Source organism: Phodopus roborovskii, unplaced genomic scaffold (genome assembly GCF_943737965.1).
Source record: "Phodopus roborovskii unplaced genomic scaffold, PHOROB, whole genome shotgun sequence".
NCBI lineage: Eukaryota > Metazoa > Chordata > Mammalia > Rodentia > Cricetidae > Phodopus > Phodopus roborovskii.
Window position 1 is genome coordinate 7,259,217 of NW_026126646.1, and position 134,254 is coordinate 7,393,470.

The 134,254-nt window shown below is 49.8% G+C and overlaps 12 protein-coding genes across 21 annotated transcripts in view; 8 read left to right on the top strand and 4 right to left on the bottom strand.

Moving 5' to 3' along the window:
• The first annotated feature begins 5,878 nt into the window (after window positions 1-5,878).
• On the top strand, window positions 5,879-10,784 carry Mxra8 (matrix remodeling associated 8). Of its 3 annotated transcripts, XM_051173843.1 has the most exons (10): window positions 5,884-6,070; window positions 6,969-6,992; window positions 7,092-7,394; window positions 7,623-7,724; window positions 7,839-8,309; window positions 8,670-8,831; window positions 8,911-8,950; window positions 9,023-9,099; window positions 9,178-9,258; window positions 9,451-10,784. In XM_051173843.1, the coding sequence occupies exons 1-10, from the start codon at window positions 6,022-6,024 to the stop codon at window positions 9,474-9,476; spliced, it is 1,335 nt and encodes a 444-aa protein (XP_051029800.1). In that variant the 5' UTR covers window positions 5,884-6,021; the 3' UTR covers window positions 9,477-10,784. The 3 variants fall into 3 exon arrangements, with proteins under 3 accessions (XP_051029802.1, XP_051029800.1, XP_051029801.1); XM_051173845.1 differs by lacking the exon at window positions 8,670-8,831 and having other exon boundaries at window positions 5,879-6,070; XM_051173844.1 differs by lacking the exon at window positions 6,969-6,992.
• Window positions 10,785-13,065: 2,281 nt separating this feature from the next.
• Dvl1 (dishevelled segment polarity protein 1) lies at window positions 13,066-25,081 on the top strand. Of its 3 annotated transcripts, XM_051173786.1 has the most exons (16): window positions 13,066-13,547; window positions 19,116-19,185; window positions 19,348-19,469; window positions 19,703-19,806; window positions 20,053-20,191; window positions 20,318-20,411; window positions 20,483-20,552; window positions 20,639-20,778; window positions 20,858-20,934; window positions 21,023-21,090; window positions 21,253-21,405; window positions 21,921-22,052; window positions 22,151-22,318; window positions 22,401-22,607; window positions 23,304-23,342; window positions 23,797-23,943. In XM_051173786.1, the coding sequence occupies exons 1-15, from the start codon at window positions 13,378-13,380 to the stop codon at window positions 23,312-23,314; spliced, it is 1,725 nt and encodes a 574-aa protein (XP_051029743.1). In that variant the 5' UTR covers window positions 13,066-13,377; the 3' UTR covers window positions 23,315-23,342; window positions 23,797-23,943. The 3 variants fall into 3 exon arrangements, with proteins under 3 accessions (XP_051029743.1, XP_051029741.1, XP_051029742.1); XM_051173784.1 differs by lacking the exon at window positions 23,304-23,342 and having other exon boundaries at window positions 23,797-25,081; XM_051173785.1 differs by lacking the exon at window positions 23,304-23,342 and having other exon boundaries at window positions 21,253-21,330; window positions 23,797-25,081.
• An 805-nt stretch (window positions 25,082-25,886) lies between these two features.
• Window positions 25,887-29,081, bottom strand: Tas1r3 (taste 1 receptor member 3). The gene is made up of 6 exons (XM_051173887.1): window positions 28,891-29,081; window positions 28,475-28,775; window positions 27,589-28,392; window positions 27,265-27,462; window positions 27,035-27,155; window positions 25,887-26,860 (listed from the first exon to the last, which is right to left on the bottom strand). The coding sequence occupies exons 1-6, from the start codon at window positions 29,079-29,081 to the stop codon at window positions 25,887-25,889; spliced, it is 2,589 nt and encodes an 862-aa protein (XP_051029844.1).
• A 1,914-nt stretch (window positions 29,082-30,995) lies between these two features.
• Window positions 30,996-35,378, bottom strand: Cptp (ceramide-1-phosphate transfer protein). Its single transcript, XM_051173976.1, has 3 exons — window positions 35,086-35,378; window positions 32,825-32,959; window positions 30,996-32,595 (listed from the first exon to the last, which is right to left on the bottom strand). The coding sequence occupies exons 2-3, from the start codon at window positions 32,944-32,946 to the stop codon at window positions 32,067-32,069; spliced, it is 651 nt and encodes a 216-aa protein (XP_051029933.1). The 5' UTR covers window positions 32,947-32,959; window positions 35,086-35,378; the 3' UTR covers window positions 30,996-32,066.
• Window positions 35,379-35,474: 96 nt separating this feature from the next.
• On the top strand, window positions 35,475-47,970 carry Ints11 (integrator complex subunit 11). Its single transcript, XM_051173974.1, has 17 exons — window positions 35,475-35,617; window positions 37,812-37,909; window positions 38,337-38,410; window positions 40,743-40,971; window positions 44,422-44,520; window positions 44,598-44,632; window positions 44,871-45,009; window positions 45,388-45,452; window positions 45,940-46,129; window positions 46,283-46,366; window positions 46,594-46,683; window positions 46,765-46,927; window positions 47,015-47,122; window positions 47,206-47,267; window positions 47,339-47,481; window positions 47,549-47,678; window positions 47,773-47,970. Exons 1-17 carry the CDS (start codon window positions 35,590-35,592, stop codon window positions 47,836-47,838), a joined length of 1,803 nt encoding a protein of 600 aa, XP_051029931.1. The 5' UTR covers window positions 35,475-35,589; the 3' UTR covers window positions 47,839-47,970.
• Pusl1 (pseudouridine synthase like 1) lies at window positions 47,939-51,118 on the bottom strand. Its single transcript, XM_051173975.1, has 8 exons — window positions 50,979-51,118; window positions 50,702-50,759; window positions 50,375-50,562; window positions 50,032-50,181; window positions 49,784-49,954; window positions 48,807-48,861; window positions 48,573-48,735; window positions 47,939-48,301 (listed from the first exon to the last, which is right to left on the bottom strand). Exons 1-8 carry the CDS (start codon window positions 51,053-51,055, stop codon window positions 48,288-48,290), a joined length of 876 nt encoding a protein of 291 aa, XP_051029932.1. The 5' UTR covers window positions 51,056-51,118; the 3' UTR covers window positions 47,939-48,287.
• Window positions 51,119-51,496: 378 nt separating this feature from the next.
• On the top strand, window positions 51,497-66,000 carry Acap3 (ArfGAP with coiled-coil, ankyrin repeat and PH domains 3). Its single transcript, XM_051174006.1, has 24 exons — window positions 51,497-51,837; window positions 55,410-55,467; window positions 56,046-56,165; window positions 56,333-56,386; window positions 57,474-57,532; window positions 58,066-58,249; window positions 58,596-58,640; window positions 58,726-58,821; window positions 58,906-58,980; window positions 59,655-59,666; window positions 60,288-60,400; window positions 60,495-60,546; window positions 60,748-60,848; window positions 60,925-61,036; window positions 61,281-61,489; window positions 61,579-61,648; window positions 61,758-61,852; window positions 61,928-62,130; window positions 62,361-62,468; window positions 63,539-63,637; window positions 63,724-63,944; window positions 64,126-64,235; window positions 64,312-64,422; window positions 64,507-66,000. The coding sequence occupies exons 1-24, from the start codon at window positions 51,791-51,793 to the stop codon at window positions 64,652-64,654; spliced, it is 2,502 nt and encodes an 833-aa protein (XP_051029963.1). The 5' UTR covers window positions 51,497-51,790; the 3' UTR covers window positions 64,655-66,000.
• An 8,904-nt stretch (window positions 66,001-74,904) lies between these two features.
• On the top strand, window positions 74,905-89,765 carry Ube2j2 (ubiquitin conjugating enzyme E2 J2). Of its 3 annotated transcripts, none has more exons than XM_051173820.1 (7): window positions 74,907-75,086; window positions 80,413-80,543; window positions 82,182-82,222; window positions 86,990-87,092; window positions 87,176-87,314; window positions 88,282-88,362; window positions 89,128-89,765. In XM_051173820.1, the coding sequence occupies exons 2-7, from the start codon at window positions 80,413-80,415 to the stop codon at window positions 89,410-89,412; spliced, it is 780 nt and encodes a 259-aa protein (XP_051029777.1). In that variant the 5' UTR covers window positions 74,907-75,086; the 3' UTR covers window positions 89,413-89,765. The 3 variants fall into 3 exon arrangements, with proteins under 3 accessions (XP_051029779.1, XP_051029777.1, XP_051029778.1); XM_051173821.1 differs by lacking the exon at window positions 74,907-75,086 and adding an exon at window positions 75,205-75,252; XM_051173822.1 differs by lacking the exon at window positions 88,282-88,362 and having other exon boundaries at window positions 74,905-75,086.
• Window positions 89,766-93,358: 3,593 nt separating this feature from the next.
• Window positions 93,359-96,119, top strand: C1qtnf12 (C1q and TNF related 12). Of its 4 annotated transcripts, none has more exons than XM_051173925.1 (8): window positions 93,362-93,821; window positions 94,102-94,215; window positions 94,330-94,450; window positions 94,566-94,693; window positions 95,110-95,218; window positions 95,393-95,483; window positions 95,612-95,690; window positions 95,946-96,111. In XM_051173925.1, the coding sequence occupies exons 1-8, from the start codon at window positions 93,687-93,689 to the stop codon at window positions 96,042-96,044; spliced, it is 876 nt and encodes a 291-aa protein (XP_051029882.1). In that variant the 5' UTR covers window positions 93,362-93,686; the 3' UTR covers window positions 96,045-96,111. The 4 variants fall into 4 exon arrangements, with proteins under 4 accessions (XP_051029884.1, XP_051029882.1, XP_051029883.1 ...); XM_051173924.1 differs by having other exon boundaries at window positions 93,364-93,821; window positions 94,542-94,693; window positions 95,946-96,095; XM_051173927.1 differs by lacking the exon at window positions 94,102-94,215 and having other exon boundaries at window positions 93,359-93,821; window positions 95,946-96,119.
• A 17,640-nt stretch (window positions 96,120-113,759) lies between these two features.
• Window positions 113,760-115,417, bottom strand: B3galt6 (beta-1,3-galactosyltransferase 6). Its single transcript, XM_051173978.1, has one exon. It carries the CDS (start codon window positions 115,263-115,265, stop codon window positions 114,288-114,290), a length of 978 nt encoding a protein of 325 aa, XP_051029935.1. The 5' UTR covers window positions 115,266-115,417; the 3' UTR covers window positions 113,760-114,287.
• Window positions 115,418-115,574: 157 nt separating this feature from the next.
• On the top strand, window positions 115,575-129,341 carry Sdf4 (stromal cell derived factor 4). Its single transcript, XM_051173977.1, has 7 exons — window positions 115,575-115,691; window positions 118,870-119,199; window positions 119,460-119,596; window positions 120,521-120,634; window positions 127,857-128,015; window positions 128,221-128,396; window positions 128,893-129,341. The coding sequence occupies exons 2-7, from the start codon at window positions 118,877-118,879 to the stop codon at window positions 129,067-129,069; spliced, it is 1,086 nt and encodes a 361-aa protein (XP_051029934.1). The 5' UTR covers window positions 115,575-115,691; window positions 118,870-118,876; the 3' UTR covers window positions 129,070-129,341.
• Window positions 129,342-132,902: 3,561 nt separating this feature from the next.
• Tnfrsf4 (TNF receptor superfamily member 4) overlaps window positions 132,903-134,254 on the top strand; it is a 2,766-nt gene continuing 1,414 nt past the window's right edge. Inside the window, exons 1-3 of the mRNA XM_051173855.1 lie at window positions 132,903-133,044; window positions 133,279-133,401; window positions 133,951-134,058. Of these exons, the coding sequence (XP_051029812.1) occupies window positions 132,915-133,044; window positions 133,279-133,401; window positions 133,951-134,058 (361 nt within the window). The 5' untranslated portion in view covers window positions 132,903-132,914. The remainder of the gene's footprint in view (window positions 133,045-133,278; window positions 133,402-133,950; window positions 134,059-134,254) is intronic.

Genomic DNA, 134,254 nt, shown 5'->3' on the forward strand with positions numbered 1-134,254 from the left:
AGTCAGACTTTAGATTCCAGCCACGCCAGGGCTGCTAAGAGTAGTCTTCAAGCTGTGATGGGTATGTGCCAAGACTAAAAGCTAATAGCCACCTCAGTGTGGCCTTTTGTGTGCTTATCCCAATCACATGCCTGCACAACCGGCATATTTGAGTCCCTAGTGTGTCTCCTAAGCAGTGAATGTGCAGGGTGTCCACATGAATTAATTCTTAGCTCCGCTGAGGAACTTAGGTCAGGGCACTGCCAACTCAGAAGCTCCTGCATAGGATACATCAAGACTTTTTGAAGCAAGCCTGGCTTTCCAGTGGGTTTTACTTCCCACTGTCATGCAAGTATGTGGCTGGCAAGGATAGTATGTTCTATATAGAGCAGAGCCTAGGAGGAGGATGGTCCCATTGAGTTAGCCCATAGCTTGGACTGTCGTGGCAAGGACATGGGTTAGGGTTGGAAGGTGGGAAAACATCCTTTGTGTAGGACTTAGGTTGCTGCATGTAGCAGGTTTACTCTGACTACCAACCCCCAAATCATGGCATGGAGACTTGTTATTAGTTATGAATGCTCAGCCTTAACTTGTGTTAGTCCCACTAGCTCATAATTTAACCCATTTTTCATCATCTATGTTTTGCCTCAGGACTTTTTACCTTTGTTTCATGCTATATGTCCTATTTCTTGTGCTTCTGCCGTGTCTGACTGGTACCTGGAGTTTTTTTTCCCTGCACCCCAGCCTAGATTCCTCCTCCTTATTCTCTGCTTGCCAGCCCCACCTATCCCTCTACTGCCTAGCTATTGGCTGTTCAGCTTTTTATTAGACCAATTTTTATGTAGTTAAACAAATGCACCATAAACAAATGCAACATAACTTTATATAGTTAAAGTAATATTCCACAACAGCCGCCTGGGTTTTTTTTTTTTTTTCTCCGACCTACTTTCACTAGTAGAACTGATCAGTCCTAAGTGTAGGGCTACAGAGTCTGAGATCAGAAGCCTAGGGAGGGATGGGCCTCTATAAAATGTCAGCTTGTGGTCTGGAGGAGAAGTACTCCTAGCACTGCAAATTCCAGAACACGCTAAAAGTATGGATCAGCTGGTGGGTGCTTGCCAAGCATGTACAAACCCCCGCAGCTGAGATAAAGTTCAGTGTCCAGTGTGGTGGTGCACACCTTTAATCCCAGCACTCAGAGGCAGGCAGATCTCTTGAGTTACAGGACAGCCTGATCTACAGAGAGTTCAAAGACAACCAGGTCTAATAGAGAAACCCTATCTCAAAAAAAAAAAAAAAGAAAGAAAGAAAGAAAGAAAAGGAAAGAAAGAAAGAAAAAGAATGAAGTTCAAGGCCATTCTTGGCTGTATTGTAAGTTCAAAGCCAAACTGATTAGAAGAAACCCTATTATTTATTTATTTATTTATTTATTTATTTATTTTGAGATGGGGTTTTAGCCCAGGCTGGCCTTGAACCCACAGAGATTGCCTGCCTCTGCTTTCCAAGCACTGTTATTAAAGGTTTGTGCCACCACATCCAGCACTTCTTTTTAATTATGCTCACCTCTTTAACAAAGATGCTCTCCTATTTTAAAAGCATTTTTTTCTGGCTGGGCGGTAAGGGTACACAACTTTAATCCCAGCTCTTGGGAGGCAGAGGCAGAAGGATCTCTGAGTTTGTGGCCAGCCTGGTCTACAGGGTGAGTTCCAGGCAGCTGGAGCTACATAGAGAAATTTTACCTCTACAATTTTCACCATAAACCTACAAGCAGCCATCAAGAGCCATACCACAGCATGAATACAGTATTGCCCTGGAATTTCCTCCAACAAATCAGCTTATTAATTTTTCAAAGATTTGGCTTTATTTTTTTTCACTGTATACTTGTTTGTGTGTCTTGTGTAATGAGTGCAGTTGCCTATGGATGCTGGATTCCCAGGAACTGGATTTACAAGCAGTTGTGACCTGCCAGACTTTGGTGCTAGGAATTGAACTCAGGTACTCAGAAACAAAAGGGCCTGGAGAGGTGACTCACAGGTCAAGAGCACTGGCTGCTCTTCCAGAGGACTTGGGTTTAATTCCCAGCACACACATGGCAGCTCACAACTCTCTGTAACTCCAGTTCCAGGGGATCCAACACATACACAGGCAAAACAATAAGTCCAGCCTTGGTTATGCTGTCTAACACCATATTTAGTGTAAATAAGCCATTTCTGCCAAGTTTTGTGAGAATTCTTGATTGGCAGATCACAAACAATAAAATGTAGACAGTAGAAGTCCTGGGGAGATGGTCAGCAATTAAGACCTCTGTTCTTGTAGATAACCTGAAATCAGTTTGAAAAAGTTGCTTTGCTGAATTACTTTTGCTTTGTTTGAGTGTTTCCACAGAGCAATGAGACTATTTTCCAGCAATGTTAGCATAGACTCAAGGGTTGTAATCCAACAGTACTTTTTGTGCCCACATTTTTCATCATTGGTCATAGTTGTGCGTCCAGATGTGGAGTCCAGATGCAGGGTTTCTCTTGTGTGGCCCTGGCTGTCCTGGAACTCATTCTGTGGACCAAGCTGGCCTTGAACTCACTGAGATCTGCCTGTCTCTGCCTCCCTCGTTGCCGGAATTAAAGACATGTACCACCACTGCCTGGCTCTCAGTGGGGTTCTTAACTCTAGGGAGCTGCTCTCCTTGGATTGGAGGGCTCTTTGCATCTGCTCTGGTAGAGTCTTTGTCACCAAAGCAGGGGCATTCTCTCCCTTTTAATGTTATGCAGATTAATCAAGTGTGCCTGACTTTGCTGCTCACACTCACACAAAGGACTCCATGGTATAGACGTCAGTGGCCTGTTGGTCTTGGGGATTCTTAGACTTCTGTTCACCATGAGGATTTGATAGGGACTGTCCCCTCCATTTTCTTGTCTGTCCATGGCAGCTCTAAACCACTTTTTGTGTGCCATCAGGCCAACCTCTAGCCAGATGGCCGAGACCTATACTCGTTGCATTTATTTTAAGACAGGTTCTTACTGATGGTGATCCTCCTGCCTCAGCCTCTTGAATGCTGTGGTAACAGGCATGTGCCACCATGCCCATCCCATTTCTGTCTTTTAGAAATGCTCATAGGGGGCTGGAGAGATGGCCCCCTATGGTTAAGAGCACTTGTTGCTCTTACAGAAGACCCAGGTTTGATTCCCAGCACCTAACGGCAGTTAACTGTGTAGCTCCAGTTTCAGAGAATATGATGCCCTCTTGTGGCCTCTGAGTGCACTGCAGGTAGTATGCAGCCCTATGCATGTGGGACACACACACACACACCCAATACATTTAAATACTTTTTAAATGATAAACCAGGTGTAGTGGTGCACCCTTTTAATCCTAGCATTTGGTATGCAGAGGCAGGTGGCTCTGCAAGTTGGAGTCCAGTCTGGTCTACATAGTTCCACAGCAGCCAGGGCTATGTAGAGAGACCTTGTCTAAAAAAAAAAAAAAAAAATAACAAAAAATAATAGATCATAAAAGATAAGTATGCTGGTCTATCAACAGGGCAAGAACTGGTACATTCATCTAGTTTAGCATAGAATCTTGAATGCTTGGCATACAGTTGGTGTTCAGTAAGTGCTGGATGAATGAGGACCAATGTGAGTCTTTATGGATGCTTAGCAATGGATGTATAAGCAACTCTACGTTTGTGCCTGAGTCTGGTCTGAATATATTCCTTGGGACCATGAGAAGCCTGTGGTGGGGGAGTTGGGTCTGACTGACTCTCTGGTTATGTGGTTTTTCTTCCCAGTGAGCAGGGCTGCCTGGAATGTCCGAGTCACCAGGAACAGGAGCCAACATCAGATTCTTAGTCTTTGTGCCTAATGGGTTGGCTGATACCCCTTGTCTGGCCACACCCCTAAGAGAAGGGGAGATAGGTCTAGGGCTCTGGGTTGGCTAAAGCTTGGCCAAAGTACTATGTGGTCAGTGGTTTTGCCCTGGTCTGTTCTTTTCCTAGAGGGACAAAGATTCTAGGTGGGGCTGGGAAGCAGGGGGCAGGGAGCTGGGGGGCTCCACAGAAGGACCACAGGAGGAGCTGGAGTGGCTCAGGCCCTTGACTGTGGGAGGGGCAGGTGGCTTGGTTAGCAGCCCGGGCTGCCTGCTTGGCTCCAGTTCTTGTCTGTGGCTATTTCCTGCTTAAGGATGTGGTGGTGGAGGCAGGAGGAGGGCAAACAGACTTCTGCTGTCCATCCTGACTTCTCTGTCCTAAAGTAGAAGATAGGTTGGGGGGGAAGAAGGTGTTGGCCAAGGCTCATCTGTTCCCATGTATGTCTCTAGGGAGTCAAGGCTGTCACAGATGTCAGCATCTGGCCTGAGACCTGGAAGTAAGTTACTGGGGTTTGCAGTCCAAGTCTCAAGTGCAGCCCTGAGGCCAGGGAGTCTGCAAAGGGAAGACCTGAGCAGAGGGATGGAACCCGTTCCCTAGACTCCTGCTAGTGCACTCTTCATCCGTCCTCAAGCTGGGGCCACGCTCATATTTAGGATCAGGCCTGGTCTCCCTCTGTGTCTTCCCATCGCTTCCTGAACACTCTCCTTCCACGGAGAAAAACAGGATAAAGGACAGCCTGAGACAACCATGGGAGAGATATAGCAGAGTGTAGGGTAGAGACAGATGCCACGGCAAGTAAGGCATCAGCACCACTTGCAAAAACAGAAAGGAAGGCCAGAACAGGAGGACTGGGGGATGGCCTGCTGGGTGGGACTTGTTTTTCCAGAATAAAAGGCCCAGGGAAAAGCTGGGGGCCAAGTTCGTGCTCTGCCTGGCCCAGATCCTGGATGGCTGGCTCCCTTAGGTCCTGAGGGACTTCCTATGGCCCTCAACTCCCTGTTTCCCCTCCCTCCAAGAGCCAGATAGGCTGAGGTTCTGGCTTTGTCTGAGGACTCGGGGACCCCACCCCAGCAGCCCCTAGGGATAGGGCCTGTATCTATTACTATCCAAAGAAGTGGCCTAGACTGCTTAAGGGCTTCTGAGGTTTTTTTGGATTCTTTTCCTTTCTTGTTCTGAGGTTTGCTTAACTAGCAGGAGTGGGCTGGTACACAGTGCTGCTCTGTTATTTCCCATTTGTTTATATGACTTTGTTTTCCCAGGGCTTCAAATTTGTACTTTCTGTTGGGAGAGTTCCACTCCCCTTTCCTCCAAGTGCAGGGTTCCCAGATCATAGTAATCTAGTCCTAGTTTCAGGACACTGGATTTACCTTATGAATGTGGACAGCCACTGTCGTCAGGCCACGAGGAAAGTCTGATCACACTCACAGTGGGTCCTCAGTGCTAGAGGTCCTATCACTCTGCTCTTTGCTTTGTTTGAGACAGAGTATCTCTATGCGCAGCCATGGCTGCTCTGGAATTCACTATGAATAGGACCAAGTTGGCTCCACATCCATAGAAATCTACCTGCCTCTGCCTCCTAAGTGCTAGAACTAAAGGTGTGGACCCCTGTGCCTGCCTGGGTGGTTGGTTGTCCGTTCTTGTTCCTAAAGATAACTGGACCATACTGCCATCATGTTGTCCCCAGGTAGCCCACCATGGTCCTAGAAAAGGGCCTCATCTAAACAGGAAGTGGAAGAGAGAGCAGACGGGGCAGCGAGAATACAAGAATGGAGAGAGCAGCCCAGCGTCTCTGGCCTGACTGATCAAAGCACATCACCTTCAAAATATCAGTTTTTCTGCCGTTCAGAAAGTGTACCAGATGCTTGGCACCGACACCACAGCTGCCTCAGGAATCTTCACATTCAGGCCTCTTCATCTGTCCTAGGACTTTAGCTACTGCCCCTCCCCAGGACTGACCAGTGACTGGCCGAGCATCTACTCAGACCCTCCCACCTTCTGGGCCTGGACAGGGCGGCTGGCTCCAACACTACAGGCCAGGCAAAAAGAGTAGCTCAGTGGGCGGGGCGCAGACCCTGCCCACAGCTCCGTGATGTCAGCGGGTGCTGGCAGGGAGAGGGGGTCGGCCCGGCTGTTTTTCTGGAAAGTTAGAGCTGAGTAAGACAAAGCCCAGCGCAGTCCCAGGCGCCATGGAACTGCTGTCCTGTGTCTTGCTGTGGAAACTGGTGCTTCTTCAGAGTGAGTGAGAGAGAGGGATTGGGTGTGGGTCACCGAGTGGATGAACTGTCTGCATTTAGGCTGGGAGGGGAAGGGAGCACTCATCAAAGAAAAGGACTGGGTCAGATGCCTCGATACAGCAATTCACCGTCTATCCATGATGCTTTCGGGTACTCTGACAGAAACCCCAGAGTGCCGAAATGGGGAGGCTGTACCAAGGGTGCCTCCTGTGCCCATTCTTTGTGTAACTCCTGGGTCAGTTGCTCAGGGCTCCCAGGTGTGGGGAGGGGAGTCAGTGTGGCTGACAACTAAAGGGCTAATACAGACTGTCCGGACCCCTTCTTCAGGCCTCCAGGCCTGCCCACTCTGGCCTGCTGACCAGGCACATTTTTTTCTAGAAGCCTGGGACCTACGCCACTTCTCCACAGCACTGTCTTGGGCCGGTGATGGCAGATCAGAACTTACTCCTCATGTCACCTGTTGGGACTGTAGCAGGGGTCCATACTGCACCCAGGGTGGGTTGCCTGAGGTGTGAAGGTTCCTAGAGGTTCTGCACAGACGTGTATACTACTGCTGGTTGCCTCAGTGTCATGCTAGAGCAGTTCGGAAGGACTTGTTATGGTGTGACAATGGCTACTTAAATAAAGTTCACATTTCAGAACAAGCCTGCAAAGAGTCACATCCTTCCCTACTACTCACAGCCAGATTTCTGGTTTCCCACTTACCAGAGCTGTCTATATAGCCAGGAAGGTGACACCGATGGTATTGACCTGCAGCTTCCCTACCAGAACTAGCTAAGTGGGCATCATGGCAACAAACTGCCATGACTGCAGAAGGTCCCAAGCGGTCTTCCAGCTGGCGGGTCCTGGGATGCAAAGGTGGAAAAACGCCTATAGTTTTATTCCTCCTCTCCCTACAGGTCCCGCACTCACTCTGTCCTCAGGTTAGTATCCCTTACCTAGCTGAGTGCCCGGCCCCTTTGGGGTCCACTTCTCGCCTAACCCATCTTGACTTTTGCCGCTGACTCCCCCTTCCCGACCAGGGACCTCAGGGGCCGCAGCAGCCAGCAGCTCTGTGGTGTCCGAGTCCGTGGTGAAATGGCCAGCCGGAACCCAGGCGGTGCTAAGCTGCCAGAGCCCGCGCATGGTGTGGACCCAAGACCGGCTGCATGACCGCCAGCGCGTGGTCCACTGGGACCTCAGCGGGGTCCCCGGCAGACAAGGGCGCAGACTCGTGGATATGTACTCGGCGGGTGAACAGCGCGTGTACGAGCCGCGCGACCACGGTCGCCTCCTGCTGTCGCCTTCTGCCTTCCAGGACGGCAACTTCTCACTGCTCATCCGCGGTATGCTGTGGAACTGTGGAGGGGCTGAAACTTTGGCAGAAGTTGAAACCTTGTCAGGGGGCGGACACATACCTTTGACTGGGCGAGGCCTATGTAAGGGTGGAGTCTTGGAAGGGCGGGGCCGTGGAGGGGGACACACACACACACACACACACACAGAATCCTTTTAGGGGAGGGGCCATGGAGGAGGATGGGCCCCACATGCTGAGGTTATCTTCTGCCAAGCAGCTGTGGAGGAGGGCGACGAAGGGGTGTATACCTGCAACTTGCACCACCACTACTGTCATCTTTACGAGAGCCTGGCCGTGCGCCTCGAGGTCACCGACGATCGTGAGTGTGCCCCTCACGCTCCTTTGCTACTTCTATCCCTGCCCCAGACCGTCTCCCTTCCGCTTCCACACATCTGCCGGCCAGTGATCTGGCTGCCTCTCAATGCATCTGCAGCCCTGTTAGCTCGCGCCTACTGGGATGGCGAGAAAGAAGTGATGGTGGTGGCCCGCGGCGCACCGGCACTGATGACTTGCGTGAACCGTGAGCACTTGTGGACTGACCGCCACTTAGAGGAGGCGCAGCAGGTGGTCCATTGGGACCGACAGCTACCCGGGGTGCCACACGACCGTGCTGACCGCCTGCTTGACTTGTACGCCTCTGGCGAGCGCCGCGCCTACGGGCCATCCTTCCTGCGTGATCGCGTGGCAGTGAAAGCCGACGCTTTTGCCCGCGGAGACTTCTCCCTACGCATAGATGCGCTGGAGCCGGCTGATGAGGGCATCTATTCCTGCCACCTGCACCACCACTACTGCGGCCTGCACGAGCGTCGTGTCTTCCACCTACAGGTCACTGAACCCACCTTTGAGCCACCTGCTCCTGCCTCTCCCGGTAATGGGTCAGGCCACAACAGTGCTCCTGGCCCAGGTGTGTGTGCAGCTTGCCAGCCCTGAGAATGGGACTGGTGTGATCTAGGGTGCCGGGGCTATTCCAGAGGCTTCCTTCCCTTCTTGGGAATTGCAGAGCCTTCCTTCCTCCCTCCCTCCATCCCTCCCTCCCTCTCTCCCTCCCTGCCTGCCTGTCTTCCTCCTTCCCCTTTCTTTCCTTCCTTCTTCTTCTTGTTCTGTCTTTGTTTTTTGAGACAGGGTTTCCTTGTGTAGCCTCCTCAGCTGTCCTGGAACTAGCTTTGTAGATCATGCTGGCCCTGGTCTCCTGAGTGTTGGATTAAAGGCATGTGCCACCACACCCGGCTTGTGAAGGTTTCTGATGCTTGCTACTTACCTGTAGATCCCACGGTGGTAAGTCGATCCCGAGGCCACAATGTCATCAACGTCATTGTCCCAGAGAACCACACACATTTCTTCCAGCAACTGGGCTATGTGTTGGCCACATTGCTGCTCTTCATCTTGCTGCTCATCACTGTAGTCTTGGCTACCCGCCATCGTGGAGGTGAGGCAGGATCCTTGGGATAGAGGGGCCCAGATTAACGGAGGACAGTGAAACTGACCCGATACTCCTCTTTTCATAGGATGTGAGGCCTCAGACAAAAAAACTGGGAAATCCAAGGGGTGAGTTTGTCTGCCTAACCCTCCTCCTAGACCTGCCCTGCCCCGCCCTCCTAAACTGCCATCCCCCTTTAGGAAAGATGTGAACATGATGGAATTTGCTGTGGCCACAAAGGACCAGGCTCCTTATAGGACTGAGGACATACAGCTAGGTAGGAGTGAGGGCCACAAGGGTCCAGGGGATGTGCACATTTTTTGGGGGGTGGGACTTATTCTTTTCTTCTAACCAGATTACAAAAACAACATCCTGAAGGAGAGGGCTGAGCTGGCCCACAGCCCCCTGCCTGCCAAGAATGTGGATCTGGATAAAGGTGAGTAGTGGAGGGAGACCCCATCATCCATCCCCTTATCCCACACATGACTATGAGTTCCCAGGACCCTATGGGTAGGAGACTCCTGCCATCTTTTCTGAGAAGGCCTTGGGAAGTCATACCAAATGTCTTCCCTTTTCCACTGGGACTAAGGGACAGAGAGTAGACACTAGCCATTTTCTTGGCTTCCAGAGTTCAGGAAGGAGTACTGCAAATAAATGGATCCTGAGCTTCTGGCTGGGCCAGCAGCTCTGTGTCAAAGAATATCTCCCTGACCCTCCTGTGGCACTCCGGCTTCTTCTCAGCGGCTGGTCCCGCTTGGCCTGAACTTGGCAGAGCAGCTGCCTGCACTTTGCTCTTCCAAGAATCACCCTCATCTTGATGAGCAACTGTGGGTTCCCTAGGGACTCTGGTATAGTATGGTTGCTGCCCTTCCATCACCTGTACCCACTGGTGGCCATACCCCCAACTTTGATACAACAGACATAGGTCCACCAAACACACAGTTTCCCGTGGACTCTTCCTGCTAGGGTGAAGAAGACACTTAAAGGTACTCCAGTTAACACTGCTAGGCACCAGTTCAACATGTTAGCCATTGTCTCGGGAAGTCCCCAGGATCTTCCTGGACTGCACTATGTCTATGCATTGCATAGGGCCCTGCGGACACACGTTCTGACTCATGGGCCAGCCCTCCTTGATGCTTTGGGCCACGTGGAACTGGCCCATTGCACCTTTTCTGCTTCTGATCCCTTTCTGCTCAACTCTTCCAAGAGCTGCACCAGCAGTTACTGGGCACTGTGTTACTCTTGGCCTTGAGATTCCTCCCCTTGCTGGAGTCTGGTACTGGGGCTCCATTTGCCCTCTGTTTTGGCTGAAGGTGGGGGAAGAGGGTTCTGAGTGGCCCGTGCTGCCTCATCAAACAGCTCCTACTGGGGAAGTTTTTATGTCATAATAAAAAAAACACACATCTGATTTTTAGTCTTGGCCCGGCTGTTTTGCTTCTGTTCACGGAGGACATATCTGGGCCTTGGGAACCCCCCAGGTTCTCATAACATTGGTTTGAGTTCTACCATCCTTCCCTACCCTCTTGAGTAGAAGGTCTATGTCACTGTCTTCCATGGTGAAGGACTTTCGGTCCCCTTCCCAAGTATGTGTGTGGACAGGAAGGAGGGGGGAGTATAACATGATGGAGGGGGCATAGGACATAGAAGGAAATGGTGTTGGCCCAGTTCTTTGAGAAGCAGATGCCAAAATGGAGTAAAAAAGAGGAAGCAAAGATAGTCAGGCACGATCCCCAAGGATACAGGTCTAAGCAGATTTGGGTAGAAAGAGCCCCAAGAGTCAGGGCTTGGCCAACAGGATCAGGTATTGGTTTTTTCAAGTACTGGTCCCCTAGGGGTAGTCATGACTGGGCATTGATTATGGGCCTTCAGCAGACTCAGAGGTGAAGAAGTAGCTAAGAGAGGTCACAGACTTCCATTCTCACTCACTCCTTTTTAAATAAAGATTTATTTATTTATTTATTATGTATGCTGTGTCCTGCTTGCATGAATGCCTGCATGCCAGAAGAGGGCACCAGATCTCAAAGATGTTTGTGGGCCACCATGTAGTTGCTGGGAATTGAACTCAGGACCTCTGGAAGAGCAGCTTGTGCTCTTAACCTCTGAGCCGTCTCGATGGCCTTACCCCTTTTTAAACAATTTAAAAATTTTGGGCTGAAGAGATGGTTCAGCAGTTAGGAGAACTGACTGCTCTTCCAGATGACCCAGGTTCAGTTCCCAGCACCCACATGGCAGCTCACAACTTTCTGTAACTCCAGTTCTAGGGTATCTAACACTCTCACACAGACATACATGCAGGAAAAACACAAATGCACATAAAATACATAAAGTGATAAATTATATATATGTGTGTGTATGTGTGTGTGTGTGTTTTGCCAGCATGCATGTCTGTGTACTACATGTGTGTACTGTTCACAGGAGCCTAGATGTTTGTTTGTTTTGGTACAAGGACTAGTTATATAGCCTTGTCTGGAACTCACAGACATCCACCTGCCTCTGCTTCTCTGTGCCGGGATTGGATTAAAAGCACATGCCATCACACCCTGCTTTATTATTTTTTTCTCATCTATATTGTGTGAATGTTTGTAGATAAAGGAGTGGCATGAATATGGAGGTTAGAGGATAACTTGCAGGAATCATCTTCTTCAGGTGGCTTTCAGCCTGCACTATGTGGGTCCTGTGGTTCAAACTTAGTCATCAGACTTAGCATCAGGCACCTTCAATAGCTGGGCCATCTTATTGGTCCTGCTTCTTCACTCTTGTCTCCCTCCAATGATCTCTGAAGAACAGTGAGGATAGGAAAGTATGGCAATCACCCACAAGGACCTCAGTGACCTGTTGAAGTATAGCTTGAAAATGTACTTCTCATAGTAGTGGCCTCTGGTCCCACCAGTGGTCACACTGCTACTAGAAAAGACCACCCCTAAAAAGACACAGGTTCTGACCTGCAGTGACCCAACCTGCCCCTATCAGCATCTGCAACATGACTTCCACCAGGCCTCTGGCTTCTAGCTCCTCCTATACTTTGGGGTGTCAGGTGGGGACCAAGGGCACTGGGCTGTGGGGACCCTTGAATATGAGTGTTCAGGAGCATCTTGTGTCTGGCCTGAGGGGCACTCAGAAAAGGGACTGTTTTCTTTCTCCGTTGAGCAGACTCCGTGAAGCCATCCTGTCTGGCTTCTTTAGGTTACTTCTGTAGAGATTCAAAGAAGAGGACCAGATGCTGGCAAAGAGAGTATGGGTTCCTGGGATAGCAGGCCCCTGTTGGGAGTAAGGGATTAAAGGGAAGAACTCTGCTTAGGCTGACTTCAGTGGCCTTTAGTAAACATTCAATGCCTTCTGTCTAACATCTGGGTTCTCCAGACAGTGGTGTGGTCTTTCTTGTGCTGGCATAGTGTTTGGGGATAGTCCCAGATCACAATAGGCACCCCTTGTCTCCATCACTGACCAGTATCCTATGCATTACCCTACTCTTATTACTGGTCAACAAAGGGCCTTAGGCCATCCTGAAGTAGGGGAGGCCTTCAGCCTAGCAAGACAGTAAGTGAGTCAACTCTCAGGTTGAGGTGCATCCTGGGGAAGACACCTGGCTATTTTGAGTACAACATCCCTTTGGCTTCAGTCGAAGCCTGGGCCTCGCCTGGACACCTGTGCACAAACCTGCACCTGCATCACACTCTAGTCAATCATTTGAGTTTCTTCAGGGATCCGATGGGACAAGGCAGCGGGCATAAGAACTGAGTTCAGAATTAGGGTGAGGCGCAGTAAGGCTCTCGCTGTCTTGGGTTAGACACGGGTATCTTCAAATTCTTGTGGAGCGCCTGAAGTCCCCAGAGTAGCCAGCGTCTTCGAATTCCTGGCACTGTGGATGGGATAACCGGACCGACCTGGCCCGACGACAGACGCTCCTCTGCTCCCTGGCAGATCGTCTTTTCAGGGACTCTGCCATTCTGAGGCCGAGCGTGCCCTTTTGCCCACAAACCCCAGACCCAGACGCTGCACGGATTCCTGCCCATTAGGAATCTGGGCGATCGCATGGTACGGCTTTGGGCTTCTGGCTCGGGGAACTCTGAGCCCCACCCAATGCTACCGCTGGGAGAGACCTAACCAGCTAGGCTTCCCGAACCCGCCCGGTCCCATCCCGGTTGCCCCTCCCGTGCGCAAGCCGTAGCCCCGCCCCGCCCTGCGCGTGCGTATCCCCGCCCCACCTGCGCTGCGGGCGTCCAGTGACGTCACCGGCTCCGGCGCGCCCTCTGGTGGCGGCGGGCTCAACCCCACCAGGCGGTTCTTGGAAGAGCCCGAGGGGGCGGTGGGCGGCAGTAACCCTCTCAGCTGCTTCCCTCGAGCCCGCTCCGGGGCTGGCAGTGGATGGGCGGCCGCGGGCCGCGGGGCAACAGGCGGGGAGCGGGTGCGAGCCGGGACCGGGCGGGGCGGGCGCGCAAAGGGGCCGCGGGGCGGCCGGGCGGGGCGCGGGCCGGCGGTTTGGGAGGGCGCCCCGCGTCCGAGAGGTGAGCCGGGCCCTGACGCTGCGCGGGTTCCGCGTCGCTGCTGCCGCGCCATGGCGGAGACCAAGATCATCTACCACATGGACGAGGAAGAGACGCCGTACCTGGTCAAGCTGCCCGTAGCTCCCGAGCGCGTCACACTGGCTGACTTCAAGAACGTGCTCAGCAACCGGCCGGTGCACGCCTACAAATTCTTCTTCAAGTCTATGGACCAGGACTTCGGGTCAGTGGGCCGCGCGGCCTGGGCGGGAGTGCTGGCCCTTTCCCGCGCGTGTGCGGTGCCCGCCGGGCCCCCGTGCTGGCACGAGCTGGCACCTGTCTGTGCAGGCAGGGCTTTCGGGTCTGGGGACGTCAGAGCGCCCCCGGCGCCGGCAACCCCGCCGCGCATCTACAGCAGGTGTAGATGAGTCTGTGCGCCTTGGTGGCTCTTGATGTATGTACTCACCTGTCTGGCAAGCTGGGGATCCGAGTCCTTGACTATCCATCCTCTTAGATAGGCCAGAGTTCTTTTAGATGGACAGGCGAGGGCCCAAGCTTTCTGACCGCCATCCAGTGGTGCCCCTGTGCCCAGCTGGTCCAGATGGGGTGCCTAAGGCCACCCTCAAAGCCACCTCCCCTTGTCTCTGGTCAAGCACAGGTCCTGTTCCATTCCTCGTCTATGGGTGGAAACCGGGGGCTCATGGCTGCCCTGGAGGGTGTGCAGTTTATGGGGGGGGGGCTGGGATTAAGGGGGAGGGTTAGAGGTTTCTGACTCCCAGCACTCAGTGGATCCTCCAGGTGAGATGGGGTAGTGTGGAATGGTTTGGCCATAGGCACCCATCTGTTTTCTAGAGCTTAGAAAAGTTTCTGACGCCTAAAGACTCCTCATGGTCCCTCTAGAGTTCCAGTGGCAAGGCAGAGATCAAGGGACATTGGAGACTAAGAAGCTCCAGTCAGTATCGCCTGGCCCCTTGGCTGCTGTGCCCCTGTCCCTGTCCTTACTGAGCTGGCAGCATTTGCATTTCCTGGGAGGTGCTCAGGTTATCTTCTGACTTGAGCCAACTTCTAAGGTAGTGTGTTTCTTAGATGCACTGCTGCAGTAGGTGTCCCAGGAGAAGGGACTTCCTACTTGAGCTAAGCTGGCCTCTGAGACAGTGAGCCAGGGACTGGCAGTGTGCAGCAGGGGCCTGACAGGGCATAGCCACAGAAACCTGAGTCCATGGCTTGGCAGTGCCTGAGGCGGGGGCATGCTCAGGCCCTGTGGGTGGAGCAGGTGTGTTTGGTGCCCTTGTGTGGCTTTGACATTGAGACTATTTACTGGATTTTGTGGTTGCAGGGTCCCTGGGCAGCCCATGGGATCAGGTCAAGCTTGGACTTCTCCCTGACCCTGGGCATCTAGCCAGGGCTCAACCTGGTTTGGACAACTAAACTCACCTACCCATTCCCTGTGCCCCAACCGCCAGGAAAAAGCAAAGGACAGCTTGTCCCCACAGATTCAAGGCTGGTGCTCTCCGTCTGCCTAGAGGCTGGAGGGTTGTGTTCTGGAGATTGGTCTCCCTGCTGGGCCACCACTGTGATCTCTGCTCTTAGGAACAGGGTATTTCTGGATTGAATTTATTATTTTAGATTTTAAAAAAAAATCACCAGTTACAAATGTTCTCACAAACTTGGGTGTGGGTGATGAGGAGCAGACCCAGACATTCTGGATGTCTCCTGAGGGTCCCTCTGCTTTCATATGCATGTTGGATATGAGTAGTAAACTAGCATCGGCTCACATGGGCCCCCACTAAGCTGTGATTGTGTTCAGGAGGACCTTCAGGTGCCCTAAGGAGGTCGGGTGGTAGATGTATCTGGGTATTGAAGCAGGAGTAGTTCCTTTGGGTGGGTTGGAAATGCCTGGGACATGAGGTATGGAGTTAGCAGAGAGTGCAGAGGTACAAGTTGGGTGTCCTGGGTGTGTAGAAGAACTAGGAGGCAGAGCAGCTAAAAGGTAGAGTCTGGGCCAGGATGACACAGAAAGGCATAAGCAACATGTCGGTAGGACTCACCCCAACCATGACTTGGTACTCAGATGGCATAGTGGCCTTGGGAGCCTGGAAGAGCAGCCCCCCCACACACACACATAGCGACATCTCTCACTTCCTTGCCTGAGTTCTACATACAGAGCTCCAAGGTTACCAGGCTAAAGTAGCTTAATATTGGGAGAGGGAATCTCAGCAGGGTTGAGCTTGGCAAGTGGCCTCAGAATAGAGTCTGTGAGGAGTATCCTAGTGCGCCTGGGTTTTCTGTCGGACTCCAAAGCTGGCAACTTTGTAAGGAGCAAAGTCTGCCCTGAGCTGGACCAATTCCCAACATGTGTCTCTCGCCAGTAAGGTCAAGGTCTTTGTTCCATGCCCACTTATGTGCAGCTTGTGGTTGTTCTCACCCTGGACCCCCAAGACTTAGCAGCAGGACTTCTGGGCTTCTGGTTGGCCCTGTGCAAGTGTCTGATGTTTGATCTGGTGACTATGGCAGAGAGTGGAGTACATTTGGCTCTTGGTCCCTGCTACTAGGAGTGTATTGCTGCTGCCAGCTTTCCTGATATGACACTGAGCTCATCTGCTTGAGATAGAGGTACCTGAGCTGCAGAGAGGTAGGCAAGGGTAAGGGCTGAGAGCCCATGGGTCCTCTGCCTGTTGGCAAATGTTCTGAGGTCTCCTTGTGCCCTGGAAAGGCTGCCTGGGGTCAGGGATTTAGACTCTCTGTGTTCCATGTGCTTCCTAGGATTTATTGTGTGAGGCTAGGTAATTATAATGCATTCCCTGGGCAGGGTAAGGGGGTGAGCTCCATATTCTGGGGCTTAGTGCCCCATGGGATGGGTTGTAAGCAGAGTGGCTAGCTATAGTCAGGGGCTTACCAGTTTAAGTCCATGGGTAGTAAGACTTCTTAGGCCAAGAACCTGGTCCATATCAATGCTTGGTAGGAGTTGACCCTCATTCCTGGTGGCATGCAGAAACCCCCTGAAGCTCAGGATATCACCATGGCCTGTGTCTGCTTGCTCTGCTAGTGTCAGCTGGCTGTGTATGGAATTGGAAAGAGGATAGCTCAGGGCCATGCCATTAGAGAGTTAGTCTATGTGTTTCTGTGACTTCCAGGAACCCTGCCTGGGATAGTTCCCTGGGGGGGGGTGACAGTCAGAGCCCAGTGACCACAAGGATCTCTCCAGAAATTATGAGGTTGGGGCAAAATGCCTGCAAGGGTGTACCGAGTAGCCATGCAGAGTCTGCTTTCGTCCTGACAGACTAGGCATATAAAGCTCAGGATGGTGCTGAGGTCTGACTGTGCCTCGTTCTGTCCTAGTTATAGAGCGCCCAGGAGTCTATATCATAGCTGCGGGCAGCATCACATGCCTGTGGTGCCCATTCTTGTCTTTACCTTGGGCATTGTGATGTTCACCTCTTGCTTAGCTGAAGGTGGGGAAGGACCAGGATTATCCATCCTCTCATTACTGTTCTGGTTCCCTGGCTTCCTTCTTGCCCTGACTCCTAGGCAGAAAGCAGGACTTGGGTTGCTCAGGCTGGGAAGGCTAAGGAGAAGGGTGTCTTGGTAGGGTTTGGAAGGCACAAAGACCTCAAGCTGGCCATATCACCTTAGTAGGCTCTAGCTGCTCTGGATGGGACACAGTGCCTGCTGGGGATCCAGGCAGGCCCCATTGTGGGTGCTAGGAGTTGCTCATTTGTCTCTCCATGGGTGAGTCAGAGAGGGTTTGAGGTTGGGTGTGGCAAGGCAAGGCTGTTGGTGGGTCCACTTAGAGCTGAGGTTGGGGGCTAAGATGAGGACTTCTATCTGGGTTTCTCTTGCTGTTAGGTTACTCAGCGATAACAGGCTTTCTGCAGGCCATGGTCCACCATATGCCACAGGCAGAGCCCAATGGTTCTCAAGAGAAACTTCTCCGCCTTGGACAGCCAGCCCCAGGTCTTCCTGTGATGACAGGCTCTCTTGTGGCTGCCTTGGCCCAGGCTTGTAAATGGAGCAAGCCACAGAGCTGTGACTTGTGATTGAGGGCAACAGATACTCGGTGTTCTGAAAAGTGATTCTATCTGCTGTCGGGTGCTGCCTCATTGGTCAGAGCCCTCATAGGACACACAATGGTAAGACCAGAAAAGTGGTTGGAATACACTTTCCCTTTCAGGCTGCTCTGCCCAGCAAGTGGGTGGACAGTGGCCCTATCCCCTAGATGGGATGGGATGTTGTTCTGCTAGGGCTTCCTGTAATCCACTGCTGCCCAGTGGGCCTGGAGCAGTAGGCAGAGGTGGCCCTGCCCCTGGCATTGGGCCCATTAAGCCATAAGCCTGTTTCCTGCCAGGTGCACTTCCAGGACCAGTCTGGTTTCCCAGCTCCATTGAACTCAAGTTTTGGGTGTGGAAAATCCCACTATGCTAGGTGGAGCTGAGTACTGGGGATGACGGTGAGGGGGTGGGGTATCATGGGCCTGAGGAGATAGGCGGAGGCCTGCTTCTTCACAGCTGCCCCTTCTGACCTGTCCTGGCTGCTGTCCGTGCCTTTTGAACACTGATCCCAGGCTTTCTGGCTTCCTTCCCAGTTCTCATTCCTTAACCCTTTGTATCCTGCTTAGGTGAGCTTGGCTCTTTTTTAGACCATCTGACCAGGGAAGCAAGGATAAACCAGGTGGTGGTGCTTGGGAGGCAGGCAGATCTCTGTGAGTTCGAGACCAGCCTGGTCTACAAGAGCTAGTACCAGGCCAGGCTTCAAAGCTGCACAGAGAAACCCTGTCTTGAAAAAAACCAACCGACCAAACAAACAAAAAGACAAGCAGGAATGGGTGTGGTCAGTTACAGCCAGGGCCTGGTTAGTTCTGTCCCAGAATGTCCTTCCAGGTCCTCAGGTAGAAACCAGCCATTCCCTCTGAGAGTTGGGACTGATCTGGTGCATGAGGTCCACGTTGTCTTTCTAGTTGGGTAGATGGCTTTGAGGGCGGCAGGAGCTGGAGTCCTTCTGGCTCTCTCACCTCTACATAAGGGTTGATAGTCCTTTACCTTGCTGTAGTCTAGGCCCTGTTCTAGGCTGGGGGAGTGCAAAGGGAACTTCAGAGTCTCGGGGGCATGGAACACCATGAGATGCACATCACATTGGTCAGAGCTTACAAGTGCTCCAGAGAGGCACAGAGGGTGTGCTGGGAAGATGAGCACAGGAGCCAGTGGGCCATAGGCTGTCCCAGGCACCTGGATACCATTCCCTGAAATAAGGAGGCTGTCAAGTGTCATCTGGGGCGGTGAGACAGCTATTGGGTTCCTATGCATATATAGCTAGAGACAGGTCTGCGGTAAATCCTGAGGCCAAGGTAGCTGAAGAATCAGGGTCTTTTCCAGGAAACCTTAAGTTTGTCTAGGGCTAGAGGTTGACTGGAAGTGAACAGGAATCCTAGAATGTCCTTCCATGAACCCTCTACATCTGTCTACCTCAGTGCTGAGGGTCAGGGGCCTAAGGCCAGTGGAGGGCATCAGAGTTTCTAAGAAGAGAATGTGTTAGGTAAATCTTCATTGATAGTATCTGTGGCCTGGCAGCTACCCCATTGCTAGGTCCAAGGGTGGGAGATGTCTCTCTTTTTTTGAGGGGGAGGTTTCGAGACAGGGTTTCCCTGTGGCTTTGGAGCCTGTCCTGGAACTAGCTCTTGTAGACCAGGCTGGTCTCAAAGAGATCCATCTGCCAAGTGCTGGACTTAAAGGCGTGTGCCACCACCGCCCAGCAGGAGATGTCTCTGACTGTCCTTGGTGGCCCAGGTGAGGTGACCTGGGGCCTTGTTTGCCCACAGAGTGGTGAAGGAGGAGATCTTCGATGACAATGCCAAGTTACCCTGCTTCAACGGCCGGGTGGTTTCCTGGGTGAGTCTGTGGGTGGCCCCACCAGAATGATGCAGTTAGGGGTCTTCCTGGGAGAAGCAAGGTGATTGGACAAAGGGAGGGCAGTGGTTGTGGTCTGCCCTGGGTGTCTGTGGGGTGTTCTTAAGGCAGATGGGCATCCAAGGCCTCACTCTCCCTTCACAGCTGGTCCTGGCTGAGGGCGCTCACTCGGATGCAGGGTCCCAGGGCACTGACAGCCACACGGACCTGCCCCCACCCCTTGAGAGGACAGGCGGCATTGGGGACTCCAGGCCCCCCTCCTTCCAGTAAGGCCCCTAGCAGGGACAGAGGCCTGCCACTGCTGGGTACTGGCTGCCCAAGACCCAGCTGGGAAAAGTGAAGTGTAGCTGACAACAGAGGAGGCCTATGGTTGGGTGGGAGGCACCTTCTAGAACTGGGATTCTAATTCTGCTTGGTGGGTTGGGGACTAGGAAGCATTTGAGGAACTGGTTGCCAGCAACCTGGTCTGCCCAATTCTACATACTTTTCATCTGTGCAGTCCAAATGTTGCCAGTAGCCGTGATGGAATGGACAATGAGACAGGCACAGAGTCCATGGTCAGTCACCGGCGGGACCGAGCCCGACGTCGAAACCGCGATGAGGGTACTGTGTCTGTGTCTGCCCGGATCTGGACCCCAAACTTCCTTTGGTATCCCTTTGGTATACTTCAAGCCCCTGGAAATACTCCACACATTCTTTCAGTCAGTGATCCTTGGGTAGGGGGTCCCAACTTGGCACTTCTACTCCCTGTGGCCTCAGAGTCACTGCATGAGCTTGAAATGCACAGTCCATCCTCATTCTGTGACTGCTGAAGTCCCACAGTCAGCTCCCACCCTACTGTCCCTGCAGCTTCCCGGACCAATGGACACCCGAGGGGAGACCGGCGGCGGGATCTGGGACTGCCTCCAGACAGTGCATCCACTGTACTGAGCAGTGAGCTTGAATCTAGCAGCTTTATTGACTCAGATGAGGAGGACAACACAAGCCGGTAAGTGGCATGTGCATATGTCTGTGCTGGGGATTCAGGCTTGAGTGCTGGCTGGCTTTACACATTTGTGTCCTGTGCTTATCCGACTCCTGGCTTCTTGTTCCTGCCTCTGGTGTCCTGCTCCAGGCTGAGCAGCTCTACAGAGCAGAGCACCTCCTCCCGGCTAATTCGAAAGCACAAATGTCGGCGGCGGAAGCAGCGCTTGAGGCAGACAGACCGGGTAGGCAGCAGGTGGGTGGGGTGTCTTCTCTGAATGGTGCCCACACAGCCCCTCATTGGGTCCCTCCACAGGCATCCTCCTTCAGCAGCATCACCGACTCCACCATGTCCCTGAACATCATCACCGTCACTCTCAACATGGGTGAGGCCTTACGGGCTGGTGGGTGCTTGGTGGGGGTGGGTTCAAGCCTGGGAGCCTTTGGGGCCTGCTCATGGCCCCTCCTGCAGAGAGGCACCACTTCCTGGGCATCAGCATCGTGGGCCAGAGCAACGACCGGGGTGATGGCGGCATCTACATTGGATCCATCATGAAGGGCGGGGCTGTGGCTGCTGATGGCCGTATCGAGCCAGGCGACATGCTGCTACAGGTGGGAGCCATGTGGGGACTATGGGGGACAAGATGCACCCCCATCCCACCACCAATCCCTGACCCCACAAACCCCATAGGTAAATGATGTCAACTTTGAGAACATGAGCAACGATGACGCTGTACGGGTGCTTCGGGAGATCGTATCCCAAACGGGGTGAGGGGGGATCCATGTGGGGATGGGAAGGGCATGGGATGGGAGGGGTTGTATGGCCCTCACCCATGTGATTTGCTGAACTCTCCAGGCCCATCAGCCTCACAGTGGCCAAGTGTTGGGACCCAACCCCTCGGAGCTACTTCACCATCCCAAGGGGTGAGTGACCCCATGGTGGGGTGAGGTGGGATAGGGTGGGGTGGGGCGGGGCGGGGCGGGGTGGGTTCCTAGGCCCAGTCTGAAGGGTCTTTCTTCTCTGCCTCTGTGCTGTCCCTGTACTTTCTATCACCTGCCATCTGTTGCCATGTGGTAACTGTCCAGCTGACCCAGTGCGACCCATCGACCCGGCTGCCTGGCTGTCCCACACAGCAGCGCTGACCGGTGCTTTGCCCCGCTATGGTACGAGTCCCTGCTCCAGTGCCGTCACACGCACCAGCTCTTCCTCACTAACCAGCTCAGTGCCTGGCGCCCCACGTAAGTGGCAGCTTACAAGAGCCTCAGCAGGAAACTGAGGTTGAAGGACAAGGGTCTGCCCCGGCTTTTAGTCTTGGTGCTCACCGGAACTATTCCTGGGCCCATTATATATGATGTGTCTTTCCCCAACACCTTCACAAATGTGTACACAAAGATACATGTACGCATCTCTCATAGCGCAGCCATACAGGCCATCTGGATACGCCAGGCCTGTGTTGAGGATTGGGAGGGAGAACATGGTAGTCTCTGCTTTGCTTTCCTGCTGCCTAACATAACTAACAGCTTGAGCACTCCAGGGAAGTGTCCATGGGGGAGGGAAAGGGACTGGTTTGTCATATGAACCTGGACTGTGGAAATGGGGAGAATATTCCAGTTTCTCTCAAGGTATTGCTGAGCGATACCTCCCAAGGGTGGGGGATGGAGGTTATGAGCCTGGGCTCCCAGCTTCAGTCAGCCCAGCGCTCAGCCCCTGCACGTTGGTTGCTTGCCTGAGCTCAGAGCACTGTGCCTTGCAGAGCTTGAGGAGGCAGCACTGACAGTGAACAGTGACATGGGCGCCATTGTGCGGGTCATGCGGTCGCCAGACTCAGGACTGGAGATTCGGGACCGCATGTGGCTTAAGATCACCATTGCCAATGCTGTCATCGGTGAGTCCCTGGCCGTGTGGGAAGGGCCCAGTCTGTTCTTCATTCTGGTGTAGCTTCCCAGGGCTCAGCTACCCTGACTTTCGTGGGCCTGTGGCCAGGGGCAGATGTGGTGGACTGGCTGTACACCCACGTGGAGGGCTTCAAAGAGCGAAGGGAGGCGAGGAAGTATGCCAGCAGTATGCTGAAGCACGGCTTCCTGAGACACACAGTCAACAAGATCACCTTCTCTGAGCAATGCTACTATGTCTTTGGGGACCTGTGCAGTAGTGAGTAGGGGGTCATGGGGTGGGGGTTGTTGTGGGGCTCCTTTATTTGCCCTCACTTATCTGTCCCCTCCCTTCCTGCCAGACCTGGCATCCCTGAACCTCAACAGTGGCTCCAGCGGCGCCTCAGATCAGGACACACTGGCCCCACTGCCCCACCCATCTGTTCCCTGGCCTTTGGGTCAAGGCTACCCCTACCAGTACCCGGGGCCCCCGCCCTGCTTCCCACCTGCTTACCAGGACCCTGGCTTCAGCTATGGCAGTGGCAGTGCGGGGAGTCAGCAGAGTGAAGGTGAGAGTCACGCAGCCCCTCCTCCACTCCCACTCCCTGGCTCTGCCTGGCCTTGCTGCTGTCCTCTGTGCTGCTGCTGTGTGCTTGAGTCCTGGTGGGTCCCGTTTCAAGAGTCAGTGTGGGTCAGGGAGGGGGCTGATGTGGGGGAGAGGCCTTTGGGAATAGGAAGACTGCCTGGTGTTCCAGGTGGCAGAGGCCAGAGGCCAGGAGATGTGGCAAGAATGAGGGTGAGAATAGCCAAGGGTATCGTAGAGTTACTCTACTCTCTAGGCCCCAAGCTAAGGAGAGGGTGGGCTTTATCAGTTACGGTACCTGTAACCCAACAGTGCCAGACAAGAACAGCAAACAGTACCATTAGAGTATTTCCTAGACATATTGAAGATCTTGGAGGGTGGGTGTCCCTGAAGAGGAGATAGGCTGGAGCAGGCATGCTAGGCAGAGTGAGGCTCAGAAGCCATGCTACAAGATCTGGAGAAAAACCCAAGGCAGTCACCTTTGAGGACATAGGATGGGAGAAAGGAGAGGTTGGGCCGCAGGGTGGCAATGCCCAAGGGGAAGCTATTGAGTGACTACTGACCCTGAACAGGCCCTTGCATGCACCCGAGCCCAGCTTGACCCACAATAGTCCTAGTTGGCCATTGGTGAGCACTGGACTGGTGTGTGACTTGTGCTATCCCTTGCTTTGTGCTGAGCAAGCCTTAGACTGAAGGACTAGCAGAGTGGACCCTCGGGCCGGTAAGCCAGGTCCCCCTGTGTCCCTCTCAGCATGTCCCCAGCCAGCACGTGTTTTCAGGTTTCCACCACTTTCTGGACAGAAGCTAAGAAAATTAGCTGACCAGGGCCCTGGGGTTGGGTGGACAGTGGGTCTTTGGGTGGTAAACCCAGGATGGCTAACGGGAATGCTGGGCACACAGGGCCTTCACTGGTGTCTTAGATTCTCAGCTGTAACATCAGCCCTTGGTTCAAGCATCGGGGTCAGGTGTGGGGTGCCAAGCTGGCCCTCATTATCTCTCCTGTCTGCAACTGCCCCTAGCTCCTTGCCTCTCATCTGCTCCTGGTATCTGCATGGCTGCCATTCCCCTACTACCCCCAGGCTCACCAGGTCCTGCCCTGGCTGTCTGGGAGCAGCTGGTGGTCCTGGAAGTGGCTAGGCCTGATGCTGACTCTGTTGTCCCTTCCCTTCTCTCAGGGAGCAAGAGCAGTGGGTCCACAAGGAGCAGCCATCGGACCGCAGGCCGAGAGGAGCGCCGGGCAGCTGGAGCTGGGGGTAGTGGCAGCGAGTCAGATCACACGGCACCAAGTGGGTCTGGTAGCACTGGCTGGTGGGAGCGTCCAGTCAGCCAGCTTAGCCGTGGCAGTAGCCCTCGGAGTCAGGCGTCAGCTGTTGCCCCAGGCCTCCCTCCACTGCACCCCCTAACAAAGGCCTATGCAGTAGTGGGTGGGCCACCTGGAGGGCCCCCTGTCCGGGAGCTGGCTGCTGTGCCTCCGGAACTTACAGGTAGCCGCCAGTCCTTCCAAAAGGCCATGGGAAACCCCTGTGAGTTCTTTGTGGACATTATGTGACTATCAACCAGTGTTTTCAGTGCTGCTTGTGGCAAGAGTCTGTGGTCCTGCTGTGCTGGGACCTCTAAGGGCTTGCCTTAGTGGTGGCCAGCCAGGATAGATCAGCCTTGGGGTCCGGGTCAGGGCCGAGGGGGCAGGCTGCAGAGGAAGGGCTGAGGGCAGCTGCCATACTTCTAGAATATGGGCTTGGCATTCTGCCTGCTCTGTGGTGCAGCTCGAGTATCTGTAGATTCTTGTGAGGGGACATCTCTGCCTTTAGGTCCTTAGCACAAGCCTCAGGGACCACCTTCTGGTTCCCTTTTTGGAAGTGACCTACATTTAGGGCAAGAAAAGACTCTGTTGGGCTCTGTGCTCACTCTTCACACCCGCCCAAAACTCCCAGAACTGTGCACAGGGTCCCAGACTGACTCTCACTGCATTCATGGGCCTCATCTGTCAGGCCAAGGTGGGCTTCTTGAGAGGTTAGACTGAGCCCTTAAACCTCTCTGGCTGCCCATGTGGGGGTCTAACTTATTTATTTATTGCTAGCCTGTCGGCTCTGAGGGTGGCAGCTGGTTACCCAATGGGGGCAGGTGCATGTCCCTTCCCCCACTTGGTAACTCAGCACATGATAGCACAGTTTGTCCTGTATGTGGAGGATGGCTAGTATGGGAGACAAGAGAGGCCAGCGTCAGTGGAGGGGTGACAGTGCACACAACGCCACAGGTGGGGTTCTGTCCTGTCGTTGCTATCCTGGTGGCTCTCCACAAGCCTGAGCGCTGCCATTCTGGCATGCAGCCCCACACATCTGCACTGTAGATACTCTGTCAAAGCCTGAGCAACTGGGTAGTTCACATAGAGCTGCTTCTGTGTAAATGCTGCTTCTGTGTAAATGCTATTTTAAACACTAAAAAGCGTTTAATTTTATGGGACTGATGTGTGGCTTGTTCCTCTTTTCTCCAGCTAAGCTGCTTCAGATTCAGGAGTGGGGGCCAGTCCAGAACTGACTCAGGTCTGGTCCTGCCTGGAGTTGGAGGAACTTAGTCATGTGGCTCTGTCCCTGGTGCTGGCCACTTACAGGGGTCTCATAGGCAACTTTTCTGTCCTTGGTACTAGGAGCAGACTCTAGGGGTCCTGGGTGGCGGGTGCTGGCCGTGGTGCTGACCAGTACCCTGGCTTGTGCTCTGTCCAAGGTGCTGGTAGTGACTTGGTTCTCTCCTTCAGGCTAGGGTTAGGCCAGGAAGGGAGGAGGAGGTTGGATGTTGCCTACCTCTTGAGTGCCCTCTGCTTGCTGGCTTTTTTGCTTTGTCCCAGTGCATACATATGCCCAGCCTTCTATTTCTGGGATTCCTGTTCAGGGTGCTGAGGGCCCCAGGCTGGGCATGTTCAGGCAAGTAGCATCTTCTGGCTTCCTAGGGGGTCTGACTATGGCATTCCTGAACTCAAGATATGGCTATTGGAGTTCCAAAGAACACTTTTTGGGCCACTCTCTAAGATAATGGATCCTGGTCACCTGGGCAGGCCTTAGGGCATTAACAGGATCAAGAATGATCTTGCCTGTGAGGGATAGGTGGGATCGCAGGGTCCATCTTGCACACTGAGGGCCTGACGGTCACTGTGGGGCTAAGGTCAGTGGATAACTTGGAGTCAGTCCATAGTTAAGTGTCTCAAGTCTCAGGTTGTTGGCTTGGAAGGTCTCTTATTAGGGCTGGGGTCTGTAAAGGTGAGGTCATCGGGTCAGCGGTCACTCATTGTCCCCGAGTCACCACCACCACCTCCCCCACTGTTGCTCCCGTCTGCTGCTTCCTTGCGGCTCCCTCCCAGGAAGAACTCCTGGGTGTTGAGCTTCGGCAGCCACAGAAGTACATAGCACTTGGGTAGGTAGAAGGTGGCCAGGATGCCCAGAGCACAGAGCAGAATGGCCCCCATCTGTACAGCTGGCTGGTAAGCCACCTGCACATTGGCCAGGAGGGGCACGAAAGAGACCCAGGTGATGAAATAAGCTAGCATGGCAAAGGTGAGACCACGGGCGCGGTTGTAGCGACCAGGCTGGCTCTGTACTAGGAAAGTGCCCAGGAAGCAGAGGAAGGCCAGCATTGCATTGGTGATGTGTACCAAGCCCAGGCTTACCCAGGTATGCATGTGGCAGTGTTCCAGTACCTCTGTGGGTAGCACCTGCCAGTCTGTCATCACCTTTGGTGGGAAAGCTGTCAAGTACCAGGTACATAGTGCTGCCTCCACAAGAATGGCCAGTAGTACCACCAGCCAAGCCCAGGGGCCCCGAAGGCAGCTACGCAGCCTGTTTGCCCAGCTCAGTGGCAGCTCAGACTCCACAAAGATCTCAGCTGCTTGCAGGAAGAGTGTGCTCAAGCAGCCTGTGAGAGGAAGGTGAGCCAATGGCTGTTGAGCAAGGCAGCTGGCAGGGCTCGGCCGTCCTGGGAACAGAAGGACACTGAGGCAGAAGAGGCCTAGGCAGACCAGGCCAAAGCAGAAGAGTGACCCACCTGAGGCCTGGACAAGAGGGCTGTCCCAGTGGTGGACAAAGAGCCCGAGGGAGGCCAGTGCTAGGCCTAGCACCAGGCAAAGCATTAGGAGTAGTAACAGCACAGTTGGCTCTCCCCAAGCCAGGAACTTAGGCCTGCGAGGTAAGCAGACTGTGCTTTTCTCTGGGGACCACTGATCCTGATTACATTGGGTACAGGTGAAGTCATCTGTAATCAGAGAAAGAAAAAGTAATGTAGGGTCTAGTGATGGGAGACAGGGTTTCCCAGCCTAACCGCCCACAGGCTCATCAGCATTAGCCTTGGGGAGGGGGCCCCTTGCCAGGCTTGTGTGCTTCTGCCTCCTAGCCCAACTCTGCAGATTATTTAGGGAAGGTGGTTCACCTGGATGCTTCCGGTAGCTGCCTGCCTTGCAGTCCACACAGTCATAGCAGCAGGAATGGAAGCCCTTTACTCTGCGCACCTGCCCGTCTTTGCACTGCCGGGAGCACTGGGACACTGGCACCTGGACATGGAGCCTTGGGTTAGGCTCCCCTTGGCTAGCTCTGGCCCGCGACCCACACACAGACAGCCCCAAGCCTGTACACCGTGGCTTTTGCCTATCTTGTCCTTACTTGGTTCCCTGGCCAGTGCATCTTGGAGTGCTGCAGCTGAAGGGTGCCATTGAAAGAGCCCACAGTATGTAACACAGGTATAGGGCGCTGCCACACCCACATCTTCAGGTCATACTCCATGTGTACATTCCCATTATTATCAAACTGCAGCGTCAAGTCTCGAGCATGGAAACTCATGTTGTACATGTTCTCCAGGAGCTGTGGGGTGGAGTGGGGGTAAGGTTGACCCATGAGCCTCTCCAATCAAGACAGGGTTTAGCTCTGCCTGGTGGTTCAGTGATCCTGAATGAGCAGGCATGGACCCAGCAAAAACACTACCCTCACCTGCCAGGGTCGAACAGGCTCTGATGTGGAACAACTTGAGACATTGCACTGTAGGGTGTTGTGAAGGGCCTGGGCCACACTGTACACAGCTGCATAGGTTGCAAAAATCTGGTGGTGCAACTGCCCAGCTGATAGGTTCTGCAGCAATCCGGATGACAGGTTCTGCAGCATGATGTGGTTACACTGTGGACAGCGTTGTCCCATCACTTGCTCCTCCAGGTCCAACTCAGCATTCAGTGAGGCACAGAATGTTGGGTCAGCAGCCAGGGCAAGGCGGGTCTTCACATAATGGGAGAATTCGGGGAGCGGGGCACCTCGCTGCAGAAACCCAAGCACAGTGCCCACACGGGCAACATTGGGGAGTGTCATGACCAGGTCAGAGGTCAGCCAGGACTCACTAGCCACCCATACCTTGGGTGAGAGGCCACGATGGATGCTGTAGCCAAAAAGGGAGTGGACAGCACGGGAGGAGGCAAACAGTACCACCACTCGCACTTTGCTTTGGTTCACTTGGTGGAGCACATCCAGCACCTTGCCAAACTGTTGGCCACTGGTGCCATGCAGGGGCACCAGGCCCTCATGTGCGATGCAGATACCTCGCGTATTGGCCAGGCCAGAAAAGATGCTCAGACCTTCCCGGCCATAGTCATCGTCACTACCTAAGGCAGCCACCCAGTTCCAGCTGAAGTTCTGTAACAGAGTCACAATAGCCTCCACCTGCACCCGGTCGCTGGGCACCGTGCGGAAGAAGGATGGAAATGTTTCCCTGTCACTTAGCCGATCCATGCTGGCGCTGTAGCTGACCTGTGGTGATCAAGAAGCATCTCCTGATATGAGAGCTCAGTGAGCACAATTGGCTGAGGAAATACAAAGGAGGTGGGCTCACCTGTGGCATGAGGAAGAAGCCGAAGAACTTGCCTGTAATAAGGGCCAGCTCTGATGAGTGGGGCCCAATGACAGCCAGCACACGGGGTTGGTACTGTGTATAGTTGCAGTAGGCAGCAATACTTTGACTGCCCACCTTTGCCAGGAACATGAGACTGGGCTTCATGGTGACCATGGGCTCTGAGCACGTGTCAAACAGGTCATAGCCCAGGCGCAGCCCAGGAAGCAAGGCAGATCCATTGTTGATCTCCTCCACAGCCATTTTCATAGCCATGACCAGGAACAGACCAAGGGATGAGAACCTGAGGCCACATGGAATTGCAGGTGGTTATCACCTCGTCCCCAGCTAGGGAGCACTACAGACCCAAGACTGCCAGGCTTCAAGCCCACACCCATCCCAGCCACTACCCTCCGTACCTGGTGCACAAGATGCCATTGGGTTGTGTTCTCTGGTAGAGGGTGTCCTCCTCGGTTGAGCCCAGGGGAAATAGCCCACCCAGTATATAGTCCCCTTGTGCCTTGAATTGCTGTGACAGGCACAAGGAGGCCCCCATCCCAAGGCCCAGGAGTGCAGCTAGGCTGAGGCCCAGGACAGCTAGGCCTGGCATGGTAGGTAGAACTTCCAGCAGAGAGTAGGTGGTTGTGCTGGGCTGGATCCCCAGATATACTGAGTTCAGCAGGAGGGAGCAGAGAATTTGGTTAGCAAAACCGCTGCTGCGCTTGGCTGCCAAGCCCCAAGGGGCTCCGGTGATATGCTCAATAGCTCAGACCTGATGGTTTGTGTATACTGGACTCGTCTTCCTATCATTAATGTGCTCAATGTCCCAGCAGGCCAACTGTGCCCACTGGCTGTGGCCTTGCCACCTGCCTATGCCCAAGCCCCTCAGCCCTTTTCATTCCTAGAGCAGCCTGGCAGACTATAAAGAGGGAGATGAAGCATTCAGGGTCCCAGGGTCTGGCTTCTGATCTGAGGCAGTCCTGTCAATAGATGCTGCAGAGGTGGTCTCTCAACAGTGACAGTAGACAGCTGGTCAGCCAGGGCTCTATAACCTTCAGACTGAGTAGGGAGAACTGGGACTGAGTTTCCTGGGTGTCCCAACCTGCCAAAGTCATGGGACAGACTCATTGAAGGTCCCAGCTGTTTTGCTGGTATTCTGGAAGCTGGGGAGGGGGAGGGACCCTTGCCCATTCTGCTGGTCCTTGGTGTAAGCCTTCTAGCCTTGGCAGTCATGCAGGTACCTCCCTCATCAGAGTGTTCACAGCTGTTCCATGAAAATGAGAAAAGGCCATAAACAAATTGGTTCCTGCAGCTGCTGGGGTCAGGTGTGTGTTTTTATGCAGTCAACAGTTCCTTCTTAGCCTCTTACCTTGTTCTGGCTAATTTTACGTCAACTTGACACAAGCTAGAGTTATCTGAAAGCAGTGAGCCTCATTTGAGAAAATGCCTCCTTATGATCTGGCTGGAGAGCATTTTCTTAGTGATTGACAGAGGGCCATTTCAAGGTGGTACCACCCTTGGGCTGGTGGTCCTGGGTTCTATAAGAGACTGAGCAAGTCAGTAAGCACCACCCCTCCATGGCCTCTGCATCAGTTTCTGTCTCCAGGTTCCTACCCTGTTTTAATTCCCATCCTGACTTCCTTTGAGTGTGAACAGTGCTATGTACATATAAGCCAAATAAACTCTTTCCTCCCCAAGTTGCTTTGGTCATAGCGTTTCATCACAGCAATAGTAACTCTAGCTAAGATATCCCCCTTTAGTCGGGGTGTGAAGGAGCTATTGCTAACATAGCAAGTCTCTGGCACCCAAACATTGGGGAGGCTGTTGACTCTAGTTGGAATAGGTGCCCGGGCAATCTCAGTGTCATGTGGCACCTACCAAATGTTATGGAAATGACCTTTGCATTTCCCTGCTGCCCTGGGAGGATGGTCACAAGGCATGTGCACATACTTAACACACATGTACACCATGAATCTGTATGTAGCATCTATATCTGCTACTATACACTTATTTTCTGGCCAGTCTCTTGAAGTCATCAGCCTTAGCTAAACTGTGTGGCCTCTCAGCTGGGTATAGGCATGGATGGATAATATACAGCCTAAGCAGATTAGGTGGGTATGGACCAGGAAGACACCACTCATTATATACCCTCTATCTGTGTAGCTCAGTTTTCCTCCAGCTTTGTCACACAGTGCCTGGGTATCTTTAGACCTTTTCCCAACCTAGCCCCTCAAGGTGGGTGACCCATGTGTTTCTTTTCTTATCTGTAAAATGGAGATAATGCAGATCTCGGTGTATGTTTGTGGTCAAGATAAGATACATGGCAAATGCGTGGCAACTCCTTCAATTCTGGCTGCTGGATAGACACATTTCATGCTTTCATGGGTCATATTGCCCTTTGAGCCCTCAGGATTGGGGGCACATGATTCAGTTTTGTCCCTAGGGTTAACTCCCTCCCCACCCATTCCCCCACATAACCAAACACCTGACACACCTGTGACCCATCCTAGAACACCATACCCAATCATGTAGCTGTAATTTATTTATGTTGGAATACTATATATATCATAGTCCCAAAGTTTGCATTTATACACATCACCTACACTGGGGACACTGTCCTAGGCTTTAACATTAAGACCCAGTGGAAGAGGTTAGGGTTTTATGCACTGGGTGTCAACCATGCTAGGTATGGTCATCTGTCAGCTAGACAAGGGGGCCCAACCTCCTTCCACAAAGTCATGTCCTATCTAAGTCGCCTGAGTATCATGGCGACAGGAGCAGCAAACAAGGCTGGCTAGAGAGAGGCATGGTTTGGTCAATTACTATTGACATCTTAGAGTCTAGGGGTGCCTGTGCTGCAAGAGCCCACTGCAAGAGCCCATCTGAATGCTGATGCTACCTATCTCAGAAGCCGTGAGGCAGGCTGCACTGACCAGAGCAGGCTTGCCTAGGGAGGTCTCAGCTAGCAGTTTCAGACAGTTTCCATTCCCAAGGACACAAGGGCCTGTTTGATAATCCAGGCTGACAAGGAGGCAGGTGAAGGGCAGGGAAAAGTCTTCAAGACTCATGCCATGGCCAAAGGAACCCCATCTCACCCAAGGACAGCTTTTTGAATATGAAGGTTCCCCAGGCATGCAGGCCCAGGGTTGTTTGCCTGGCACCAATCCATGTCTCAGGCTCAAGATGGGCACAGGAAGGACACACATTGGCTGGGCATGTTGACTGTGGGGGAGACAGAACCTCAGCTCCAGGGTCCTGTTCCCTTATACCATTTCATATTCCACATACGGGAGGTAGAACACGACCCTCCTTCCCCATCTTCTCCATTTGCCACCTGCATCTCAATAAGGCCTGACTGAACACACACATAACTAAAGTAGAGGGCAAAGCTGGAGTTCAATTGTCTTCATCCTGGACCAAGAGCATGACTAGCATCCACCTCAACTTGGTTCAGCTGCCCACCAGCCTGTGGCTCTCAACAAGCTCAGCTTTCAGGGGTGACAGTAGCATCCAGAAAGCATTGCTGTGGGAGTAGTCCCAGGTTACCCAAGCCCAGTTCTGAGCAGGGGAAGCCCAGATGGTATGGGCACCGCCACTAGGGCAGGTCTAACAGAGAGTGCTCAGCATAGAGCTTCTGGGAGACATCATACACATGCTCAATGAAAGGTAGCGCCTCTCCCAGCATCTCCACTGCCTGCTCAGAGGACCCCACATGCATGGCCTCGAGAAAGACCTTGCGTGTGGGCAGGGCACAGAAGGCTACAGTGACAGCTTGACGTACGATCCAGGAGTGATAGGCAGCCAGTGTGGCATTATAGGCATCACTGCAGAGTGTGGAGGTACGAGCATCCTCAGGGCTGGTGCGCAGGCCCTCCAGGAACAGCTGTAGCCAGCGCAGAGCCCGATGTAGGCGCAGCACAGTCCGGCAGCCTGAGTTAGGGTATCGGGGGCGGGAGCGGCGATCTATGTCCACCAGCTTGTTGCCCACCTCATAGGCTATCATGGACTGCAAGCTAGTGTAGTGTTCATACTGTGGGCTGTTCCTCAGATGCTCCATTATCTGCAGCTTTGAGACCACATCCTTGGAAATGAACGAGAAGATGGCACCCAGGCTGTTCAGAAACCTGTGCAAGGAAGTATAAATTTGAGGCCCCACCTGGACTGGCAGCCATGCTGTAGTGCAGGAGATATTACCTTGAATCTGCTAGAGCACTTGTTAGTCTGAGGCAAGGACAGGAAGGCTGAATGGAACTGTCTGCTAGCTGTCCCCCTCCCATGCCATGCAGGATGCAGGTGTCCCACGTGAGCTCTGACTGCCAAAACCACTATCTTCAGCAGCCCCAATAAACGCACCTGACTAGCCCCTTCCAGCTGTCGATATAGTGGTCCAGTAGCACCTCCTCATTCTCATTGAGACACTGCTTGAAGCTGATCAGGACAACTTTAAGGCTGAAATCTGTCTCTGGGTAATCCATCTTCCAACATACACTGAAATAGTTTTACACAGAACTTGTAAGTCACCATGCTGGATTAGCTCACTCTGTGGTTCATATTCTCAAGAAGGGGTTGGGAAGAAGGTCTGAAAGTAAAAGTGGGTTGCTAAAACTGTTTACTGAGAATCATCCCTTTACCTGAGTGTCTTCCTCAGGAGCTGCAAGCTCTCGCATAAACCAATTTGACCTTGCTGTGCCCTTGATGAATCCTCTACCCACAGGTCTTGACATAGCTGTTCCTGGCCCTTCAGGTTAGTAATTTCCTCAGTTTCTGACCTGAGACTCCATGGCTGCACTGTTTGCATCTGCTACTGCTTCTTGCTTTTCTGCTTCTTTTCTTCCTAGAGCATCTGTTTCACACATTAGGGTAATGTTTCTAAAAGGTAGGTATAGTCCTGGACCCTGGCCATACCTGGAACTCACTGTATCAGGGCAGCATTCTGATGGGAAGTTGTACCAAAACAAAAATCAGGACTCTAAAAAAAAAAGCAAGTGATTTTCATACAGGGAGAGTAGAAAGGGTGGCTAGACAGGCTTTCCCTTCCTTGATCAGGGCTGTATCCCCAAAATTAAATCAGAGGCTATGGGCTGGCATCTGCTAGATAGACAGATGGACACTCCTACTGTTGAAATAGTATGCATGCCTAAATAACAGGGTGGCTGGGCCAAAGGTCTTACCACACACAAAGGATTGCTCTAGGTCCTCCCATTAGGAAGTGATCCAGGATAGGAAGAGGCCTTAAGGTAAGGTGGGGCTCTGGATACTGTAGGCAATTTTACAGTCACTCCACAAACATGCTAGTTCCCATATTTATTTATCTTCAGTTGTAGGGACTGAGCCTCTTGTATGCTGGGCAGGGAATAGCCTAGGCAGGACTTTAACTTTCTTCCTTTTCTTTTTTCTTTTTTCAAGACAGGGTTTCTCTGTGTAATAGTACTGGCTGTCCTAGAACTCAGTGTGTAGACCAGGCTGGCTTCCAATTCACAGAGATCCACTTGCCTCTGTTTTTCAAGTGCTGGGATTAAAGGCATGCATCAAAAGGTACACACACCACTGCCTGGCTAATTTTATTTTTTTTTTAATGTGTTGTTTTGAGACAAGGTTTCTTTGTGCAATCCTGGCTGTCCTGGACCTCACTCTGTAGACCAAACTGGCCTTGAACCCAGATTTGCCTGCCTCTGCTTCCTGATAGCTGGGATTAAAGGTGTGTGTTATCACACCTGACTCAGCTTTCAGTTTCAATCTTCCTGCTTCCTGAGTAGCTAGAACAAAAAGCTTGTGCCCCATGGTCCTTGTGCTCCATGCTCAAACCCTGAATGGATAACTCCAAGCATCCAGCCCCCACCTTCCCTGGTACTGTAGAACCTTGTCTTGGTGTTCAGGACCAACACTGTGGGGATGTGGCTGCATCTCACCTATGTCCAGCATGAACACAACACCAATTCTGGAGGTTCCTGTGTCCCTTAATGCTGGATCCCTGCCCTAACCGCTGTGTCATCAAAGTCCCCCAAAACCATCCTCATCCAGGGTACCTGGATCTGTGTGCAAGTTCTCCTACCCCCCTTCACACAGTCCTATGACTCAGCCCTTTGACTCTGGGAATGTGGTCTGCATGTCTCCCAATCCATGTCTGAGACTGTCGGAATTGTGATATGGCCCCATAGGTTGAACTGGATGCCCATCACAAGTTACAGACCCTGACCCTGGAGATGGGCTCACCTTGTGTTCAGGTGTCAGGGACAGCCTAAGAAAGATGGCGATGCCCAGTCTTGCCGCACACCCCTCTCTTAGGGCCTGTGTGCACTGAGCAAACAGTCTCTGAAACCCCCGACAGTTCATTTTTTGGCCACCTAACAGTCCTGCAGCTAGGCCTTCCTGCTCAGAGCCTAACCCAGAAGCCAAGTAGCCACTTAGAGCTGTCCATGGTAAATTGGAAAGAACAGGAAGAGAGGGCGACTCATCAGCTCCCGGAAGGCGATGCAGAGCACGTCTAACCTTCCTACGGAAGATCAAGCTAGACAGGGTGGACAGCCGGCAGGAGGCCCACAAGCTAGCACACAGCATGTACACCCAGGCGTAGCAATGAGCGAGGGCCGTTCGGGGAGGTCCGCAAATCTCACCTGGGACGGGTTCCTGTGGCGAAGGGCAAAGGGTGTGGCAGAAGTCAGTGATGGGGAGGGTTGACCAAAGTTACAATAAGGTTGCTATGGGAGCAGAATCTTTGCCCGTCCGTCTCTGCTGTCTACGGAGACGCGACTCCGCGCCTGGATCAAGTCAGCTAGGCGTCCCCATGCTTCTCCCACTCCCGGAGCCTGTTTGGAGACAGCTCGAAGCCTGCGGTTGGGCAGCAGTCTTGAGTTGCAGCCCAAGGGTCAGCCCCTGCCCCGCCCTTCGCTGCCACACCATCCCAATTGGTTGCTGATCATCCAATTAGAACTCGACATATCGGCTCGCGTTTCCGGCTCGAGGACAGGAAGCCGGCATATTGGCAGTTGCGCCTGCGCATTGTGTGGGAATCGTGGTAGCTGGGCGTGGGGTCTAAGCCGCGCGCTCCAAGTTGGAGGCTTTCCTGCGGGCGGTGCACGCGGGCTGTGGAAACGCAGTTCAAGACTGCCTCCCGGACGATGCCTGAAATAAGAGTCACTCCCTTGGGTGAGTCCGAGTCTGAAGCATCTTCAGCGGTGTCCGGCGAGTCGGCCCGGTCCCTTCATAGCAGTCTAGCAATACAGGCAGCGATGAAGCCCTCCACCAGCTGTGCGCCCCAAGGAGCGAAAGCCGTGGTAGAACGTTTCCGAGTTGGAGCCTCCTCATCTCTGCCTGGCATGGGGGTCGAAGAGATTGGGGTTGATTCCTGGCCCTGGGGCTCGATATGAGTTATGAAGGCCCTGCTTCTGTACCTAGGCTGCCTAACAGCGAGACGAGAATGAGGCCCTGAAGCCCAAGGTGGCTGTGAGGTGCAGTGTCTTGGGCAGGCGTTGCCTCTGTTCTGCATGTGGATTGCTACTTCCTCAATTCCGATTTTCTTTCCATCTCTTGCTTATAGTGTCCAGGTTGCTTGCTATCTATCACCCCTCAGTTCAGTCTTTGTGTCTGGTCCATCCTGAATTTTAAAAGGTATATTTGTTCGTCGAAGAAAATACAAATGTAGACTTCTAAAAGTCCTAGCAGTATTGTATTGTGTGTTGGAGGAAACAACCATTTGAGACCTGGGGTTCCAGAACCTGGCTGACGGTCTCTGGGCTTTTCCTCATGCATGTGTTGTCAGGGTGTTGGAAGCACCTTCTCATTCATATAATCCAGACCTCTAGGTTAGAACCCAGTCTTGCCAACTCATTGCATCCCAGGACCTTAGCAGGACCAACCTCTCATACTGGCTACCCCCATCCCATCTAAGTACTAATTAGGTCACAGGGTCAAACAAGACCAAGCATATTCATAGACCCAGCTCCCTGATTCTTACCCTCCCACTGGGAAAAATTTGTTTTATTTTCTGCCGCAGTACTGACATTTTTTTTTTTTTTTTTGGCACGGTTGTTTAATTTCCACCAGATGTACTCAATGTCTAATTGCCTCATTCCCCAAGGATGTAAATCTGCGCTGTGCAGAGATGTATGGTCAAGGTAGTATCCTTTGCTTTCTTCTCCTCCCATGTGTAACATCTCTGTTCTCCTTTCCTGGAGTCGTAAGTCCCTTTGGGAACAATGTTTACCAATGCACAAGAACCTGGAACTTTATAATTCCGAAAAGCATACTTCTGCACCATTCTGGGTAGTGTGTGATTATGGATGCCTGTGATGTTAGGTCCTCCCCTGTAAGGGTGCAGCCATTCTCCTTCTATAAATGTTTCAAGGGCCTTCAGGGCTAGAGGTCCAATGGGGAGGGACACTAAGACCTCTCCCTCAGGGAGCACACATCTTGAGGTGGTAGGAACAGGCCTGCAGGAGAACCTGAGACCAACTCCTCCTCAACCTCATTGTACCTGGCTACATAAGGAAGGCAGACTGGGCCATGGGTGATGTTTGTGGTACTGATAGTGCTTCGTGCTTGAAGTTGGCAGATAAAAACTATAGGATCCAAGATGGACAAGGCTGTTTGTTGTTCTCAGATCCCTGTTGAGGCTTGGGTTATATCTCTCTCCTTATAGATTCCAGGGGGATAACAGCCAGATGGGGGAGATAGGTGTGTTCAGTATGGTCAGTATCATGTGCTGAATAGCTGGGAGAGTTGCTTAGTCCTCGAGACCATGGGAGGCTGAACTAGGGGTTCAGTGGTTTGGGGCCTGTGCTGCACACTTACTAAAATGGGCCATTTGTGCTGTAGCCAGTTACTGGTCAGGGTCATGATTTTTTATGGCTGGGATGAAGCCATATGAATATGGCACCACTCAACACCAAAACTCAGGGTGCAAGCCTCAGCTCCTTCAGGAAGAAATCCAAGGGAAGGAAGCCTCATTGATTTGCAGCTCCCATTGAGGGTCAGGAGTAACTGGAGTAAGGTCTGGGGAAACAGTGATATTCCACAGAGTGGGAGCTGTGGCTTGCTTCTGTTCAGTGTTGGGAACTCTGCTAGGAGTTTGTTGCAACTTTGAGATTTGCAGGAAAGCATGGAAAGGGAAGGCATGGGACCTAGCATAGTGCTTTCTCTCCCCATTGTGCATTCCCCTCATCTGCATGTGAAGGTACCTGTTTCCTAGCCCATGTATCTGTCCACCCAACAGTCTTAGGTCCTGCAGAGCCAATGGTAACACGTAGTTGAGTGGAGGTCAGCCCTTCCAGTAGCAAGGGAAGGAAACGGGGAAAAGAGGGAGGAGCCATGGCCTTGTCTTTTACTTACCTTTCTTGAGCAGGGGCTGGCCAGGATGTGGGTCGCAGCTGCATCTTGGTCTCCATTTCCGGCAAGAATGTCATGTTGGACTGCGGGATGCACATGGGCTACAATGATGACGTGAGTACTGTGGGAGGGTGGTCCAGGGGGCAGCAAGGGCCACAATCTACTTTCTACTCATGTTCTGTCTAGTAGCCATGTGACTCCTGGGACCTTAGAGAGGGGACAAATGGGGCAAGTGGGCAGTGGGGGCATTCCTGGATAACCACATCCTTGCTGGGTGGGGACAGGTGGCCCTGTCACATGGTGCTTGAAAAATAGAGACCAGCTGAGATGAGCCTTTTGAGGATCCTTGAGGGTGGTCATGGGGACCCTTTGGGCTCAGCTATTTGCTACTTGTTGGCAAGGTCAGCTAGTAGCTTGACCTTTCCATGAGGTTATGACTAGCCAGTAGTAAGCCCACTGATGTAGGATTCGCTGGGGCCATTCCTTGGGTGCAACCCCTCTCAGTAGCCTGCTGTGTTCCCACTTTCTCTTGTCTTGTCAGAGGCGCTTTCCAGACTTTTCCTACATCACCCAGAGTGGCCGGCTGACTGACTTTCTGGACTGTGTGATCATCAGGTAGGTTTGTCAGGGTTTTGATGTCCTTTCTTATACCCTGTTGTAGAGGCTGTGATAACCAAGCTACATTGTGGCTCATTCTTCAGCGTGGCCATTGTCCCCTCAGAGCCAGGAAGATGATTGTGCCTGTTGGCTGTTCCTTGAGTGTCATGAATTAAAGCCTAGCAGGTGCCCCGGAAAGTACAGACCTAGCCAGGGTAGCCAGCGCCAAATTGTGCCGTTCACCTGCCAAATGTGGGGTCTGTCTAGCCTAGATGACCCCATGAGACCTTTTCCCACCAGTACCCGGCCACAGTTCCTTCCCATTCCACTAGCTAAGTACATCTGGTGTATTTCTGCTTGCGCTTCCTCTTCCAGCCTCTAACCCTGGTTCCCTAAGCCTTGCTTTCTCTTGTTCCTTTGCTGCCTCAAGAGTGCTAACCCTGTTACTCACTGACCATTACTGATGTCCTAGACAGTTCATAGTCTAGACTCCAGTTGCCACCACCTCAGCTTGATAGAGCTGAGCAAGGGGAGACATTTTTCTAATCTCCCATTTCCATCTTCTGTCCAGAAGGGCTGCCAGCTGTTTCCAGGCCCATAACCTTTCATAGTCCCTGCTGTCTCCCCCTAGTCATGTTGGCCACATTCTGACCATAGCACTTCCCTCTCAACACCTACCCTGCTGCCTTTAGCCGGAGTGGTCCTTTGGGCCTGAAACAGCCCATCTTGGTAAGCTGTGTTCTCAGTAACCCAGGCTCTGGTGTTTTGGTCCATTCTAGACATGGATCACTCACTACCCGGCTGCTTTGGGTTGACTGGCCCCACTCTTTCTGGGAAGGCTATTTCCAGGCCATTCCCAGGCCTTGCCCTGAGCAGTCTTAATTCTCTGTCTCAGTCTGTCAGGAAGGCTCTGTGACTACCTGACAGATAGTGGGTCTTTCCACAGTGTGGTATTTGCTGGTCTCCTTTTATTTTCTCACCAGCTTGTCACTATCTGACTCAGGCGCTTTGTGTGTGTGTGTGTGTGTGTGTGTGTGTGTGTGTGTAGGAGGCCAGAGACAACCTCAGGTGTGTGTGTGTGTGTGTGTGTGTGTGTGTGTGTTGTGTGTGTGTACATGTGTAGGAGGCCAGAGACAACCTCAGGTGTGTGAGTGTGTGTGTGTGTGTACATGTGTAGGTGACTCAGGTGCTGTGTGTGTGTGTGTGTGTGTGTGTGTGTGTGTTGTGTGTGTGTACATGTGTAGGAGGCCAGAGACAACCTCAGGTGTTCCTCCCCCTTGTGTTTTTGCTTTTTGTTTTTCTTCTCATTTTCTGAGACAGGGTTTTTCTGTGTGTCAGGCCTAACTGTCCTAGAACTCTGTTTGTACTCTTAATTGTAGACCAGGCTGGCTTCAGACTCTCAAAGATCTGCCTGCTTCTGCCTCCACCTCCCAAGTACTGTAAGAATTAAAGGCGTGCACCACCGGGCCTGGCTAACCCTTTTGTTTTTTTGAGACAAGATCTCTTACTAGACCTGAGGTCACCTGTTTTCAGCTTCCCAGCATTGGTGGTGTAAGCACACACGTGCCACTGTGCCCAGCTTTTTAAGTGGGTGCTTATGTTTACGAGGCAGGCACTTTACCAGCTGAGCCATCTCCCCAACCCTTTGTCATTGTTTGTTTTAATTGACAACACCTGACTTTTTTTTTTTTTTTAATTTACTTAAGATTTGTTTGTTTTCAAAACAAACTGGCTCTGGCTGTCCCAGAACTCCCCATGTAGACCAGGCTTGCCTCGAACTCAGGGATCTCCTGAGGGTTGGGACTAAAGGCATGCACCACCAGTGCCCAGCTGCTTTTGTTCCTTTTGTGTGTGTGTTTGAGACAGGGTTTCTCTGTATAGCCTTGGCTGTCCTGGAACTCTCTGTAGACCAGGCTGGCCTCAAACTCACAGAGATCCTCCTGCCTCTGACTGGCCCCTGAGTGCTGGGATTAAAGGCATGCACCACCACCACCACCACCACCACCACCTAGCTGCTTTTGTTATTTTAAGTCAGTTTTGTGTAGCGCAGGCTGGTTTGAACTCCTAACCCTGCCTGCATTCCCCATGTGCTCACGTTACATGTATGTGCCACCGTGCCCTATTCCAATTCAGGCTTAATTACCAATTTTCATATTGTTTTGTTGGGTATCTAGCCTGCTCATTGGGGAAGATTGTAGCGTTTGTATATTGTTCATTTTGACTCTTTAGTACCTTTGGTAGCGATACACATTTAGGCCTCTGTAAATGAGTAGATCATGAGCATAGGGCTGAGAAGTGGGGATGGCTGGGAAAGAGTGGTCCCAGGCTGACTAGTGTCCCCTTCCCCCAGCCATTTCCATCTGGACCACTGTGGGGCACTCCCTTACTTCAGTGAAATGGTGGGCTACGATGGGCCCATCTATATGACCCACCCCACCCAGGCCATCTGCCCCATCCTGTTGGAAGACTACCGCAAGATCGCAGTGGACAAGAAGGGCGAGGCAAATTTCTTCACTTCTCAGATGATCAAAGACTGTATGAAGAAGGTGGTGGCTGTTCACCTGCACCAGACAGTTCAGGTCAGGATCCCTGGCCCATTCTGTACACAGTCTGCAAGGCCCTGGGGTCTCAGTCCCGGGTCACCTCATCTCATTCCTCTGTCTAGCTCTGTGGAGTCTCCAAGAAAACAGCAGTGGGCCAGCTTCCAGCCATATTTGGCAGTTAGCTTGGGGGAATATATGTGGTATGTCTGTATGTTTGTGCACATACCTTGGCTCTGCCCAAGCAACATTCCATAAGCCAGTTTGCCTTCTCCCCTCCCAAGGGAGAGATCTGAGGTGTATGCAACTTGTTGGATATCTTGATGTGTCATTGGTAAGGAGGCAGGCAGGACAGCAAGATGGACCAGTCTGGTTGAGTACCAGGCTGTGATAATACATGGGTCAAGGAAAGAATGGACAAAGGATATTAAATAGCCAAGTGACTGGTTAAATTTACAAAATTCCCTTGTCTTTTTTTTTTTTTTTAAAGATTTATTTATTATGTATATAGTATTCTACCTGCATGTATGTCTGCAGTATAGAAGAGGGCACCAGATCTCATTACAGGTGATTGTGAGTCACCATGTGGTTGCTGGGAATTGAACCTTTGGAAGAGCAGTCAGTGCTCTCAACCACTGAGCCATCTCTCCAGCCCCTTTGTCTGTTTTTTATTAGAACTTTTGTTTTGCTTTATATGTTTCTACCACCCATCCTTTTATTTTATTTTATTTTTTAAGATGGGGGTGGGAGGGTGAGGTGGAGTGGGGGTGGGTTTCCTGTGTGTAACCACCCTGACTGCCCTGGTAGACCAGGCTGCCCTTGAACTCACTGAAATCCACCTGCTTCTGCCTCCTGAGTGCTGGGATTAAAGGCATGGATTGACCACCAATGCCTTGCTAGGACAGAGGTTTTACTGGGTGGGGCCCACAGAGCAGGAACTGGTCCCAACCCAATTATTGTTTGAGTATCCCTTCCAGGAATCCCTTCTAACTGCTGCCCCAAGTCTTGGCCTCATGATGATGCCCAGTTGTCTCTTTTGCTGCTGACCTTGTGGGAGCCAAGCCAGTCTGGGGTTAAGCCAGCTGCTTGCTGCTGAGGATCAGGGGGTTCCCCCTTTGGAAGGGCTGACTTGCCGGAATTTTAGAAACTGGATTCTGTTCTTTCAGCCATCTGGGATTTCTTCTTTTTTAATTTCTTTTTTTGTTGTTGTTGCTGTTGTTCTTCGAGACAGGGTTTCTCTGTGTAGTCCTGTCTGTCCTGGAGCTCTCTTTGTAGACCAGGCTGCTCTGCCTCCTGAGTGCTGGGATTAAAGATGTGAGTCATCACTGCCTGCTGGAATCTCTCTCTCTCTCTCTCTCTCTCTCTCTCTCTCTCTCTTTGGTGGGAAAGGCCTTTGTGCTGAAGAACTCATTTTGAATAAGAAAAGTGAGGTCTGGTCAGCTATTGGGAAACACCCTGTGCTCTCGCCTGTGGAAGACAACATATTACAGAGTACAGGAATCTTACATGCTCTGGGAAACATTCCTCTTAACAGCCTGTGTGTGCCAGACTTTCCTGGGGAGATAAAACACACACTACTCACCCTAGAAAAGGAGCCAGAACAAAACAATGTCCAATTTATTGATGCAGTGAGATTTTTTTTAATTGAGATTACTAACAGGAGTATATGATGAGGGTTATTTGAAGGAGCAGCGATAACTCACGTATGACAACTTCTTGGAGGTTTTTGTACGGCTTAGAAGCAGCTCCACCGACCTGGACCAGCAAGCCAAGATCCCCAGAGAAATCAGGAAATCAAGTTTGGCATCAGGAGGTCTTTCACAAGTTGTCTTATGCCAAGCAAGCTTATTCAGAAGTACAGCATCTTATATACTATTTCCAGGAGGGAAAAGGGATCGTCAGCAGAAACTGTGATACAATTGGAGGAAGCCAACAGGAAGCTAATCAAGCAGTGTTGCACTAAGGAAACACAGGGTATCTCAAGAGCACTACAGACTAAGCACCAGCAGCCTTGGGACTGTATTTCTTCATGGGGAAAGCCAAGTTTCCAGGAGTTGAAACCTTCTTTGAGGCCCAGGTCCCAGCCCCACACTGGGTCTTAGCAAGTCTGTCCCTAGGCAAGGACACAGAAGGAGTTCCTTTAGCCCCTTCATCAGGGCATCTGAGAAAGCCTTGGATCTATCTGGCTCTCAACATTCCACATTCAGGTCATTTCTCATCTCCGTTTTCTTTCCAGAGTCTGGCTGGGCAGAGTCTCCAGTCTTAGCAACAATTACTCCTTTTTATACTGTTGGTGGGGACTTTGAAGGATCTTTCAAGCTTGTGTTCTTCCAGAGTGTGACCTTTCACTTACCTTCCGTTTACCACCCAAGGCTCTGAGCCTCCCCATCTTTCCTGGGGCAAATGTTTCAATTTGTAGGTAATGTTCCAATTCCAAAGAACAAGCCATACAACATAGCGTCTTTCTTGAAGCTCTTCCAGGATGATAGTTATCTTACCTGTATCATTTAGAATACTATCTGCTCCTTTTGTTTAGGCTGCTCTCCCTTTGGCCTCCCAAGCTGTGCTCTGATGGGCCTTGATCAGTCTGCTCAAGTCCACCTGGACTGGTACTGGAGCTTGATGTCATTAATTCTTGCTGCCTATGTTCCTGGGGCTATGAGTAGCTTAACACTAGATCTTTTCATTGTACACCTTTCATTACCCTTTTTTGTGTTATGCTTCATACTGAATTTTAAAAAAAAGTTTTCTTGAAGCAGTCCACTGCACAGCCCAGGCTGGCCTCAACTCTCCATCTTCCTACTCTAGCCTTCCAAGAACTCAAGAACTGAGAACAGTTGTATGTCACTACGTGCAGTTCCTCAGCGTTTTAGTCATTCATTCTCTTGACTTTATTCACTGTCCTAAATCCTACTCAGTTCTTTTCTTTTTCTGAGGTAGGATTTCACTGTGTAGCCCAACTGGCCTGGAACCCATAGTGATTCTCCTGCCTAGCTTTCAGTGCTGGGATTACAGGCTTGTACCACAGTAACCAATTTTACTTTATTGATTTTTGTTGTTGTTGTTGTTTTTTAAAACATAATTTCTCTGTGTAGCATTTGTTGTCCTGTAACTGGCTTTGTAGACCAGGCTGGCCTTCAACTCACAGAGGTCCACCTGCCTCTGCCTGTTAAGTACTGGGAATAAGGGTGTGCATCACCATGCCTGGCATACTTATTGAAATGTTAATTTGGGTTACTATATTTCCTAGTTTTAGAATTTCTTTTTTATAGTGTTTGGAGTTTATCTGTACACTTAGTCTAATCCAGAAGTGGCTTCTAGATCCATACTTACCTGGTTTTGTTTGCTTTTACTGTGCTACAACCCTTAGGTGTAGTTGCTTTCGGTTAAGTCCCAGACTTCTGAAAAATGAATGGACTGGATAAGGTAATCATCTACTTCCTGCTTCCTTCCTGACTTGCAGGTCTGAGAACATTCTTTCTTCTGCAGGTGGATGATGAACTGGAAATCAAGGCATACTATGCAGGCCATGTGCTGGGGGCAGCCATGTTCCAGATTAAAGTGGGCTCAGAGTCTGTGGTTTACACGGTCAGTGGAAGTACTTGGCTTGAATGAAATTGCCAGGGGTAGAAAGACACCTTCCTTATTGCCGTTTTCTTTGCCAGGGTGATTATAACATGACCCCAGACCGGCATTTGGGGTGAGTAGGCCTGTGTTTCACTCTGTGGTAACTTCCTGGGAATTAGTAGGTCTAAGAGGCATCACGGTGAGCATCTAAAAGCTCAGCACCCTCTATCCCACGCAGGGTGTGACAGGCCATGTGGAGGAGCTCATGTCAGGGTGACCTAGAAATGTTATGGGACTACAGTCTACTTTACCACTTTGTTCCCAGTTCTATAGTCATGAGCAATCCACATGACCATTCCTACCTGTTCTAGGGCTGCATGGATTGACAAGTGTCGCCCCAACTTGCTCATCACAGAATCTACGTATGCCACAACCATTCGAGACTCCAAACGCTGCAGAGAACGAGATTTCCTTAAGAAAGTTCATGAGACTGTGGAGCGTGGTGGGAAGGTATTGACTGTGTGCCTTCTCTGGCCACACTGTATAGGTCTCCTAGCAGCCTTCTCTGTCCTACATATGGACAGCATCTTTGAGTGTGGAGGTTACTATTTATTTGGCACTGAGAGTCTTACCTTCCCTCATGCTTATATATTCCATGAAGGGCTGTTCCAGAGCCTCCCACAGTTCCTGCTGTCTCTACATGTGGCTGGGGTATATACAAAAACCTGTAGTTCTTAGATGTCTGGCTTCCTTTGCAGCAATGCTATCTCTGAATGTTATCATTCAGCCTGCCTGCAAGGGTACAGTGAACATCTTGCTACCTGCTATGTTTAGGGAAGGGTAGTGTGGCCAGTGGCTCCCACCTGAATCAGCCTCACCTACCCTCAGGTGCTGATCCCTGTATTTGCACTGGGCAGGGCACAAGAGCTCTGCATCCTGCTGGAGACCTTTTGGTAGGTACAAACAGGAATATTCCACGGGTGGGCAGGAAAGGATGGAACAGCCTCTGTGTAGGAGAGTAAGTTCTTCACACTGCCAGTCACAGCAGAACTGCTGAGAAGTTAAGGCAGCAATGATTACCACTGGGTACTGTCTGTCCAGGACGCAGTACCATCGGCCCTGCTGTACTGGTGGAGCTGTGCATGTGTTGGGATATCACGTTTGAACCATTGTCTACTGGCTTTATTGGTCACTGCAGGGATGCCAAGTCTCCTCACATGAGCTCCGGGGACACTTGTCACTCCCATGTTTGTTTTATAGGACACAAGCTGAGCGGTCTGGCCCAGTGGTCCTAGGGGTGGAGACAAAATGGGGTTCAGTTCAAGGGACATCAAACTCAGCCTTGGCCATAGCTACTAAGCAGTGCAGTAGAGGGCATAGGGCCATATGTTACAGACTAACTCTGGCCTCCCTGCACTGACTGGGCTGGTGGATACACAGGGAACGCATGAACCTGAAGGTGCCCATCTACTTCTCTACGGGCCTGACAGAGAAGGCCAACCACTACTATAAGCTCTTCATCACCTGGACCAACCAGAAGATACGCAAGACATTTGTCCAGAGGAACATGTTTGAGTTCAAGCACATCAAAGCCTTTGACCGGGCATTTGCTGACAACCCAGGTCCTATGGTAAGACCCTGGCAATGCAGTTTCTCTACACCTAGCCTTCAAGAATCCCTGCCTGTGGGACTCTGGGAAAGACTGCTGGCCCAAGGTCTGGGGTCTGGTGCTTATTGCAGCCCTGGGCAAGGTCTACACCCCTGACCCTTGTTGACCCTGTAGGTTGTGTTTGCCACACCTGGGATGCTGCATGCTGGCCAGTCTCTGCAGATCTTCCGAAAGTGGGCAGGAAACGAGAAGAACATGGTGAGGGCGTGGGCCAATTCCCAATTCTACAGGGGCTCATTATAGTGTTAGGGAACTGGAGTACAAAAGGATGGCCCTTGAACTTTGTGGTTGACACCATGACAACTCTGCTACTACAGTGTTCTGCCACCGTAGCCCAGATTGGGCAAGTGGTCTGCTAACACAGACAGGCCCTTAGCCTCCTGAGAATGGTTGGCCATGCAACTAACCCTCACCTCTGCTTTCAGGTCATCATGCCTGGCTACTGTGTGCAAGGCACTGTGGGCCACAAGATCCTTAGTGGGCAACGAAAGCTGGAGATGGAGGGGCGTCAGGTGGTGAGTACCTCCCTGCCCTGGGCTCGGCAGGGCATCCAGGCTCTTGCTGCTGCTAACTGCCTGCATCTTGTGATGCCACAGCTGGAGGTAAAGATGCAAGTGGAATACATGTCGTTCAGTGCCCATGCTGATGCCAAGGGCATCATGCAACTGGTAGGACAAGCAGAGCCAGAGAGCGTGCTGCTGGTGCATGGCGAGGCCAAGAAGATGGAGTTCTTGAGGCAGAAGATCGAGCAGGAATTCCGTAGGCAGCTGGTGGTCAGGGATGGCCTGTGGGATGGTACAGGCAAGGCTGGCAGCCTAGACTGAGGCTCTGTATCACTTTCCTCAGGGGTCAGCTGCTACATGCCGGCCAATGGAGAGACAGTGACGCTGCCCACAAGCCCCAGCATCCCTGTGGGCATCTCCCTGGGGCTGCTGAAGCGGGAGATGGTGCAGGGTATGAAGGGCAGACTGGGGCATGGGCCAAGAGAGGCAGGTAATGGGTGGCTTGTGTTGACTTCAGTATTCCTTCCCTCACAGGATTGCTCCCTGAGGCCAAAAAACCCCGGCTCTTGCATGGCACACTAATTATGAAAGACAGTGTAAGTGTGTAGAGTGATGGACTGGGATAGCAGTCATTACTTCCCCTGACCTGCTTGCCCTTGCCCTGCAGAGCTTCCGGCTGGTATCCTCAGAGCAAGCCCTTAAGGAGCTGGGCCTGGCCGAGCACCAACTGCGTTTCACCTGTCGTGTGCACCTGCAGGACACCCGCAAGGAGCAAGAAACAGCCCTGCGTGTGTACAGCCACCTCAAGAGGTACGTTCGGCCTTGCCTCCACCCTACAGGCAAGGTGGGGCAGGGATCTTACTATGCTTCTCCACAGTACCCTCAAGGACCACTGTGTACAGCATCTCCCTGATGGCTCCGTGACTGTGGAGTCCATTCTTATCCAGGCTGCTGCCCACTCAGAAGACCCTGGTACTAAGGTACTACTGGTCTCCTGGACCTACCAGGTAAAGAGGATGGGCATCAGTGGTATGCCTGGAGACCTCACTTCCTTGGTATTGTGTTGTCTGTGGGTAACTGTGCTTCCTTCTTTCCTTGTAGGACGAAGAGCTGGGGAGCTTTCTCACAGCACTGCTCAAAAACGGCCTTCCCCAGGCCCCCAGCTGACATGTAACCACCAGTGACCCCACCACTCAGCAGAAGGACCAGGGTTTTGGCTTTGGGAGGTGGGTGCCGACCATAATTGGGCCAGAGTCACAGAGACTGGTTAAAGTAATAAATAGGTCTTTTTATTCTTTATGCCTTTTATTCCTACTTCCTTGCCCTAAGGTGGGGCTCCCAGAAAAGCAGAAGCAGAGGCTCCTTGGGTGCTTACAGCTGTTTCCTGCCTGGTACCCCATCCTTTAGTGATAAAGGGATGTCCACAGTGGGAAGACTGAGGAGGTGGGAGCTGCTGGAAGGTAGGCAGGACTACCAGAACCTCACATAGCTGTGGGTTAATCTCTGCGAGTGCAGTGAGTGTTGGACAAGGCTGACAGCCAGACTTAGTATGCCGTATGGTTCTTCACCTCCACTGAGTGTACAGTTAGCTGGTTTCACACTGGACCTTACAAGGCTCAGGATGTTGGACCTATGGATAGACCCTAAGTCAGAGTAGAACTCCTCTTGTGGTTGCATCCAGAGACCCCACTTACCCCCTAAAATCTGGCCCTGTGAACCACCCAATCCATGCCACCATGCTTTTGATCTCCGGTCCTACCTAACTGAAGTCCTTTTTCCCACTGGCACTGGCTCCCCATTAGGTACTTGGATTCTTGTCTAGTACAATGGGGGTTTGACTGCCTCCAAAGCCCCCTCCCCCCAGTGAGGACCCAGCTCCTTCCTATCCCCTCCCCTCTTACCAAAGTCGTCATACAGCACTGACTTCAAGAACAGGCCACGGGCTGGGGCAACTCGGGCCTGATACTTGCCCAGAGGATCTTGACTATCCAGAATCGCTTTCACCTGTGTGGGTGTCAGAGTCCCTTGCCCCACAGCCACCAGCACAGCTGTCATCCTCCGTACCTACAGCCGAGAACTGAGATAGTCACAGGTATCTACCTGAGCGCACCGTGGGAGGGTCTAGTACAGCCTACCTGACGATATAGGAAAGACTGGCTTTCAAACTCCAACGTCCAGAACTGCAGCTTCCTAGGAACACAGACAATTCTGATGTCCAAGCTACAGGAGGCCCCAGCCACCCTCGTCCACCATGTGGCCTCAGACAAGACAGAGATCTAAATGCTGGTTTAAAGGCTCATCCATCCAGAGTAGGTTCTTGCCTAGCTGACCACTAGTTCCAGAGGGTGAGTGGGTATTCATGACTTTTCCTGGAGTCTGCATATGCCATATCAGAAAACAACAGAGTTGCCAGCCTGTGCACAGGGGATAGCAATTGCTTTGAGCCTTCCTTCACATAGAGGGGCCACAGTATGGATGCTGAGGCAGACATAGCCAGCTCACCTATCAAGATGAAACCCTGGCCATGTACTCTTGTGCCTGGCCACACTGAAGCCCTCCTCCCGTAGGGCTGCAACGTGCTCAAGGTCAGCAGCTGGTTCTCCGTGGGAAGTTCACTACACAGTGCAGAGAACTGCCAGTCTGTCAGACTGGACTGAACCAGTGAAAACGTTTCAGTCACTGCCAAACCCATCTGCTACAAGGCAACATTCTCTATTTTCCCTGTGCTCCCCAGCCAGGCAGGAAGAAGACACAGATTACTGGCTCATCCCTTCTAAGTGGCCAGCACCTTCCATCCTCCAGGCCTCACGGATGACCAGTGTATATCAGGGTAGCATCACCCCCACTTTTTCTGTTGTTGGTTCGGTTTTTCAACACAGGGTTTCTCTGTTTCTCCGTGTAGCCCTGGCTGTCCTGGAACTAGCTCTGTAAATGAGGCTGGCTTCAAGATCAGAGAGACCCCCCTGCCTCTACCTCCCAAGTGCTGGGATCAGAGGTGTGCACTACCATGCCTGGGTTATCACTCCACTTTTATGGGATTATTATGAGAACTAATTTAACCCTGGGGCCTCTAGACCAGCATGAGGCCATAGTGCCAGGCCACTCTTCTCACCTGCTCTCCTGGGGGAGGACAAATGGGCTGGCTGGACCAGAAGACACAGAGACTCTTTGTAGCGTTCGCACAGTACTTGCGGCTGGGCTGCCGGCGGACTGGAAAGCACTGAAATCGTGTGTCCCGATGAGGTGCTGGGCAGCCTCCTGCATGGCAGCCACATCCAGGCACCTGCAGAGCCCATTACACATTGAGGGCCCAGCCAGATGGATGGTGAGCCTTTTCCTCCCCAGTCTTAATTCACTCACTTTGTCTGTAGAGCCCAGCATACATTTTGTTCAAACACAGGCAGCTGATCAGGCCAGGGACAGCCTGTGGCCAGACGGTATAGGTAGGTTCTGGAGGTGGCTGCATGGCGAGCATGGAAGTCACTGGGCACTCGGAAGGCCTTCAGTACGCTGTGGCAAGCAGATCTGGCTCATCGCGGGAACGAGTCTGCCCATCTGTCCACACAGCACCAGGGAATCTCCCACTCACCTCCAAGTTGTCCAGAATACAATGTCTTTCTGGAACTGAGCCTTCCGCCACAGTGGGGTGTGGGGTACATTAGTAAAGAACAAAGAACAGAACCATACTCAATCCCTGGCTCACCGAATGGCCCGATGCTTCAGGTGGGTGTTGAGAGCCTGGGTCACGACCTCCGGGGAGTAAGGCGGCAGGCCCGAGCGGCGATGGATGTCCAGGTGCGCCGCGTTGCTCAGTGCATGCACTCCGGCATCAGTGCGGCTGGAGATAGTAAACCTGATTGGCTCGACAGAGTTCAGCCGCTTGGCGGCCTCCTGCAGGGACAGGGTGCAGGCAGGCAGTCACGGCGGGGCCAGAGCTCACGGAACAGCAGAGTGCGGGCAGGGATTGGGGCTGCCGGCTGCTTCTCCCGCCCCAACCCGTCACCGCTCTAACCGAGAGACAACAGCTCACCTCCAGGAAGTTCTGCACCCCAACAGCGCGGTGGTTACCCCTCACGGCCGCGACCCCACTGCGGAGAGATACCGGAAGGAGTTATCGGAAGCGTCTGTGGAAGCTGTCCCGCCTAGGGTCTCGCCCCCAGGGGCGTTCGTACCGCCCAGGCCAGTGTTCCTAGGCTGTTAAAATTGCGCATCCCGAAACCAGGCGTCCAGGCTGCCGACCTTGGCCGTCTCGCAGACCTCCCGCGAGCCCGAGTGGAGGAACCGGAGGTGATGGCAGGGAAACGTACTTGAAGTCAGTGCCCAAATACTGGAAGAACACAAGGTAGCGCGCACGCACAGAACCCACAGACCCGCAGGAACCCATGGTGGAGTAGCTGGAAGGCGGGGCGGTTGCACGTGGCCCGCGGTCCGCCCAGCCCAGCTGCGACGGCGCATGCGCACTCACTCGGCTCACCCCGCCCGGCCTCTGGGACCGAGAAACGGAGGCGGGACCGAGCTTAGGGAGCGGGTGCGAAGTGCCGTCTTCAGGGCCTGACTGGGCTCACTGTCCCTTGTCTCACAAGGGCGCGGTGACGGGTTGTTTCCACACGAGTGTCCTCCCTAATCTCTCCACCCCTTCACTCCCGATCTCCCCGCCGCCGTCCCGTCCTCCCGGAATGTGTCTGTCTACCCGATCTGGTCGAGTGCTTCCCAATGTTTTCTTTTTGTAAACTCCGAATTTAACCATGGCAGATGTCTGAAGTGAGAGAACCGCGCCCTTCCCTTTCCCTCAGCCGGATCAGCCACTCCAAATCCCAGCTGCCGCGGCCGGACCAGCTCCCTGACCCCGGTGGCCGAGGACAGAGGGCAGTGACAGGCAACCGAGTGCAGCGCCGCATTTAGCGACGCTCCCCGGAGGTGACAGCGGGTGGTGCAAGCGGCGGCAGACTTTGGCGACGCTCCCCAGCGGTGACAGGCGGGGCGGGGCAGCGGCGCGCCGGCCTCATTCCGAAGCGGGCGGGCGCGGAGCGCTGCGCGGGCGCGACGGACCTTCTACCAGCCGGGGATGCCGCTCGACGCGTCGTGGTCCTCGGTCCAGTGAGCACCGCTCGCCGCAGCCATGACGGTAGAGTTCGAGGAATGCATCAAAGACTCGCCGCGCTTCAGGTGTGCTGCGGGCCTGGGGTAGGGCGCGGGCAGGGATGGGGAGCCGCCTTTGTGCCGGGGGCGGGGAAGGGATGCCCAGTTTCGCGACCTCTCCGAGTCCACCTGGATGGAGCACAAGACCTGGCCTGGATAAACCGGCCGGAGCCGGAGTCGAGGTCCCCAAGGCGCGCTGCTCCGCCTTTGGCCTCGGGGGACCGGAACAAAAGACGCCCCTGTGCTGATCACCTCGCGCGCGGGGGTGAGTGCTCGGCTGTGTTGGGCAGTCGTGTACCACTGGGCATTTGCGTTCAGTGCCACCTCTATAGAACTGTCCACACGCCTTTGTGTTTGTGCTTTCGATGCCACAAGTACTGAGTTCCCCCTGGGCCCTGTAGTTCAGTTCTGGCTGGTATTGTCTGGCACTCTGCTTCACCTGTCCCTGGTTTCTATGTTGGCCCATGTGTCCAGAGCTGTGTATGGGTACAGCCAACTGGAGCCATCAGAACCTGAGATGGACACCTTGGTGAGAGTGGGTGGTATGAGTGACCCAGGAGCCTGGAGGGTTGGGGCTGTGGGGATAAGGAAGTCAGAGTTAGGTGGGAGGGTATGGGCCTTGCTCACCTGTGAGTTTGTTGCTTTTATTGTTCCTGGACTTAACAGTCATACACATCTATGTGAACCACATGGCCACACAGGTATACATCTGTTTCATTGGGTGACATTTAGCAAGCAGTAATGGATCCCCTACCTTTGTATATGCATATACACAGGGAAACGTATTCTGCCATTCTGCCCCTCGGAGGGGGAGGTGACAGACCAAGAACATGTAGGTGTAAGCGAGCTGTGATGCTGGGTTGGTGTGCTTGATGCGTGCACATAGCCTAGTGAGGGTGGGCACATGTATGTGCACGTACCACTTCTCTGTGGATTCATGAGCCTTGTTTGCCATGCTATTAGACACATAATAATGTATGTAGGTGTGTGTTTTAACATGGGTGCACATGTCCATGCACATGTGTGCACCATGTCCCTGGAACACATGTCTGTGTGCTCAATACTACTACATGCATGCATGCATGCATGCATGCATGCATGTTCATGTATAAGCCTATATCATGCCTTTGCACGTTTGTGCTTGACCACATAATGTGCATGCATGCTGGGTCTCTGGGGGCTTACCCCAGTCCAGCTCTTTTCATAACCACCTTGCAAGAGAGTCAGCAAGAAACACCTTAGAAGCCTTGGAGCATTAGTGTTAGCCAAGAGTGGTCACTGATTGTAGTCGGCGGACTTAAGGCAATCATCTGTGCTTTCCTATTTTCTATTGCTGAATGATTGAGTGCTCTGAGAGACTCAGATACCCCGTAATTCTGCATCCTGGCTCGATAAGAAGCACGGACAAGGCCTCTGTGCTGGGACTCGGCCCCAGCTGAAGCACTCTTATCTTTGCTCTAGACCTTTTCCGAGGAGCTCTGGCTCCACCCTGCCTTGTGGAGGGATTTGGGCCTAAGCAGAAATCCATTCACTTCTGGGCCTTCTTTGCTATAGCCAGCCAGTTGGACTTGTGGGCTGCAGTAGATGTGGCAGCTGCCTAGGCTTAACACTGCTTCTATGGTGGGGGGAGGGAGTGTTGGGGCGGGGGTGGCTCTCTGGACTTCAGTTCTGGGGTCATGGAAACCTGGCTCAGGGTGGTTTTGGGTGGGCTGTGATTTGATGGGTTTGAAGAGTATCTTGTCCACTCTAAGGTGTTACTGAGGTTATAACTTGATCTTTCTGGCCAAGAACCTTTAGGTGGCGCAGGGTGGGCCTGGCAGAAGGATGTGGATGTGAGGTGGGGCCTAGACCCTAACCTGAAGATTGTGGGAGTTTTGCTTTGGGGCTCCTGGCCTAGGATAAGGGCTTGTGACAGCCTAAGGAATGTCTCAGTCCCAGTAGCTGTGGGTGGGGGTGCAGGGGAGCCCCGGAAGAGAAGCCGCCCAGCCTTGGCTGCAAGCCCTGCCCTGGGTGGGGCTTCAAGCGCTGAGTCATGGCTTTGGTGAGGGGGGCTCCTCCCCAACCTCCAAGCTGCTGAGGAAGCCACTGGCAGGCAAGACAGGCTTAACACGGGAGGGGGATGCCTCAGGTCCTTGGCAGAGGGAGTGCTGAGATTCCTAGGACAGAGTGCTGGCTCCTTGAGCCTCTACTAAGTGCCCACAATGTTCCTACATCCCTGTGAGTATATATGTCAGCTCCTGGTGCAGCCCCTCCCAGTTCCTGGCTCCCTGGCCAGCTGCAGCTCTCCATGCAGCTGTCTGGGCTGTCAGGCCTGCTTGGGGAAGCCCTGAATCGTGCTCTCCTAGGCAGATAGTTACATCTGTGTTCTTGGAACTTCTGGCTCTTATACTGGACAGAGTTCTGGGCCAGAGTCTCCTATAGTAGCCTGTGTTAGGCTTGTAGCTAAAGTGCTTTTTTTTTTTTTTTTCCAAGCAGGGCAGGCTGTGGGGTATCCTTTGCAGGCATGGCTGCCAATGGTTCAGTCAGATGCTGCAGTTCTACTTCTCCTGCCTCTTCCTTGCTTTAGGATTCAGGGTGCCTTTAGCCCTCAGGAAAGGATGAGTCTGATGGCCAGGACCTTTAAAGTCCTGGCTAGGACAGCCTGGCATTTCAGCCCCAGTTCTTAATTGAGGACACTAAACTATGCCCCATGTGTTTCTCAAGCCCTTTACTCGGGAGAAACCCTAGAACAGAAACTTCTTGCCTTTCTGGAGAATAGGGCATAAAGGGATAAGGGGCTGCTAGAACTGGATGGCTTCCCCTCTGATAACTCACCCCTGCCAGTATAAGACTCATTTTTAGAGTTCTGTCTAAGCCCTTGGCCTATTATGTTCCTATGGTGCCTCTTCCCACACAGGCCAGATGGGTGTAGCTGACCAGTTGAGCTGATTGTGTGAGGTGGGGGACTGCTGGGAGCCTGCCCTTATTTCCTTGTTTCCTGTTCCCAAGTTGGAGTTGGGGGGGGGGGGTGTCACGTGCCTGGTCCATCTGCCTTTGGCTTCCGGGATTCTCCCTGGCTTCTCTTGGTGATGTCATCATTAACTCCTCCCTCCCCAGGGCATGTTTGTTATCAGGCTGGATTGGTGGGATTGGGCTCCAAAGAGACCTGACGCATCTCTCCTTCTGGCTGTACTGAGCTAGATGGAATATTGAGGTTGAGGGAGATGGAGGAGCTTTTCCCTCACTGGTTTGAAGCATTGTCCCATAGCTGTTGGTTCATAATCAGCCTCCTTAAGTGTCCTTAGTTGTAGGCCAAAGTTGACTGGAGTTGGGGGGGGAGCTGTCCAAATGGGGTACAAGTTCAACTCTGAGCCCCAGCGAGCACTGTCATGGGTACCAACATCACAGCATGAGACTTCAGCATGAGGCTAGGTGGCTTTAACCTGTCCCGTGGGCTCTGGGTAGCTCCAGAGTGCTAGACCTGGGTCCTAATTACATCCATCAGGGAGGGTGCTTGCCTCTCTCAGTCTTAATTTCCTGGAGCCCCCTTCTGGCAGCAAAACCTCTGGGAAAAGGCAACAAGAGATGATGATCTAACCCCCCCCCAATTCTTGTTGCAGGGCAACCATTGATGAGGTAGAAACAGATGTGGTTGAGATTGAGGCTAAACTGGACAAGGTAAGAGGCCTTGGTGGTACATAAAGGGCCCAGCATTACTTGACCCACTCCAAACCCAGTCTGGAACTAGGGGATGACTCCAAGTATATCTGCCTATGTCAGAGATGCCCATTAGGTGGGAAACAACTGCTGTGCTTGTTGTGTCTAGTGTGAGTGGGGTAGGGGGCCAAGGGTAAGGTTAGGGAAGGGGAGAGGGGGCAGGCTTCAGAGCCAGAGAAGGCAGGGGCTGTGCGCTGTCTGGCCCTGTGACCCTGTGGGTCCACACTCACACTCTGCTTGCAGTGTCTCTGCCTGCCAGCCCTTCCGGCCAGAGCTCAGGCTCAGATGACACCAACCTCTCTTCCCAGCACTCCCCTGAACACCGGGCAGATTTGATAGTTCTCCTCAGTCCCCGAACTGATGGGGGGGCAAGGGGGGTGTGTGTGGGTGATAACAACAGGCCTGAGTTGAATTCCTCTGGCTGCCTCTGGCCGGAAGCGTATCTTCCATGGCCCGGCCTTGTGGCGGATCTGCGGATCTGCGCTACGAGCCCAGAGAAACCTTCAAGCCCTCGTTTTGCCAACTGTGTCCACTTGCAGCTGGTCAAACTGTGCAGTGGCATGATTGAAGCTGGCAAAGCCTACGTCACCACCAACAGACTCTTTGTGAGCGGCGTCCGAGACCTGTCTCAGCAGTGCCAGGGTGACACAGTCATCTCGGTGAGGGGGGCCAGTGTGGGGGTGGGGGGGAGGGTGTCTGCTCTCTGCTTCAGCACACCTAACCCTAACACGGTGGGCGGGGAGGAGGGAGACGCTACCTACATGGCCTGTATGGCCTCGGCCCCACTGCTCATCCCAGTGTGGTCTTCCCTATGCTTTTTCTTCAGGAATGCCTGCAGAGGTTTGGAGACAGCCTGCAGGAGATGGTCAACTATCACACGGTGAGTCCCATGGGGCGCGGGGTGGGGGGGGGGAGTCTCTACTTCCACCTGAGTCCACAGCGTGTCTCCTGAAGGCCCTGCCTAGCCCAGAGTAATGCTGACTGGTTTTTAGGTAGCTAAACTGGTGGCCATGAGTGAGAAAGGCCATGTTCTGTTCCTTTAATCTGTAGAAATGGTAGCCACTCCAATTCTGTGAGTCAGTGCAATGTGAGGGATGTTTCCAGAGGGAGCTGCCATGTCCCCACCTGTGGCCAGACTAAATCCCAGGGCAGAGGAAGCAGCACATAGCTCAGACCTGAGGGCAGCGGGGTCTTGAGGTGAGGAAATCTTGGAAGTTTCATCTCTACCTGAAGCTGGGCAGAGCTTTCCAACCCAGGCCAATTTATTTCTGGGTGACATCCACACTGCCGTCGGGGCAGGGCTTGGTAGCCTCATAGGGCTCCGGCACTGATATGAATAAACACATAGAGCAGTCCAAGTCTCAGTGTGATGGCAGTAGACCGTGTCCTGGGAATCAAGAGTCCCAGACTAAACAAGGGACCCCTACTTGGCCAGACTAGGGAAAGCTCAGAAATAAACCAGCTTGGGGTGGCTCGTCCTGGAAGCTGCCAGTCTGTCCTTCTACCCCTGGCTTGGCTCAGCCCTCCTCTATGTGTCACTGTGGGTCAGGAGAATGTATGGCGGGGGATGTGAAACCAGTTCCCAGCAATTAGCTACCACCTTTTCCAGGCCAGGCTCTATGGAGGCTGCCCTAAGTCCTTCTTGTTGCTGGTAATCAGCCCATGCAGATGCTTAAGGGTGGAGTTTAGAGGCCTGCCTGCCATCATGTTGACCTCTAGACTGGCTAAGAGCCAGGTGGGAAGATGAGCAGGTGGCTACAGCTGTTATTCCTGGCCCCCAAGAGGCTTCCCTGGTACATAGCAGGCTGTGTAGCTAGTTTTTTTTTTTTTTTTTTTTTTTTTTTTAAATAGAGAAGAGCTGGGGCCCAGGAAGAGATGGGCAGGGATCCCAATTGTCACCTGGTAGGGGATTGGACTTTGTCCTGTCAGTAGTGACCCAAATAACCTCTGTCCTGCCTCTGTCCCAGATCCTGTTTGACCAGGCCCAGAGATCGGTACGGCAGCAGCTCCACAACTTTGTCAAAGAGTGAGTGACCAGAGTCACCAGCCAAGCCCCCAGCCCTATAGCCAATACCATGGTAAAAGCTGAATTCAGTGGTCTGTCTTCAGGGTAAGAGGGGCGTCAGGTCCTTTGCCAAGACTTCAGACTGTGAGAGGTCTTTGCCCTCTGACAGGAGGTTCAACCAACAGGGGCAAAGGCTAGGAGATGGGACACCAAAGGCGGGGTGGAGGGAGCAGGAGTTGTAGTTTATTCTCATACCCTAGAGGAGACGCAGGCTGCCACGTGGGTCTGGAGTTAGGGATAAGGCTGGGGGGGTCTAGTTTGGACAGATGTAGAGCAAGCTGGTGGAGGGTTGAAAAGTTCTAGAACAGAGACGAGGAGAAAAAAAAGCTAGGTAGAGCCTAAGAGAGGGAGGTAAGGAAATGACCCTTCTCAGAAACTAGTCAGGGGTGTATGGCAAGTAGGAAAGTGCGAGATCGCAGGCTAACCGAAACCTACTGTGTCCTCGCTCCTTTTCTGACCTCTGACTCCTGGCACCTACATTGGCTGGCACTCAGGGATGTGCGGAAGTTCAAAGAGACAAAGAAGCAGTTTGACAAAGTGCGGGAGGACATGGAATTGTCCTTGGTGAGGAATGCCCAAGCCCCAAGGCACCGGCCCCATGAAGTAGAGGAGGCCACAGGTGCCCTCACTCTCACCCGGAAGTGCTTCCGCCACTTGGCACTGGACTATGTGCTCCAGGTTAGCTGTGGGGCAACAGAGATGTGTCTTCTCCAATGGGTAGGGATGACCCCCTGCAAATGCCTGGAGGTAGAGTAAGCAGTAGGGGGTGGAAGCCTTGATCTTATACAGGAAGCCTCTAGGGATATGGGCAAGGATGAGAATTCTTGGTTCCATCCAGCTGCAACCTCATATTCAGACAAGGGGAAAGAAGGGATTCATGGGAGGATGGAGCTAATACCACACAGAGATCTAAAAACTACCTAAGGGTTTTAAAACTATAAGCAGTCCAGGTGGATTCTGGAAAAGTGTAGGCCATGGGCTTCTGGTCTCTGACATCTCATCTGTTTTTCTCTTCCTCTGGCAGATCAACGTCCTCCAGGCCAAGAAGAAGTTTGAGATCTTAGATTCTGTGAGCGCTTGTGTTGGGAGGTCCCTATGGGCATGGTTTGAACAATGGGAGCTTGGCCTCACTTGGGCTCTAACTTCACCTGCAGATGCTGTCCTTCATGCATGCCCAGTACAGCTTCTTCCAGCAGGGATATAGCCTCCTACACCAGCTGGACCCCTACATGAAGAAACTGGCAGCTGAGGTGAGCCTACAGGAGTAGCTCAGTGACTGAACCTTCAGTAAGGGCTCCTGGTTAAAGTCTTGTTTCGTGATGCCCTTCCCACAGCTGGACCAGCTTGTGATTGACTCCGCAGTGGAAAAGCGTGAGATGGAACGCAAGCATGCTGCCATCCAGCAACGGGTGAGGCCCTGCAGCCCCATCTCCCCGAATATGGGAGAATGTCATCACCACTGCACAAGTCTGATGTGGGCGGGCCCCCACAGTAGCCCTTCTTCTTCCCAAGACCGTCCACTCACTACCCATTAGGCCTTGCAACAATTGCTGTCTGAATCTGCGGCAGAGGGAGGGCCCCCACCTTTAAGTTGGGGAAAGCCCTGCTTACCCAGGCTGACCAGTCCCTCCCTACAAGAGCTACATGCTGCAGCAGGCTGACTCTGATCCAGCAAGCCTGATACATGGAAAAGCTGGAGCTGGGACCTGGAACCTCACTCCTTAGGGCAGTGGCCCTTGACCTTCGTTAACACTGTGACCCTCTAATACAATTCCTCATGTTTATGGTTGGCCCTCAACTATAAAATTACCTTGTTGCTACTTCATAACCGTAATTTTGCTACTGTTATAAATTATAATGTAAATATCCGATACACAAGCTCTGAAGGGGTAATGACCCCACTGCCTCAGAGGTGGCGGGTGCCTCTGTGCCTAGTCATGGGCTCCTTCTGATGGACAGTGGTCCCCATCAACCCTGCCCCGCCCCCAAGGGCAGAGATTGGCTGCAGGTGGGATAAAAGAACCTAGTCATCGTTCACTGGTTCTTTCTTTCTCTTTTCCCCTCCGTCCTGCTTGGGCCTCAGACTCTGCTGCAGGTAAGAAAGCTGCGCCCTGGGGTATGCACACGGGTTATTCAGATGCTCTCTTTCTGGGGCGTTTCAGCACCGAGGACACCTCCCTACCTCAGTGCTCCTGCTGGTAGTACCAGCAGCATGAATCTGGCCAGTCCGCCTACAGGAGTGGTGGCAGCTGTATCTTCCTGCCCCTGCTCAGGCTGAGAGCAGGTGGTAAGGCCTTCTTCCCTCTACTGGCCTGGCCTGTCAGACAACAGGACACACAGGACACCCAAGGCCCTCTAGCTTCTGAATGGGGCTCTGTCAGGCCCCTGGAGAAGGCCCAGCTGGCGAAGTTCATGAAACGCTCAGGATGGGGGGGGGGGGGTGTGGGGCAGGCCGGGAACGCAGCTTCCTTCCTGATCATAGCCTGCTTGTTCCTGCAAGCCTAGTAGTGGGGGCTGGAGCACTGAGGACCAGCTGTGAACACAAGGGACCTTCCCATAGGGACTTTAGACAAAGGGCCTTGCTCGGTCAGGAAATTGTTGTGGTGGGCAGAGGACCCCAGAGCATGTGCCTCATTTTAGTTTTGTTTGGGGTGAGCCTGGGAGGGGATGGATCCTTCAAGGATGGGCACTCCCCGAGGGCCAGCTCTATCCTTAGGACTTTTCCTATGATGAGCCAAAAGTGGAGTTTGATGTGGATGCACCAAGCGGCGTGGTAATGGAGGGCTACCTCTTTAAGAGAGCCAGCAATGCCTTCAAGACATGGAATCGGTAAGGGCCCTCCTTCCTCAGGCAGGGCTGAGGGCGGAGTGGATATGGAGCCAGCTCTGCCTGACCCCTTGTCTCACATCTTTTCCTCACCCAGGCGATGGTTCTCCATTCAGAACAGCCAGCTTGTCTACCAGAAGAAACTCAAGGTGTGCTGGGGGATAGGGGCCAGACTCCTCCCCATTTAGACCATGGGTTGGGCTGCTTAGTGGATGATGGCACAGGGCTGAGGACACAGACAGGCACCAAAATGTCGAAGGCCAAGGGAGCAGGGAGTTAGGAACTCATTGCTTGAGTCTGAGGTACAGGAGGAAGTGGGTATGGGAGTGGTGATCTTGTACTGCCAACAGGACGCCCTGACTGTGGTGGTAGATGATCTACGTCTGTGTTCTGTGAAGCCATGTGAGGACATTGAACGGAGGTTCTGCTTTGAAGTTGTGTCACCGACCAAGTGAGGAGGCCTAACCCCAGGAAGGGTTGGGGAAAGAAAGCCCTGCTTACCTGGGCTGACCAACCCCTCCCTACAGGAGCTGTATGCTGCAGGCTGACTCTGAGAAGCTAAGACAGGCTTGGGTTCAAGCTGTGCAGGCTAGCATTGCCTCTGCCTACCGGGAAAGTCCAGACAGCTGCTATAGTGAGGTGTGGCGCTTCTCTCCTTCCACATGTGTGTATCTATGTACCCCCAGAACAGCTCCTGTGGGCTACCTCATGCTTGTGCAGCTAGTGTGTGCATGTGTGTATGTGCAGTGTTTGCATGTGTGCACGTATGCAGATTTGTGTTTGAGGGGCCCCTGGTCTATGCTGACCCTTCTAACTGGGGAGCTTCTGGGGAGTGGAGACAAGCTCCTGATGGGCCCGAGTGGCTCCTCACACCATTCACCAGAGGCTGGACCGCACGGCATCACCGTCAACAAGTAGCATCGATTCCACCACGGACTCTCGGGAACGCGGAGTCAAGGGCGAGAGCGTGCTGCAGCGTGTGCAGAGTGTGGCTGGCAACAGCCAGTGTGGAGACTGTGGCCAGCCAGATCCTCGCTGGGCCAGCATCAATCTGGGTGTGCTGCTCTGTATTGAGTGCTCCGGTATCCACAGGTAGTCCTTCTTGACTCTGGCTAGACAGGGCCAGCTGAGGTTCTGGACACAGTCATACCTTTGCCCATCTCTGTCCCCTTTCTGCCCAGGAGCTTGGGTGTTCACTGCTCTAAGGTACGGTCCCTGACACTGGATTCCTGGGAGCCAGAGCTGCTAAAGGTATGTAAAATGGCTCCTGAAGATGAAGCCCACTAGAGCCCCAAGTAGGCAGGGGTGGGATTTAGGTCTTTGAACTTGGACTGACATCCACATACACTGCACCCCACAGCTGATGTGTGAGCTTGGAAACAGCACCATGAACCAGATCTATGAGGCCCAGTGTGAGGGACCAGGCATTAAAAAGCCTACAGCCAGTAGTTCCAGGTGAGGTGGGAACAGCCAGCCTGGCCATGGGAGCCTCAGCCTATGGATGCAGTCTCATGCTCACCTCTGGTCCAGGCAGGACAAAGAGGCATGGATCAAGGACAAATATGTTGAAAAGAAGTTTCTGCGGAAGCTGACCTCTGTAACAGCCCGGGAAGCCCCGAGACGATGGAGGGCGCAGAAGTGCCAGCGCCCTCACAGCTCCCCCCACGCCCCTACTTCCCGCCGCAAGGTCCGGCTTGAGCCTGTCCTGCCCTCCATCGCTGCTTTGTCCTCAGGTGGGAGGGCTGCCAGCAGCTGCACCTGAGCTCATGTACCTGGGGAGGTTTGGGGACAGACTCAGTGCAGCCCCGGGAGCAGCCACCAAACCCTCAGCATTATGGTGGGGCTGGGTTGGGTAGGCTGGAGTGGGGCACCTTGGAGCTCTGTCTGTCTCTAAATGACCTGAGGCATTTCCCCATCCCAAGTCTCAGTTTTAGCACCTGAACATGTGTCTTATCCCCTGCAGCTGGCACCGTGGAGCGCAAGTTCCGCCGGGACTCCCTCTTCTGCCCTGATGAGCTGGATTCCCTCTTCTCCTACTTTGATGCAGGGGCTGCCGGGGCTGGTCCACGCAGTGAGTGCTGGGTGCTGGGACAGATTCCCTTCCAGTGTCCTCAGTGTCCCCCAGGAGCCATACCCCATCCTCAGCCAAAGTAACATAAGAGCAACAGTTGAGGCTCTTCTGGAGAGTGGACAAGGTGTATGACACTTGCTCAAGAACTCGAAGAAGAGACTGGGACAGGGTGGTGATGCCACAGAAGGATTAAGACAGGAAAACAGCCAAAGGGGCTGGAGCAGCAGTTCTCGACCTGTGGGCCTGGACCCCTTTTTGGGGTTGCATATCAGATACCCTGCATATCAGATACTTGCGTTACAATCCTTATCAATAGCAAAATTACAGTTAGGAAATAGCAACGAAATAATTTTATGGTTGGGGATCACCACGATATGAGTAGCTGTATTAAAGGGTCACGGTGTTAGGAATGTTGGGAACCAATGGGCTAGAGTTATCTCAACCACCAACTTGGGGCTGAGCACACAACTGTAGAGAGTAGTACATTGATGCCAGGCATGGTGGTTTACACCTATAACCCTAGCACTCACAGGCAGAGGCAGGAGGATTGTAATGCATTCAGGGTCAAGGCCATCCTGAGCTACATAGTGAACTCAAGGCCATCCTGGGTTAATTTGTAAGATTCAGTAAAAAGGAAAAAATGTAACGTGTGAAGTGGATTGTCACAGGTGTTTATGTAGGGAGCAATTGTGGGTGTCTGTGTATGGATGAAACCAAATGGTGACAGCAGAGGGCGCTGCAGTACCAGCTCTAACCCAGGCTCTGTAGCTCCTTCCCTTGTTGCCCCGGCTGTGACTTCTGGGTGAAGACCATGAAGCCTAGAGGGCTGGGAGGAGGTGCTCTGGGTTGTACTGGGAAGGGAGGGCTCCCCCTGTCCCTCTGAGCTGTTGTTTGGTTTTCTCTCTTTCCTTTCAGCCTGGGCAGCAGCACTCCATGGTGTCCCCCTAATAAGGGCTAGTCTTGCTCCTAAAGGGGAGAATCCACTAAAGGGTGGTGGGTCAGGCTCCAGCTTTCCTCCAGTGTTCTGGGACACCCCAGGACTAACGATTCCCTTTGCTGTGGTCCTACAGGTCTAAGCAGTGACAGTGGTCTAGGAGGCAGCTCTGACGGCAGCTCGGATGTTCTGGCCTTCAGCACAGGCTCTGTGGTGGACAGTGTCACTGAGGAAGGTAGGTGTGTGCCTCTCCGCCTCCATGTAGCCCATCATCCCAACACCCTTGGGGGTTATAATTCGCTGTCCTTCTCCCGCCTGTAGAGGCTGCCGAGTCTGAGGAGTCCAGCAGTGAGGTAGACGGAGAAGCTGAGGCCTGGAGCCTGGCTGATGTGCGTGAGCTGCATCCCGGACTACTGGCACACCAAGCCGCACGTACTCGTGATCTCCCTGCACTGGCTGCAGCACTGGCCCATGGAGCCGAAGTCAACTGGGCTGATGCAGCAGACGAGGGCAAGACGCCACTGGTGCAGGCTGTGCTAGGGGTGAGCACAGGCTGGGCACCTGACTTGTGCACACAAGGCTGCATACCATACACGTGCACTCTGCCATTGTAGACAGAGACAGGTTTGCTCCTGGTTTGGGGGTGCTCATGGCAGGAGGTCAGGGCAGGTAGGCCCTGCCAGTGTCCTTTCCTGGTTCAGTCCGATTTCCCCGGATCCCTAGGGTTCCTTGATTGTCTGTGAGTTCCTTCTGCAAAATGGAGCTGATGTGAACCAAAGAGACAGCCTCGGCCGGGCACCCTTGCACCACGCTACACTCTTGGGCCACACTGGGTGAGTTCTATGGGTCTCTCTTGTGCTACCATCCCCTCACCTTGGAGCTATCTCAATAAGCCCCTCCACCCCCCAGCCAGGTCTGTCTATTCCTGAAGCGGGGGGCTGACCAACATGCCTTGGACCAGGAGCAGCAGGATCCGCTGACCATCGCGGTTCAAGCAGCGAACGCTGACATTGTCACATTGTGAGTCCTGGGGATATAGTCACTGTAAAAGGGGCAGAGACTATGTGGGGGACAGAATCACCTCAGACTGTTCCCCACCCTCAGGCTTCGCCTGGCCCGCATGGCGGAGGAGATGAGAGAAGCAGAGGCGCCCCCCGGCCAGCCAGGCCCCCTGCCAGGCAGCAGTCCTACAGAGCTGCAGTACCGCCGGTGTATCCAGGAGTTCATTGGCCTCCACCTGGAGGAAAGCTAGGGCCTGGCAGGCCGGGCAGCTGAGGGACCCCTACCCTGACCCCAGCCTACCCGGCCCAGAAATCCTGCATGTTCCTGAAGACCCTAGCCCCTCATCTGGCCACAGCCCTGCCTGTGACAACTGTGGGCCCGTCCCGACAGCCCGGTATTTTGGCATTTCTGGAGTCCCCACTCTCCTGCCCTTCCCTCCCTCTGGCTACTTTAATGCTCAGCCAGAGGACCGGGACCCAAGCACTGAATCTTCTGAAGCCCCGCACTTGGGGGTTGGGGTGCTGCATCACCTGTCATCCTACCTGGGGAACCTCTGTCTTCAGGTGGTCCTCTCTTCAGGGGTCTGGGCTGTCCATGGCACAACCACTCTTGAGGTCCATGTCACCTTGTACCCCTATGCCCTCAGGGCCTATTTCACCTTGTGCCCCTATGTTTACTGCCCCAGAACACTGACCTGCTAGTTAGGTCCTTCCCACATACCCCCCCCCCCAGCCCTTCCTCCAGCCTGGGGCTGGTGGCTGGCCACCAGCACCTTCCCTGGCAGGATATGGCAGTCCACCCAGGGAATCAACCTGAGTACCTCACTCAGTGACCCCAGCATCCAGGTTGGGCTTTGACGGTGCTGGGAGGTGGAACTTTGGCCCAGGCCTTCCACCCAGGCTGGACGCAGGCGTCCCAAGGCCACGTGGCTGGCCACTTGGGTCCTTGTGCCTGAGGGCCTAAATAAATCCATCCCTGCCTTCTCCAGAGGCACTGTCTGGCTTACCTGGTCCAGAGCCCATGCCTAAAGCAACTGGCACTTTCCACCCTGTGCCCAATGTTCTTTGTTACTGACTGAGAGGATTTTCTACAACGACCTCATTCTGACTTTGTCTGCGTCTTTTTCTGTGGACTCTCAAGGACCATCCTGATCCTAGCTCTTCCTGCTGCTGGGGAGGCCCACAGAGATCTCTCCCTGCCCTGCCCCCAAGCTTCACTCCTTGGGCTGGGCCTCTGATAGGTCCAGTGGTCCCTTATTTGGGAGGGGCCCACCAATGCCTTCAATTTCCCTTTTTCTGGGGGAGTTCCAGGATAGAGGCTTGGCCCCTCTGCATACTATGGAGCCCTTGGTTAGGTCAAGGGCACTAAGCTGGTCACTATGCAAATACTGCCCTGGGAGCATCCATGGGCAGTAAGGTAGGCACTGGATCAGGGCCTCTGACTCCCTTGCTTGATGGCTGCGGCCCTAAAGAGCAGAATTGGCTTCCTTCCTCCTGCTTGAGCTCTGCCCACCACCTACCCTGCCACCTTTGGGCTGGCAGGATCCCACTCCTTCCTGCTCTGATCACTCTCACTTAATAAACCTCTGCCGCTTGCGCCCACTGCCTGCTCATTGCAGCCTTGCTTGGCTCTGTTGTCTCAGCTGGAGATTTATCTGGGAGAAGACTGAGGCGGAGTCCCAACATCGTCCCTTCCCAAGAAGATATAACCCAGTAGCCACCAGGGGCCCGATGCTATGAGAAAACCTGACACCTGGCACCCTTAGCCCCCGTTCCCTGGCCTCTTCTCTCTGCCTTCTCTGAATTAGACTATATATATATATCCCTTGATAGGAATAAGGATGAACTCAGTGAGAATAGCTGGGGCTGGTGTCCCTGGTCTGCACCCAGTGCCCCTCACCTTCAGTGTGCTTGTTGTGCTCTGTTTCAAAGTGGCATTGAGGTACATTCTGAGGTTTGAAGCTCACTCTGATGTAGGTGACTGGGGAGACACATATATGTGCCAGACAGCAGATGGAATGACTGATTGTATTGTAGAGCAGCTCGAGGTCAGTAGATGCCTTGGCTTGGATTTACTTTCATTCCTGCTTACCCAGAGGCTGCCTTAAAGTCAGTGCAGGCTCTGTCTGATATGCATATATGTGTGTGTGTGTGTGTGTGTGTGTGCATGCATGTATATATGTATGTATGTATGTATATAGGCATGTGTCAGAAACATGCACAGACAAATGTGATAACCAAACAGACTCCACTGTGTAGAAATACCACACATGAACATGAATGGACACATGCTCATACCCAGAGTTCACGAGTCTAGAGAAGGGATACTTCCCAGACATGTCTTAGGATCCTCCTCAACCCAAGAGGCCATCATCTGGTGTGTTAGATATAGTTGGTTTCTACATGGGTCAGATAGTACCACTTTCTGGGCCCTCAAATGGCTAGTCTGGCACATTCTGGGCAACTAGGGAACCCACCGCTACTACGGTTTCCAGCATTAGGCTGAAGGATCAGATAGCTCTGTTGGGGTCACTTGAGTTGTCAAGATCTCAAGGGAGTGCCAGGGATGGTGGTCCATGCCTTTAATTCCAGTGCTTCAGAGGCAGAGACAGGAGAATCTCTGAGTTTGAGGCCAGTCTGGTCTGTCTACATAGCAAGCTCCAGGACTACACAGAGAAACCCTGTCTCAAAAAAAATCAAGCAGCCAGGCAGTGGTGGTGCATACCTTTAATCCTAGCACTTGGGAGGTAGTGGCAGGTGGATCTCCAAGTTTAAGGCCAGCTTGGTTTACACAGAGGAAGTAACAGGATAGCCAGGGCTACAGAGAAACCCTCTCTCAAAACACAAAATCTCAAGGGCCTGGAGTTTAGCCTAATTCTTACACTGAAACATCCTCAGAAGATCCTGGGAGCATCTGCGTGGGGTTATTTCCTGCTGGACTTGTGGCATCACCCACTGAAGCTTGGGGTGGAGGTCTCTGGCTGGCCTCTGATATAGTGTGGGACTGCCCTGAAGCAGTATTGACTCCCAGCCAGGATACCTCCCCCAGCAGAACCAGTGAAAACTCAGTAGAAGGCAGGACAAGGGTAGTGATATCCAGTAGCAGCTCCAGCACAGAAAGGACAGATGAGCCAAACCACAGTCTCCAGAGGCTGCCTGTGGCACAACAGCTGTGGAACCTGTGGGTAGACAGGCAGTAAGTCCAGCAGGGCCTCCTGTACCCAATCTATAAACAGGACTGGGGGTGGGGAGCTGCCTCTACCCAGCCATCCCATAAAGGGTGAGGGTGTTTAGCCATAGGCTCTATTCCCAACCCTAGCCAGCCCTGTTATCTCTCCAGCCACTCAGCGTATCCTGTTGCCCAATCTACCATATGGTAGTTAAGCTCCTGATAGGGAATGTTCACCTTGGCCACATTGCTTCTAGGGTAGGAACACAGGTACAAAGGGGGTTGGCAGGAGAGAGGCAGGATGTGTTCCTAGGGGTACACTCACCTCTGGCTGTTGCTTCAGCTTGAGCTCCATGGGTCTTACTCTGAGCACAGCCAGGATCCAGTCCTGCATAGAAAAGGCTTGCATGGCCACACTCTCCCTACCCAATACTGCAATGGGATGTAAGAAGCACAAGGGGCATTGACTAATCCACTCCCACATACTCTGTGAGACTCACAGTAGACTTGGCTGAAGGATACCTGGAGGTCCCTGAAAAGAATTTGTACAAAGACAGCCTGGGGAAGACAGGACCACCAGTCATCCTGCAGTAGTAAACTGAGGAATAGTTGAAAGGGTCCATTAGGAGTGACCCCCCCAGCAATTCCAGGCTGGGTATCGTTTGTGGCTGCAGAACTGGGCTCTAGCTGGAGTATATCTCCACCATAAGGTACTGGAGGCGGGACACCAGCCAGCTATGCCTGAAGAGACAGGAAAGACAAGCTGAGGGTCCTGCCTACACATGGTTCAGGGATTCTCCTTGCCTCCCATTCACCTGCATGGTGTTTGGAGTGTTACATAGCAGTCCCATATCCATGCCCTTAGCACCATCAGTGCAGAGGCCATAGGGACTTTTGAGGCAATGTGAAAAGGAGTTTCAATTCTGCTCACTGCATCTCGAGGCCCTGCCTGCCTCAATACCTGGATTGAACAGGAAGCCCAGTTACCCTGCTTATCCCTTGAATTTCAATGGTATTCTGAGTCCCTGGTCAGAAGCTGAAGCCATTGTGTCCTAGAAAGGTGTGTGGTTATACCTATGAGTGATGACCTTGATTCCAGCTTCCAAGAACAAAAAAGAGGGAGATGTTCTTGCCTTTTAGCCCTGAGGACTATGCTAATCCCTGGGGAAGCCAAGGAAGAGATGTTGAGGAATCCTGCCCAACCCACTTTATGTTCATGTCCAGGTGCCTTCTGGGGATTAGCACTTGCCATTGGTGATGCCTGGGCACTGTGTAGCACAGACACCCTTAAAGGTACAGCAGTTATTATAGGTCTGGTTGTGGAACTGCTGGAGGTGCCAGAAACCCAAGGCCATGCTTAGATACTTGTCACCTTCTACCCCATCATGTATGGCCTGAGAGGCCAAGGCCTGTCTATTGTGCAGGGAGTTGTTTGTAGCCAGCCTTGGGCAGCTAACTCCTGTCTTTTTACCAGATGGATCCTGGGATAAAACCACTCAGATGGTGGGATAGAGGGAAGCATCCCACCAATCCTGCCCTGCTTACTCATCTTGACAATCCTAACTGTCATAATGACGGGACAAGTCACCAGGACTTTGGTGACTATCCTCCCAGGCAGTGGGGAGTAGGGCCAAGATGCCCATGCAGTGGAAACATCATCATTGCCAAGCAGCTGGCACACCCGAGGAGTAGGCACAGTAGGAGCAGTTGCCACCAGTACTTCTATGCTGAGAGGACACAGGGTTGAATCAGGTACAGCCCACTCTCTCTCCCTGCTAGAAAAGCCTTCTGAAGAGCAGCATCACACCACTGCCCCCCCGCCCCGTTCTTGAGTCCCAGAACTCAACAGTCTGCAGGCCACTTTGTATGGATGTCCACATGGTTCAAATGCCGCAAATGAATCCCATGGCGGAGCTGGAAGCAGACCTTACTGCTGGGGATTTCAGCAAAGGGAGTGTCCCAGCCTTCACTGAAGTTGAACTTGTAGAGAGCATATGCATCAACTTCTTCCAGATTTTGGTGCATGATGTTTGGCCTGGAGGCAGGGCCAGTATTCCTGGGTAGATTTTTTTTGTAGTGTTCTCCATGACACGGAACAAGGGTGATCTAGCAGTATGTGACTTCAGTGTTCCTGTGTGTCCAATGAAGACAGCAATCCATCTCCTTTCTCTGCCCCCGAGAAAAGCTTTGAATTTTAGGAGTTGGGCCTGTGTGTACATTCATAACTTCAGAGTTGAGGTCAGGTCCTTAGCCTGGCCATTTCCAGGGCTGCATGCCCTCTTGGTGGGTTCATATCCACTCCTTACCTGAAATTCTACTTGGTCCTTCCTCTTGAGGTGCCCTGCAACCTAGCTCAGACTGACTTATGAAGTTCCCTTTCACCTCATAACCCTGAGCTCCTAGTAGTGTCTGGTTGTTCCTTTAGTGACTCAGAGATCTGAGTAGGTACACGGATTAGGAGAAATGAAATCATGAGGTATCATCCAAGACCAAACCTAGGAAGACATTCTAGGCTGAAATAAATGTTGGGGAGCCCATACCCAAGGCTGACAACACCCAGACCCTCACCAATGTGGGTTCATGTCACATAAAGTGACAGATGGGAAGAGTTCGCACTCAGTGCATGGACACTGTCATGGTGTCTGGGTAGCTCCAATACTGCTTTAATAGAAGCACAAGCTGCCAGTAGAGCATCCTCAGGGCACCTGGGAGAAGCATCCTCCAGGATGCTGTCTTACTTAGGTTCTGGCGGGAACAGACAAGGGGGATAGAACTGTGGGTGGTGGCATTGGCACAGAAGAAGTACATATCTTGAGAGCCATGGGACAAACCTGAATACACATTCCAGAGGCCCTTTATATGGCAGGGACTGAAATGCCAGCACTTGGCATGTATATGAAGTCATACACATCTATGTATATACCTATGTGTGCTCGTATGCACTGGGAGACATGCCTAGTGTCCACCAAGCTCTCAGTCAACAAGTGCCATAGAACAGAAAAGGTGCCGGACCCCTGTTCTGTGTGAGCTTTGTGTTTGTATGTGAAAGATGTGACCTTGGTGGCCTCTTTGTTGCCTGGTTCCATGTATTTATGCTGTGCTCCATACGAACAATTCACTTCATGGTGTGTTGCACCTGGACACATAGTGGTGCCAACCAACCCATGCTGGGGGCTACCCCACACAATGTCTGGAGAGACATGCTAGTTCCCTCCTCAGTCTAGCCTATCTAAGAAAATGACCTTCCCTGATTATCATGAAGGGTTCCCCATTCAACCCCAGGAACGGAACGAGCACAGAGAGCAGAGCCTGTGTCAAGCACCCTTAGTACCTTGAAGGTGGGCTCTTCTTGTTCAGGTGCCTCCATTCTGTCTCTGAGAGTGTGGTGGGCAGCTGATACAGTGACAGCTCTAGAAAGTCATAGAACAGGAGGTGACCTGAGGCTGGCTGGAAAGTTTTCTGTTTATAACAGGTCACTGGGAGTAGGCAGGGTGACAGGGGAGGAGCTGAAGTTGGGGAGGCAGTAGTAGGGGGAGTCTAGGGCATCCTCTCTGGCCCAGGGGCTGACTTATTTGAGCTTCCTGGCTCTAGACTGGTGACAGATCTTCTTGGTGTTTCTTCAGAGAGACCATGCATTGACTGCACTAGCCAGGCAGGATCTTGGGTCACCACAGAACAGATATCAAGGTGCTTCATACACTGATTTGGAGATACATCTGCTAGTCTGGTTAGGTACTTCCTCTGGGAGTCAGGGAGATATGTGAGGATGTTTTTCCTGGGTTACCCCCAGATCTTTGGGGCCCTCCCTCAAGTTCTGGCCACACTGGCTCTACTGGTGGGATGTTACCAAGGCCTTGTAGGAGGTTTTTTGTTTTTCTTATTTATTTTTAAATTTATGAGTCAGGCATGGCAGAGTGTAGCAGGCTTTCTTGGATCGCCAGCTCCCAAATCATGACATGGACACTTATGATTAATTATGAAAGCTCGGCCTTAGTTTAGGCTTGTCCCAATAGCTCTTTTTGTTATTTTTGAAGAAAGAGTTTCTCTGTAGCTTTGGAGCTGTAGACCAGGCTGGCCTTGAACTCACAGAGATTCACCTGCCTCTTCCTCCCAGGTGCTGAGATTAAAGATAGTCACCACCGTGCCCCTTTTTTTGTTTTTGTTTTGTTTTTTGTTTTGAATTCCAGACTTTCTTGGTCTTGCAGAAGCTGTTACAACGCTGAGGAGAATATTCTAAATGCTGAGTTGTGGTCAGCTGTTCTTTCTTAAAATTTAACCTCCCCCCCACCAAAAACAAAACAAACAAACAAAATTGGCCAGCAAGAGGTATATCCTGGAGGTAAACCCATTGCAGAAAGATGGCTCCCATCTTTAGGGGTTTGGCTCTGTAGTTCAAGAAGGTGCCAGTTACCCCCTGCTGCTTGTCTTTCTAGCCACCCCTTCTCAACTGTTAAGGCTTTCTAGAGAGAGAGCAGAGCAGAGCGGCCTGAGTCCTGTTGACCAGAAAGTTGAAGGTGTGTCAGGTGAGGTGAGGTCTCTGGTTCTGGCAGAACCTGCTGGCTACATCTGTCCCCATCCCTTCAGATATAAGCTAGATGTGCTCAGGGATTGGGGGGCCCTGAGCTGGGTTCTCTCTGCAACTTCACTATTGTGATGGTTTAGGTATTCATGCTACCCTGGTAGGTATGTTAGTGCTTCATTTTACACAAGGACAAGCGGGTCGGAGAATGGTTATGGCCCAAGCTCTGGTTGTTGTTTGCATTCGTATTGTCTTAGGGTTACTATTTTGTAATGAAGCACCATGAAAAAAGGGTAATTTGGTGAGGAAAGTTGTCTTAGTTAGGATTTCTAGTGCTGTGATGAGATACCATGACTATGGTAATGGCGGTATGCAGGCAAACATGGTGCTGGAGTAGAGGCCAAGATTCTACATCTGGATTGGCAGGCAGTAGGAGAGAGAGAGAGAGAGAGAGAGAGAGAGAGAGAGAGAGAGAGAGAGACACTGGGTCTGGCTTGAATATTTGAAAACCCAAAGTTCACCCCCAGTGATTCCTTCGGTAAAGCTACATCTATCCCAACAAGGACACACCTAATAGTGCCACTCCTTAATGACCAATCATTCAAATATATGAGCCTATGGGGCCATTCCTATTCAAACCACCAAAAAAGGATTTATTTGGCATACATCTCCACATCACTGTTCATTACTGCAGGAAGTCAGGTTAGGAACTCATGCAGGACAGGAACCTGGAGGCAGAAACTAATGTACAAGCCATGGGAGAGTGCAGCTCAATGATTTGCTCCTTCCGGCTTGCTCGGCCTGGTTGCTTTGTTTGTTGAGACAGGGTTTCTCTGTGTAACCATGGCTGTCCTGGACCTCACTCTGTAGACTAGGCTGGCCTGGAATTCAGATCTACCTGCCTCTGTCTCCCCAGTGCTGGGATTAAAGGCAAACATCACCATGCCCAGCATCAGCCTGCTTTCTTAAAGAACCCAGGATTACCAGCCCAGGGGTGACCTCAACCACAATGTCCTAGGCCCTCCCACATCAATCATAAGGTAAGAAAATGCCCTACAGGTTTGCCTACAGCCCAATCTTATGGAGGCATTTTCTCAGTTGAGGTTCTCTCCTTTCAGATGACTTTAGCTTCAAATAGACACAAAAGTAGTCAGCAAGGTATGTTCCAGAGAGCCCATGATTATTTTTCTATGCAGAATGGCCTCTTTTTTTCTAACTTTCCATCCTTTAAATGTGGCTTAATTTGGGTTGGGGGTTTAGCTCAGTGGTAGAGCATTTGCCTAGCAAGTGCAGGGTCCTGGGTTCAGTCCTCAACTCTGGAACAACAATAACAACAAAGACAAATAAGAAACATGACTTAATTTACCTTGATTAGGGACCACAGAGTCTTGGGGAAGGAGGAGGCAAAGGACTCTGTGCTGATGTGTTTTCTGAGTTTGGCAGTTGAAAAAAGCCACTGGTCTCCTAGAGTTAACTTGCCATGGTGGGCTGACGGATAAGACACTCCCTAGGGTTCAGGGGTCAGTCCTGCGGCAGCACCCAGATCACAAGTAAGGTGGGAGGGCTCATCCATCACCTGCTCTGTGAATCAATGGCCACTGCTGGGCTCATGGTGCTCAGAGGCAGTCAGGGTCATGGTGAAGGATGAGAACTTTTAAGTTGAACAGTATATGGTTGGCCAGGCACTGCCAATGACTGCCTCTGTTTTGCAGCCCTGACTTGCATCCCTGGACATCTCAAGCACCAGTTGGTCAAATCTTCGGCTGCTTCTCAAGGAACCAAAGAGGATATGAGACCATCCTAGTCCTTTTGTCCAGATCCCAGTCCTACCTTGCCATGCAAGGTGGGGTCCCAACACTTGCCACATCCAGCTTGGTTTCCTGAGTTCACGAGCAAGTGAAAGGGGAAGGTGCTGGGTCAAGGACATGGGATGTGTGTGTGACATATGTCACCAAAATGAAAACACACTTGAGCATCCCAGGAATGCAAAGTGAGGCAGGAATGTGAGCTTGAGGGACTGGGAAGCCTGAACGTCTATCAGCCTCTCTGCCCAGCTCCTCCAGCTGTCAGGGCTCAAACTAGTAAGTACCTAGAACATCCCCACCGGCAGCCTCCTGTCTCAGCCCCAGCCAGATAGCCTGGCCAAGTGACCAAGCTGTGGCATCTACCCTCCCCAGAGCCAGGAAGGAGGCTGTGGGAGAGGAAAACCCCTCTTAGAGAAATGTCCTTGAGCATAATGGCGGTATTCATGAACTGGATGGAAAGCTTGGTACAGAAACACAGGGACTATTTTTATGAGGACGGCTGTCCTCGGGGCTAGGAGGCTGCCCATTTGATGCACTGTTCACTTGGTTCTTTATGGCTAGAGGGGCAGCGAGGGCAGGATGATGACCTCCAGAGTGGACCTTGGGCCAGAAGGTTGCCTGTGGCAGATGCTAGTGAACTCATGGGTCATCTTTTATCTGGACCCGGCGTCCCGGACTGGCCCGAGATATGGGGGATGGGAATCCTGCAGCCACTTATTGTTGTTGCTGGGGTGCCGGCTAGACAGCATCCTGTCCAGGGAGCGTCCCGGAGGAAAAGAGCAACTAGCTCATTTCTCTGAGACAGAAAGAATCCACATCACCTCCCCCCCCCCCACACACACACCCGGTTACTCTCCAGTGCGCACGCGCCAGCGACACTTCGCGCAACGGCGGGACAGAGGAGCTAGATCCCCGGGGGGCGCCCGGGAGCGGATAGTAGAGCCCTCCACCCAGCTGCCTAGAGAAGTGCCTGCCCTGGCAAGCAGCGCACCGGAAGCGGAAGCGGTGCTGGGCCACCCCTCGGGCGGCCATCTTGGAAGCTGAGCGGCGGTAGCAGCGAAGACGCTGCGGCGGGTGCGGTGGGCTGAGTCCCAGCGCGGGTGCGGCTCACAGAACGGGCCCCACTCTTCCGCACCCTGCTCTGGCCTCGACCACGGCGAACCTGAACGCGGCGGCGGCCTCAGGGAGAGGTGAGCGCTCGCGGGCTGCTCGGGGCCTCGGGCCGCTCGTTCGCCCCGCCGGAGCCGGCCACAGCGGCGGGCGGGGACTCGGGGGACTCCGCACGTCGGGTCCGGCTCCTTAACGTTTCCTGCCTGCCGTGGCCCCCGACCCCGAGCGTCCCTTCGCGGACCAGAGGTCGGTTACTGAGGGCGCTTGGGGTTAGTCCTTTGGGCAGGTTGAGAGGTTTGGTTTTGCCACGCGGCAGAGTCTCCCACGAAGAGGCCTGTTGGTTGGTTGGTTGGTGAACTTGAGATACTTCCAAGGAGTAGTCGGGGTTGGTGAGTCTTGTGTCGCGGGGGAGGCAGCCGTTGAGTGCCCTCTCTCATCGTGACCGGTTAGAACCTCAGACTACTTAATAAGCTCCAACAGAAACGAGCGTGTCCACCGTTATGCCCTTGGATGTAATAGAACACTTGACAGTAGGAGTGGGACTTGGGCCCCCCTCCTCTCCCCCGAACAAGACCCTGCCTGCCCTCAGCGGGAGCCGGGGCGGCGGGTGAGGACGGTGGGGACTTACGTCCACTTTTACTAACCAATGACTTCACCTTTCCGTGTCCATCACTTAGTAGGTAACACAAGTCAAGTTCCCAACATGTTGTTAGATCCACATAGACAACTAGGAAGAGATAAGGCCGTGGTCCATACTAAGCCAACAAGTCCATAACAATAGCTTTTTTTTTTTTTTTTTTTTTTTTTTTTTTTTGGTAAGAGTAGAGTGGTGCAAAGATTTATTCATTCCAGGTGTGTGAAGTGGTAATTTAGTGTCAGGGAAAAGGGGAATTTTAGGATTTTATTTAATCGGAAAGCCCCGTGTATGATCTATAGGCAGAGCTAGGTCTAGGTGCTACAACTTGGATTCATAGTTTGCGCATCATGGTGTTCCTGAAATCAGTGTCAGCTCCACTGTCAGGGGTAGGGGTGTGTGTGTGTGTGTGTGTGTGTGTGTGTGTAAGTGGCGAAGGTAAAACTTCCTGAAAGTCCTGGCTTTGGGTGTGTCATGTACCCTGCTGATCAGTTAGGCCAAGGTCTCATTCCACGTGGTCACCTGACCTGACTACTGGGGTGTGTGTGTGTGTGTGTGTGTGTGTGTGTGAGAGAGAGAGAGAGAGAGAGAGAGAGAGAGAGAGAGAGAGAGAGAGAGAGAGGGGTCCAAAAGGAAAGGAACTACCACCTTGGTGCAGTGATGTGGGACAGAGAAGACTGCTAGTGACTGGCTGCTTCTTGTCACCTACAGTCCCCCAGGAGAATCATGAAAGAAAGTGCTGTTCCGAGTGAGGTAAAGGAGGAACAACTGAATAGTTGAACTGTAAATATGGTTTTATGTCTAAAAACCAGTTTGAGGCTGGGGATGCAGCTTAGTGATATGACACTTGCCCACCATGTGTGAGGCTCTAGGTTAAATTTCCAGTGCAGAAAGGAAAAAAAAAAAAAACCTTAAAGCCAGTCATAGCAGCACATTCCATTAATATCAGCATTTGGGGTGCAGAGGCAGGAGCATCTTTGAGTTTGAGGCCAGTCTGGTCTAAGTGGTAAATTCCAGGACAGTCAGAGCTACATAGTGAGACCTTGTCTAAAAAAAAAAAAAAAAAAAAAAAAGTAAAAGCAAGTATGAGAAGGACCTTTGTTTTGTGACTGACTAGGCAAAATCAGTTTTGGGGTTTTGGTTTTGGTTTTGGTTTTTTTTTTTTTTTTTTTTTTTTTTTTTTTTTTTTTTTTTTTTGTTTTGAGACAGGGTATTGTGTAGCCCTGGTTATTCTGAACCTTACTCTGTAGACCAGGCTGGCCTCAAACTCACACAGATTTGCCTGCCTGTGAATCCCAAGTGCCAAGATTAAAGATATGTTTCACCACACCCGTCTTTTTTTTTTTTTTTAAGACAGGATTTCATGTATTCCAAGCTGTATAGCTTAGGATGGCTTTGAACTTATGATCCTCTGCCTCTACCTATCCACTTCTGGGAGGACAAGTATGCACTACCACAGTCTGTTTATGTGGTGGTGCTGGGAATCAAACCCAGGGCTTCATGCTGGGCAAACACTTAAACCAACTGAGATACATTTTAGCCTGGCACAAGTAACCTTGCTAGTTTCCTGTGTGTGTGTGTGTGTGTGTGTGTGTGTGTGCGCGCGCGTGCGCGTGCACGTGTGTCCACTAATATTGTACATGTTGGAATATTAACTTCAAGGGTGAACAGAAAGAATAAGCCTTGTGGTCCTTGTGAATCATTGGCTATTGCTTTGTTTCTCACTAGGTGCTGGACAGGTTGAGCTCTCTGTCCCACATGGCTTCTGAAGCCAAGAACTTGGGGACAGTGCTTTCTGGAAGCATTTTTTGGCCATGCTGGACAGTAACTTTGTTCCTGGTGTGAGCATTCTTGGAAGAATCAGGCAAAGGCCCTTGATTCTGCCAGAAACGTTCTTGTGCATTATACTTTTAGAACATGGGGGTGGTGATGGTAGTGGTGGTGGAGGTGGTTGTGAAGGAAAAGGAGGCACTTGACCCTAATAGATGTAGCTCAGACCAGGTAGGGAAGGATGTATGTGTATTTCCTACCAGTCCAAATTAGGCTAGGAAGGTTGGGCTTTATTAGGTACTATGAGAACCATGTCTAGATGGGGTGTTTTAAAGGTTTGGCAGAGAAAGAAGCTGTTTCCATTTATCTGCTGTCTTTGGTGGGGAGTGAATGGTTAAACTGCAATGATTTTTAGTGCACACGATCGACTGAAGTGTGAGATCTGAGGCTCCTGGTTGGCAAGAAAATAATGTGTTTCTGCATTATGGTTATTGGGATCGGAAGGAAGTGAGCAAATAATGTGTGGATTAGGGTTCATCCCCCCACTTCCCTAATTGAGCAGCCATGTGGGCACTTTGCTGAGACTGTGCACATGAGAGCTGTGGTGGATACCCTGGCTGAGTTGTCGTCTCTGTAGGGCCTGAGGTTACAGAGTAAGTACATACCAAGCCCTGGTTGTTATGAGGTATCAGTACTGGTAGAGGGGGCAGATGCAGAGGTCTGTGGTGATGGTGTCTACCAAGAAATTAGCCAGATTAGAGGGTTAAAAGTTGTTGACTCTCACATATGTATAAGCAAACGCTGAAGAGAAAGAACATGTGGCTGTCTCAGGGACTAATTCATACAAAGGCTAGGGCAGGGTTGACTTTAGGGTTATCTGGTTAGGGAGCTTAGGATAGGGATTCACAGCTATTGATGTTTGCTGATGTCTGGAGTCATGGTTAAAGTGACCAGACGGCACTATGTGAGACAGGTTAGGGATAGAGCGGCTAAGTAATAATGGTAGGAGAAAAAGGAGGAGGCTGTAATGGGCAAATACGGGTTTCCAGTATCACAAGATAATGGCCATCTGTAACTGCTCATGTCCAGCCTGCTCTGTTACAGCCAAGTTCATCTCCTGCCGTTTTCACTTAAACTTAAATATATTTATTTTTGGTAGTGGGGAGGTGTGTGCCATAGCTTACGCATAGAGGTCAGAGAACAACTTGTAATAGTCATACAGATCCTGGAAATTAAATTCAGGTCATGAGACTTGGCAACAAGTATCTCCACTCAACTATCTCAATCTTACCAGCCTATGGTCTCCTCTCTAATTTGTATATTCTCAAGTGGCCCCTCAATTGTATTTTATGACTAATTGTTTTTATACTTTATTTTTAGTTGTAGAATTTTTTTTTTTTTTTTTTGTTTTTGTCTTAAACCATGAGAAAAGAGAGCAAGTAGGAGCTCTTCTGATATCCGTGGCAGTAGGAACCCTATTCCCTCCACCACTGCCTCCTTGTCTTCTGGATGGAGTATAGCTAAGGGTTCTGAGCCCCTGATTCAGTTCCTTTCTCTTTTGAGACAGAGTCTTACTATGTAGACCGAGGTCTGGCCTCAAACTTAGATTGCCTGCCTCTGCCCCCCCCCCCAAGTGCTGTGATTAAAGATGTGTACCTCCATATTCAGCTGGGCTCTTCTCTTTAAACGTTTTTGTTATATTTTTTGTTTGTGAATGCATGTATGTTTGTGCATGCGTGTGCATGTGTGTGGGCTTGTGTGTGAAGTTCAGAGGACAGTTTGAAGCAGATAGTTCTTTTTCTTCCATTATCTGGGTCCTGAGGATCAAACTCCTTTCAAACTCCTTTCGTCAGTCTTGTCTGGCAAGCACTTTTACCTGCTCACTGAGCTATTTCAAAAGCCCTAGTCCCTTTTCTTCATCATTGTCATATAGTTCCACTCCCTGTATGTACCCTTTACTGCTGCCTTGTGTTGAGGCCCCAGAGTGATCTTCCTAATAGAAGGTCCTGATGACTGTCTTAGTTAGTGTTCGATTGCTGTGAACCATGACCATGGCAACTCTTATAAAGGAAAACATTTACGTGGGGCTGGGTTACAGTTTCAGAGGTTTAGTCCATTACTGTCATGGCAGGAAGCATGGCAGCATTTGGATAGACATGGTGCTGGAGCTGAGAGCTCTACATCTTGATCCACAGGCAGCAGAAGTGAATGCCTATCTGGGCCTAGCTTGAGCATCTGAGACCTTAAAGCCCACAGTGATCCAGTTTCCAACAAAGCCACATCTGCTAATAGTGCCACTCTCGATAGGCGTATAGAGGCCATTCTTATTCAAACCACCACATGTACCTTAAGACTAGGGCCTAATATTCTTGGGATTTTGGAAGTTTGGCTTTGTCTCTCTGGCTAGTTTGTTCTTTGTCCTTCACTGTGTTTGAGCTCTTGCCTGACATGGTGACCAATGTGCTCCCCTAAACATGCCTTCTCCTCTGCCTCCTGTAAGCGTCTAGATCTCTAAAAGTATCACCTCACCTCTTTGCCCCTACTGTTGTTCTTTGTGACCATTGATAAATGTGTAACAGGCTTCCAAGGCAGGAGAAGGCCTGTGGTACTCACTAATGTCTTGTTGTGAAATGTCCATTACTGAGGTGTTGCCGAACAGATTTGTAGAGTTTATCTTTGGAGCTGGTGCAGGCTGGCTTCAGCATGCCTACCCAGATCTCACTTGAATGAACTAATTTGTAATTCTTTGGGAACAGGAATGCAGCTTCATGGTTCTTTCTACCTTGCATCTCTGTTAAATACTTGGTATCATGTTGAATAAAAGAGTGGTGATGGTGGTAGGGATATATAGAAAAAGAGCTGAGGGAAGGACTTGATGCTTGGTGGGCTGCAGAGAGGAGAGCAGAGGTAGTCATCTGCTAAAATTGTTTATAGTAAGGAAAGCATGTATATGTTCTTGTGTTGGTTGTAAATAGAGGTGCTTTTTCTTTTTCTTTAAATAGATGAGCAATAACAGCAATAAGAGAGCTCCAACAACAGCAACACAGAGATTGAAACAGGACTACCTTCGAATTAAGAAAGATCCGGTGCCTTACATCTGTGCGGAGCCCCTCCCTTCAAATATTCTTGAATGGTAAGCTTCTGCATCCCTGCTCACCCTGCATCATAGTCACTCTCTTGTAGGTTCTTTTGTGGTCTATCTGGTGGGCCTGGTCATCACAGAGGCAGTCTGGTAATTCCTCAGCTTCAGATGGACAGAAATCTTGGGTAGTCCTCATTGTAGGCTTTGGGTATGCAAAGCTCTCAGATGTTATTTATGTAAATTAGGGCTAGGCTGCATTTTGCCTCTTGACACTGGGAATTAGCTATATAGCCTGGGAGCATTAGTGGCAAAGTCTTGACACTAACCCTTGATTTGTTTCACGGTAGTTCTTTTGCTGTGTTAAAAGTGTAGAGTCATGAAATTATATGTTCTCTGTGGAAATGCTCATTACCAGCTTTGGTGAGCATTTCTCACTGGGTGGGGTACACATCAGGAGGCAGAGGCAGGTGGATCTCTTGAGTTCCAGGCTAGCCAGTACTGTGTAGTAAGCCCCCCACTCTTTTTTTTTCCCTTTCCTTTTTTTTTTTTTTTTAAAGAAATTTATCTTGCTTTGATGGGTTTGATCTTTTTTAAAAAAAAAAAAAAACCACCAGGTGTAGTGGTGCATGCCTTTAGTCCCAGCACTCAAGAGGCAGAAGCTGGCAGATCTTTTGAGTTCATGACCAGCCTGGTCACAAAGTAAGTTCCAGCCAGGACTGTTACATAGGAAAACCTGTCTCAACAAACAAACAAAACTTTACTACTTTTAGGATTTTCAAAATCTAGAGAAGATTTTCCCAAATTAAAAAATTATTTTGCAGATTGAATGTTGTTGACAGGGGAAATGCACGAGGAGTCTCTTTGGTGGCATTAGAAGTAACCCTGTTCCAGTGATAAAAAATCAGATGTGGTCCCTGGGACATAGTTGCCTGGTATGGGAACAAGTTTCATTGATGGTTTACCTTTGTTGTATGTGGAATTCTTCTTCATGCACTTGTTAGAGTTCTCTAAGTCTACCCTTTGATTTGATTATGTTCTAGGAAGGACTTGCTTGAGATAGAAATTAAAGCAGGTTTTTTTTTTTTTTTTTTTAATTGTATTTATTGTGGGTGCAATGTGCCACCACATATATGTAGAAGCCAGAGGACAATTTTAGGAGTCAATTCTCTTCTTCCACCATTTAATCCTAGGAAATCGAACTCAGGTTGTCAGATTGGTAGTGTGTGCCTTTACCCACTGATTCATCTCTCCAGCTCTCACTTAAGATTTGCTAGACTGAAAAGACCAAAAAAGTAATGAAGGGAAGAGGTAGGTGGAGTGAAGTCCAAAGGAATGCAGAAAGAAGCATCTAGATTCCTGACCCTGGGCGTTTGCTCAAAGCACATGTAGCTCCTCAACAGTGAGCTTGGTCAGCACATGTGGCATGTATGTCACTGAAGAAACTCATCAGACACTTGGTGCCTAGGTTCTGTTTGAGTGGCCATTAGGCACCTTTGCCTGCCACCCACTAAAACACCAAATTCCTAGGAGGGAAGAATTTAGAATGAGCCATGATGTATGTGTCTGTCCCCTTGTTGCTTAGAGTGATGGGTGTTACCCTCAAACAATAGTGTCAGGCCCTTTGTGAGAACTTTAGTTTTAGGGAATTCGTGGTCTACAGATCAAGTAATTTGCTTCTCTCTCTCTTAGGCATTATGTTGTCCGAGGCCCTGAGATGACTCCTTATGAAGGTGAGTAGAAAGAAATATGCATCATAACAGTCTTTCAGAATCTCATCATAGTATTTCTCTGAATTCTAGAAATGTTTGCTCAGTTTAGAATTTCTGGACTGTTAGTAATTACCATCTGCATTTCTCCAGCCTCTTATGTTGGTTGGAGGTGGGGAAAAGGTATTTTTAAAATTTCATTTTATGTGTATGGGTATTTACTTGCCTATATGTCTGTATGCCAGATGTGTGCCTGGTGCCCACAGAAGAGGCTGTCAGATCCTGGAGTTATAGATGATTGTGATCTACCATGTGGGTGCTGGGAATTGAACCTGAATCCTCCTGCTAGAACAGCACGTGCTCTTAACTGCTGAACCATCTTTCTAGCCCAAGGAAAAACAGATAGTAATAAATTGGAATAAACAGTAAAACATTCTTCTGTGTCTAAGGCCAAAGGAAATGTAAAAAAATTTGTGCTAGTTGCAGGCAGATGGACAGAACTAGAAAAACCATCCTGAGTGAGGTAACCCAGACCCAGAAAAACAAATGTAGTATGTGCTCACTCATATCATAAGTGGATAGCAAGCATAAAGCAAAAGATGCCCAGCCTACAATGCACAACCCGAGGGAAGCTAGAACCCTCTTCCAGAAACAGATGGAAGCAGATGCAGAAACCCATAACTAGCCATTGGGCCAAGCTCCTGGAGTGCAATGGAAGTAAGGGAATAGTGATAACATGAACAAAGGAGTCAAGACCATGATGGGCAAACCCACAGAATCATCTGACCTGAGCTAGTGAGAGATTGCTGACCCAGGTCTGACAATGGGGAACCTGCATAAGACTGAACTAGACTCCCTTAATATATGTGACAATGGTGCAGCTGGGACAGTACAAGAGGCCACTGGCAGTGGGTCCAAGATCTAACTCCAGTGCACAAACTGACTTAGTGGAGCCATTCTGTATGGAGAGATACCTTGCTTGGCCTAGACATGGGTATGGAGGGTGGAGAAGTACGTTGATCCTGCCTCAAAGAGATGATGGGACAGACTTAGTAAACGTCCTAGGAGACGCCTTACCCTCTCTGAGGACCAGATGGGGTGGGTAAGTAAGGGTAGTGGGAGGAGAGAAGGGAGGGGGAACTGGGATTGGAATGTTAAAAAAAAAAAAAAAAAAAAAAAAAAAAAAATATATATATATATATATATATATATATATATATATATATATTTTTATCGGTGCTAGGCACTTTTGGTTTTTCGAGACAGGGTTTCTCTTTATAACTATCCTGGCTGTCTTGAAACTCACTTTGTAAACCAGGCTTGCCTCTGATTCTGCTTGCCTCTGCCTTCCAAGTGCTGGGATTAAAAGCACACACCAACACCATCTGGCTTCTCTCTCTCTCTCTCTCTCTCTTCTCTCTTCTCTCTTCTCTCTTCTCTCTCTCTCTCTCTGCTCTCTCACTCTGTCTCTCTCACTTTTTGGCTAGGTATTTATTAGTTGTCAGAATAGTTTTCAAACTAAGTGGAGGCATGCAAGGCTTAGGAAGGATCAGGACCTAACAGGTTCTCACCTCTCTTTTCTGCTTGCTAGTGTTGACTTGGTGTCCTGATCCCTCAGATAACCAGATACTATTAGGGCCCTCAGTGATCTTGACAGATTAGCCCTTGGAATTGTCAGTCAGCAGATTTCTAGGGTCCGATTGGCAATATTGACACCATCTCACAGGCCAGGTGGGCAATCCTCTGCGTCCAACTACCAGGTTTAACTTAAGATGGCACAAACAACAGGTCTTTGCTTATAAGTGGAACACTTCAGAGAGGAGGTTTTAGTGGTTCTGTGAGGCTCTGGGTTCCATCCTCAGCATAAATAAAAGTATTGTTTGGGACATTTGTTTGAGAGCAAAAGGCCAAACCCTTTTGTAGTTGGTTTGGCTGAGACTTCTTTACCAGGTTCTCCTTTGGTCCAGAAATCCCAAGTTTTGGGGTAATTTGTTTTGGATAATGAGTCTTCAGGGGCTGTGGGGGAGGCAAATGTTTGTGCATGTCATGATCATGCTGCTTACAATGCCATACACCAGAAATTTGCTTGAGCCCTACAGCAGCAGAGTGTGGTGAAGTGAGGGAGGCATACAGACTATGTGTCTCAAGGAGCCCTTGAAATTTCTTTTGATCAGTCCGTAATAGATGTGAAAATGGGCTTCCAAACGGTTGGTAAAAATAATAAGAAAACACTGTGTGTTTGGCATGCTTGAACTATTTTGAGTTTTTAGGTTATTTTGGATTTTGGTATTTCTTGTATTTTTGAGACCAGGTTTCTTTATGTATTTTTGGATCCTGTCTTAGAACTTGCTCTCTAGGCTGGTCTTAAACACACAGAAATCAGTCTGTCTGCCTCCCAAGTGCCAAGATTAATGGTGTGAGCCGCCGCCACCTGGCTATTGTTTTTAATTTTTAAATATATTTGTGTGTGTGTGTGTGTGTGTGTTCACACATGTATGTGACATGATGTGTATGCAGGAACTCATAGAGGTGCTGGATTCCTTGTAACTATAGTTTCATACAGTTGTGAGCAGTCATATGGATGCTTAGAAACAAACCCTAGGTCCTCTACAAAAGCAGCAGGTGCCGTTAACTACTGAACCTTCCATCCTGTTTTAAATTTTAAAGTAAATAGTGAACATTCAAACACTGTGTGACCAGAACTCTCCTAGCACTAGCCCAGCCAAGGTTTGTTGACGTGGAATGGGCTGGACACAAGGGGAAAAGAGGGTAGCCCTGAAGGATACGTGATCACTCTGTTGGAGATAACCGGGTCTTGCCAATGCAAACCTGACCTGTCACTGTGCTTCCACCTGGTCCTATTTCTTAACCCATAATTCTAGTGTCTTAGCCACTAATGCTTGTGTCCCTGTCCTTCCATCTCCTTCTCTTCCTTGTAGTTATGTAGGCACTGTCCCTCAGGCTGCCAAAATACTCACCGAACCCTTGTCTTCCCCACTTTACTGCCTCCTCTCAGCTGTCCCTACTCAGTGGGGCGGACTCTCCTTTGGTAGCTGCAGATAACATTCTCTCAGATTCTGTAAGGAATCCTCTAAGTTGTCTTGTCCAAGAGCTTTCCTCAGTCCTCAGTTTTGTATGATGCTGTCCTGAGCTCTGTGAGAGCCCTGTTAATGCTCTTGGGCACACCCAACCTAAGAGTACAAAATTGGCTTCCTATGGAAAGTGTGGTAATAATTTAACACTAATTGATCACTTAATGTTATCTTATTCATATTTTAGGGCTGTTAAGACTTTGAAATTTACATGAAAGGATAAAGGACCTAAAGTAGATTCCAAAAAGAAATTGTTTTGGAAGGAGAATTAAGTAGAGGAGCCACTGTTTACCGTGTATTATGCAGATCTAGCAGTGAGGGACAAACAGTGGTGCATGGAAACAGATTGTGGAGCATAATGTAGAATGTAGAAACAGTTGATGCTGACAAAGCACAAGCCAGAAGGGAAGCATGTCTAGAGTAGCTAGACATCTATGGTTCTGCTGTGTTCTCTGGGTTTCTGTCCCTAGGCTTTGGCCAAGGTTATGATTATGACCCTTCCCTCATAGACTGTTCTCTGTTCTCTTCCTGTGTTCCATGGCAAGAACTGACTTTGATTGCAGGAGAGAGGGTCTGTCTTGCTGTGATTATTTTGGTAAAAGTATTCCTTTGGGACATCTTCATGTTTTGAGGGTAAGAACCATGACTACCCACAAACACTGAGTGTTCTTTGTAATTTAACCTGTCTGGAAAGTAGGGATAGCGATCAGTGGTAGTGTGTTTGCTTAGCATGTGCAAGGCCCTAGGTCTAATCCCCCAGCAATTAATAAATAATGTGTATTTATACACAAAGAATCACACTTTAGTGTGGGTTGGGGTGTGCACATGCATGTGCTGGTGGTCCACACTTAACATGAGGAAGCTAGAGGAGAGTCATGTCTCTCTGTTCTATTAAGGCACTCTCCATGAACCTGGAGCTCTTATTTTTCTGCTAGACTAGCAGCCAATAGGCCCTAGCAATATATCCGTCTCCATCACTCTCATTGTTAGAGTTGTGGGCATTGGTAGGACCATCTTGTTATGAGTGGGTTCTAGAATCCAAACTCTGATCTTTATGCTTGCATAGCAGGCTCTTAACTATTAACTCATCTCTCCAGCCTTCATTTATGTATTCTTTGGTGCAGCTAGTTAACTGATGTCCAGTAACTTGCTGTTTTCTTACCTAATTTGCACTGTTACGTGGCATGTAAATTCCTCTTCCACCCAGCTCATGCCTGACATTCATTCATGTGACCCTTTTCTTTGAAATGCAAGTGAATGTTTCCTAATTTTTTCTCCTTGTAGACAAATGCTGGTGCTAGGAATGTATTTGCTAGGAACCAAATGAAGTAGTGGAGGAGCCTGGGACTCCTTGCAAGTTCTCTTCTGACCACTCAGTTCTCAGTAAGGGAGGAACATGAAGAGTCTGGGGAGAGAAGGGGTGTTCTCCAGCTAGAGTGGGCAGGTGATAGTTATAGACTCGTGCAGGCATAGTTGTAATAAATAGATGGAGAGTCAGAAGCTGGGGGACAGGCTGAGATGTTGGAGTATCATGAACCCTGGTAAATAAAGTCAGTAGTGGGTTGAGCCTGCGAGCCAGCATAGAGATGGCAGTGGGTTACCATGGGAGCCATGGAAACTGGGTAAGGTTGGTGAGAGTTGAGAAGCAGTCACACTGGATGTTGACAAGGCTAATAAGACTGTTTTTCTTTGTATATAGGTGGCTATTATCATGGAAAACTAATTTTTCCCAGAGAATTTCCATTTAAGCCTCCTAGTATTTACATGATAACCCCCAATGGGAGGTTTAAGTGCAACACAAGGTAAGCTTCCAGGTAGTGAAATGTTCTAAGTTGTCTGTGGTCATGGGAATACATTCTTACTCACAAAAATCACTTTCTTTCAGGCTGTGTCTCTCCATCACAGATTTCCACCCAGACACATGGAATCCAGCGTGGTCTGTCTCCACCATTCTAACAGGACTTCTGAGCTTCATGGTGGAGAAGGGCCCCACCCTGGGCAGCATAGAGACATCGGACTTCACGGTGAGGTGTGGCAGCGCCTTGCCCGAGGCCTTGCAACATTGTGGCCTCCAACCTCTCATCCTGGGCTGATTGTGCCCTATTCCTGGCCACATTGTAGAAATCTCTGCTTTGGCTGCCTCAGAACATGGCCCTTGGCTCACTGCCCATCTCTGTCTCCAACTCTGCTTTTGTCCTTGCTAAGCATCACTGACACTCCTGTGCTCCTCAGGAGACTTTGTAAGGCTTGAGAAGGAGATGTACATCTGTTCATGCTTGTTTTAGGTCTCTAATGTTTAGATAATAGGAATCATGTTTAATGTTAATTGATAACAAAAACATAAATAAGTCTTCATAAGACTAATTTTTGAGAAGAGAAAGCATTTTAGGTGTTTTCTATAATCCTTGACTCTATAGGAGTCTGTTTTGAGATTTTGTTTTGCCAAATATTAAGGTCTCATTATTAGCATAGGGTGTTCTTGAGCTCATTATGTAGGGCAGGCTGACATTGAATCTGTGGTGATCCTCTTACCTCAGCTTCCTGAATTATGGGTTTACAGGTGTGCACCACCACATCTGTCTCTTTAAGAGTTTTTGTTTTGATTTTGGGTTTTTCGAGACAGAATTTCTCTGTGTAACTATTTGGCTGTCCTGGAACTCCCTTTGTAGTCCAGGCTGGCCTTGAACTCACAGAGATCCACCTGCTTCTGCCTCCCAATTGCTAAGATTAAAGGTATGCACTGCCCAGCAAGATTTTTTTTTTTTTTTTTTTTTTAATTAAAAATTAACTGGGTGGTAGTGGCACACACCTTTAATCCCAGCTTATGTGAGACAGAGGCATGTAGATCTCTGGGTTTGAGGACAGCCTCGTCTACTGAGGGAGTTCCAGGACAGCCAGGACTACACAGCGAAACTCTGCATCAAAAAACAGAACAACAACAACAACAAAAACTAGCTTTCTGGCTGATATTTCCCTTCTCTTTCTTCCTAGAAAAGACAGCTGGCAGCACAGAGTTTAGTGTTTAATTTAAAAGATAAAGTCTTTTGTGAATTATTTCCTGAAGTTGTGGAGGTAAGAAAGCAAAAGTTGGAACTCAGTTTTGTCTTCCCATATGTTAAAACCCTTTCAGGTTTACTTGTTTCCAAATAGAAACTGTGTTTGTGTACCCACTACTGTGTTCCCATAGATGTTGTAGAGGGCTTGCAGGCCCTCCATAGTGCTGCAGGACATAGGGGTCTGTGCTGGCTATGCTCCAGGTGTACACATTATTGAGTGACAGAACTGGCTCTTCTCCAGGACCCTACAGTGCAGGAAAGACAGCCCAGGGATTGGGGAGACCCTGAGGGACATGTACAAGTATTAAGGACTGAGTCTGTCCCAGTAGAGGTATGGAACTTGCCAATCAGTGGCCATTCCTCAAGTGTTCCACCAGCAGTGGCTAGGAAGTACATCAGTTGCTTCTTAATAGCAAGGGCTGGGTATGTACTATGCCATGTGGCAATAAGTGTTCCCTGGTATGGGCTGTAGTTGAGACCATGGCAATGAGCAGAAGCACCTGACTGGACAGTGGTGTGATATTTCATGGTTCATTGTTACTCAGAATTGCTGCTACCTGGTTCAGGCACAGAGTAATAATTTTGAAAGCCTTGTTTGTTTGGTTTCTTCACCTGTAAAGTGGGAGGGATTAAAAGCTATCCTCTCTTGGGTTAGGGTCTGCTGCAGGGGAATGGAGAACTGTGATCTGGGTGGTAGCTCTGGGTTTGTAAAAACTCGAGTGCTGTTCCCGGAAGAGCAGGTTTGTTAAGACAACTGAGGGTTCTTGTGTTTTTCTCTCAGGAAATTAAACAGAAACAGAAAGCACAAGATGAACTAAGTAGCAGGCCCCAGAACCTTCCCTTGCCAGACGTGGTTCCTGATGGGGAGATGCACCGTGGCCAGAATGGGCTCCAGCTCCTCAATGGGCATGCCCCTGCTGCCGGCCCGAACCTCGCTGGGCTCCCACAGGCCAACAGGCATCATGGACTCCTGGGCGGCGCTTTGGCGAACTTGTTTGTTATAGTTGGGTTTGCAGCCTTTGCCTACACTGTCAAGTATGTGCTGAGAAGCATAGCACAGGAGTGAGACTCAAGAGTCGCCGCAATCCATAGTTGCTGCTGAGGGACACGGGCCAGAGCGTCATGCAGGCGGGATGGACATGCTGCTAAGCACAGGAAGGCCTGCTGGACTCCTGGGATTTACTTTTTAAAAACCTTAAAAAGAAAGCAAAAACCAAAATGTGTGATTTGGAGGAGATTGGAGAGTCTTAACTCCCTCTTGAGGCTGGTGTGGACAAGGGCCACTCACGCTTTGGTTTTATTGCTTACTCCTGTGTTGTCTTTTGGACTGTTTAGTAAACCTGGTTTATTTGTTTTTGTTTTTTTTCCATTTTATTAGATTTGGTCACTTAAAAATATAAAACTTTAATGCATATCAAATAGTACTCTTGTGTGTTCTTAGTGGAGGAGCTGAAGGCTTCATAGTGGGGCTAAGTGAGCTGGGGGTCTAGGAGAGGAGCGGATTGTAAAACTGCTTCTGAATGAGAGAGAGAGAGAGTACTTATAGAAAGCGCTTGTCCTATTCTTGCTAAGGTAGAAGAGTCAACTTGCTCTCTGACCACAAACAGTGGCTGAAGACTACAGTGAAGTCTTGGCGGTTTGGTCCTGGTATTGCCATCAACCTTAATACCCACTCCTCCTTTCAGCTCCTTTGAGTGATGGAGAAGTAGGATCTCTGAGTGCCTAGTGAGCCTTTCTTTGAATTCCTTGTGTCTGGTTGGCCAGAAGCCTATATTCCTCCTATATTGGTAGACAGTGGAGAACTCAAGTCCCCAAGGACTGGGCTTAACATATTGAGGCTTCTGTAAGTTCTCTTAACATCATTTTTAGGTGACCTGTGTTAGATGCTGATTTCTACAGATCATGGAAAGGAAACTGCCCAGAAAACACATCAGATATAAGTTTCTAAGCTGGCAAGTTCTCAGTTTTTAGATGCTGGACTCCTTTGTGACCAACATCTTACCTTTTTAGTGTTTGTGTTTAATGTATCTGCAGTAATTGTTTGGGAAAGCTGACATCTGTAGGGCCCCAGGTAGAGGCAGTGACATCGTCTATGTTGGACATTAGTCATCACAGGGGACCCAAAGAGGCCCCTAAACCAACTTCATTTCAGAGATGGTAAAGCTGAAGTGCGACCTGTCTGATAATTTTGGTTTAGCTCTGTAAATTACAGTTAGTATATAGCCTCTCCTGAAAAGGCTTTAGTTATACACCCTCTTTCTTAAATGCCACACTGTCTGTGTTAATGTCCTCTGGAAGGCTGTGAGCAAGTCATGCCTGGCTTGGGGGAAGGGTATGTTGCTGTTGCCAAAAGGTGGCATGATTACCCATGGCTGGGCCTAGACCTGTGAAGCCTGCAGCTATAGGCCGAGATGTGTCTGTGCATGGCATGGTGGCAGTGGGTGGAACCCTAGAGACTGGATCTTTTAGTATTAGACATCAGTTCTTCCTGGTCCAGGAACACTCGGTTGCTCTTTGGTAACTGTTAAGTGTCGAGTCCAATGTCTCCTTGTTTCCTGAAGTTCTTATAAGACAGAACATTGGTTTACTCAACATTCGTGTTCTCTGTATGTGATATCTCAACTCTTTTATTTGTTTTTGTTTTTTTGAGATGGGTTTTCTTTGGGTAGTGCTGGCTGCCCTGGAATTCACTCTGTAGACCAGACTGTCCTCAAGCTCAGAAATCCGCTTGTCTCTGCCTCCCAAGAGCTGAGATTCATGGCCTGCACTGCCGCTGTTTGGCTGAAATTCTTGGCAGCCCAGAATCAAAGAAAAATCTTATAGAGTGCTGGTTCTTAAAGTAGAAGTAAAAAGTTAACCTGCCCTCTGACCACAAGGTGTCGCACTTAGTGTAGTAACTGAAGACTTCTGGTAGGTCAGCTCCAATACTACGAATGCTCCTCTTCCAGCTTCGCTGCAGGACCCTGTATCCACAGTGTGTTGCCTGCACTGACCCCAAATAAAAGATGACCTTCATTCCATTGGATCAAACATGTTTGTGTGTTGCCCTTCTTGGGAGAAGTCACTGGTGGGGCCAGTTGGGTTACCCTGGATTGCCTTCCATCAGGTCTTCCTTGTACAGGTGGAAAGCCTCTCACAAAGCTCATATTCCTTGGAAGGAAACATCTTAGCTCCGCGACCTCTCATTCCTCTCCTGAGGGGGGGAAAAAAACAAAACAAAATAACTCTCCAGCAGCCTTTGGAACTGTTTTATATAGGGCCTCATATAGCTCAGGCTGGCCTAAACTTTCTATGTAGCAGAGGCTGGCCTCCTAGGTGTTAGCCTTTGGGAATTTCATCTTAGAATGGGTAAGAGGGAGAAACATTTTGTATAGTGAGCTAATAGGTTTCTGCCAAGCTTGTTTTCTCTGGCTCTGGGGGATGAGAGCCAGAAGTTGGACCTGATCCTCCTGGGGGTTGCCTTGGTCATCCTGGTCAGGGTTCTCGTGAACCAAAGCAGAATCCTTTTGGTTGTTTTCCAAGTTGTTTGTGGCAGGGGGATGTTAAAGCTGAAAAACTAGTTAACTTGAGTCCATCCTCAACCATAAAATGAGATCCTCACTTCCTCCTAGCCTACCTGCTTATAAACTGCCAGCAAGGTAGAGCCTGGGGGAATCCCATTACCAGTCACATGAAGAAAAGGTTAGGCCACTAGGATATAGGTAGACCAGAAGAGCAGGGTGCTGCATCTGTGATGAGGGTGTCTCTATGCTGAGGCACTTATCTCCTCCCAACCCTGAGCTTTGAACTCCAGGCATAGAGGCTGTGTTTCTTGGAATACATGTATGTATTAGGTACAGGTCACTGCCAGGGATCAAATGCTTGTACTTCCTTATCATCTAGAGTAGCCTCACCAGGAAACAAGGACCAAAGGCACTTCTGAGGGCTTGAGGCGTTACCATATGTGTGAAACACTTCAAGATTAACCTCTGCTGTTCCTGGAGGTGACAGTTTGTCTGGGAACCAGGACGGGCATGTCCTTTGCGTTCTCTCCCACCCCAGCTTTGTTAGGGTTCTCTGCCTGGGTGTGACCTGGAGCTGGGTTTGCTTGCTTGGCCACCTTTTACTCTTTGGTGTGTGAGTTGAGGGGGCTCTATTCTAGAACATTCTGTTTACCAGGAACCAAATCTACTGGAACCAACGTGTATTGGGGGATGCAGTTCCCGTTTCTTTATAGAGCAGTTAGAACCACTGGCTCGCTGTTCGTAGCCACAGCTTTTACCAGTTGGAGGTCATCTGGCTATTGGGAATCCTGGCCCTGTCTCACAAGGGCCACTACCTCGTAGTCACTGAGGCCAAGGTACTCATTGGCTTGGCGTAGCCTCAGCTAACTGACTTGCAGCCTGAAGGTGATTCAGAAGATCCCTTTTCTCTGGGCACCTGCCCCTGTGTCACAAATACCGGAGGGGGAAATTCCACTGGCTAGAGATGAACAGGCTCCCTCCCTTGCAGTGTGGCCTGGGCCTGTGCTAACTTATTAGGAGATAGGCCTAGGGGACTGCTAGTGGGAAGGCAGATGGTAGAAGTTAGCCCTGTGACTGGTGTAGAGTCAAGATAGACCACCAGCCTCTCCTTGCTGTAACTTAGCAGAGGTCAGCCTGGTGGGCCTCATGTAAGTAAGGAGGGATCACTGGCTGGGATGGGCAGGCAAGCAGGTGATGGAGATGTTCTAGTTTTCCAGTGCTATTGGGGTGGGGGAGCGGTTTAAGGTAGAGGCTGCCTCTGGGCTTGAATGAAGTGTGTGGGAAGTTCTGGGAGATTTGTAGACAGGTTCCTAAAGTGAATGAGTCACTTGAGATTCACTGCCCCGAAGGTGTGGGTATGAAAGATGCCACAGAGTTGATGTTGACAGCACCTCCACCCCCAGCTTAACTAAGTAGGAACCCTGCTGAGAAGAGGCCAGGGACTGCTTGTGCAGGGGAGGTTCAGTCCAGCTCCTCCCTACTTCTTAAGAAGAGGTGATCACTGGTCATAGGGTCCCACCCCTGCCCTGCCCCTCCTACCTTCCAGGCAGTAGATGAGCCCTGTGTAAACCCTCCCCTTAGAACCTGAGAGGCTTAGGAAGGAGGGAGGGCTGTTTGGTGGTGGGGCACCGGCCAAGGGTATTTACTATGCAGGAGGGGAGGCCAGTGGAGACAGTAGCTCTCAGCTGTGCTCTGGCTCATCCTGCAGACATGCACCAGCGGCAACCGGGCTCGTCTCTGGGCCTCGCCCCCGCGCAGGGGCTTTGAATGCAGCCGCCCCCATGAGAACACTGGCCCGGGGTTCCAAGCCTAAGCCTCTGTCTGTGGAGACTGAGCTATGTGGGCCTGGGCCTGGGCCACAGCAGCCCTCCTCTGGCTACAGACTACAGGAGTGGGGGCACGGCTGGCCGTTCATGTGGAGTCCCCTAATATTACCATACCCAACCACAAGAGATTGCCAGGCTCCTTCAAGGTAGGCACAGGCTGGGGCGCATGTGGGTGTGCAGCTCTGAGTACAGCTCCAGAGCTCAGACTGACCCCCTACCTACCTCAGCAGCTCCGCTCCCCTTCTTCCTGGGGAAGAACCTGAGCACTGCCTGAGACCTTGACCACTGGTCCTGGCTTAGAGGGCCTGGCCTGTGGGGAGCCTCCCTCTGCCATGCCTGGTGGGGCTACAGTTCACTCTTTGAAGGACCAGCATGCTTTTCAGCAATCTGAAGCCTTGCACTAGCCTTGCTTCTCTGGCTTTTAAGCCACCAGAGGCCTCTGGACCTGAGCTCTCAGATGCCCACATGACATGGCTGAACTTTGTCCGCCGGCCAGATGATGGGGCCTCTAGAAAACGGTGCCGTGGCCGGGCTAAGTCGGTAAGCCCCTGAGCTGTTGTGGAACCAGCCCTTATGGGCTCCTTTCAGGTTCTAAGCCCAGGGAGGTGGTGGCCTGGGGTCCTACTTAGATTCACTTTCTTTTACCTCTTGTAGCGAGGCCTCTCGGGTCTCCCAGGGCCCCCGGGACCTCCTGGCCCTCCTGGCCCTCCTGGTTCCCCTGGTATGGAAGTCACCCCAGAGGCCTTGCTGCAGGAATTTCAGGAGATGTTGAAAGGTAAGACTACCCTGCACCCAACCTCTTTCAGAAGCCTAGGAGGCTCTTTCAGGGCTAGAAGGGGCCTGACCCAAAGTGGCCCTCCCCACAGAGGCCACGAAACTTCGATTCTCAGGGCTACCAGATACATTGTCACCCCAGGAACCCAGCCAGCGGCTGGTGGTTGAGGCCTTCCACTGCCGCTTGAAAGGCCCTGTGCTAGTGGACAAGAAGACATTGGTGGAACTACAAGGATTCCAGGCCGTGAGTCGGGACCCGAGCCAAAAAAGTCCTTTTATCTCAGGGGCTTATATACCAAAGGCACAGGATGCAGGGGTGGGCACCTACTGGCAAGATGGGCCCCCAGACACCACTGGACAGCTGCTGGACACATGCCTGTATTGGTTCCTAGAGATACTATTGTAGAGGATAAGGGCCAGCCTTTCTAAGACAAAAGTGGGGCCTAGAGTTGCCATTCCCGATGATAGCTTTCAGGGTCCTGTCCACCTGTTGGAGCCTGGAACTTTTGCTCTAAGGTCCACATGGGTGTAGACACACAGGTCAGCCCTGTCCTTTACACAAAGACAATGAGGTCCAGGAAAGACCTGTTTGGGGTTGAGCTGTACGTACATGGTAAGGGTCCAGGCCCTGAAATCCAGCTAGCCACCTAATCTCCACAGCCTGCTGCCCAAGGTGCCTTTGTGCGGGGATCTGGCCTGAGCCTGCCCTTGGGCAGATTCACAGCTCCAGTCTCTGCCATCTTCCAGTTTTCTGCCAGCCTGCACGTGGGTGAGCCAGCCTGTATGTTGTAGTATGGGTGGTGGGTAGGTTATCCCTTGAAGGTGGGTGTTTCAGAGGTACCACCCTACTCTGCTTGGGGCCAGCCACCCTCAGCCCTGACAGACAGTTGAGCCTGTTGTAGGCCATGTCCTGAAGTCCCCTTACCTGCTGCTCTCTCCATAGACCGAAGTGAACTGCAGGGCAGAGGCCGGTTGCGTACCAGGGACACTGTTCGTGTCCTCATTTGTATTGAGTCCCTGTGCCATCACCACACGTGAGTGAGTCCCGCTGCCCACCCAGTTCTCTGGGATCTGTCCTTGGACTGAGATCACAGGTAGCCTCCCTGAGGGGTGTCTGGGTACCATGGGCCTCTACACTGTTGCTTTGTGGTGCTATTCCCAGGTCCTTGGAGGCTGTATCAGGCCTGGAGAGCAACAGCAGGGTCTTCACAGTGCAGGTTCAGGGGCTGCTGCAGCTACAGGTAAGGGTATAGGCCCAGGGAACAGGTGGGTGGGCCTCTAGCCTGGGAGGGCCTTATAGCCTAGTGCAAGTAGGTGGTCAGGACCTCTGAACCCTTATGCCTAGGAGGATGCTGCTTGGTTAGGACGATTTTAGATCTGTATGGATGGTGTTTCAACTGTTAGGCAGTATTGGCTTCAAATGCCATCCCTGTGGGGTGGGTGGACTTCTGGGCTGGGGCCACCCACTGGTGATGATGCCCACTGTAATGTTTCAGTCTGGACAGTATGTCTCCGTGTTCGTGGACAACAGTTCTGGAGCAGTTCTCACCATCCAGAACAGCTCCAGTTTCTCCGGACTGCTCTTGGGTACATAGGGGAGCCGAAGAGATGATGATTGAGGAGCCAACACCTTGCCTCTTAGAGGATCTGCAAAGGACTACTCCCCAGTTAACAGCTGTCATAGCAATAAAGATCTCCAGATTTCTCCATCACTCTTGGGTGCTGTCTGGTTATTGTGTTGGTAGACGCGGTAATTGAGTAGTCAAGATATGAACAGGAGATGTACAGCCAACAGAAGACTGTTCACATATGATCCCAGAGCAGACTGTAGCCACAAAGAGGGACCAGAGTGAAATCCCCTCACCAGGTATGCAGTCAGACTTCCAGCCAGTTAGGGGAGGAGCAGGAAAGCCAGCAAAACTTTTCCATGGGCTAGGGACTGAGGTGATCCTAAGGCAGAGACAGGTGGATCTCCAAGTTCAAGGCCAGCCTGGTCTACACAGTAAGTTCCAGTTCAGCCTGTCTCGAAAAACAAAACAAAGCAAAAATCCAAAGTCTCTTTTTTAAAAAGTTCAAAATTTCTCTAAAATAGCCAAGACCTCATAATTGTGGGTTTCTATTATAAAAAAGAAAGTTAAATACTTTATTATTTCAAGAGGAAAGAACTAAGGTACAGTCACAATCAAAGAAAGAGTATAAAAAGTTTGGTGTCCCATGTCTGGGATCCACTCACGTTCTTTTGCAGAGGCAGGCCCCACTTCTGATTTTGCCATCCATAGCACATGCAGCTTGCTTATAGGCTTAGGCTGGCTCCCACACCTGTGCTGTCCTTAGTGCTTATCATCCTATGGTACTGGCATCTCCAGATGCTGAATTTCTGCTGCAGTTGGGCTGCACCACTATTAGCAGCCTCTCCTGGACTCTCTTTAGGGAGCTGCATGTTCTAATCCTCAACTCCTATGACCCCTTCAGTCCTAGAGCTTTTACTACAACTGAGGCTACATCTTCACCAATGGCCTCTCCTGGCCCTTCAAAGTGCCTGCCTCAGCTGCTGTTCATGACCCTTCATGCCTTAAACCTGGGGAAATTTACATATTACCAAGCTCAGCTGCTGTCCTTGGCTGCTTCTGGATCACAGCTGTGTGCTGACCCTGCCAAAAGATTTTCCTTTTGGCAGGGTCTCTTTCTAATAACAATGGGTCTCTTTCTAATAACAACGGGTCTTTAGCCCCAGCTGACCTGTATTAATTATCCCTATAAGCAAAGATTTCAATTTAGTGGTTCTAGCCTCTTGTTGATAACAGCCAGTTCTAAAGCCCTAGCTGACAGGAACCACAGATTCTTCATTCAAAACAGCAAACAGCTCTGATAATAGGCTTTAAGGAACACCCAAACTTCCCTCTGAAACTTTACAGACCAGGCCTCCATCTGTATTACTCCCAGCAATTGTCTTGTAAGTCATCATGATAGCTCACTAAGCTTAGAGCACTCAATGGCTTTTCTAGCCCCAAGATCCAAAGTCCTTTTACAACCCTCCCCAAAACACATGCTCAAGTCTGTCACTCCTAGTACCAATTTCTGTCTTGGCTTCTATTGCTGTGATAAACACTATAACCAAAAGGAAACTGGGGAGGAAATGGTTTATTTCAGCTAACAATTCTCAGGTCACACTCCATCACTGACAGAAGTCAGGGCAGGAACCTGGAGGTAGGCGATTAAGCAGAGGGAGGCCACTGGGGAATCCTGCTGGTTGACCTTGCTCCCTGTCACTTGCTTAGCCTGTTTTTTTTTTTTTTTTGTTTTGTTTTGTGATTTGTTTTGTTTTCCTTTTTAAGGCATGATCTCTCTATGTAACCCTGGCTGCCCTAGAACTCTATGTAGAACAAGCTGGCCTCAAACTCAGAGTCTGCCTGCCTCTGCCTCCAGAGTGCTGGAATTAAAGGTGTGAGCCACTATGCCCAGTTCAGCCCATTTTCTTATGCAGCCTAGAACCACTTTATCAGGGACTGTACTACCTTCTGGCATCATTAATCAAGAGGATATTCTGCAGATTTGCCTATAGGCCTTTTTGTTTGGTTTTTGTTTTGGGTTTTTGGAGACAAGGTCTCACTGTGTAGCTCTGGCTGTCCTGGAACTCACTATGTAGACCGGATTGGCCTTCAACTCACAGAGGTCCAGCTTCCTCTGCCTCCCAAGTGTTGGGATTAAAGGTGTGTGCCACCACGTGTGGCCAGGCCAATCTTTCAGAGGCCTTTTCTCAATCAAGATTCTCTCCTCTCAGAAAACTGTAGCTTTTGTCAAGTTGACAAAAAACAAAAAGAAAAAACAAAACAAACACTCGTCAGCACAGGGACCCCTTGAGGCCTGCATCCTATGAGAAGGAGTCCACACACTGGTGAGGTTGCTAAAGGGGGCTAAAGTGTATATAAACATAAACAACATACAATTCTGTCCATTGCTTATATAACTGTGCCAAGTTGGAGAGCATCTGCAGGCCTACATGTGTTAAGACAAGGTTTGGGCTAGGGAAGTCTGCCCGGGCTAAGGCAGGAAGGCATTGCCCTATTTGCCACCTTCCCAAGTGATGGCCATCACTCCCCAAAGATCAGAGGCCTATAGAGGATATGCAGGGCAGACCCAGCATCCCATCTGCTGCAATCTTCGAGGTAGGAGCCAGTGACTAATGTGATGTCCCTTTGTCCCTATACAGCTTTGTCTCTCACAAACTCCTGTCAAAGAATATAAATTAGCTTCAGGATGTCTCGGCCTGCTGAGCTCCCAAGACACCATCTCTAATTGGCACCTGGGCCATCAAAAGGTGGTGTGCTAAGCCTTCAGTCTGACTTCTCTCAAAACAAAACTATGGCAGGCCATCAGAATTCTGTCTTCAAGACTGAGCGGGGTAGAGTCTCCCGTGCCCTGGAATGCTCTCCCAAATGGACATATACAGCTGAGAGGTGAGGCGTCTGCTCACAGGTCTGTGGGCAGTGTATGAGGCGAGGCAGTAGAAACAGAAACTGGAAGAAGCCAGAGTTAGACTGTTACCTCCCACCTAAGACCTTGACCCTCCTTGAGGAGCCGTAGGAGGGCCCCTCCTTAGGGTATTGCTGGGCAGTGAGGCAGATTAATCAAGCTAGGCACTGAGGCGGTGTTGGCGCCAGCCTGTGTTGTAGTAGGCTTGGCCCTGACCCATCCCCACCTTTCATCAGCCACAGCCCCCATTGTGGCGTCAGGGGCTGGGGCTGTCTGGAGAGATCTGTGTTTCACTTGACTGCAGCTTTCATGCCAGCTGCTTTGATGGGGGACAGTGCGGAGCATACGCAGGGTCCCTATTGAGTAAACAGAGGGGACCCAAGTGTAGAAGAAGTGACTGTTCTCCCACTCGCCAGTTACTGAGGTCCTGACAGGCCTGGGAGTCCAGGCTAGATTTTAAAACAATCCAGGATCAGGGAGCCATCTTCCTTTTCTGCTGTCTGTAGCCTTGTTAGGGAGCCTAACTGCTAGAACGAGGACTAGGGCTCTCTGGTCTTCCTTCCAGAGCCCAAGCCCCTCGGGCTGTGGCATCAATGGCTTCTCATCCCAGGAGGAGCAGGGCCTCTACCCCACTATAGCAGGGAAAATAGTTTGCGTACGGAGTGACTGCTCAGGGCAGGCATATCAGGGAAGATACAGATACTAGGGGTCAATGTTCTGTGAGAAGGCAAAGGGGGGACTAGGAAGTATGGTTTGAGTATCTACATCTACAGATCCATAAATGTCTCATTTACATTATTAGGACTTTCAGGGGCTGCTTCTATGCATGGCTAGGCCTGTAATTTTTCTGCTCCACTAACAGCAGCCATTGCCCTGTGCAGATCAGGCTGAGGCTCAAAGCCAACCACCCTGTATGATGGACAGCATCAGCCAGACTCTCCTGAGCCACATGCAGGGCCTCCCTGCCCAGGGTAAGGGTCTCAGCTTTGTTTTTTGGTCTTGTTGACTGCTGTAGGGGCTCTGATACTCAAGATGGAGACTCAAAGAATGGAAAGTAGGGCCCCACAAAGAGACAGATGGAGAAGAGGAGATGAGAGATGAGGAGACAGTGATCGGAGGCCAGCTCTACAGAGCGATGCCTGGGCAGGTAGCCAGGATCAGGGTGGGCCTTGTCTCTGAGCCTGACACCACCTGCGTCTGTCTGTCTGCTCTTTCTTCCCATTCCTACCCATAATCAGAGGTCATTAGCCACTTACCTGTAATTTCCTTGGAATGTGCTGTCTCCAGATGAGCCCCAGGGGCTGGGGGCCCAAGAGCAAGTGAGTGGGTATCTAGGTGGGTGTAGTGGAAGCCTCCAACCAAGATTCTAGGTCACAGACACAGAAAAACCCATGCATTTTGCATAAAAGATGGTCAGCCAGGCTTTTTGCTTGTACGCAGGTGTACCATATGGTTTCCCCAAGTCTCACATGGTCCTAGGCTCTGATATCCAGAGCTTCATGGAAGACAACTTGGTATGGTTGCCCAGTCTGAGTATGGCATGCTATGGTGGAAGTCAGACAGGCTAGAACTGCTAATATTCAAGTGGGGGCTACCTCAAGGGAGAGCTTGGGGAAGGTAATTTTCTCCTACATTCTCCCATTTTGAAGCTGGTTTATGAAATGGCCCAAGTGTCTAGATACTTCCCATCCATGGCTTAGGACAAAGAAAGCATGACCATTGCTGTGCTGAACAGCCTTGGTTTGACTCCTGATCTCAAGCCAATGTTTTAGAGCAACTGGAGGTGTGGCTGACTTCCCACAACCTCAGTCTGACCCTCTGCCTGCCAGGCTGGGACTTAGAGCTGGGGTATAAACCACTGCCATGGGCTCCTGACTGTCCTGGGATACCATATCCAACATGGAGATAATTGATCTGAAACCCTTCCTGGGTCTGGTCATGGGTCATAGCCTGGTTAGACCTGGCCAACCCTTCCTAGGAGCAATGTGAACTCTGGTGTTGGAGGTATGCTGTAGTGTTCAGTCAGAGCCTGATCCCTTGGTATCCTTGGCACCCTGTCCTGGGCTTGATCACAAATAAGAATGTGGTCCCCAGGATGGCTAGAGAATCCTCTTGGTGTGCATCTCAAGCTAGGAGTTGGAAGAGGTAGGCAGGGACATGGGCTTTTGGCCGTGAGCAAGGCTAAGCCTCTAAGACCTACATTTTAGGTAATATATAGCTTTGATAGTGCCAGTCCCCACATATACTCCTGTGCTCTCCTTTGGGGGGTTAAACATGTAGAAGAGGTCTGCTTATTCTGGCCTATACTTGGGGTCTTAGAATATATAGCCAGGCAGCTTAACTTTGTGTCTGTTTTAAGGGCCCCTTGGGTTATTTACCACCTGCTGGCCCCCTGAGTTTGGAAGCAGTGTATCATCCTTAGACCCAGACTCAGACCCAGACTACATATTCTGCAGAAAACAGAGTATCAGGCTGGCATGTGGGGAGTCTCTCTGGAGGGGCTCCTGTCCCATATCTGTGTATACTTGGGTATTCATATAGGCAACTTAATGTCTATATAGGTGATATCAAGCCCTGGTGGGTGTGTCCCGCTATGTTCCCACAGAGGCACCCTGAATGTGTACATGTTTGTTGGTAACGGAGGGAAAGGATTATCTGTGACTCTGAAGATCTCTGCTATGAGTCTGGGAAGAGCCAGAACTGCTAGACCTCTACCAAGAAAGCATGGGGCAGGTGTCCGGCTGACTGGAGCTCTCCACAGGCACATGGTCAAACTCAGGAGTGAACATAGTTCTGGTCCTTAGTGCTAGAAAGACCCAGTGGCATTTGTCCTGCTGAAGTCAGCTAGGAATTCCAAGATGGGATGGGTAGCTGCTCAGAGCCTCACATCAGCTTACTGTGAGCACATCCCTGGCATCTGAGGTTCCCTGGATGGGAAAAGTGGGTGAAGAGGTCAAGGGAGAGAGGCTTCTCACTCCAAAAGGTGAGACTCTGTCTTGACCCCCAAGCACTGGTCTCAGACAAGCTAAAGAATCCATGACAGACTGCAGCTTAGAGCAGGGCACAAGGTTTCTGGGTCCTGGAGCCACTTCTTACTGACTGGGCTTGGCTAATCCACCCGTGGCCTCCCAATTGAAGCCACTATGGGCTCTAAGAACCCATGGCCCTTCTCCCTCCTGCTGGGGCCTCCTGCAGATCTCCCAAACTCTAGTTCTAAGGTCTGAGGCAGGTGGGCTGAGAAACACACTCAGGTATGGAAAACAGCCCTGATTCTGCCTGTGCTGGCTGCCTCTATTGGCATGTCTGTCTGCCTGTGTGTTTGGGGGTTGTTCATCTGGGCCTGGATGGGAGGGTTTAGGGACAAAGGGTCTTTGTTTGGGAGAATTTGGGGCACAGCCCCTTGCTCTGGGGCACTGACTCACACAGGTTCTTCCAGCAGATAACATCAGTTTTGTAACAGTCAGCATGCATACATGTAGCCCAGGCCCAGCACCACATCCCTAAGCCAACCCTGCTGAGACCTGGCGATATGAGGTGGCAGCCAGAACTGGAGTAAACAGGAAGCCATATGTTGGAGCCAAGCAAACTCCATTTCTGCCGCTGAAATATCTCTCCTAAGTAGCTGTTCAATCCCCCCAAAGCTCCAGCTACATCCTGGCCTTTCCAGGTACTTCCCTAGTGGCCCAGAAGTCGCAGGAGTAGCATCCCCTAGGTCTGTCCCAGCTACAGAAACATCTCTTGGAAGCAGGACACCCTGATGCCTGACTTGCCAAAGCATTTACAGGGGATTCAGGGTTCTTTCTGTAGTGCAGGGATGACAGGGCTGGGGTAGGGCTCATCCAGTATGCTGGAGGGCAAGACTGACCTGCTACCACCACAGAGACTTGAGCTCACTGACTATCCATCATTTCCTCTCAAGATCAGAAGTGGGAGGCTGTCGGGATGGCTCACAGTAAAGGCTGGGCCAGCCTGAACCCCTCCAATGCCACAGGAGGGAGTGGCTAGGTCTTAGGTTTCCTTCTCCTTGAGTCACTGAGCATGGGCAGGTCCTGGCTTAGTGGGAAAACAGAGCTTGATGTAGGCTCACTTGGTCTGCTGTCACACCAGGCCTGGCCTCACAGAGGAAGTTGCTACCTAAGGCATTTATTCTACAGTATGAAGTTGACTGATAGGGTCACACACTGCTACTCCTGGTTTCTCCCCAATCTGGAGCAGCATTCAATACCCAAGCCAGTTTGCCCGAGATGAGTTACACAGTGTTGTTGGAAAGCCCCAAAACAGTATTTTTCCTCTGTAGCCTCATCAGTCTATGGGAATATTGCTAAGGGCACACTACCAAGTTTTGTTGGTGCGGGGACCTGAGGCAAACTAGATGATGAATCACGGATGACGCTCACATGGGCCAGGTTTTGTGGGTGCTTTGGCACTTGCCACCTCTCCATTGTTTTCCCTAAGGACTCTTTGGTTCTAGCCACTCATTTTCATGCCTCCCTCACCTGGGGAATCTCAAGGGTCAGCAGGGAGACCCGTGGAAGCAACCGTAGAGCACGGCAGGAGGTAAACACATCTGTGCTTGGATAGTGTGCTGGCTAGTTTTATGTCAGCTTCACACAGAGTAGAGTCACTGGAAAGGAGGGTCCTCCAATTGAGAAAATGCTTCTATAAGGCCAAGCTGTAAGGTGTTTTCTTAATTAGTGATTGATGGAGGAGGACCCAGACCATTGTGGGTGATACCATCCCTGGGCTGATCCTGGATTCTATAAGAAAGCAGCTGGGGAGCAAATCAATAAGTAGCACCCATCCATGGCTTCTACACCAGCTCCTGTCTTCAGGTTCCTGCCCTGCTTGGGTTCCTGTTCTGACTTTGATGATGAACAGCGATGTGGTAGTGTAAGCCAAATAAACCCTTTTCCTCCCTGCATTAGGGTTTTTATTGTTGTGAAGAGACACCATGACCATGGCAACTCTTATAAAGGAAAACATTTAATTGGGACTGGCTTATAGTTCAGAGGTTTAGTCCATTATCATCATGACGGGAAGCATGTTGGCGTGCAGGCAGACATGGTGCTGGAGAGGTAGCTGAGAGTTCTACATTTGGATCCCAAGGCAGCAGGAAGAGACTGAGACACACTAAGCCTGGCTTGAGCATCTGAGACCTCAAAGCCTGTCCTCAGTGACATACTTCCTTCAATAACACCCTACATGTTCCAACAAGGCCACACCTCCCAATAGTGTCAGTTCCTATGAGCCTATAGGACCATTTTCATTCAAACTACTCTACTCCTCAACTTGCTTTTTGGTCATGGTGTTTCATCATAGCACTAGTAACCCTAAGATGGGCAAGGATCCAGGAAGGTTGATTTCAGTGTGGTGCATGATGTGGCCAAGGGTAATGGGAACTGAGAGATGTCAGAGGCAGGTACTTGTGAGCACCGGAGAGACAGAGTTGAAAGTGAGACTCAGGGGAGGTAGTTTTTCCCAGAGAAAGGGCTGCTGGGGCAAAAGAATCCCAGAAATAGACACTTGGCAGGTGAAGATCTGACCTCTCAACAGCTCTGTGTTTGCCTAAGGGTGAAGAATGTCCAAGCCTGGTATTGTGTGACACTTTCTGGGAAGATGTAAATAAATGTTTATTCACCCAGATAGAAGTAAGGATACCACCAAAGTTCAACCTGGTGAGCCAGTCGGTTTTATTGGGGGTTATTTACTGGAGAAGAAATGGCTCAAAGACAGCTGTATCCTATCCTAGTGTGAGTAACAAAGCTGGAAACCTAGAGTACACTCCACAACATGCAGGTAGCCCAATAAGTAAGAGTGCTCTTTCCAGGTCACCCAGTTGATTTGAGACTCTTCCAGGTAGTTCAGCTTCTTTTAAAGTTGTCAGGATTCTCGTACCTTATGCTTGTTTGGCAAGAGAGGAGCCAACTGAATCTAGTCTGTCTCAGGAGCTTTCTTAAACCTTTGCGTTCTTTTCATCCCAGGTGAGCATCCCAGACTTCCCTGCAGGACAGGGTGTCCCTTAGGACACTTCCTGTCTCTGTTGCAGGGTTGAAATGTTTCACCTCCCTTTTTAACATCCTGTTATTTCACCTCCTTTCTGAACATTCCTTGTCTTACCAGCTTCCCAAGGAAGGCCAGATCCTTGCTCTGCTCCAGAGTCTGGACCTGACTAGGAATGGGGAGAGGGAATGAAGAAGAGATAGAGTCACAGAAATGCTGGTATTCGGTGAACTGGGCTCTCAGGTGGAGAAACCACTGCAAACCCCATGAAGCAAACAAGTGGCTAGATCCTCCCCTGAGGACCTCCAACCACAGAACACTATTAACTACCTTAATGGCCCAACCCAGCCCTCGCCCTACAAAGTAAAAAGCCCAAGCTCAAGACTTGAAATTCCAACAATCCCCACCCTGGAAAGTTCCATGTAGAAACTTTCTTGTTGGACTATTTTTTGGTTCACCAGCCCCCAAATAACGACATGGACATTTACTATTATGAAAACTTGGCCTTAGCTTAAATTTGTTTTCAGCTGGCCCTTACAACTTAAATTAACCTGTTTCTATTAGTCTGTGTTTTGCTACGTGGTTCTTTACATCATGCATCTGACTTGCTCTACATTTTGCAGGAGAAACCCGCACATCTAGATTCATCCCCTCAGTTTCTGCCTGGAAGTCCCACCTAACCTCTCCTGTGTAGTTATTGTATGTTCAGCTTTTTATTAAACTACTCACAATGACACATCTTCAGTAAAACTATATACAATAAGAACAATTATCAAGTAAGGATTACATTTGCAATGTGAAGTCCTCTATATTTTTCAACTTCAGAGAAATTACTCTGTCTATACTATCTTGCTGAATCCATAGTTTTATACCTAAATTGCTTTATGTCATAACCTGTATTACCAATGTAAAAATTTCTTTTTAGACTTTTCTTAGATAAACAACTTAAGCTTTAATGTTTCTCAACCTTATAAACTTTATATCTCTTTTTTAAGTTTCTTTTCTGAATTTGGTAACAATGAAAATGATGTAACTCGGGCTGAAGAGATGGCTCAGAAGTTAAGAGCACAGGTTGTTCTTCCAGAGGTCCTGAGTTCAGTTTCCAGCAACCAGATAAAGGCTCAAAACCATCTGTAATGAGATCTGGTATCCCTTCTGGCCTGCAGGGACACATGCAGACAGAACACTGTATACATAATAAATAAATCTTTAAAAGAAAGAAAGAAAGAAAGAAAATGCTGTAACTATCTAGTCTTTACGCCCATCAGAGACTTGAGAAGGATATAATATTATGTGAGTAAACAAGAAGTGCAAAGCAAACAACTTCTAAAACTATAGAAATGACAGAGACCGCTGGCTACCTGGATAGTCACTGAGGATCCTGGACAGTCATCTGCAATGTTGGGGTATCCATCTTTGGCATACAGGCCTAGAATGTCTGACAGACTTTTCTGTGAAGTAAGAATTTGAAGAACTGTTTACCTTGTCTTGCCAAAGTTTGGCAGTCATCTTCTTTTGTATCCTTGTCCAATTTGGACAGTGCACTCTCAGCAGTCGAGGCAAGGGCTAGCAAACTCCAGATTGATGGGAGATGTCATTCTGAAAATATGTTTCCCTTATTGGTTAATGAATAAAGCCCTGTTGGCCAATAGGAAAGCAAGATAGGTGGGACAAGGAAACAAAGAGGATTCTGGGAGATGTAGTAGAAAGGAGAATCAAGATGTAGGGACTTAAGAGAAGATGTCCGGACCCTCTCTCTAGTAAGATAAGACCATGTAGAAACAGATTAATAGAAATGGGTTAATATTTAAGACAGAGCCAGCCAATTAAAAAACACTAGTAACAGGCCAACAAGTTTATATCAAATTCAGTGTCTCTGTGTATTATTTGGGGCTGACATACATGGCTGTGGGACCAGGCTGGCGGGAAAAGCTTCTTGTAACACCAGCTGGAAGTTCTTTGATGCCCATCATCCTTTTTTTTTTTTTTTTTTAAGAAAAAAAAAAGCAGACTCACTGTCATGAAAAGCCATATATTATGAATATTATGAAAACATCTTAGATGTCATATTCTGTAGATCTTTGAAGTGTTTGAAAATCTACTTATCTAAAATATATTTCTTTTTGACCTTAAAAACATACCTGCCACAAGGTTGATTGTTATAGATGACTAACTACTAAACTATGTTTCCTAATTATCCTAAATTGTTTATAATAATAGCTTTCAAGGACTAGAACTTTACATTATATTTTAAAATGAGCTGTAAGGTACAATACATTGGATAAGAATTGAAACACACACACACACACATATATATATTGCTAAGAAAAATAACCCTAAATTTGTAACAATATAAAAAATCTATAACAATGTAAAATATTTGAGATTAATAGTTGCATTTTAGTTTAAAAAGATTCAATTATCTACCCTTTTATCCATTCATATATTCCCCCCTTTTGTTTTTATCTTTTCCTCCCTGACTATAACCAATAGCAACTTGCAAGCAACCCTCTAAACAATGATAAACATCCACAATCCACCGAATGACCAAAAAACACCCACCCCATCTCATGGGAATATGGGCATTGTGTCCTTAAAATTACTTCCTGTTGTCTGGGGGAATGGCATCTTTAGGGTACCCTAAGAAAAAAACGAAAAACAAAAAAACAAAACAAACCTATATAAAAGCTCTGTACCCGGTTTAATTTGCTGCTGCTTCTTACCTTGGAGTCATCCACCCTCCTGGATTTTTCCTTCCCAATAAATCTCTTGAGTGAGGTGTGTTGTGTGGTATGATATTTTTGCTAGAGCAGAGCCCTGCTATAAAAACTTCCACCTGAAGTAGAGAGGGGCAGAATTGTAATACTTTTACTGGGGAAATTTTCCACAGATTACACTGAGTAGAGCTGTAACACTTATGTAACAGTTTCACTGGGTAAACCCTTCCCTCCTGGAGCAAATTTGTTACACTTGCATTAGGGAACTCTTTCCCTGTAGTAGAACTGTAAGTTGCTACACTTACAGTAGTGACTTTGTGGTATTTCTTGGCTCCTGACTGCCAGGATACCTTTCCATCCAAGATGCAATGATTATACTTAAGTTACAGGAGGCAATGTTTCATCTTCCTTCAGAATATCATGTTTCAAAGACCTTCCCTCCAAGATGGACTGTTTTAAATCAGGGAAAATTGTTGCATAACCCAGGGAAAACATTTAAACTGAGCTCAGGGGGATGACTAGCTAGTGAAAGTGCTAACCACGTAAATCTGACAACCTCCAGAACCCAAGTAGGAACTTAGATGTGTTAGTGCACATTTGTAATTGTGTCACTCTATGGCAAAAATGGAGGTATAGCCAGAAGAACCGCTGGAAGCCCACAGGCCAACAAGACACTTCTCAACAAAGTGGAAGCTGAGAACTGACTACCAAAAGTTGTCCTCTGACCACCACAGGCACATCATGGCACCATACGCACATGAATGAATTGTTAAGTATTTAATCTAGTTTTAAAATCTGTGACATGTGACCTTGGCCCAGTACATACCTTCAGGAAGGTCTTACAGTATTTGGGATTTGGACAGGGCATGGAAAGTGATAGCATGCAACTTATTTTGACCTATTAAAGTTGATGCTTCATGTTATCCAATCTAAAGCATTACTTTAGTGGTGTTTTATTTTATTTTTATTTATTCATTTAATTTTGAGCCAAGAGATTTTACCAGGCTGACCTCAGACTCACTATGTAGCCCAAGTCAGTCTTGAATATACAGTGATCTTATGCCCAATTACCTGATAATTGTTCTTATTGTATACAGTTTTACTGCGTTAAAGTTAAATCTTTTCCTTTTTCTTTAGACAAAAAGGAGGAAATGTTGTGGAATAATCCTTTTGTACACTGTGAAGATGTGTCTTTGCTAAGGTACCTTCTGATTGGCTTAATAAAAAGATAAATGACCATTAGCTAGGCAGGAGGTATAGGTAGTAGAGTCAGACAGAGAGAATTCTGGAAAGAAGAAGGGTGGAGTCACCAGGAGATACAGAGGGAGCAAGACATGCTGGAGGACATGTAAATCTGTAAGCTACATGGAGCTACACAGATTAGTAGAAATGGGTTAATTTAAGTTGTAAGAGCTAGTTAGTAGCAAGCCTAAGCTATGGTTGAGCTTTTATAATTGATAAGTCTTCATGTCATTACTGGGGAGCTAGTGATCCCAACAAAAATGTTCAACTACAACCCTAAGACCAGGGCCAAGGGAAAACACACAGCTGCTGACTTGACCCTGAGACCAGGGCCAAGGAAAGAACACTCTGATCCTGATTTGACCCCAAGCCTAAGACCAGGTCCAAGAAACAGAATCCAACCAATCCCTCAGCTTGTCTCAACATCAGACCACAGAATCCCACCAAATCCCTAAGCTTTCCCCAAGACAAGACCACAAAAATCCCACCAGTCTCAGGCCACCCTGGGAAGCTCCACCCCCACTCCTGAAACCCTAAAAAAAAAAGCTTGCTCAGTTCCCTGTTACTTCTTACCTAAGCAGAGGCAGCCACCTGCATCTCAAGTACTAATTGGTCTTAATAACAAAAACCCAGAGTCAGATATAAGGGTTAATGCTGAAAGATCAGAGATGTAGAGCAGCCAGCCACTAGATCTCTACTTAATCATCAGACCAAAGGGGTGATCCTGTCCCTGTGAATCCTCAGACTGATTGCAGGGAGATCCTGACTCTTCCCACCTTATATTCCTCTTTCCGCCCAGCCATATCATTCCTGTGTCTACCTCCCTACTGCTGGGATTAAAAGCATGTGACTCCCAAATTCTGAGATTAAAGGATAGTTGTAACACTTACATTCCCCAAGCATATGTAAGGTGTAAGGACCGTTGAAAAACATTCTCAGACAGGCTGAGCCACCTAGAAGAGATAAAGAGGTAGAGAGAAACCAACTGAGTTGGTGATGGTGGTGGGTGACCCTTAGATCAACTTAACTGTTCTTGGAAAAGACACTCTCCAACTTGTTGAACTGCCTCTATGTTTTGTAGGGGAGCTGGGAAGTCTCCAGTAATTGACCAACTCCTTAAACAATCAATAGAAGTAGTCTGTTATGTATATTTAGTTCTCTAAAACATTGTAGCTATTCCCAACAACAGAAAGAACAGTGGAATCTGATTGGTTGGAATAAAAAGATTACACTCTATGTCAGTTGACAACAATGGAACACACGGGGAAAGCCCCTAATCTTTGAATCCCGATAGGTGGGAAATTGTAACTGTGACTTGGCAACAGGTGTTTATGGTTTTTAGGCTTAAAAACCCTGCTTCTGCCCCTGCTCAGGGCTGCCAGAACCAAGACTCCTGAGTCCTTGTCCTACAGCTCCGATCTGAGTGGCCATACTTGTGTGGAGATTTATTAAAGGCTTTGCTGTTTCACAAGCCCATCTCTCTATTTCCTCATCCTCCTGATACACAATGGACACAGTGTAACAGGTAGCTGTCTGTCTTTGGAGGAATAGTATGACACAACACCCTGAAGAGTTAGCAAAAAATTAGTATGGTTTTGTTGTTGTTGGGGTGTGTGTGTGTGTGTGTGTGTGTGTGTGTGTGTGTGTGTGTGTGTGTGTGTGTGTGCACGTGCGCCTGTATGTATGGAGGCTAGATAAAGGTCAACTTTGAGAATTTCTCAGAAGCTGTCTACCATCTTCCGTTTTTGAGACAGGGTCTTATACTGGGACCTGGGGATCACTAATAGCCAGGATGGCCAGTAAATCTCAGGGACATTCTTCTTTCTGCCTCCCCTATATTGGGGTTATAAGCACATACCACTACACCTGGCTTTTTACATGGGTGCCGGGGTAGAGGTCAATCTCTGGTTCTCATGATTACACGGCAAGCACTCTACTAAGTGAATAATCTCCACAGCCTATATTAACTGTGATGTCTATAGACTTTCTACCCTTTATTTTGGCACCTGTGCCATGTGTTTTCTGTTCTTTGGAGCCTTTAGCTTGAGTCCTGGCTGCCTATGTCCACATGGTCCCATGTTGTTCAGTCTCTTCAAGATTATTTCTTCATCTGATAGGCAGAGACCTAACCATTCCTCAAGCAATTCCAAAGTTCAGGTGAAACACTCCAGGAGAAAATGGTTGGTATGAGTCTTGGTGCTGCTATCAACATCTCTAGAAAGCTACCAGTCCTGTGAGGGTGAAGCATCATGACCACAGCAACTATTATAAAGGAAAACATTTAATTGGGACTGGCTTACAGTTTCAAAGGTTTAGTTCATCATCATGGTAGGAAACATGGTGGCATGCAGTATAACACGGTGATGGAGAGGTAGCTGAGGGTTCTACAGCTTGATCCCCAGGCAGCAAGCAGGAAGTGATCTGGCTTGGGCTTCTGAGACTTCAAAGCCTGCCCCCAGCAACACACCTCATCTAACAAAGCCACAGCTACTCCAACATGCCACATGCCACATCTCCTAATAGCATCACTCCCTGTGGGCCTATGGGGGCCATTTTACTCAAACTACCCCATTTGGACCTCACAGACTCTGTCTAAAAAACAATGTACATACAGGCCGGCTCAACCTGTCTTCAGGAGTCCAGCAGAAAGTGTATTAGGCCTCCTAATCTGATCCTTATAGGCCTCAAAACTTGATCACCTCATGCTATAAAGGCAGGAGAGTCACAATCACCGACAAGAGCACCCTTCTTTCAGATCCAGGGCTTTACAATCTAGTACTGAATATTACATCCTTAAAGAAAATAGCCCGGTGGGGCATGGTTTTTAAAAAAGGGGTTGGGGGACAGACGAACAGTAGAAAGGAAAAGGAAGAATTCAAGCATGCTCAAATTCACAGCCTGAGAATTTAAAAGCAAGTTGATGACATCCGCAATACCCCATGTAGGGTAGTAGAGGCCAGGTTAGAATATACCCGGGCTACACAGACCAAAACAAACAAACAAACAAACAAACAAACAAACAACAAACAACTTGATGTAAACTGGGCTTGGTAGTTTATGCCTATAATTCCAGTACTCAGATTAGGCAGGATTGAGTTCAAGTCCAGTCTAGGCTATAAATCTAAACCCTGTCTCAAAAAATCAAAACCAAAAGACCACAAGCATCGGTCCCATTAAAATAGCAGAGATTGCAATATCATCTAGCAAAACTAGTCAAGTCCAGCTCAGATTGTCCATTTATCATGGAACCACATTATATTTTTTAAAGTATTCCATTAATTTTTTTTTAACATTAAAAGGCGGTAGGCAACATTAGCTGTTAGTTTTTGTGGTTGGGGTACTAGGTAGCAAACACTATTTCCTTTAGGCAGAATCTGGGATGTCTCCTCAAAAGTTCAAGGGTCTAGATTCCTGGAACTTTGCTGAGTGAGAAACAGAGAATATGAAGGCCTTTGAGGAAGCGTGTATGGACAATAGCTTAAAAACCACATTGTGTAACTCAAAAGCCATTTTGTGTGACTTGAAATAATGATGCTTGAGTTTGCCACCAGACAGCTTTGGTGAGAGCCAGGCCTCAAAGGTAAGCCCCCTGGCAACCCACATGGCAGCTCAAATATGAGTCTAGTCCAGGATAGACCTTGATATGCTAATAAGCTAACTTCAAGGTGATGATATGCCAACAAACCATTAGTCCAAGTGGCTACCCAATAATGATACACAGGTTAGATATTTGGAAATGGTCTCTAGAATCACACTGCCAAGTTCTGTGACAAGGCTTCTATAGCCTGTGTTGATACCAAGAGGACTGGACAGTCTCTTTGAGGCCCTGGCCTCAGTGACTGCTGAATGTGCTTGGTCCCCTCAGAACTGCCTGTCAGTACTAGCCAATGGCTTATGCTCTTAAGGACCTCCTGGTTTTCCACCGGTGCCACCCTCCCAGTCTACCAACTAAAGGATTTCACAGTGGGCAGTGATCAAGCCTGAATACTTCATTTCTGCTCAAGGAACTGTTCCCAGCTTGGTGAAACATTTGTTTTTTTTTTTTTTGTTTTTTTTTTGTTTTTTGTTTTTCTGGTCTTTTGAGACAGAGTCCCTCTGTGTAGCCTCGACTGTCTGCCTAGAACTCCATTAGTAGTCTAGATTGGTTTCGAACCCACAGAGATCCACCTGCTTCTGACTTCCAAGGGCTGGGATTAAAGGGATGTGCCACCACCACCCCGCTGAGACATCTGTTTAGCTCATATATGAACATGATAACGTTAGGAATGCTTGTGTGAAAAACTAACCATATTTGAAAAGACTAACATGTGCAGACATCATGGTTGTTGAGTGTCTCACAGTCCTCAGGCGCATGCTCTCTGAAAAACCTTAAATGTGGTCTGTTCAGAAACAAAAGGACCTATGCGTAAACTTAGAAGAGAAATGGACAGTTGAAACAATCTTCTAAGTTTTAAACACACCCAGACGTGGGGTTGGCCACTCAGGCTGTTAATAGATTAATCCACAAATACAAGTTCTGACCCTTAAGTATTTTTCTTAGTTAAAAAAAAAAAATTAAGACTTAAACACTCTTAAATTTTTCGTGTCAGGGTTTGAGACATGGTTTTTCTGTGTAGCCTTGGGTACCCTGGAACTCTGCGCAGAACATTCTGGCCCCGAACTTGAGAGATCTGCCTGTCTCTGCCTCCGAGTGCTGGGATTAAAGGTGTGCACCACCACTGCACAGCTTCCAACTTAAAATTCTTATCTCACAAGTTTACAGTATTTATAAATAGGTTCCAAGCAAACTGAATCATATTTACCAAACTATCTACAGAGACAAAAATACTATCTAAGCTAGCTGACTTGAAAATCAAGTCAAATCCCAGACTTGTACACAACAAAGGATAAAAACAGGAGTAACAACATGATGGAACTTTGTCCAAACAATACAATGGCAATTTTGGCAAGTAACATTTTGATGGCAATATACAGATGAATTGAACAGTCTGCAGGGCAGTCTGTGGACAGGGTTGTGCAGATCATTCTAGACCGGCAGTGAGCTGCATAGTGCAAGTAGGGGCAGAAATCCATATTATAAACGCATCAAGTGAGGAAGCCCTCTACCCTCACACCCCACTTGGCTGATAGGTAGCATTACTCTGGCTGGATGTGTGTGTGTGGTTACAGATGCAACCTACAAACCCATAACCAGATGCCCCTGGGCAGGCCTTACACAAGACCACTAATGAACACACTCTCCAGGGCACTAACTGGATGTTGTTAGCTGCCTCTGGCCATCAGTAAATAGATTGAGGACTCAAGGCCTCAACAGTAATTGGATAAACCAGCTCACCCCAGACAATTGGCTAGATTGTCCAGGCAGCTTGGCCTATGTCCGAAGAGGTTACAGCACATGCAATGAAATCAGGGAATACCCTCCTTGCGCTGGCAGCACTGGGAGGGTGGCGCTGACCAATCATAGACATAGGAGAGGCGCAATTGCACCTCTTGCTTGCACAATCGGCCCTCGTGAAGCAGCATCTGTTGCTTCTCCAGCATGTCCTCCGGGCTCTGTTTGTGTGTCACCAGATACTGATTGTTGCAGCCCCGAGATTTGTACTCTGTGTCAAAGCGTGGGTCATGCTCCCGCTGCACATCAACTGGTGCCAGCCAGGCGCCCAGCGATACATCTTCACTGTGCCACGCCCGTAGGTATTCACGGCTGAGGCGCAGGTAATGCACCAGGTCCGAAGAGAGGATGTATCCACCGCCCAGAGCATAGGGCAGGTAGTAGTCGCAGAGTTGCCAGGCAGCTTCTCGCCAGCGACCTCCAGGCTTGACTCGTCCACGCCCAGAAAAGAAGCCCCAGTAGAGGCGACGGCGGCGTGCAGGCTCACGTGCGCGTAGCTCCGCCAGTAAGGCATCCAGGCGCGCAAAGGAGTCGTCATCTGCCTTGAGCACGAACTCGAAGTCCACGTGCTCGTCCAGCCAAGTCAACATGGCTAGGACCTTGGTCGTGAGGTTCTCATAGGCATCGCGCAGGGAGGGCAGCAGCAGCAGGTCCCCGTGCTGTGCTTGCTCGAGCTCAAGCGTACGCCGCTCCTCTGAGCTCAGGCCACTGGTGCCCACAGCAAAGCGCGCCCACACATCCTTAGGGCCGCCGCGCCTTCCCGGTGCCAGCCACGTGCTGCGCACCGCGCTGCGGCGCTCAACCGCGCGGGGCGCACTAGCCACCAGCACTGCCAGGAAGGCCTTAGCGCGGGGTTGAGCGGCTCCAGCGGCTGCTGGAGTCTCGCCCTCGGAAGCACAGCGCGCTAAATACAACAGAGTGGTGCTGCAAAACGCTAGGCCGCTTAGGGCCAGCACCACCCGGCGCCGCCAAGCGCGCCGGAGTACCTTCATGGTGCGGGCGGGAGGTCGCCGAGTACGCAGGCGCGGACGCTGGAAGGCGCCTGCGCTACTCGGAGACCCGCAAGCGGGCTTGGCCTGGTAGCAGTAGGAGGAGCACTAAGGCACCCGGAGACTGGGTGCTTGGACTCCCAGGATCTGACATCCAGGGCCGCGTTGAAGGAGATGCCGGGGTCAGTGATGCTTGGCACGTCACCTCGCGCGCCATTTTAATTGGTTGTTTCTGAGAGGCTGCTTCCGCCCATGAAAAAGATGGCGGCGCTGAGATTCACGCCTGAGGCTGTGCCAGCTCTCACGGTTCCCGGTTGTCGTACTCGCCCCTTCCCGGAAGAAAGATGGCCGCGGCCTGAGCCTGGGTCCGCGTACGACTTCGCGGGCGCCCAGCTGCGCTCCCAGACCCGGCGCATCAGAAAGCCCGGGGTGAGTGCGGGGGTCCTTGAAGCTGCTTTGGGAGGGGCGAGCTTGGAAGGTCATTCGTCCACCGTTTGGGTCGCTTTCGGTCTGAGCCCGCTTGACCCCGCGGTCGCCCTATTGCCCGGCTGCTTCCTCCGGAACTCCGTGCCGCGGGGGACTGAGGCTCGGGGCTCTGTTACCGGCTGGCGTTGTGACCTCAGCTTGTGGTCTTGCATCTCTAACTGGGTTTCATCCTCGGTAAAATGTGCGCCATGAGTTCTAGTAGTACGAGTTGGAAATTGAAGGCCTGTGTAAAACCTTCGTACTTGGCCCGGCTTTGGTACTGTTCTCTTTGGTACTGTTGAGTGCAGTTCCTAAATTGACAGAGCTTTTATTTATTTTTATTTAGTTGCTGGAAGAGATCGAATCCAGGACCTTGCACATGCTAGGTAAATGCTCTACTACTGGGCTAAAGACATCAGCCCCCTGACAGCTTTTAGACTTTTTTTTTTTTTTTTTTTTTTTTTTTTATTATGATGGACTTTCTTATGATTTTTTTTTTCTTTAGTTCCTCCTTTTGCTGTTGTTTTGTTAGTTTTGAGATAGGGTCCCATGTACCCCAGATTGGCCTGAATTTATTAGAAGCTGAGGCCGAACTTGAACTCTTGATCCTCTTGCCTGTCACCCCAGCATGCAGGAGGTTTACCATACTTTCAAGACCAGCCTGGTCTACTTAGCAAGTTCCTGGCCAAGCAAGGCTACACAGTGAGACCCTGTCTTAAAATAAAAACGATCGCAAGCAAACATAAAGAAATGTTTGGTTTCATCAGAATTGTAAGGATGGCAATGAAGTACAAATATTTAGTAGCGTGTTAGTAGTGTTAGTAGCTTCTCTGTTGACTACTTGTTGAGAACTGATGTGTGTAGGGGGCTCCTTGAAATCCAGACTTAGGGATTTCAGGTTAGGTGGGGAGGAAGAGAGCAGCTGCCCAACTTAATTAGCCATGCAGCAAAAACTTTTGCATTAAATAATCATTGTTGGCTAGTAGTGGGAAATATTGCTCTGTGGCAGAATACTTGCCTAGCATGGGCAAGGAAAAAAACTGTGAACCAATATGAGGAAGTCAGTTAATGGAGTCCTGGTTGTTTAGGGTTGCTTTTTTACATAAAATGTATGAGTAACTGTTCCACATAGTTTATCAAGATAGTTAGAATTGAGAACTTTGTTCTTTCAAGGAGCAAAGTACAATTAATACCAGGAGGAGGTTGCCTTGGTTCTGTCGTTTCCATGGCCAGAAGAGTAGAGACGTCAGGAATAAAGCCACATCTCAGGGCTCCTTGCCTTGGGTAGCAGTAGACTCCTTTAGTTCCTGGCTCTTGGCAGGCTGTACTTCCCAGGACACATCTTAAGTACTGTTCCAATGACTTTGCTATAATCTTTTGTGTAGTATTTAGTCTGTCTTCAGTGCTCTGGAGACAGCATTGATTGAATGTCTTTTAGGTACTAATAGCCTGGCAAAGTTGGGATAAAGAAACTAAGTCAGGCAGGGTCCTTTCCAGGGGCAGAATGGAAGACTGCTAACTGCACATAGGTTGGAACCAAGATGCACCTGGAAAGCCAGCAGATTGGCAGGAAGATAGACTGTGGGGAGAAGTCCATGTGTTTTCCATGTTCTGATGAAATAAGACTTCCTGGGCACTTCAGCTTTCCTAGTGTTTCTCCGTGAACATGAGTGAAGACACAAGTATAGACGTACGTGTGTAGTCTCTGCTGAGTTGGTGCAAGTGTCTGCTGATGACCATAGTTCTTAGTTGTTCAGCACACTGTACACAGGTCTCCACACAAGACCCTGAGGTGGAAAGTAGGAGGCAGTTAGTGACACCGAGAAACAGACACACAAAGGTCAGATGACTTAACCGAGGTCTCAGAACTCAGTGTTCAAATTGGGATGTGGAGAGTGAATGATCAAAGCCAGATGCCAAACACTGTAACAGTAACCAGGGAGGGATGGGGTCAGGTTGGCTTTGTTTTGTTGGCAGGATACACTGTTGGTATGTGGAGGTGGGGGACCTCATAGGCCAGCACCTGGAAGTGGTGACAGCTCTGAGTTGGAACTTCCAATATTTGTTTAACTATGCAAAGATTTATATTGCATTTCTTTAATTATGTAAAGGTGTGTTGCTGTTTTACCTTGCCGGCCTAAGGCACCTGATTGGCTTAGTAAAAAGCTGAATGGCCACTAATGAGGGAGGAGGTATAGGTAGAACTTCCAGACATGAAGATTAAGTACAAGGAGGAATTAAGGGTTGAGGAGAAAGAAAAAGAGATGGCAAGGAGGTGCCAGGGGCCAGCTAGGCAGACAAAGAGGAAGCAAGAAAGTAGAACCTACAGAATGAAAGAGAGGTAAAAAGCCCTGAGGCAAAACACAGATTAATAGAAACAGGTTAAGTTAAAAGAGCTAGTAGGACAAGCCTAAGCTAAGGATGAGCATCCGTGGCTAATAATAATAATAAGTCTCTATGTCTTAACTTGGAAGCCAAAGTTGGCAGGCCAAAGAACATTCCTACTACATTCCTCCAGTTTCTTTTTAAAAAGTGAAAATACCATGTGTTGTCTTTCCTTTTTCCTTTTCCCTCTTCATCTTTTTTCTGTGGTACTGGGGCTCAACCCCAGGACTTACCATTGAGCAACAGTCCCAGCTTCATATGTGTGGGTTTTGTTTTTTTAAGACAGGATCTTACTGTTTATCTGTGGCTGGCTCACAGCTTACACTGTAGACCAGACTAGCCTTGAATTCATAGCGATCCACCTATGACTACCTCCTGTGTGCTGGTGTTAAAAGTGAATGCTATCATACCCTACTTGAATATGTGATGTGGTTGGTCCTGATTATTAAATCATGTTATAAAATAAATATGCTTTCCCTGTCTCCCCCAACAATGTTTTCTCTGTGTAGCCTTGGCTGTCCTGAAACTTGATCTGTAAACCAGGCCAGCCTCGAACTCAGATTCACCAAGTGCTGAGATGTGCCATCACCAACTGGCCTAGTCTGTCTTCTTGGTGGACTGTCAGGTTGCTCCTGCCGTCAGCCTTCAGCTTTCTTGGCAGTGCTAGTTACTCAGAACTTTTGTAGAATCCTAGGCTCTAGTTTGAGCTGTGATTCCCCTCTCTTCCTTACTGCTACTTCTGGTTCCCACCTTGTAGGAGTCCCATGGTCTGGCTGGTGGCAATGACGTCCAGGCAGAGTTCCTTCTGCAGACTGGCTGCTCATGGCCTCTGGCTCTTGGGCCTTGCCCTCTTGATGAATGCATCTGCTAGACCTGCCAACCACTCATCCACTCGGGAAAGAGCAGCCAACAAGGAGGAAAATGAGATCCTACCCCCAGACCACTTGAACGGGGTGAAACTAGAGATGGATGGACACCTGAACAGGGACTTCCACCAGGAGGTTTTCCTGGGGAAGGATATGGATGGGTTTGATGAGGACTCAGAGCCAAGGAGAAGCCGCAGGAAGCTGATGGTCATCTTTTCCAAGTAGGTGTCTCATGTGTTCCCTACAAATGCACGTCAAGGAATACAGCATTTGATGATCTGTTCTGTCCTCAAGTAGCAGCTCTTGACTTAATTGCTCCCCTACAATCTTTCTGATAGCCCCTGGTCCTCTCTGGTGGCCCCTAGTGAACTCACAGCTTCTGGGTTTCTACAACACTTCCAAATAGAATGAGTTGCAACACTTGCCTTTCTGCTGAGGATCCTAGAGCCTGGTCTGATGCTTGCCATTTACCTGCTTCTAGGGTAGATGTGAACACTGACCGGAGGATCAGTGCTAAGGAGATGCAACACTGGATTATGGAGAAAACAGCAGAACATTTCCAGGAGGCTGTCAAGGAAAATAAACTACACTTTGCGGCTGTGGACCCTGATGGTGACGGTACAGTGGACCCACGTTGCAGAGCTAGGTGAAGTGAATGGAGTCAGGCAGGATACCCTAGCCTTACAGGATGGACCTGCCAGATGTCGCCAGGCCAAGGGACAGAAAGGTAGAAGAGGATACAGTAGGTGTAGTAATGCTCAAGACGTGAGTTAGTTTCTGACAGTAGCTGTGTGCTTGTTGGAACCAAAGGACACAGCAAGTACCCACACTGACCTAAGTGATTTTTGTAAAATTTTGTGTGTGTGTGTGTGTATTCATGGGTGTGCATATGTACCTGTGGAGGCTGAGATTAGCATTGGGTGTTTTGAGTCCAGGACCAACTTGTACCAGGGATTCCCTGTCTCTGCCTCTCAGTCCTGGGAGTATAGAAGGGCCTCCACGTCTACCCAGCTTTTACATAGATGCTAGGGTTTCAAATTCTGGTCTTCATGCTTGCACTCCCCAAGTCATCTCCCCAGCTGTGATCCAAGTATTTTAACTGGAAAGTAATGCTAGATCCTTGTTTACAGTCTCAGTGCTTGGGAGTCTGAAACAAGAATCTAAGAGTTCAGAGCCAGCATGGGCTACATACTGAGACTACTTCTCAATAAACGAAAAGCTCCAATAGCTCTTAAATTTTTGGGGTGCCTCTCTGGTGTTCTTACACTACGTGCTGCCAGCCAGCATGTCTCTTGGCCTTGAGAGATGAAAGCTCCAGATGACTACTGATGAGGAAGTGGATACAGGGTACTGACCAAAGCTGTGGGCCGGGTACTGGTTGCCCTGCCTCTGAGAACCATCCTGGCAAGATATCTGGAGCTGTCCATATCCTCAGCTTCCCCTAGTACTAAGCTGTCAGCAAAGAGGAGTTTGTACCCTTTGCCCTGTGGCCAAGGATTTCTAACAGATGTCCTAAAATAACTGTCTTTTTTGTGACTACAGGCTTTGTGTCCTGGGATGAATATAAAGTGAAGTTTTTGGCAAGCAAAGGCCACAATGAGAGGGAAATTGCTGACGCCATCAGGAACCATGAGGAGCTCAAAGTGGACGAGGAGAGTGAGTGCTGGGTACCAGCCAGCCGAATGCTGGGTCACTGTGCTGTTACTGGGTGGGTTGGTTAAGAGTGGGGGGTTGGGGATCTGGTGCTTTAAAGTAGAGGCAGAGAGGACCCGGATCCGGTAAGAGAGGTGTTTAGTAGAAGGAGCAGCCTTTAGTCAAGGCCGTGAGTCACTAGAACTGGGTAATGACATCCACAACATTCAGCAGTGCCCTGGAACCTCAAGAGTGACACCACTTCTAGATGGAGATGTGAACAATCTGGTTTGTAGGTAATGTCAGACATGCTGGTCTTTGGGACATGGAGCAGGACTCAGAGAAAGCTGGGAGCAATAGGAAGCCCTCAGGGGCAACTGTCAGGAAGGGAAGTCTGGATATCTGGTTTGTAAAGCATAACTAAAAGACCTTACTTGTTACTGCCTCCAGTCCTGGACTCCATCCCCTTTCACCTCATTCCCTGGCCATATCTGGTGATTCATTCACAGCCCTTATCTGGCTCTGTGAAGGGTAAGGACTTGTGGTATCCTGTTACTCCCAATATGTTATGATGGGCTGGCCACATTATATGTAGTTCTTGGCAGATGTTCACACTGTACACCTGTGCTCTATGGCCTCGGTCTATCAGTGCAGCTGACCTTAGCGAGGTCTTCAAAGCAACACCTCACACCTTTCTAGCAGCACAGAAACTCTAGGAACCTTTACTGACTGTGACCACCCACATCGAGTACCAGGATGACCAGTATTTTAGTTCTGTCTTTTTTTTTTTTTTTTTTTTTCCTTCTCTTTTTTTAAAATTTTTGTTTTGTTTTTTGAGACGGGTTTCTCTATGTAGCCCTGGCTATCCACGAGTTTGAACTGTAGAACAGACTGGTCTCAAAATCAGAGATCCACCTGCTTTTGCCCAGATTCCTTCTTTCTTCCTTCTCCTCTCCCCCTCCTCCTTTTTTTTTTTTTTTTTTTTTTGACAAGATCTCACGCTGTAGGTGAGAGCCTTGAACTTATAGCAGTTTTCTTGCCTTAGCTTCCCCAGTACTGGCATTGTTGGTGAGAGGAATCCTACATGGCTAAGTTCTATCCTGTCTTAAACCTTGAATTATTCTCTTCTTCCCTCACAAACAGATACTGTCTGATTCTCCTCCACTTTGTTCTGTTTTATGTTTCTATTGTCCTTCATTCCATGCTGTCATCTGGAGGTTCCTGAAGGCCTTTGTCCTGTGATGAGGCTAGTAAGTGCCTGTCTGGATTGTTGGCAGTTTTGAAGATGCCTTTCTGAGCAGCTATCCCTCTGTGAATTCTTTGGACTGTACTCTGATTCTGGCCACTGTCCTGAGTGAGATATGTTACTCCTGTGTCTTGAGCCCATGGTGTCTCTGTGCAGCTTGATCTGCCTTTGGGACTTCGTGGAGGTGTTTAGAATTTACACTGTCAAAGATCTCCATGCCTGAGGTCACTACTCAGCTACATCTGACCTTCTTGAGCCTGTTGTGATAAATACTACCAAAGGCAACCTCGAAAGACTTTATTTGGGTTTATGGTTCCAGAATGTTAGAGTCCATAATGGCAGCAGGAACTCGTATCTTGAACTGTAAGCATAGCACAGAGAGTGGACTGAAAGTGGGCAAGACCAAATACTCAAAAGCCCACTGCCAGTGATTTATTTCCAGCAAGGCCTGGACTCCTAACCCTCCCCAAATAACATCATCAGCTGAGGAGTGCATGTTCAAATGCCTAGACTTTGGGCATATAAAACCACTACATTTCACTTCCTGGCCCCTGTAATCTCATGACCATATCATAAGATTGTGCAGTTCTGATCAAACAGACAGAACACCAAAGCTTCTTCAGGAAAACAGCACTAATATGCATGCATAAGCTCAAATGAACTATGTTCATAAAAAACCCAATCCTCAAGTATAGTAAAACACCTTTTCTTTCCTTGTTTTTTTTTTTTTTTTTTTTTCTTTTTAATAATGATTTTGTCTCTTTATCTCCCATGTATGGTAACTCACAATTCCATTGGTTATTTAAAATTCTTTAGGTGGTGAGGGCTGGAGAGTTGGCTCAGTGGTTAAGAGGATTTTTTACAGATGGTCTGGGTTCAATTCCCAGCACCATGTGGTGACTCACAACCATCTATAACTTTGATTGCAGGGAATCTTGACACCTAGGGTACCAGGCACATATGTGGTATGCACATATACATGCAAGCAAAACATGTATACTCATAAAATAATAAATCTAAAATCTTCCAGAGGTTCTGAAATTGTTTACCCAAAGTGAAACAGACTATTCCAAGAGATGTTCTCTTCTGGGCTGACTTAACAAAGTCAGCTGTAATCTCACAGGAATCCTGTTTGTTACAAGAAAGGTGCTCTTATTACCCATAGGGTACTGTGTTAAAAGTCCAAAGTCTCTTCTGAAATACAGGGAAGTCTGTTGATTGGAATGCCTTATAAAATAAAAAAGCAGATTATATACTTCTAGGATGTAATGGCATAGAATATACATTACTATTCCAAAAGGGAGGAAGAGGGCATCGTGAAAACTACCAAAGTAAGACTGTAATCCATCGGGACAAACACCAAATCCTATAGCTCCATGTCCAATATCAAAGGGTTTAGATGGCGCTGTCCCTCCTGCCTATATGCCGCTTCCCCACAAGTATGGCACTGTCAACATCTTGGTGTCTCTACTACAACCCAGGCTTCACTTTATCAAAAACCTTCAAGGTCCTTTGCCTCGAATTTCTCTCAGGGTTCAAAAAGAGTCAATAAAATAAACATAGGATCTAAATCTGAGGGCTATAGAAAAAGAATCTTCTCACACCACATTCTTTCTGTACATGTGCTCTTTATTGTTCTTCACAGTTCTCTGTTCTCATTCTTTGTTATTGTTTTTCGAGACAGGGTTTCTCTGTATTGTTTTGGAGTCTGCCCTGGAACTGGCTCTGTAGACCAGGCTGGCCTTGAACTCACAGAGATCCACCTGCCTCTGCCTCCCAAGTGCTGGGATTAAAGGTGTGTGCCACCACTGCCAGGCTCTTTGTTCTAATCCTTTATTCCTAATTGTCTATAATTTCTTAGCTCAAAATCTCTGTCTCAATTCTAATTCTCTGTTTTGTTTTTTCTTCTTTATTTTCTTCAAGATTTTTCCTATATTCTTATCCTTTTACATTTTTGCTAATTTCTACCAGCTTCTCTTTCTAGCTCCCTCATCTCCTCTCCCCCAAAAATCTCTTTTCCTAGAGGCTTGAAGCAAAAGATAAGAATTGCAGAGTTAGTTTTTCATTGGTCAGAAACACATTCCTAAGCTAAATGATAAAGGCAGAGCCATTGCCATGCCAACGTAAGGGTCCCAAGGCCATAGGAGCAAAACTGAGACCAGACAGGGAGGGCACAGTGCCCAATGACAACTTTAAGACACAGTCCATTGTTAGTAGACTGGCAAGTGAAGAATTGGCATGCTTTTCTTAGTAACCTTGGTTGGACATCTGTGGCTCTAACCTGTACATAGCTTAAGGTTTCAAACTTATGACCTATTTACAAAAAGCCTTTAGTCTAGTTTGAACTTGATCTTAGATGAAAGTGAGTTAATTGTGTGCAGTTAAGTTGAGCAAGAGAACAAGGCAGGCTGTTAAGTGTCCACAGTCCTTGTGGGACAAATAGATTCAGTTATGAGGCATGTCCCAGTATATTTTCTATATAACAAAATTATATAGCCAAAGAAATGTCATCTTCTAGACCACCCACAGACATATGTGCCCAGCATATGGACTATTTTATGAGATAAACATATAAGCAGTGGGAAAACACTCAGCTATTCTAGGGAAGAAGTGAAGTCCTTAGTGAAGAATGAAGGGACTTGAGAAAAATTACAGACAGGAGGAACTGGTTTCCACAGCCAGTGACCCCATGGCTTTGCCAAGTGGGACTACCATGTGTCAGAACCCATGCGTCTGGTGGGTCAATCTGTTACGTACTATTTAGTACCTGCTGTATCTCTCGTGGCCCCTGACAGCTTTTACGTTTCACTCAGTGGCCTCTCGGGGCCTTCATGCAAGGACCTCCCTGCCACAAGCTGTCTGACCTCACAACGAAAGTTTCAGAAATGAAACTGGAGGAAGATTCCATCACCCTCTTCACTCTTGGGTCGGAGCCTGCTCCAACGAGTCAGCTGGGTTACCTGAGTAGGGGCCTGAGGATTGAGAGAAGGCAGATAAGAGAAACAGAGAGAAACACAGGATAGATTTGGGAGGACTGCCCAGTCCATGACTTTCAGCACACTGGACAGCCAAAGAGCAGCATAGTCAAATAACCAGCTCCCCGCACTGTCCTGGAACCTAGGAGCAGTCAGATTCACTATCTACCACATGAGTCCTGCTACCAGCAACCAGCTTCATTTCCTAGCTCTGTGCTTTTTGGCTGGCATCAGAAGCTTGTTAGTTAGATAATGTGCTCTTTTCCCTGGGCTTAAATCAGAACTTTCTCAGGGCTCTGCAGGGGACTGAGATGAGCAAGCTTGAACTCTACTGTCATATAAGTCAGAATAGATGCCAAATGGAGACTGAGTCACTGTGGGCCCCACACTCTTGGATCTCCAGTGCTTCTAAAGCCAGTATCACATGGTTGCCACTACAAAATTCAGCTGCTAGCTTGGAATGGTTTCCCCTTGAACCACATTAGTAGTAGTTTTAGTCTTCTGTTTCTTTCTAGGAGCAGCAAATTCCTTAGATATTTTCCCTTTATAAGTTGGAAGCTTAGCTGAGTGGAGTCTTTCCATGAAGGGCACTCTCCCCTTTTGTCCCAGTGAAGCTTAGGCCTCTCTTTAATGACACTAATCTCTTTAACAGATTACAAGCGCCTCCAGCATAGGTCTTGGCTGTGATGTTAGTTTCCTAATTCTTTTTTTTTTTTTTTTCTTTCTTCTCCAAACTGTACATTTGTATTTCTTTCTAACTCACATGTTCTTTTTCATTGTAGACCTGTATAGCATTAATAACCACACCACAGATTCAATATTTCATTGTCTTAAAATCTCCACTAAGCCAGGTGGTGGTGGCGCATGCCTGGAGGCAGAGGCGGGCAGCTTTTGTTGTGAGTTCAAGGCCAGTCTGGTCTACAGAGTAAGTTCTGGGACAGCCAGGGCTGTTACACAAAGGAACCCTGTCTTAAAAAAACAAAACAAACAAAAAACTCCACCAAAGAAATTAGTCTATTACTTTTTTTTTTTTTTTTTTTTTTTTTTAATGTTTGGGTGTTTTGCCTGCATATATGTACCACATGCATTCTTGGTGCCTGAGGAAGCTAGAAAAGGATATCATATCCCTTGAAGTGGAGTTACAGACAGTTGTAACATGGCTACTGGGAGTTGAACCTGGGTCCTCTGGAAAAGCAGTCAGTGCTCTTAATCACTGGACAATCACTTTAACTTGTATTCTATTGCTTTTAAATTTAGCTTTGGGCAAGTTCTCAGGACAGTGGCAAAAGGAGCCAGATTATTTGCCAGAATATCACCAAAATGCCCTCTAGCCCAGTTGTTAATACTGTTTCCCTCTGAAACCTTTTGATCTGGGCCTCCACAGACAGAGCATTGCACTAGCTTACAGCCTTGCAGGCCCCTACTGTAATCCCTTTAAACTCTGCTTATAGCATTCACACACTTTTTGAGTCCGAAATTCCTAGATTTTTCACATTCTTCCCCAAACCAACAGGTCAGGTTCTCCATAGCAACACCCTATTTCCTGGTGCCAACTTTTCTATTAGTCTTTTCTGCTGTGATAAAGTACCATGACTGAGGCAACACATGGAAAGGACTTTATTTGGTTCCAGAGGGTTAGAATCCAGAATGGTGGCAGGAACAGGAAGCTAAAGGCTTGTATTTTGAGCTCCAGCATGTAGTAGAGAGCATAAATTGGAAGTGAGACTATAAACTCTGAAACCTGCCCCTTGTAATGTGCTTCCTCCAATAAGGCCTCGCCTCCTAAATCTCCCCAAATAGCATTACCAGGGATCATATGTTCAAGTGCCCTAGACTATGAGGGACATTTGTCATTAAAACATGTGTATTCGCATCCTGACTTAGCCCACCGAAGGGCCTCTGATTGTTTGAGCACTTGGTGGGATCCTAGACGGGTGGCTTCGCTGTATAATCTCTTTTGTGCAATGCTGGTGGGTCTTCCTCAGTGCATGGAGGGAGTCTTAGTAGAGAATGCTGTCTTCTATTACTTTTTTAAAAATTTTTTGCTGTTTGAGACAATTATTCAAATGAGCTGCAGCCTCCTAAGCATCTATAACTACAGGGTTGTGTGTCCCATTCCCCATCTTTTTGTTTGTTTGTTTGTTTGTTTTGTTTTGGTTTGGTTTGGTTTTGGTTTTTCTAGACAGGGTTTGTAGCTTTGGAGCCTGTCCTGGAACTAGATCTTGTAGACCAGGCTGGTCTTGAACTCACAGAGATTGCCTGCCTCTTCCTCCTGAGTGCTAGGATTAAAGGCATACACCACCAACGCCTGGCCCATCGTTCTTTAAAAGAATACTGTTAGTCAGATTAGATTAACACAGGAAATACTATGCATGAAGGCCACTTGGCCAGTCTGTGGTGACCAGGTCATGGTGGGGCTGCTACAGTCAGGATGTGGCCGGAGGCAGATTCAGGACAATGGGGTAAGGCCATGAACGCAGGCAAGGATTCTTAGGGTTCCTGGAGCTGAGCAACTTGGAAGCCTAGTCACTGACTATGTTGAGTCCCAGATGGGGAAAGATTCATTTCTGCCCTGGGAACATGGGAGGCATGAGAGGATGCATAGGCAATCATTTCTAGAGTCCATGGGAAGCTTTGCTTCCTATCTCAGTCATTTCTAGAAACTGGGTTTTCTGCATTCTATGCTCTCCGAATGATAATGCACATGACAAACAGAAAGGAACAGAGAAAGGACAAAAGTGACACCTTTGTTCCTATAGACGTCAATAAGGGTTGAGTCAGCCTCAGTCTCGGTGAAATTTCCATTTCTGATGAGGAATAAACAGCTTGGAGTATGCAGGGAAGGTAGGCTGGGCATTGTTCAAGGGTTCTGTTTGTCTGATCCCAAGGACCAGGCTCTGCTGGGTGGGCTAGTACCCTTAGCCTGGCAAGTGGTGGCCCTGCCCTCTTGAGTTCAAGTAAAACCTTGTGAGTGCTCGCGTTAGTGTCCGGCATGTCAAGGTATTCACAAATGTGCCTCTCGCAGCACAGGAAGTCCTTGAGAACCTCAAAGGTCGCTGGTATCAGGCTGACAATCCACCTGCAGACCTGCTGCTGACTGAGGATGAGTTCCTTTCATTCCTTCACCCTGAGCACAGCCGGGGCATGCTCAAGTTCATGGTCAAGGAGATCGTTCGGGACTTGGGTAAGACATGTTCCCACTATCACACTGTTCTAGGCCTGAGGGTGACCGATGGGCTGGGAACACTACGCTGCTAAAAGGGATAACAAGCCCCCGGGTAGGTAAGTTTGTCCTGTTTTGGTTTCTAAGGAAGTTCTTAAGTGGTACTCAGTGAGTTTTAGGTAATGGCCAAGCTGGACACTACCTCCCTCCAACCCTTTATCTGTAGATCAGGATGGCGATAAGCAGCTGTCTCTGCCTGAGTTCATCTCCTTGCCGGTGGGCACTGTTGAGAACCAGCAAGGCCAAGACATTGATGACAATTGGGTGAAAGATAGAAGAAAAGAGTTTGAGGAGCTGATTGATTCCAACCATGATGGGATTGTGACCATGGAGGAGTTAGAGGTGAGCAAGGGTGAATGAATGTTGATGTGTTCCAGGAATGGCCTTGGGTTTGGAGGCGGTGGGCTAATCCTACAGTAAGGTCCCAAAGGAAAGGGAACCTGCCTACGTGATGACCTGAGAAAATGGGCATCAGCATTAGTACTCATACTGAAGAGACGGGAAGGTCTTGTGAAACCTGCTGACTGGGCTGTTGGCCTTTAGAAAGTAACTCCCTAGTTTGTAGAAGGCATCTGAGAATTCGTTTTGGTGCTCAGAATAAAATCCAGGGCCTCTAAACATGCTAAACAAGTGTTCTATCAAAGAGCTACATCCTCAGCCCTGTGTTAAGGAATTCTTGAGGCCCCTTCTGTATGGGACCAGAAGAGAAAGCTCATACTAGCTCCCACTTCTGAAGTGACCTCTGGGCTAGTGTGTAGGTGTGGGGGCTGTGGGCACAGGGCCTCCCTACCGACCGGGTGTCAGGTGTAGGACACTGACTTATGTCTGGATCTCACAGAACTACATGGACCCCATGAATGAATACAACGCTCTCAATGAAGCCAAACAGATGATTGCTATTGCTGATGAGAACCAGAATCACCACCTGGAGCCTGAGGAAATTCTCAAGTATAGCGAGTTCTTCACTGGCAGCAAGCTGATGGACTATGCCCGAAATGTGCATGAGGAGTTCTGAGCATGCCCCGCAACCCTCACCTGGGGCCAGGCCACCCAGGCTCCTATCTGACCCTTCCTACACCTTGAGGGAGAGACCTGTGGTCTAGTGAGACCTGTGGTTGACTGGGTCCCAGGGAGGGTCTGGAATGCTACCTACCCTGTGTCTGGGAACTGCCATGACCCCTAAAAGTGCTGTTCAAGAACCTTCTTTCTTCTGCTATGTCCACATGCTCTGGCTCAGCTCCTGCCACAGAATGGCCCAGACTTATTAAAGATATGCTTAATAAGCTATGTGTCCTCTCCAGCGTGTGTCTGAGGCAGCCGCCCTTCTGTACCAGTTATGGGCTAAGCTGCATTTGCTCCCCCAAATCTCTCTGAGTTGCTACATTCTACTTCTGAGAACTATTTGGAGTGGTTGGTTCAGGGGAAGGTGGGGCACACATCAGGGCCAGGAGGTCTGAGTCAGGCCTCTCCATGAGCTCACCATGCTGGGAAACAATGCAACTCTTACAATTTCCTTGAAAACTGAAAGATTAACATAAAATTAGATCATATTTCTCTGGAAGTAATCAGCCCCACAGTTGCACAGGTGCTGTCTCTTTGGTAAGGTCTTGTAGGCTGTTGGGGTAGGATTTCCCTCACACTCCTCAGAACCTTGCAGGACCCCATCCTCCCCTGTGAGAAAGTACAGATATTTGTTGTCACAAGAATTGTTACTTTAAAATAGAATTGCCTTTTTCTCACATTTTTTTCTTTCTCTTTCTTTGTTTTGTTAGTTTTTCAATATAGGGTTGTTTTTTTGTTTGTTTGTTTCCAGTTACAAGTTTTCTCTGTGTAACAGCCTTGGCTGTCCTGGAACTTGCTCCGTAAGGCCAGGCTTGCCTCGAACTCAGAGGCCCTCCTGCCTCTGCCTCCCGAGTGCTGGGATTAAAGGCATGTGCTACCACTGCCCAGCAACATATTGTCATTCTTTAGATGGAAAAAGAAAACACTGTCTAGGTAGCTTACACTAGATGCTTTTGAGGTGGACGCAGGTGGCCAAAGGTTAAATGGGTTGTAGCTTTCAGTAAACATTGATTCTCTTCATGATAGAAGTGAAAATAGGACCTTAAGGCAAGACATGAAAGATGGAATTTTGTGCATGAGAGAGGTTATGTGGGTCAAGTTGGGCCTTGAGACTGGGATCTGCAGCAGAGTCTGAGCTGGTCAAGGCCCCAGGGCCAGTGCTGTTGAAGGTCTATTTTGGTGCTCAGGGTCACTGCCTTGGTATTAAAAATGGACAGATCAGGAGTGTCAGGCAGCTGACACCTCGTCACAATCCTAGCCCTGCTCTAAATTACCTGTACGACTCTGTTTTTTCCACAGGAAAAAACTATTGTGTGGTATATTGGGGGTGGGGGCGTGGAGCATGCTGGTTTCTGGGCAAAGATGAGACTTCAGAACTCAGAAGATAATCTGGAAAAGCAGATCCCAGCCTCAGTATCCCAGGGTAGTAGGACACACTGCTCTGAAATATGGATCTCTTAGCAGAATATCAGACTTGACCACCATCCTGCACCTGGTCATGGCCTTGGCTTGGAGTGTTACAGCAGAGGTGGCATCCAGGACCCTGTCTCCAGATGAAGGTATAAGAGCAGCCCTGGAAGCCAGCTAGATAGCCCGTCAGGGAGCTGTCATGTGATAGCACCTGCTCTTTCAGCCTGGCACTCAAGGGGGCAGCAGCCTATGGGAGTTGCTTTAGGTCCCTTGTTGGACTTGGGGGATGAGTACAGCCCCACTTTAACCCCTAGTGCCTTAGCCTAGAGCTGTGGTCTCACCTGCAGTTTGTAGGAGCACCAGCTTAGTGGATTCAGTTCCAGTACCATGAAAGCTACTCGGTTTCAGTTTGGTCCTGGAGGACCAAGCAGAAGGGGCCTGCTGTCCTTTATAGACCCTCAGCAGGGAGTCTCTAGGAATGGAGGTCACACACACACAGGCTTCCCTGCACCTCTGTTCACCTGTGTGCCTGATGCTAAGCTCCTTGGCCAGGTGTGACAGCCAAGGACAACAGAGCTCTGAGGGGAGGGAGGGCTGCCTGATCTCGGAAGAGACCATGTGTCACATGTGAGTTTTACCTTTCTTTCTGCTTAGAAAAGGGCTGGGGAATGCTGCCCCAATGCCCTGAGGATTTTTCTCCAGGACCTTCACTGTGCTTCGGAAGCACTGTGACCTCTTGGCCGGCTCTGGCTTCTTCCACCTACTTCCTATTCCTAGCCAGTCCTTACCTTCCAGGTTAGGAGTTTCCATAAGAGGCCTGGGGACTTCTACTTTTCACATGTGATCTTGGGTGGGGGATTTCCAGCCTCAGTCCTGTATCTCATTCTGCTGTAGGACTATCCCTGCACCTAAAAAAAAAAAAAAAAAAAAAAAAAAAAAAAAGCAACCCAAAAAACAGACTTCATCTGTAATCTATGCTGGCCTGGAATTTGGGGCCATCATGCTTTTCTCTCCTGGAAACTGGGATTACAGGTGTGTGCCACTGCATAGTTAGCATGCAACTTTCCAGTTAATTTGGGAATTGATAACTATGTCACAATTTAAATGTGTAATAAGGACACCGCCTCCCTGAAGGTTTCAGTGCAATAGTTGTATGTTTGAAAAGAAAGCCTATGTTGAGCCTGTGACACACTTGTAATCCCAGCATTTGGGAGATGTAAGCAAGAAGATGAGAAGTTCAAGGTCATAAAAATGGTTCAAGGGTTAAGAGCACTTGCCTGAACCCAAATTTGGTTCCCAATATCCATATCAGGTAGCTCACAACTGCCTATAACTCCAGCTCCAGTGGATTGGCCATCTCTGGCCTCCTTGAGCACTTGTTACCACATGCATATATTCCCCACACCCACATACACAATTTAAAAACAATATTTTTTGTTTTTTTTCAAGACAGGGTTTCTCTGTGTAGTCCTGGCTGTCCTGGGAACTTGCTCTGTAGAGCAGGCTGTCCTTGAACTCACAGAGATCCACCTGCCTCTACCTCCCAAGAGCTGGGATTAACCACCACCACCTGGCACTGGCACTAAATCTTGAAAGTGGGAGAGGCTGAGAGAAAAAGATTGAAACGTGCTGCAGAATAAATTCATTGGGACCTGGACAACTTAATAAAACTGTGTAAAATAAAACATGAAAAGGATTATGGATATAGCTCAGTGCTAGAACACTTGCCCAGCCTGTAGAAGAACTTAGGTTCTCAGAACTACAAAAATGGGGGAGGGGAGAGGGGGCAGAGAAAAAGAAAAAAGGTCTGTTCACATTGGAGAGATGACTCAGTAGTTAGGCTTTTTGGGTGTTTTTGTTTTTGAGATAAGGTCTCTGAAACTTAATGTAAATTAGGCAGAGCTGCCTGCTGCTGGCTCCTAAATGCTGAGATTAAAGGAGTACACTACCATGCCCAGTCGTAAAAATCAGGGTTCTTGCAGAGGACCCAAGTTCAGTTTTACCACATTAGTGGCTCACAACTACCTATAACTCTAGCTCTTCTGACCTCCTTGAGTATTATACTTTACATATACGTATGCCCCCCCAAAAGAAAAATATCATTAAAAATGAAATCTCTTTTTAAATGCCTGTGTGTGTTCCTCTGGGTGCTTGCATATGCGTATGTTGGGTATCTGCACCTCCTTCACATGCCCTAGTGGTCCCAAGCACTTCCTAGCCTGTTATAGGACTCTGCCTGTGCCATGTATACAGGAACACAGTTATAAAACATGCTCGCATATCTTCCTGCCTCTCCGCCTACTCTTCTCGCCCCTCCCCCATAGCTCTTATAGCCACATCCTGCAAGGAAAAACCCCAGACCCCTGTGAAGGCAGAGCCCAGACAAGGATGTATGTGTGGGTTCAGCAGCCCACAGCACTTGTGCTCCTGGGACTCACATTTGGAGCTGCAGCCAGGCTCAACTGTGTTGAAGATACCTACCCTAGTGGTCACAGGTGCTGCCATGAGTGCCAGCCAGGTGAGTGACCCATGCAGGGTGGGGGAAGGATGATTCTTGGGGAACAATTATGGAGACGTAGGTGCAAACATCCTGGGAGTAAATGAATTCAAGCGATGTCACAGGTGATGCTCCATGGGTTTTGTCCCAGGCCTGAGACAGAGAGCCAACCAAGAGGCTGGTCCTATAGGGGCCAGGGTGCTGTGTCAGCCTGGGCCTTAACTGACCTGTTCGACTTTCTGGACTCCACTACAGGCAATGGTATGGTGAGCCGCTGTGATGACACCAGGGACACTGTATGCCACCCATGTGAACCTGGCTTCTACAACGAGGCAGTCAATTATGAAAACTGCAAGCAGTGTACACAGTGCAACCAACGTGAGCTCCTCCTACCCTGACTCACTGTCCAGCCCAGCAAGGAAGCGGCTATGGCAATGGGTGCCCATATTTCCCATATGATTGCAGAAGTATCTCCAAGCCATGATGAATCCTGTTCACTAAGGGGTCCTTAGTAGCCAGGGCATTTCTCAGGGTCACTTCTGTCTTCCGGGGTGAAGGCTCAGCCTGGGCCATATGGGGTAGAGCTCTTGTTGATCATGTGGCCTTGCCCAAGTTGTCCTAGTGGGTGAGGTCTTGGTGTGGAGTTTGAGAGTATCTGAGGGTTCTGATATTCTCCAAGGCTGGAGATGGGAGGTCACAAGTGCCCTATGCCAGCTCAGTAGCTGTCTCCAGGGCTTCATACCTAGGAGGAACACAGTAGCCAGGAAAGGTCTTAGGAGAGGAGAAGCCCAAAGTCAGACTGTACAATTCCCTTAGCTTCAACTTTGTTCCTGTGCCACTGAGGACAGGCAAGTCCATTTTGCCCTTTATGTCCGTAGGTCAGGGCTGGGTAAGCCTCATCCACAGTCTTTATCTGATCTTCCCTAGGAAGTGGGAGTGAGCTCAAGCAGAACTGTACACCTACTCAGGATACTGTCTGTCAATGCAGACCAGGCACCCAACCCCGGCAAGACAACAGCCACAAGCTTGGAGTTGGTGAGCCTCAGGGTGGCCCCCTACACCAGGCAGACCCATTATCTGTCCATGACCAGTGTGTGCGAAGTGGTCAGGATCCATGTGTGCTGGCCCCCTCCACGATAATGGTATAAATGAGTCACATTCCCATTTCATACAGTGTCACCTCCCCCAGAATCTCTCCATCTAGTCTTGGCCAAAAGCCATACCAAGACTT

Excerpts from the sequence above, each read along its gene's own strand:
- Pusl1 (XM_051173975.1), bottom strand. The coding sequence starts at position 51,055 with ATGGGTTCCTGCGGGTCTGTGGGTTCTGTGCGTGCGCGCTACCTTGTG. Across the intron at positions 50,563-50,701 it reads GGGTGCAGAACTTCCTGGAG|GAGGCCGCCAAGCGGCTGAA; the intron begins GTGAGCTGTTGT and ends CTGTCCCTGCAG. Across the intron at positions 50,182-50,374 it reads CTGAAGCATCGGGCCATTCG|CGTACTGAAGGCCTTCCGAG; the intron begins GTGAGCCAGGGA and ends TGCTTGCCACAG.
- Dvl1 (XM_051173784.1), top strand. The coding sequence starts at position 13,378 with ATGGCGGAGACCAAGATCATCTACCACATGGACGAGGAAGAGACGCCG. Across the intron at positions 20,779-20,857 it reads CAGGCGACATGCTGCTACAG|GTAAATGATGTCAACTTTGA; the intron begins GTGGGAGCCATG and ends CAAACCCCATAG. Across the intron at positions 22,608-23,796 it reads GGGGAGTCAGCAGAGTGAAG|GGAGCAAGAGCAGTGGGTCC; the intron begins GTGAGAGTCACG and ends CCCTTCTCTCAG.
- Sdf4 (XM_051173977.1), top strand. The coding sequence starts at position 118,877 with ATGGTCTGGCTGGTGGCAATGACGTCCAGGCAGAGTTCCTTCTGCAGA. Across the intron at positions 128,016-128,220 it reads GGAGATCGTTCGGGACTTGG|ATCAGGATGGCGATAAGCAG; the intron begins GTAAGACATGTT and ends CTTTATCTGTAG. Across the intron at positions 128,397-128,892 it reads TGACCATGGAGGAGTTAGAG|AACTACATGGACCCCATGAA; the intron begins GTGAGCAAGGGT and ends TGGATCTCACAG.
- B3galt6 (XM_051173978.1), bottom strand. The coding sequence starts at position 115,265 with ATGAAGGTACTCCGGCGCGCTTGGCGGCGCCGGGTGGTGCTGGCCCTA.
- Ube2j2 (XM_051173820.1), top strand. The coding sequence starts at position 80,413 with ATGAGCAATAACAGCAATAAGAGAGCTCCAACAACAGCAACACAGAGA. Across the intron at positions 80,544-82,181 it reads CCTTCAAATATTCTTGAATG|GCATTATGTTGTCCGAGGCC; the intron begins GTAAGCTTCTGC and ends TCTCTCTCTTAG. Across the intron at positions 88,363-89,127 it reads TATTTCCTGAAGTTGTGGAG|GAAATTAAACAGAAACAGAA; the intron begins GTAAGAAAGCAA and ends TTTTTCTCTCAG.
- Mxra8 (XM_051173843.1), top strand. The coding sequence starts at position 6,022 with ATGGAACTGCTGTCCTGTGTCTTGCTGTGGAAACTGGTGCTTCTTCAG. Across the intron at positions 6,071-6,968 it reads GAAACTGGTGCTTCTTCAGA|GTCCCGCACTCACTCTGTCC; the intron begins GTGAGTGAGAGA and ends CTCTCCCTACAG. Across the intron at positions 8,951-9,022 it reads AAAACTGGGAAATCCAAGGG|GAAAGATGTGAACATGATGG; the intron begins GTGAGTTTGTCT and ends ATCCCCCTTTAG.
- Tas1r3 (XM_051173887.1), bottom strand. The coding sequence starts at position 29,081 with ATGCCAGGCCTAGCTGTCCTGGGCCTCAGCCTAGCTGCACTCCTGGGC. Across the intron at positions 27,463-27,588 it reads AGCCTGTTCGACCCTGGCAG|CTCCTGGAGAACATGTACAA; the intron begins GTGAGGGTAGTG and ends TCCACCCCACAG. Across the intron at positions 27,156-27,264 it reads TGCACTGGCCAGGGAACCAA|GTGCCAGTGTCCCAGTGCTC; the intron begins GTAAGGACAAGA and ends CTCCATGTCCAG.
- Cptp (XM_051173976.1), bottom strand. The coding sequence starts at position 32,946 with ATGGATTACCCAGAGACAGATTTCAGCCTTAAAGTTGTCCTGATCAGC. Across the intron at positions 32,596-32,824 it reads AGCTGGAAGGGGCTAGTCAG|GTTTCTGAACAGCCTGGGTG; the intron begins GTGCGTTTATTG and ends TTCCTTGCACAG.
- C1qtnf12 (XM_051173924.1), top strand. The coding sequence starts at position 93,687 with ATGTGGGCCTGGGCCTGGGCCACAGCAGCCCTCCTCTGGCTACAGACT. Across the intron at positions 94,451-94,541 it reads ATTTCAGGAGATGTTGAAAG|AGGCCACGAAACTTCGATTC; the intron begins GTAAGACTACCC and ends CCCTCCCCACAG. Across the intron at positions 94,694-95,109 it reads AACTACAAGGATTCCAGGCC|CCTGCTGCCCAAGGTGCCTT; the intron begins GTGAGTCGGGAC and ends TAATCTCCACAG.
- Ints11 (XM_051173974.1), top strand. The coding sequence starts at position 35,590 with ATGCCTGAAATAAGAGTCACTCCCTTGG. Across the intron at positions 46,684-46,764 it reads AGATGGAGGGGCGTCAGGTG|CTGGAGGTAAAGATGCAAGT; the intron begins GTGAGTACCTCC and ends GTGATGCCACAG. Across the intron at positions 47,679-47,772 it reads TGGTCTCCTGGACCTACCAG|GACGAAGAGCTGGGGAGCTT; the intron begins GTAAAGAGGATG and ends CTTTCCTTGTAG.
- Acap3 (XM_051174006.1), top strand. The coding sequence starts at position 51,791 with ATGACGGTAGAGTTCGAGGAATGCATCAAAGACTCGCCGCGCTTCAG. Across the intron at positions 58,250-58,595 it reads CACTGGACTATGTGCTCCAG|ATCAACGTCCTCCAGGCCAA; the intron begins GTTAGCTGTGGG and ends TTCCTCTGGCAG. Across the intron at positions 64,236-64,311 it reads ACACTCTTGGGCCACACTGG|CCAGGTCTGTCTATTCCTGA; the intron begins GTGAGTTCTATG and ends TCCACCCCCCAG.